General features: G+C 42.8%; 3 long non-coding RNA genes across 7 annotated transcripts; 2 read left to right on the top strand and 1 right to left on the bottom strand.

Annotated features, from left to right (window-relative positions):
• Positions 1-55,925: 55,925 nt before the first annotated feature.
• On the bottom strand, positions 55,926-62,271 carry LOC136021563 (uncharacterized). Its single transcript, XR_010615825.1, has 3 exons — positions 62,101-62,271; positions 56,820-56,960; positions 55,926-56,170 (listed from the first exon to the last, which is right to left on the bottom strand). It is a non-coding gene; the product is annotated as an uncharacterized LOC136021563 (long non-coding RNA).
• Positions 62,272-67,770: 5,499 nt separating this feature from the next.
• On the top strand, positions 67,771-137,578 carry LOC136021509 (uncharacterized). Of its 4 annotated transcripts, none has more exons than XR_010615796.1 (4): positions 67,771-67,848; positions 80,983-81,067; positions 81,857-81,924; positions 136,745-137,578. It is a non-coding gene; the product is annotated as an uncharacterized LOC136021509 (long non-coding RNA). The 4 variants fall into 4 exon arrangements; XR_010615799.1 differs by lacking the exon at positions 136,745-137,578 and adding an exon at positions 123,489-125,318; XR_010615798.1 differs by lacking the exon at positions 136,745-137,578 and adding an exon at positions 118,572-119,849.
• LOC136021511 (uncharacterized) lies at positions 70,471-73,562 on the top strand. Of its 2 annotated transcripts, XR_010615804.1 has the most exons (4): positions 70,477-70,524; positions 70,611-70,658; positions 71,276-71,314; positions 72,884-73,562. It is a non-coding gene; the product is annotated as an uncharacterized LOC136021511 (long non-coding RNA). The 2 variants fall into 2 exon arrangements; XR_010615803.1 differs by having other exon boundaries at positions 70,471-70,658.
• Positions 137,579-144,179: the final 6,601 nt, after the last annotated feature.

The following is a 144,179-nucleotide window of genomic DNA, read 5'->3' as shown; positions in this document are numbered from 1 at the left end:
TCCTTCGTTCTTTTCCACATCACAAACCTGGATCTAATCAACTTCCTCTTGTGGTTATTTCATTTGCATTTACCATTTGCATTACACTCGAGATGCAGAGTGGAGCTGGAAAGACATGATGACTTCTTCCTTCATCCAGGAAAGACAGAGGTTGAGTGGAGGTACCAGTGCAAATCAGATTCATTGAATTTAATCATCTGTAATATGAACATCTATTCTGGTTTAGTCGTTGTCCTTTTTATGGGCACCCATCTGTTTCACTTGCAGTGGACTCTTCCCTCTTTCCCCCACATATGAATAATCTTTCTCTTTTCCTTAATGTATTTGTTTAATAAGGAATTCTTCATTTTATTTAGTCCCAAAGGATGCCTCTATGGGATGGCCTTCTGCAAGCCAGGAAGCCAAGAACACAAACTGGATTCATTCTACGGAATGGTAAAAAACACTTCAAATCCACAACATGAGTTTTGTTTAGAAAGCTGCTAAATGTGTTTTATTGTCAGGCATCACGCCCCATTATGCTGGAAATGCCCAGGAGTAGTGTTCTTTCCCCTCCATGCCCTAAACTGACATTGACTGAAATCCTTCCATTAGGGGAGTTTATAACAAGCAGAATTAGGTTGTTGCTTTTAGTTCAAACACATACCCCTTCATTTCCTCTAATTTTATACAATGTAAATAAATACTCAGTGGGGCTTGGAGGCTACTGGAAAGCACTGAATGCTGATCATGTGTTCTAAATAAGGCACTCCCAAAGAAAGCAATGCCTTTAGGCTGAGGAAGGTAATTGTCAGTTGTGGAGGAGAAAGGTCGAGGGGTGCAAGTGGGCTTTTTCCTGTATTTGTCCGAGAGGATAAACAGCAGGGAAGAAATGCTCTGCTAAAATAAAACAAAGCAAAAGTAGGAGGGAAATAGATGACTCCCCTGTTAGATGGCAGCTTTGCCTAAACCAAACTGCTCCATAAAACTGACGAGCTTTGCTTAACAAGAGAGGGAGGTTTTCTCTGATAAAACTCGCTCTTTCCTGAAACCACCACCCTCCAAGAGCAGAAATCCATGGCCTAAAATGACTTTTTCCCTACACTAACTTCAAAATTGTTGGAAACGGAGCTGGAAACTGCCTACATTTCTGCCTTATGGCATTAAATCTATTCCTTTCACTACTAAATAATTGTGGAACATCCATACAAACGAGAAAAAGCAAAGTGTCTTACTTGCAACTGCCTTAATAATGAACTGAAACCAGGATAACAAAGATATTGTCACCATTCAATCTGAAGTGTTCAGGTCCAAGCTTCATGCCTGTGAGTCTCCCTTTCTCTGTATGAGTAGTTCAGACACCAGGGTTTCAGAGCACAAAACACGTCAGTTTAACTCAATTATAAACTGGTCTTGCTCCTCCAGCTGAAGGGCAAACTGAGAGCGCTACCATCCTAGAAACTGTAGAGAAGTTATTAATAGGAATATTTTGCCCATCACAAATGAAACTTCCCCCTCGTACACTCAAGCTGGAGAAACCAAGCTCAGAAGCATTAAAGAAATTCATAGGTGTCAAGCTAAAGAAAAGGTGCAGCCCAACGGAATAGTGTCTCTATTCTATTCCCATTTGTTTTCTTAATTGTTTGATGTAAGGCACAGCCTTCCTTTAATTTTAGGGGTTTTGGCCAGCTTTAAGAATTTTGGAGAGATCGTAATGCTCCCTAAATCACAGATAACTGAACCTATAAAACACCAACTCTGGTCTCCTCATAATGTCATCTCTTGCCAGCTCTCTGTTGGGAGTGATTTTCAGTCAATTTGATCTTCAATAAATAATAGCCTAGGTAAACAGGTGAACTCACAGTAGGCAGACTAATCTCCTTACCCCTTCCCTAACACAGATGTCTCCCAGGGCCAGCAGGAGGGACAGTTATGAGATTGGCAGGCCGTACAGCTGTGGCCATTGCACTTTTTCAAGGGCTTAAATAGCCCTCAAGTGTGATTTTATACTCTAAAACATCCTAAAATATGACCACATCCTAAATGCATTAAAGATTGTTCCAGGGCCCCTGTGGTTAAATGGAAGAACCAATATCCTTGAGTAGCTCTGCAAATAGGAAAAGAAAACTACATCAAATGTATAGAAGACCATCATGGTGAATAAAGGGATATGCGTATTTTGCTTGGGTTTAAGGAAAGAAAAAGGAATCGAATATCTTGCCAATATTCAGGTTCATTTCTTGCTGTGGTTTGGGGCAGAAAAAGGATAATGAAGACTGATCAAAATGAGCCAGAAACTATCATACAACGCCTTCATTCCTAAGACTGTCTTGAGAAACAAGATGACAGACAGACAAATAGACAGACTCATGCTTGCCTAAAGGCATGCTGTTTGTCAAATTTACACCAAGGTTTTTATCCAGCAAGAAGTTAAATTGTCCTTGGATTTTTCTCTTACTGCAGATTCAACCCTGAGGAACACTCCCTGTGATTTCCTTGGAGTATCACACTAAAATAACTCATTTTTCCCTAATAGCTTTGCTAACTCAGGATTCATCCTGTAGCACATTCTCGTTCCAAAGTATTTCTCATGGATAGAAAAGATTAATACAAGCAGTTGATTCTTTAAGACAGTTTCAGTTGATTAAAAATCAAATATAGAATGCTGGTGTTACAGCCTAATTCTTTACATACATATATTCTTTTCATATAAATACATTTCAGCTAGTTTTCACCTTAATGTCATTGTATTTGACATGATTGGCTGTTCCTAACTGGAATTTTACAAAGCTAATCAGCAAAGCCAGGTAAAATCTATTCCAAAGAAACAAACCAGCCCTGTCGATCCGAGAGACTCGATAGACTATATGGACTGTCAAGCCCTATAGGACGTCAAACCCTATAGAACAGCTGACTGAAAACAGATGTGTTCAGACCTTGTCCATTGCTACCTTTAACATGAGTAAAGCAGGTGCTTGGCTATTATCAGCTAAGCCAAAAAATCTGGGCTGGGTTTTCCCTTATCACGGGCTTTCAAACCACACACTTGAAGAATAAAATCAAGCTCATTCCTACTCAATACTTGAGAGGTTTAGGTCTCACTTGACTTGCTTTTCCACCCCATATTCCTTTCATGACTTCTCCTCAATTTGTCTGAGGCCCAGCAATTTGATGAGCAAGGGATCCAACCCAGTGATGGGACATAATCCAGTGCAGTGGGTGGTTGGGTAGTACTGGGGAGAAATCTGAACTAGCCTAGTTAAAGGCAAATTGCTAAAGCCACTTATAAAAGCTCTCTTTAGTTATTTATTTTCATGCATTAGAATTTGTTCCCTATTTTTGTCAGAAATTCTGGAATTTGCCGTGGTTTCATCAGCTCCTAAGACTAATTTTGCTGAGCCCATGCTATGAGTTCAAAACTTGGTTATTAAGTTCTTTTTGTTCTGCCTCTACAATTGCCATTCTCTGCAGTACATCTGTACTCCCTGGAATTCATTTTGGGCTGAAATCCAGAAGATTTGACATCCACTGGAAGATTCTTAATTTCTTGAGTGTATCGTGGGCTGGAATTGCTCAACAGGAGAAAATCACAAACTAAGTTTGCAAAGGTAAAGTAATCGTAACGGCAGTAATTCGGCCCTGTACCATGAATTCAGTTTTAAACCCCAGCCCTTTGAAAGAGCTGGTAAAAACTCTGACTTCAGCTCTTTGTTAGGTTCACACTACTTTATTTGTAGTGCATTACTGTGCAGTACTGAAATACATCTAAAGGAGTGTGTATAATAGGGTGCTGGGTATCAATAAATATATTACAGAAGAGTGAGATATAATACAATGTAGATTAGACTGGCAGAAGTAGAACTCTTATACTTCCATTATATTGACTTGCTCCTTTAATCCTTAGACGCATTGATTTTCCTATCATCAGCCTCATTGGATCTTTACTTAGGAACTTACGAAATGCTAATTTACTTCAATGTAGAAAGCTCATGAAAAACTTCCTCACAACTGAGAAACTTTTCCATCAGTGTCACTAGATTGATTTCTTCTGAGATGCCACAACTTGCTTGGATCGTCAGCAAGAAGGAGGAGGAAAAGGAATACTGGCCTTGGAGTAAGTTTCTTCCCATGGTTCACAGGAGAGCATCCTCCCCATCTGCTTTCTCTTTTATTCACATATTAGTTACACTATTTCCTGGATCCTGCTTCCCCAGTTTCCTTTGCTGTTATGTGGTTGTATAATGTATTATAATGAACCATAGGTAGAAAAAGGCTGTAAACGTGAGCTGGAGGAATCCTGCCAAAACTTCTCTCCTTGCAAAGCTGATGAGATACCAGGGAGGTCTGGAGCATGGGTAGGTGGCACAGCCCATGTAGTATAATGTTAGCCACTGAAATAGCAGAAATGCACATAACCAAGTCACTCGTCATTGCTTTTATTCATACCTTCTCTGCAGTCCTAAAGGAGGGCATTGTTAGGAGGCAGTCAGCACTAAAACAGATAAGAGAATAATACTTTGTTAACAGATACTCTAGCATGTTAAAATTAATTAGGCTTTATTATCATTATTACTATTCCAGTAATACCCCTGCTCCCTGTTGTTCTATAGCCTTGTTGCTTCCAGGAAAGTGAAACACTATCGTCCAATGTTTCTTAATTCCTTGCCATAGCAATGAGCACTGAGTCAGGCCCCTACTGAGCATCTCAAGAGCACAACAGGGTTTAGCAGTGTCAGCTTTGGTTTCTGCATAATTGCAACTCAAGAGCCTGGGTTTAGGCTGTGTTGATGCAATCCACCAGCAATGTAAAAACTAGAACAAAACGTGGAATAATCTACTACATATCTCCTATATTTTCTTGCTGCTCCTCATTTCTGCCATTTCCACTCTTTGCAGCGTGCCTTTTCCTCATCAGACTGTAGCCCATTTCCTATAGCTTTCCCTCCCTTATTAAACTGTGTGAGGCAGAGGGCCAGGATTTCCCATCTTAGGAAGGAATAAAGAAGTGCTACAGATCAGCTTTGCCCACACAGCTCCTTGGTTACTCAGAGCTAAATCCCCTTTTGTTCCTCCACGTCTGGTTTTGGCAGCCAGCTGGTGCATTGCCCATCCAAAACACACTCTTGGCATCCTCGCAGAGGATGTGTGTGGCCAGGGCACAGGAAACTCTATCTCTGGCATGGGAACAGCTTATGAGGGACCCTGAAGAGGCAGGTGCATCTCAACAGAGCAGCTCCAACCACAAGCTGGGCAAAGTAATTCCTCTTGCACCTTACCCTTTGGCATATCTTTGGTGCAACTCAAGCTCTAGACCTCAGTGTGCATCTTATTTTGCATGGAGAACAAAGGCCACTCCTATGCTTATTACCCAACATGAGAGCTTTATGCTCCTCGCAAGGCTCAGGACCCCCCTGTTGTGTAAATGGCAAAAGTTTCTACCCTAGCAAACATGGATAAGAAGGGGTGAAATTCATGCTGGAATAATCAAAGACACCTGTTGCTGGTAGAAACCATTTTCTAGTCAAAGCACAGCTTTTGCTAATAGAGATATAGAGGATCATCAGAACTGCTCATAAAACTGAGGCCAGGGTTTCGGCTTTCTCCTTGTGGGCAAAGGGTTTGGATTTGCTCATTCCAAAATAGTTCAACCGCTTTGCTGGAAGTATGGAGGAAAATCTTATTTAACATTAAATAGGCTCCCTCCTCTCAAACATTTGCCAATATTTGCCCCTAAAATGAAGTTTAGGGGAATTTTGAGGAAATGAAACATTCATGAGATTTAGCCAAGGGTCTACCTTCTTCTAAGTCCTAAATGGTATTTGTAGAAGGGTCTCCCAGCCAAATTTGCCTGTTTCTTCATTTGGATTTACTGGACCACAGTCACTATTTTTCACTAATTCTTCTATAGCAGTTAGCACATGCCTGGTGCTCCAACTAAAAGCTGTGCTTTACCCTGTTTTCCTGCCTGGAAACTCCTTTCTTGATTTCTAGCAGCTCTTTGATTTGTTGCTGTACTGCTCACTTCTCCCCGAATTGCTTCATATGCTATTGATTTTCTTCCTCTCCGCTGCAGTAATCATCTCATCTGACTGATGTGAGATTCCACGAGCTCTGCACTGAGGCTTTCTCCTTCCCTTCCAAAAGAATTCAACAATCTCAGCTCCTTTCCCCCCCCCCCCCCTTTTTTTTCTCTCTTTTCCTTACATCATCCTCATGGCTCACATCCTTTCTCTGCATCTCCCTCCTGATTCATTATGTAACCATGAATCTCTCTTCAAACACAGAACATCTGGGGATGGAAGGAGAAGGCTGTAATTACTATAACATATGGTAAGAACAGCAGATTATTTTGGTATTATCATTGCGACTTCCTTACATTTCTCTTGCTTTGCTTTTGGCACTGCAGATGATAGAAACTAGCTGGGTGAAAAGTTTCCTCCTAGTTCTTGCCAGTGTGCCAGTGGGCAATACAGAGATGCCACAACCAAGCTCATCTTTTGGAATGCACATGGTATCGAATGATGCCATGGCCATTAGGTGCTGATATCATGGCACTCCCTGCAAGGAGAGCTTGCACTGGAATAAGTGGTCTTTTACTCCTGAAAGGTAAGTAAAAGAGCAGTGGTTTTGGTACCATCAGCACAACCACACCTTGGAACCACCACCATGGAATAAAATCCACTGGGAACAGGATCCATTTCCCCCCCCAGAAGATAATGTTTAATAAATGAGAGACTGCTGAGATGAGAAACACCCCTAACCCCACAGTATCTCTTCAAAACTCTTGTATTTCAGGGCTGGTTTCTGTCCTGTAAAACAGACAGTAGATCTGAGCCGTCCCTCCTTTGGAGATGGTAGCTGTATTAATTCCTCCATGGTGAGGAGGAATTAAATCACCACCACCCATGGTGAAAGATAGTATGAAAGTATGATAGTATGATAGGTGAAATCTATCTGATGAAGAAGACTTATATTTAGTGTCATAGCAAATAAGCCTTACTATGTAAAGAGTTCTCACTGCTGACAGCCAGTATTTTTCCTACCAGTAGGTTCTCTGAGATCCATCTCCTTAGCCACAGCTATCTATCAAAACGCACACTGAACCTATGTGAGGCTGGTGTCACAACATTGGACAATACTTGGCAATCAGAGATTACATCCAGCAATCTGTGAGTAGAAAGGAAAAGCAGTATATTCAGCATTTTAAGTCCTGGCCTTGCAGGGTACTGTCTGTGCTATAGTAAATGGTATTAGGCATGTTGTGGTGTTATTTACATCCACAGAGGTTGAAAAGGGATGTTGAGCAGATGGACGGGCATGAAATCTTGCTCTCCAACAGCACTGCAAAAGATATTAATACTTTTCAAGCTTAATGTTATAAGATCGGTAAGCTCTTTTGCCCTATTTTCATCTTAATGCATTGCTGGTAATCCTTAGGGGGGTTTTGCCTGCTGTTGGAATACAATTATGCAAACACATTACTAATATAAATGCACATAATCTCTTACACTTGAGTTTTCTCATTGGTGCCTTTGCTGTTTATCGTAGGCATCTGCAGTCAAACAAGTGGTTACTCTCCCTCAGGGCCCCATCTCCTCCTATCATACTTGATCCCACTGCAGGGACAAGTTTTATGTCGAATTTATGAGACTGGAATAATTTTTGGAAAAGCCCACAGTGGTGCCATAAACGCAAGTTCCAGCTGAGGGAGGAAAGAGTCTGTAAGTGAGCACTTCTTCTCATGCTGGCAAGGGAAGCAAAGGAGACGGATAGTTCTGTTGGCATCCGTGCCTGTATCCTCTTTTGTTAAACCTTGGCAAATAACAACAGGGCCTATATACCATAATACTTAGTGCTCAGTGAATAATTCATACTGAAATTCAAGTTGAAGAAGTTGCCTCTGTTTCTAGTCATGAATTACCCATGAGCAGATGTCGATTTTCCAAGTGTGCTCATTATTAAAAGTATTCTTTAGATAATTTCTGCAAATACTCTTTGCCTTTTCTGAATTCAATTTCATGTTAACATCTGACATCAAAAACTGAACTAGTTTGACTTCATGCACAGATCAGAGAGTATTCAGATTTCGGTTCAGAAGTTGCAGGTCTCCAGGAAGAACATTTAGTAAGTGTGGACCCAAATTTGCAATTAATATTCGGTAGGGTTTATTTAATAATAACTGTTTGGCTGATTTCTTTTCCTGGTTGTCTCATTTGCCACATTATTCATGTACTCATAGGAAATGGCCATGACAAAACTATCTGCAGAATCAATGCCGATCACTGCTCAAATGCAAATATCTAAATGTGAATTATAGTTATGCTTCACCCTTTCCCATAGCCAAGTCCCTGAGTAATACCTGCCCTCTCTCACCATATTCTTTTATTCATCTGTCTCAAAGTGACTAAAAGTACTGTGCGAAGTCATCATGTTTTCCTTTCTTATCAGTCTTTAAGGGGAAGATGATCCACTGTAAAGATTTTCAGTGGAAATAAATAGATTCAGTTCATTGGGCATTGGCTTGCACGTATTTGAGGGTAAAGTGCAGCCAGTCATAACTACAGTTGACACTGATTTATCCTTTCAGATCCCTATAGCAAGGGGATGATTTCTTGTCTTATGCCTGGTCCATGAGGCTCCAGCATGCTAATGATGCCCTTCGTGAGTCCCTTTGCTGATGCACTCTGTGCTCCTGTCCCACACAGGTCTTACTTGAAATTGCACTCGACCCAGAGCTATTATTGGCAGTGGCATTCCATTACATGCATTTGATCTAAATGTCAAGGCAGATTAAAACAAAAACGCCATTATAAATTTCAATCCTATTTAAAAAAAAACCCCAAACAACCAACATTGCAAAGGCCCAAAATCTATTTATCCAACTGCCACAGAATGCTCATAAACTCGACAGCTGTGTGGAAACTGTGCCCATCTTTCAGGTAAATTCCAGGGCTTGCTCAAGAGGGAAGAGATCTTGCCAGCCTCTATTCTACATGAGTTTTATTGGTCACAAACTCCCCATTAATTAGCAGAACCATCAGTGATCTCGTGGGTTGCCTCTTATTTCTGAGGTGTTGCCTGCTCTCCCTCCCTCACAGAGGCTCCTGATGTTAAAAAGCTGACCTCAGGCTTTGGGGATTCAATAAATCTGTTACCACATTCCTCTGATAAATATTTTCTCAAGCTGTTTAGGAGAACTGAACAGCAAAGGGAACTGCGGGTAGGAAGAGTGGCCAAATAAACATTCACATTAGTGAGTTGATTTTCCAGCAGCGTTGGTGCTACTGGAGCTGGCCACCATGGGACGCGAGCTGCTTCTAGCCACGTGGGTGCTCACTGAGGCTGTTAAACCTGCGTTGATGTGGAGGAGATCAAAGGTGACCTGGGAAGACTCATCAGAAAAAGGCTTCTATGAGACCTTCTGCATGAAACGAAGGAATCAAACGGTGCAGGACACCAAGCAGGGGAACAGCAAACTCAGCTTGGTGCCCTGCGGAAACCTCCTCTTAGCTAGGATGGATGGACAGCTATTTCATGTCAAAAAGAAGGAGTTTGGGTCATTTTCAAAAACTTCAGGGCTTTTAATATTCATTTTCAGCTTCAGGTATTACTCTTCTCTCCCTTAATTCCCAATATAGCTCTCAGCCTTCCTAAAATCCTGCTCTACCAAGTGCCTCATTGCCGGCCATCACAGAGGCCATCCAAGAGGATGGATGATTCTTCCCTGGGCCTGAGTGGCCAAGGTGTGTTTTATGCTGAGTGGAGGACTGGTATGGATCAAATTCCTGACATTAATTCATTATGTTCATAAATTTCATTAAGTTCATGAATTTCTTCATTAGGTTAATTAGTTCCTTTTTGCACTGTTTTTTGCAGAATCCAAGCACTGCAGCTCTCTCAAACAGGTACGTAGCAAATATCCAGCACTCTTCTTTTTAACCTGGAATCAAGGATGAATTTTCAATTTGACTTGGATTGGGCTACTTTAATCCATGGAAATAGGGAATGATGAGAAGTTTTTCCAATTTAACTCAATATTTTTAATTTTTGAAATAGAGCAACACTTGTTTCACTACATTGTCTTTCATCGTGCCTGAAACAGCTACAAATGGTTTATGGTAAGGTGCTTAATGAGAGGTAAGTAATGACTGGTGTTTTGGCTTGTTTGCTGAGATCATGGAACTTGACCTATCCAGACTCTTTGCTCCTTGGCGTCCTTCAGTAATTAATTTGCCATATGGCTTAGAAAACAACAAGCGGGGTTGTTTCTTTCCCTGCATGATGTGGTTTAAGGAGTCTCCATCAAGTTCTTTCAAGATGAGCAGTTAGATGTTGCTGAAAGTGCAGCAAATTTCAGTGCAAAACTATTCCAAAAGCTGAACCTACTCCGAAAGTCAAACCTCAAATTGTCAAAGGCATTCCCTTCAGCTACTATTGCTTTGCTTGCAGACTCCCATAAATAGAAGTCCAGCAAAGAAAGAAGCTGATGAATTAGACATAGATCTATGAAGAGAAAGGGAGCCAGAGACCAATACCTACAAGACATATGTCTTTATTTACTCAAACATAAATCAAACAGAACAGGAACTTCTGCAAGTAAATCGGATTCCGTTTGTATGTTTTTCCTGACACATAAATCTGGCTGTAGCAGAATGGCATGAATAATAGAGGAACCAAACTCCCACAGTGACTAATCCTTCATTGAATCTGGACTGATAACTTACCCTGCTGAGCTGGGCTTTGGTGCTGCTATGGTGAATCACGGGATCACCAGAGGCAGCATGGATGTGGGTTTGCTAGAGTTTCTCTTGCTGAAGGCAAAATGGTTTGGGTATGAGCTCCCATGTACTACTGTACACCCAGTCTTTATTGATCTTATTTGCCAGACAAAAAGGGCTCTCTTCTGAGGCCCTGAAGAAGGAGTCTGCAGCTGTTTAGGTAATAAATAGCAAAACACAATGCAGGGGATCTAACGAGAGCAGTGCCAACTGGCACCGGGAAAACAATAAACCACTTGCAGATGTGCTTGTGCATGCACTTCCCTAGGCAAAAACATAGCAAGGACCCAGCTATCCTCCAAGATGGGGGGAAGCATCCCTTGGAACGACATGGGCTGGCTTCAGTCTCCTAATTCCCCAATTCCCAGAAGGTGTATACCATCATTTCCCAACACTCAAGCTGACAGAATATGCCTAGAAAGTGGCAAAACGATAAGGTGTTGTAACTGACCTTTGCAAACAGCACAGGGGTCTTCACGGCAGCAGCTCTAGCGACATGGCTCAGAGACAACTCTCCTGGCCGACAATAGTTGTGCTGTATCTACATGAGGTATTAACTACGAGAGGCTTTCACAGCCAGCTTCATAAGGCATTTCCAGGAGAGAAAAATCCCCTCTTTCTTAGCTATGTTTTGCTGCCCAAGCTGCTGAGACTGCAAATTTAACCATCTTACAACTTGAAGAGACCTTAGGTGAATCCAGTCTCACTCTTAGGAATGTTATCTTTTCAATTTTGGCAAACAGAGGATATTTTCATAGAGATTCCTCTTGCTTGCACTTAAATGGAGAAAGATGGAACCTGAGAGTGGGCTTTACTCCTTTGGCTGACAAAGTCTGCTTTGAATAAAAAAACATGGATCATGCAAAATATTATTAATGATCGAATCCACTGTTTTCGCTAAGCCAGAACATTACTCAAGGTCATATCCCCTGAAATCCTCCTTTGACTGATGGAGTGGTTTCTTCCAGTTTAAATGCAGTCACAATATTATCCCTAATGTAAACTGGCAACATGGATGTTTTTGCAGTTGGTGTTGGTAAAGCATTCCCAAGAGTGGCCAGATTACTTTCCACCGTGGAAAAACAAATTTCACCCTCCCTGCCATCACCCCCAATTCCACTCACCTTTTCCAAACAGTACATTCGGTAGGAAATCCTGATGATGTTAAAGTTACTTCTGCTGAAAACCTGGCTACCTTAATTGGTCCTGTTCACTTGATATATGACATTTGCTAAGTCAAAGTTTTCCTATGCTGAGCATCCATTAATTGTGTCTCCAATGAGGCCTTCCTGGTACTGTATCAAATCCATGTAAAACTATCTTGGAGGACTGGAAAACGAGTAAGCAGATCCATGAAGAGTAACAAAACAAGAAGTTCCTCTGGGGTGTATTAAAGACTACCTTAATGCAGCAGGGCAGGCTGTCAGGGCTGCAGCAGCAAGCACCTTTAGAGGTTGCGAGTGGAGAACAGACGTACAAGCAGCTCCTTTGAGCAGCAGGTTGGCAGAGTTACCTGGAATGATTGCATGTGTTAAGCCTGTAGAGTGCCTCATAAATACCCTGATATACCACAGGACAAGCAGAAGTGGCTCCTGCAGAGCAGGACATTGTGGAGGTGAAGGGGGAAAAGGGCTGACCTGGTTAAGAAAGGCTGAAGGCAAGGGGAGGGAAGGAGGAAATGAAGGGAGCCTCATTTAAAAACCTCAGTGCGGTTTTAATCCTACCACAATTGAAGTTAATGGCTGAGCTCCTCTGGCTGCAGAGGTCCAGAGGACAGTTGTGAGGTTGATAGGTTTTTAACGACATAGCAAAGGAGCCATCTGGAAGGACAAAGTGCTGCATTATTTCTCTATTTGAATGAGGCTGATGTGTTGTTCTAAGGTAACATCCAGCAGGCTATGGCAGGTAGAATGGAGAGCGGCCAGGTTGGTTTTTCCACCAACACCTGGCTGGCAAGTTCAGTAGAGAGCGATTTTCAAGCTCCACCACATTGCTCTCAAAGTTGAGGCTTCCACAGCTTTATAACTTAGCATCTAAAGAGGTTTTTAGGGGGAAAAAACCCTCAACTGCTAAAACAAAACCCCGAAGCCCCAAACCCAGGTGACACACAGAATGAGCCGCTCAGGGTATGTTCTATTTTGTGTCACTGTGCAGTACCAATGGCCAGCTCTTGGCCCTCTCCTATCACCCTTGCACAAGCCAAAGCAGGGACCGAGGGCTCACATTTGCCTCTCTCCTACTGCAGTTCTGAGCATGGGTTTGGGCAACGGCTTGAGAACAAGCCCCATGGAAAATCTTGCCATCAGAAAGGCCTCTGGTGAAAATAGCACGGTGAAAACTTGAATTCTGGGTCTCTGGGCCAAATATGGATTTCTAGTTTTCAGGGTGTGAATCTAGGAAAATAAGAACTAGATCGATTAAACCTGTGTCAGGAGTTTTAAGGATGTATCTGTAGAATTTATTTGTAAATCTGCTTTTAGGTACATGTAAGTAGGCTGGCAAAACACCACATAGCCATGGTTAGGCTGCTTGAACAAGCCCGTCTGGGAGAAAAACTGTGTCAGATAAAGTTTACACGTTCAAACAGCCTATGGATTGGAGTTGAATCAGATTCCTGCATACACTGATTAGACATCCTCTGCCTTCTGAAAACTGTGCAGCTTCTTAAATATCCATCCATTCATGCTAATAGCCGTGCTGTTTGCTTGGCGTAGCATCCATCTTCGTGGGCTTCAGACATTTTAAATTTAGACATCAGTCATCCTAGGCTCCCTTTATCGTGAGAGGAGAGAAATGGCTCTCTCCGGGGGGAAATTCATCACATATTAAAATAGGTGTCTGAGAAAGGAGAGATGGATAGCTCTTTGGAAGGGCTTATTTCTCTACATGTCTAAGCAAAGTTATTGCACATGAATCTCCGCTTATCCCTGACCCAGTGTCCAGCTTGTATGTGCAGGTATGTGGCTGCACACCCATCCGACCTAATGTTTCTGTTCTTTATAAGGTGTGGGCATCCATCTAGAGATATGTATGAAAGAGAATTAAAATCCACCAATGACTACAGAGGACTTTTCATATTTCACTGTCTACTTATCTCTGTTAACTCAGATAAATTAGGTCAACCAGGGAATGTGGCCCATGTGCTAAAATCATCAGCGGATGATGTCATGGTCCAAATGAGTCCTCTTTCAGGAGTTTAAAAGGTAATTGAAAGGTTATTTTTATTAGAAGTTCACTTCATTTTTTCTAATGGGAAGTAAATGAGCTTCAGGTCAGATTCAGGCAAGCACAGGGTGAAGTCATAGGGTGAAGAGAGGGAAGATGGAGTTGAAGATTAATTTGATTAGGATTTCTTAAGATAATATTTGATTTTATGAGGGGTTTAAAAGCAGCAAGGTCCATTCACTCACTCTGAGCTGTTCACTCTTTTTTTTTTCCAGGCTGTGGAAAGGTACAGAGCTTTGGTTCAGTGGTAGCAGAGTAGGAGCATTTGATTAAAGGCAGAGTTGGATGCTCTGATTTCTCAGGGAGTTTCCTAACTTTCGTAATACGCAAGCTGTGAACTTTTAACTTGGGTGCCCACCACAAGCTTTTCATTTGACTACAAGTTAAAGCACCATGGGAAGACAAGTTCTTGTCATACTTTCCAAAACAAAGTTATTAAAGGTAAAGATCTGTCTCCTGTTGCTCCCAAGGAAACTTAAAGCTTTGTAACTGAGATAGGAAATAGCATGGATTCAAAGCATAAAATCCCAGCCTTAGTAGACATGGGATAAATTCTTTCAACTGGGTATGACATCCAGTGTTTGTGAAGCAGGATCCAGTGCACAACACACTGACTGAGGGGGTGGGACAATGGAGATCTGCTGGTACAAAAGAGAAGTTCACTGATACAAAGCACGAACTCGACTGCGTGCTTTATTCGATTCTCGATTCTCAGCCAGAGAACTGTTTTGATTTGAGGACACTCACAATGGTTTTCAGACCATCCTAGCGCTGTGTAATCCGTCAGCGGCACCAAAATTAGGAGACATGAAGAAAAAGAAGGGAAACCCCCCTGTCTTTCTATTAGCGATTTATGAATACATCCCAAGGGTGGCAGGGCTATTAAATATCCATCAGGCTCCGGTGTGCCAGCGCATCAGCTCAGTTTGTTTTCGCAGGAAGTTTGGAGGGTCACAATAGCTTTCCTGGTGTCTGGCACAGGGTCCTGCCTGCCTGCAGTAAGGCTTTGCGATGTGATACATTTTACTTGAAAGCTGTGACAACCGATGAACAGCTTGGTTGCACGAACCTGCACGAACAGGAACAGATCTTTACTGCAAGTATGCAACGTGCCTCTTGTAAGCTTGAAGTGGTTTCTTGAATCAACAAAACAGGGATTTTTCAAGGAGACAGATACAAAGGGCAGCTTTGGAAGGAGAGAAAAGTCAATAACTGAATTAGCAATCCTTTGCTTTCCCTACAGAGAAGCCTGAACCAAGGTGAGCCGCATGCCAGAAAGATTCAGGGGGATTTAAACCTGGAGCTCCTGGTTTGCTTCTCTCACTATAACAGGTATTAGTGAATACACTGCTGGGCATGCTGACATGGTTGTGATCCCCAGTCTAGGGCTTGCCCCGCCCTGTTTTCTTACAACAGAAATATACCTGGTGAAAATGCATGTAAGTCTGTAGATCAATGAGCCAGCTTATGCACACTCTTGCTTTCCTCTTGGACTTTGGACAACAGCCCAGTCCAGACGTCATTCTGCGACTCATACAGACGTTATTTTCCTTCATCTCTTCCAGGAGCTTTCCTTACCCTGCCATCTTATCAAAGACTTAGTATTTAAACAGCTTAAGCTTGATTCAGCTTGCTTTTGGTGAACTGGCCACAGACCATTTCTACAGGCAGCTCACCAGAGCTGGGGAACAGAAAACACGAGCTGAGAGGCTGGGGTAAGCAATACAGGCAGGCTGGAGGCTGTGACCTCCTTCAGCGACACTGCATCCAGAGGAACTGATGTGTCCATAGCTTATAGACATTTTGGTGTGACCAGGAACACCAGAAAGCATCTCCAAACTGCTTGGTGTCTTTATCGCCCCATCTATCTACATAGCTGCTCCTGAGGTTCACTTCTCCATCTGAGGTCTTTTAAGTACTTAGTGGATGTTTAAAGTCCTGGCTTTTAGCATCAGCAAACTAAGTCCTCCAGCTTTAGGGAGACCAGATCCTTGCCCTGTTTTCTTCCCAGTGTGTGCTTGAGACACATTATCTGGATTTCGTGGGCTGCTTTCCTGTTTGCTCTTCCTACAGTCCTATCAGGTTAGAGTGATGTGTGCTGTAAGGGGTCTAATAATGTTTATAGCCTTACTCTAACATTACCTCACCATTGTCAATATTTATGCCATTGTTACAGGATGATGTACTTAGATGAACACACAGAAGCTTGAATACTGTAAATACTAATGCAATTAGTAAGGAAGTGTTTCTTATTGGGATGGGTAACGGATATAATCTGTGTAAAAGCAGAAACTTGAACCTCCATCTGCAAAACCAGGAGCTACTTTCCTAATGAAGAACCAACCTTTGATAATTCTCTCTTACACAGAGCACTGAGGAGCATCTGAATAGGGAGAGAACCTTAATTCTGTCTCAGTAGTGGGTAAGGTAGACCTAGAAATCAATTTGAAGCATATTTTGTTAAATCCACGATGGTCCAAGTAGGCTTGGTCCTAATTTCATTTAGGGTTGGGAAGGGAGTTCAGGCAAACAAATGGATCTCTCCAGATTAAACATGGGTGGAAGTCTGTGTAATGACTTGACTTGGCCCTGGGATCATTTTGCTCATCCTTGCTTTTGTGAAAATATTTGCAGTGTGTCTTTTGGGCCAGCTGAGAACTGCCTCTGTTTGTGAAGGACCGCAAGGAATGTTTAGAGTAGAACTTTGGAAAACGTCTTTGGATAACGTGGGTTAGCGGCTGCCTGTGTCATTTGAACTTTGCCATCATTAAATACTGACAGCAATTAGCAATAACAATGAAAACCTGGATCTATATAAAAAATATCTTTAGCGAATGCGCAGCTAACACAATACTGGAAAAGCTGCAAATGATCCTGAGGGTTGTCATCTCCTCTTCCCCTCTGCCTCCAGAGTACTGGAAAGCTCTATGGGCTCCCTGGAAGGAAGGATCTTGGATTCCTCCTGCAGCAGCCTGTGGTGGAAAATGGGTCTGATGAGTTCGAACCGTGTGCCTGAGCATCCTGATTCATCTCTTTGGGTCCTCAGGATGCTCAGAGGCTATTTTCTAAGTATTTTGTGGCTGTTCACAAAGAGGAGCCCTGGAGCATCTGCTGCCCAAGGAACAGGGATGCTGAGGGCCTTTTTTCCACCTGTGTGGGATTGGCACCCAGGAGCGATACAAAGAGCACTGAAGGTTTTATTGTTGTGGCTAGGGAGTGCTAATCTGCCTGCATAAAGGCAGGCTGTATTTCTGTAGGCAGCAACTCTTTGAGAACACATACAGAGACACATGGACACAGGGAAAAAAACAAGGGGAAAATGGAGGAAGGTGGCATGGGAAAGAAAAGAATAACAGGGATCCGTGATTTACAAAACAGCACAATGAGAGACAGAAATAAAGCCTGGAGTTTTATAAGATTATCTGAATTCATTTGGGAAGCAATACAAGAAGTGAAGCTTTGTAGCTCTCGAGACGATATTCCCTCAACATTCCATGTCTATTCAAACGCCTAGTGTGTGGATTTGTCAAGCTTAAAAGACTTCAGACTTGGCAATCTAATTCTTTTATCTGCAAGCCAGGTAGGGCACAGGCAACTACCCAACTTTCCCAATGTTTTTCTGCCAACGTTTTCACTTTACACTTGAAGAGACTTGGTGCAGAGCGTACACGGAGATGCAGTCTTTGTGTTTGTTCTGCTCTGTGGCAGAGACATACAAAGATGCCAATGATGTGTGAGGATTACGGGAAAGTCTGACCCTTTGTTTACTTCAAAATGAGCTGAGAAGATCCAAGAAATAGCATTAAGCAGCCCAAGCTGAACCTGGCCTGGGAAACAAGAGTCAAGGCAATCGCTGGTAGCTGGGTTACACAGTGGGTGCAGAAGGGTTATATGCTGACTTTTCACCCGAGACAGCCATCCGGCACATAAGCATATCTGAAGCTAAAAGTAAATCGCCTCCCTGGCCTCATTACTAGGATCATAGAATCATAGAATGGGGCTTGGTTGGAAGGACCTTAAAGCTCATCCAGTTCCATAGACAGGGAAACCTTCCACTAGACCAGGTTGCTTCAAGCCCCATCCAACAGTTTCTCTGGGATACCTGAGCAACTGTCCGTCTTCCAGACACCTTCCAAAGAGGCACTCACCAAGCCTTTTACATCAGGAGGAGGTAAGGATGATCCTCCTGCTGAGATGTCTCTCTCCAGAGGAAAGGCATGACTAGTGCAGAGACCATGTCCTGCTTTCAGCTGGCTAACATCAGGTAAGGCAAATTCTGCTTCTAGTGAGTACAGTATGTCCATAGTAAGGGTACAGGCAACAGGATCTAGTTTTGAGTGTGTTCCCAGTCCAATGGATGAAAGACATCTGTTAGAAGCTGTGCAACGTGCTAATATAGCACTGTGCCTGAACTATTAATCCCAGCACTGTGGGTGATAAAGACATACCCCAGTGTGCCTGTGATGGAATAAGGGGTTGAAACTGCCTTTCTTTCCTTTTAGGTGAGCATTCCAAGTTATCTAATTCCCATTCAAACTCACATATGCATTCTTGTTGTCTGCAAGCTAAAATTCAATATCTGAAGGTATTTTGTACTTACAACCATTGAAACCTAAAACTAGGGGTTTTTTCCTTATTGGTTTCTGATGAGACTGATTAAGATGTAGTGAAGTCAGACCTGGGATGCAGGGTAACACATTCCAGCTCTGCTCACAGTAAGTGTCTGGGATTTACTCCTGGATCCCAAGTGTTCCTCTCTGATACAGGATACTTCATTCCCACAGAGTTCTTAAATCCCTGCTATGCAGCAGAAGTGTGTGGTCAAGGGTATTTTGCATTGTTGGATAACAGATTTCAGTCATGTTTCTTACATCTTCAGTGCAGCAGAGGGTGTAGTTACTGAGAGGAGCCAGTATATAATATATATATATAATATATATAATATAATAGCATAATATAATAGCATATATAAAATATAATATTTTATAATAAAATAGCAAAAATCAGATACTAATCAAAGCCATAAAGTCTCCATCTAAAACTTCCCTTATCCTCCACCATTTCAATGTATTGCTACTTGCACATAGACACTAGATCCAGATAAAATGACTGATCTTCTCCAAGAAAAAGGAATGCCTTCAAACATGAAATATTCACTTCATTTATGGCCTACGAGGTTTTTGGAACTCCATGCTGTGCCACAAACCTTTGGCTGCAGCCCTTTCCATCATCCCATCCAACTCGCCCCTCGCCTCGGGACATGCTGACTCCATACCAAAAGCTCATGCAATTCATTTTCATACCTGTCCCATCATTTCATTTTCATGGACCACCCAGACCTCACTAAGCTAAATGCACTCTGGGAGCTAAAAGATAACCATATTTCCACAGTATTTGTTCTGGGGTTCACATGGGATTCTTTTCCCATACAAATAAACTGTGACAGGCTCACATTGGAAGTGATTGAATCCAATTAAATCTCTTTTCGTATTACAGTAGAGTCTGGATGGACTCCTTTACACTAACTGGAAACTAATGTGCTTCTGCTAAACTGGTAGGGTTTGATTGTAGGAGGTTCAGGGACTAAAGCACTTCATGCTTTTCACTTCCAGAGTGCATTAAAGCTACTTCATACAGAAGGCACATGGAGCAAAATGCCCAGATGAATCAACTGATCAAATCTCAAACCTTGCACATGGTGAAAATCAGCTCGGCTTCATTCAAGTCACCATAAAGAGGAACTAGTCCACTATGCCCTTGCTTGAAGGAGTTTGCAAACTCATTTTGAGTGCAACACAGTAAGATAACAAGCCATCAGGAAGAGCTGGGGAAGGACAGGGACACCCTGACTGATGCTTTGTGACTGCTGAGCAGGGACATGGTGTGCTGCACTGGGGGACAGCAGCAGGCTAGGGTTTATTATTGGGCTTGTAGAAATCATTAATAGGAGACTTTTGTTCTGTTTTGGTTTATTACCGTGTTGGACCCTCTACAAATATAAAGAGAGGGATGTGTGTGAGCAGCATTATGTGACCAAGGATCACACTGTCACTGGTGTCCAGCTGCTCCAGAGCCCAACCAGATTTTCCACTTGAAGTTTTCTTATGCTGTTGCTGAATCAGCAACACCAGAGCTTTTGGGACACTGCAAAAATCAAGCAGTTACCCAAGAACTGCTCATCTAAGTCACTAAAGGGACGGGAAGTATCTTTAAGGAGTCCTTAAGATGAACATACCTGGGACACTGTCTGGAAAAGCAACTCCTGCTTTAGCCTCAGACACCAGAATAAGCATTAAACTCATGGTCTAAATTCTACCTGCAGCAGTTTTATATCGTTGTCATTCCCATGTGTTTAGCCAAAGGACAATAAGGGCAATCAATATTCAATCTATTTAAAAAGCAGAGATGCTATGGCTTTGCTGCCATGCAGCCCCTGAAACGAAGCTTTAGATATGTGATTTCAAAGGGGTCGGAGAATTTAATACACCTAGGATTTTTAGATCCATAAATTTCCACTAGTCTTAACATCTACAGGGACATAAGATTGTAGTATATTAAGACTTAAAAGGTTACAGGGTACAAGGTGGCTTTTACTTGCAAAAAAATCTGATTTTATGCTTTTTCAGCTGACTGAGAATATAGGAACCCTGCAATGAATGAAAACCAGTTTATGGAAGCTGCCTGAGCCAGCTCTAAGCTACCTGTTTAGGTGTTCCTAACACTTCTTCCTATCCTGTGGATATACATGAAGCTGAGACACTTCCCGGGACTTGTGTTCACCTCAGAAGAAGCAAAAGCAAGCAGTGAATCCTGTGTATCGTATATAAGCTCCAGGGGCACGGCTGTTCTGTGCCAGTGTCTTATTTGCAGGGCTGTTTCAACAGCAAAAGTAAACAGGCGACTCCACAGCTGCCCATTAGTATTCCATGGCTGTCCCGAACCTGGCATCGCCCTCTGCACAGGCAGCACTGGGAGCTGCAGAGGCCGTTGGTGGCAAAGGGCTGAATCCTCCGCACTCAGGCTGTGGGCGCATCAAGGAAGGTGGCATCGCGTTTAGCTTAAGCTCATTTGCTTGACTGCTGAGCATGAGGAAAGCTGAACATTTCCTCCCCTCATCAAAGTGGGTAATGAAGTGTCTGTGAGCTATGGGCATGCCCAGCTCCGAACACACCGCGCTGTCCTAGCAAAGCATAGCCCGGGAGTCGGGCTCCATTTTTGCCAGGGTTTCTATGGCTTTATGTCAGAACATGATTTAAATGGAATAACGATTGTTTGGCTTGCAGGCTGGGAGGAACATGTGGTACCTTTTTACTGTTTTACTATTTTTACAAGTTAAGCTACATCATTTTTTGCTAACTTGGAGCATCTGCGGTTCCCAGGGAGAACTTGCATTCCAGCTTCCAGGGTTTTGTTCTGGTTCTACGTTTGAAATAGATTTTTATTTTCCCCTTCTAAATGCTTTTTAAAAAGGGTTGTCTTTTAGTGTAAATCCAGATAAAACCATCATGGTCTTGTCACCAGCACCCTATTGTAGTTGGAAGTGGATATTGTATCACCTTGTCCAACTGGCTGATTGCCATTAACTCTGACTTACCTGACTTATCCCTGAATTCACTGTATCTGAGACAAGAACTGTCCCATGTAATTCTGCTTCTTTTCAAGTGCAAAAGACTGCTTCTGGAATAGAAATTTCACACTAACCTCTCTTTCCATGTAGTACCGTTCATGTACCCTTAACCTATGATGACACGACTGTTTGTGGAAGTGAATTTGAAGGTCGCATGCACGTGTGTTTGGGGAAACCAAATGCTCTGTTTGAACGTGCAGTTACTCGTGACAAAGAGCATGGGCATTCAGCCAGGGAAGGAAAAGAAGCAATACAGCGAGACCTGTCTGGCCAGACAGAGCAAGCAAACCCCTCTTGACTGCTTAATATTGAAACCCTATACTTGTCTGATGTAGTTCTTAGAGTGTTATCAGTACCTGTATGTTATATATGAGCTGGGGACTGGGCATGGAGGAACAGGCCGATGTGTACTTAGATGATTGATCAATGCTCCTGTAACCAGTAACCCCCTGGCAAGCTGCTCGTGGATGTGAATATTTTGTCACACCCACTTGGTTGGCTCCATTTAGAGATGGAACCTGAAAATCGAATTCCAGCAGATCTCAGGATAGAGGAGAGTTGAGCTCATGTCTCAATTGCTGGTTGCTCCCAGCCTCTTCCTGTTCTCCATGTGATAATAGCCATGAAGTTAATCCTTTCCAACAGCTTCTAGCTCTCTTGTTGTACTAAAAGCTGAAAACGCCTTTTATAACCTCCCTATTATGCATTACCATAAAGTCTGAATCCTAAACCTGACTTAAACCTGTCCCCAAACCAGAGGTGACACTAATTTTGATTTATATCCATTCACAAGGAGGAGAGCCAAGAGCAGCCAGTTCCTTTTTCAAGAGAATTATACAGCTCACAGAGCACCCAGAAATAATTGATAAAATCAATTTAGGATGGTCAGTAACCCACAGGACTTCCAGTAGTCCAGTTAAAACTATTCACGTGATATCTTAGTGTCTTCGGCTTCTCCATCTGCCATTCATTTCTGGAATGGAAGGTGCAGCCCTTGAAAGGCAGAATGCCCTCAGCAGCGCAGAGCATGAGAAGGGATCAGCTGAGTGAAATCAAATGATTCTCACTTATGAAGCTGCATGTTCCCAAAGCGTGTGCTCTGCTGAGCCTGTGTAAGGGTCTGTCAGAATTCCTTTGCGCCATGTGGTATGTTTTGGGTATACACTGAAGACTTGAGTACACGGGGCAGGTTACCAGTGACATGGTAGCAGTGTAATTATCATGTTATTATTAGGCACACTTACTTATCCAAGAGTAGAAATTACAGAGAAAGCTACACCACTATAGCCAAGGCAATATAATGAGGCACTAGACAGGCTCCTTAGTCATGCTGTATTGTCTAATATGGGTCTGTTGCAAAGCTGACAGAGAACCCCAGAGAAACAAGCTGACTGTGCAGATTTCTGGACAGGAGCCTGCGCTCAGGCTGTAGGATCAGCTGCAGAGCTGCACGTAACGAACACTGAGTGTCCTTAGAAGACTGCAGTAAACGATATCCCATCGATGCTGACTGAAGATACAGGGTTTGCCTTTAGTTTTGAACTCAAGTCAGTGGCCTGCAATCTGAAAGCAGTTCTCAGACTGTAACAAGGCATTTTGTATCCTGATTTCTTGGAGAATTAGACCTGTCTCCTATTAATCTGCTGTTTCCCTCGTAAGCTGTGTATCAGGCTGGGAATCTCCTCAGAACAGAACTGCCTGTGAGATCTCCAATTCCTGATGGCAGAAAATACCACAAGAAAAGACTCGCTTTATTCTAGCCAAACCCAGAGATTTCATGTGCAAAACTAAACCCGTGAAACACCCCAAGTTTTAGATGCCCTGAAGTTCTTTTAGGATCCATGCTAATGTGACCAGGTCCCTTTGTGGTCCCTCTCTGTTTCAGCCAGGACACCCTGCCTGATAAATTGCCGTTTCCCAGCAGTTCAGGCAGGTTTCTCATCTGAAGGAATGGGACTGCTTTGTGCTGCACATATTCTGTCTCGCTGAAATCAGTGCTACGAGAGGGCTCCGCACAGCGAACCAGTTCTTAGCAATGGAAGAAAGAAACCCCAAATCAAAACAGACATTAGCTCAACCTGTTATTAGTGGTTAAAAGGGGAGAAGCTGTAATACTGGAGGCTGATGTGGTCCCACTTGCTCCTAAAGAGGGTTAATCCTGCAACTTGCAGCTTTCCGTCTTTCCGAGAAATCATAAAGATCTTTAGTGCCCTCTACAGACACACTGAATTCATTCATAGCCAGAACACCAGGTTTTGTATTCTTGTTCTTCTTTCTGTTCCTCAAGTGAGCTGCAGTATACAGTCCTTTAAAGGAGCTTTCAGCACTGCATTAATCACATGCCTTAATGGGCAAATTCAGCTTTCTCCTTGCTAATGTATTTGCATGCTCTTTACGTAACAGAATGCTAAAAAGCACACTCTGTGCAGCTGGAGAACTACGGGCTTATTTCATTCCCAACCCAGCTATGCAGCATGTGGTTTATATAGCGAAAAGAGAAACAGAAGGCACAATTTTCCTCCCTGTGCACCGACACTTCATCTCTTCTGCCTGTAGCCAACTGCCTCTGATTGTGGATAACTCACGGAAAAGTCTTGAAAACCCCATATTACTTTGCAGCCTCCTACATTTACTGTGAGTGATTTACACAGAGCGGCATGGACATAGGTGCTGGCTTCAGGAATGAAAATGAAGGCATCTTGATGAAGCCTGTGTAGCAATTTCCATGGCCAAAGATCTGAAGGCTGTTTGCAGGACTGACAAAGCTCTCAGATCAGTGAAAATCAGGATATAACCGTGTTGTGAGCTGGGATTACACACTGAGGCTACTGCATCATTTCACCCAGCATTTCATCCGCACTCCCTGCAGCAAACACGACATCTCTTCTTAGGTGGCTTGCCTTTAACCGCAAACCCAGGTTTTGTGTATTTAGCTTTGCCCTATGGACAGCTGCGCCGCTTCCCACCCAGGAGCGGCTTCCACATGTGGCCTGTAAATACAGCCCACATCTGCTGACCTTCCACCGAGGGTTTGCGTGATGGGGCCATGAACTATCACAGCCTTTTAAATGTTGCTGCTCTGTCATTCAATGTGTCTCAGCACTGCAATTCGGTGGCGTGAGCCCCAGGTTTCAGCTGGCAAAGCAGCCACCCAGAGCAGCCTGGACTTGGTGATGGTCTTCAGCCATCTCATACTTGCCCATTAGTGCTGGGCACGCTCCATCTTGACCCAAATCACTTTTAAGAGTAGCTCAGATGCAGAGATTTATACAAGCTGTAGATGGATCATAGATCCATCTGGATCATGGCGTAGGCAAAGTGACGAGAACAAGGATAGCATCTCTGGAAAGCTTTGCTTCCAGCCAAAGTGCTCAGTCGGGTGCTCAGTGGTGCGCTGATCACCACTGACCACATCGGCTTACCACAGCCCATGTGGAACCTGGCGACCACCCGATCCCAGTAATGAGAAGGGGGTTTTCCAATTACATGCACCATTTGTTAATGGTGGAAACACTGTCCTTTTATTGCTCCCTTACTGTAACCAACGTCTCCAAAATACCTGATGTAGGAGAAGTTAACTGATACGAGCTGAGCTATTACTGCGTCACAAGCTCCATGACCTGGGGAACTGTTAAAAACCTAAATAATAACAAACGTTTTGTTTACAACTAGTAAATTATGCCCATATGTTTCTGAGCAGATCCGTTGTTAGCAGATGAATGAACATGCCAGAAATAATCCATGTTCATGCACACGTTTTCTCAGCAAACCCTGATGCTTAACATGGCAAACAACCCTTTTGTCTCCTTCTGTTCCCTGTTTGAGAGTTTCCTGGCAAACCAAATCATTTATTTATTGGGAGAAAGAGGCTAAAAAATCAAACTTTTCAACTGAAAATATCATTCTCCCCGTGGCGTTTTCATTTCAAAATGCATTCTGGTTCTGTGTGTGTGGATAGGAAATAATACCTTGAAATGAAAACCTGTGTTTCATTTTGAAATGTCAGACTGAAAAGCATTTGCAGCTTAAGATGTCATTTTATTCCTGTGTTTAAAAGCATAGAAATAGGAGTCCGTGCTTCATTTTAAGCACTGTGATTTTTTATCGCACAACTTCTTTCCCTCGTTGCTGACTCTTCCCTTCTCCCTCCTCCTCTACCCATTATTTCTATGCTGGGAAATGGCACAAAGGTGGCAAAAAATGGTAGAAAGGTTTTCCACTCCTTTTCACATATTTTCCAGCTAGCATAATATTGATTAATTTTTCAGTTTATGAAAAGTGACAAGTGGAAAAAAGAGAACACTGGTACTTTCTCATGTTTTCTCACTTTTTCATTTTCTATTGTCTTGAATGATGAACTTTCTGTTAAAAATCATAAGCGACAAGGGAGGGTTTCCTAAGCTCAAAAATCAAGAAGCAAGAAATGGAGAATCCCATCCTTTTTCAGAAGGGTCCAAAAGTCAAGATTAAATGAAAAATTGACCTAAAAATTGGAAGGAACTAATGTGCTTTATCCAGACGTGGTTTCAAACCATGACATTTTCATTTTTAACTTCCCTGGTTGACTCAAAAATTAATTAAATCAGCGGAAAACTTTTGAAATCAACAGAAAAATACCCTGAAACCATTCCGTGAAAGGTTTGCATCCTTCCAGATGGGTATTCAGGCTCCACTGGGGTCACACAGACTAAATACAGAGACGGTCCTTCCTGAGGCTAAAGGTGTGCGAGGGGAAGGAAGAGATGAGCATCCCCAGCAAATGCTCTGCTGCTCCCTTGCGACATCCACACACCCCCTTAACCCCGGGTGCAAGAAACCTGAACTCCAAATGAGGAGGAAGCTCAAGACATGGTGAGTAGGAGGCACCATGTGCTGCCTCAGCCCCCATGAGTCTGAGTCCCCCAGTCCTCATGTTCACAGGGAGTCAATGAGTTGTGAGGTCCAAGGAGTGAAGGAGATGCTGGTGGGCACTCATTTTGCCAGTGAAGCCACCAACACCTCCAACCAGCCCTGCCTGGATAACAGCACTGTTAGTCCAAGGCTGGGCAAACTCCTGCAAAAGGAATATTCACCCCATTAAATGCTGTGGGCTCTGAATATCAGCCACAGGAAAGCACCAACCTTCAGCATACTCTCAGTTGCAAGCTGGCTCAGTGCGTGCTTTTTGTGTTGTGAAGGAACATTATCTGTTACCGGTTACAGGTTTACACCACACACATACACATTATGATCGAGGATACAAGTGTGGAGGAGCTGATGACAGCAAAATAGGATTAAACTGGAGCCTTGCCTTCACTTACAGATAGAAAAGGAAAAGCTCACACAAGACAACTTTAATCCAGCTGTGAAATGTTTCAGGGGGTTTTAGATGCGTATCATGTACCAAGTAAAGAACAACAGAAACAATGAACCTACAACAGACACATGGAGTGTTCTGGGTGGGTGTATAATCACTTGCCGTGTTTAAATTGTATGCAGAGTTTATGCTTCTGGTATTTCACATGCACCAGGAAAGCAGACAGTGAATCCAGAGTGATTCACGAGGAGATACCACTGGGAGGGAAGAAATGTTAGGCTTCCGATTAGTTTTCTACCCCATTTTCTACCCTGCTCTTCTGCTCTTTGTTCAGCTCCACACGCCCCCCCTGCATTGAGTACACTCTTACAGAAATAAGGAGGTGCATTGCTCCTACTTCTTATTGTCCATCCAGTTCCTATAATACCGAGCTTTGATTTTGCATAATTGATCTGCTGGGTAAGAAGCTGCTTTCATACCATGAGAGCAGCTGACTTGCCGTTAACCTTGCAGTTTGATGCATGACTTGAGCCCGGCCACATGCTGTAAAATTACAGGCAAGTTTAGGGCAGAAAGTGATGACTGTGAAGCTTAAGGACTATTTTTAATGATCGGCTTTGTGTGGAAGCTTAACTCGTGCTCAGGGTTTTTTCAGCTTCTCTTTTGGGATAAATAATGCTGGATGGATCATTACTCTTATCTATATAGCTCTTACTATGCTTCTGCAGAAACCATATATAAACCGAAAGTTGTATGTATGGGGAAACTGGGAGGAGAGATTGCAGTTGTGTAAGTAGTTCATTATCAGAGTTCCAGCTTTTACCTTTGTGAGCGCAGTAAAAAGCTCATTTACACCCGCTCCCATCTCTAGACAGATTACTGCTTCTAGGAAGCATGTACAGAAACCCCATTCGAGCTGCCCTGCTGTGCTGAAGAGAGCAATCAAGTTTCCAAATCACAGCAAAACATTTGCAGCACAGATGAGAAGTGGGGAGTTACAGGGCAGACCCAAGGACATTGTTTCCTATGGAAAATGTAGGCAGAGGAAAGAAAATGAATGGAGAAACTCAGAGCTCTGAATTTGGACTGGGTGAATCAGGGAGGATTTCTGGTTTAATCATCATTAGTCTATCATTTTGCAGATAGTGAAATGACTCCATGACTCATTTATTTTGTGCATTTGCACAGGCTCCTGTCTGTGCTTCTGGCTCTTGCTTTTTGCTGCTGCTGACTCGGTTTAACCAACCTTGACACTTAAAGGCCAGAATTAATCTTCCAAGTAAAAGATGGCCAAGATTACTAAGTTATGTGCCTCTTCATTATCTTTAGGTACCTTCGTAGGACAGATGAATTGCCTCAAAGTCAGGGAAGGAAATCCCACAGGGAGAAAGCAAAGAATAATGTGCAAATACTGCATGAAAAAAGATGAATCTGCACCAAAGGAAAAAGGGAAAAACACACATCCCATTTTTTCCCCCCCACTCATTCTGTTTCCTTTACGTTCACTGGTTCAGGGCCGCTGGTGGAAGATGGAGACATATATTAATTCTCCATGCAGAAAAGTAAATAGTGATCTCCGTCCTCTGGGATTCAGCTGTCTGGTCTCAGCTGTCCCTGAGGAATCTTCCTCCATTGCCTAATGGTCTCTGACCATAGCAGATCCATTTAAGGGATACCATATCATTTTCTAAAGCCTCATTTAGACTCATACGGAACAAAAACATCACCCTGTCACACCGAAGCGATTTTGAGCCCGTAAACCTCCTTTTTCTTTATTTCTCGTAACTAATTTAAAATGCAGGGATGGATTTCAGCAAGAAAAGGCGAGGTAAAGGAAGGAAGGAAAGGAAATAGCACAGGAGCTCACTTTCCAGAGTTGCATTAAATGATGGATTTTAAAAGGCCATTTTAAAGAAAGTTGTGTAACGTTTTTAGAACAAGTGTCTGCCATAAAAGAGAGAGAAGGGAAAAAGACATTATCTGGTCTGGTAGTTCTCAGGAAGTTGTGGTCCCAATTCCCTAAAAGCAAAGTTTCTTTATGATCCTAATTTTGCTTATTACTTCTATTATAGTAGCGTCCCGAAAACCTCAGCAGAGCTTGGGATCCTATTGTAAAAACAGGTTACCGGTGACCACATCTAGTGCCTGAATACATCTAAACCAGGGCATTGCTAAATACACAAATCATCTCCAGAAGAGGCTCAGGGGCACAGAACTTGTTTTTAATGTTGGGTTTAGCTGAAAAATGCAAACAGGATCATTATTTGTGAACTCAGGAACGGCAGAATATGCTTATTTTGACTTTATGGACATGTTTGCACCAAGAACAAATGACAATGTTTTGCCTCTCTCATTTCAAGCTTTACATCAAAATAGCAATAAAACGATCAGCCATGAATGATGTGACAGAAGCACTAAGTGCCTGTGAACCATTCTGGTTAACATGAAAGGGCATTTCCTGGTGGGAAGCTTTGCGGGATGAAACTTCAACCAAATCAAGTCAGATCGGAAGATGCCATAAGCCAGATGTAACGGGAGCTTATAAAATAGGAAGAGGATGCTAAAATACATCTCGACAGCAGGGCCAGGAGCAGGATGGAATCTCTTTCCTTTCACAGTATAATCTTTACCTGTACATGTATTCATTCCCATGGAAGAGTCCTGCTATGCTCCCTGTCCAGCACGCCTCACAACTGCCAGCCTGGGGAGAAAAATCAGCCCATCTTTCTAGTAAATGACTGATTTCATGGCCCACTCTGGTAATGCTATTAAAGAGGATCGTTTTGAACAATAAGTCATCTGTTCTCTGGGATATAGGGACAGCGGAATTCCTTTTCCCTGCCCTGATTTTTTTGTTTTTAAGGAAAGAAAACTCAATTGCTATAAGCAACCTAAAACTGACCTGACTAACGTATGGTAGAAAATACGAGTGATGTGAAGCCCATCTCAGAGAGTTTTGACTTTGCTGGGTCAGAACTTGAACTGGTAACATTTAGTACAGCTCTGAAATCAACAGAGCAAAGACCTGGCCAAACAGATTTAAGGACAATGAAATATTCTGTAATATTTCAACCCATTTTGAAGCCTCCAACCGAAATGAATGGAGGTGATTCTGGGGCCTCTCTGAAGATAGTTTATAAGATGCTCCCAACATGGGCTGGTTAGACATCAGTATCAGCAACCATTTCCTCACCCAGAGGATCTTCATGCTGTAGGGTCTGCCTGGGTTGAGATATCAGGCTTGGCCCACATCAGGACTGAGTGTCATAGGCTGAACTGATCCAACTCCTCTTTCTCACCCCAGCACCAGGGTGAGCAGGATCGTGGGTTAAGGCAATGCCTTCTGCTGGGGAAATCACAGCTCTTCACCCAAATTTCAGGAGCCTTTAGACCACACCAGTGAGGAGTTTCCAAGTGGAGCAATCCATGTTTTGCCTATTCTTGTTGCTATAACCATGGGGAGTCAACTCTAGAGACTCGGAGACTTGGATGGCTGCTGTTATGTTTCATTACCATGCATGAATTTGCTATTCATTTCCAAAGTTTCCTATAAAAAAACTTTAAACCATTTCTTCAGATTAAAGTCTGAGCTCTCTGGTGGAGATGGAGCATTTCAGTCTTTTCAAAGGACATACAATAAATAAACAACACTGCAGCTTGGAGGAAACACTGTGGAAAAACCCCACCTCCATCATGTGCATGTTTCTATAGCGTAGCTGTATGTTTCCAATTTGTTCCCTTTCCAATACTATTGAAGCCAGATACCCGTAACAGCCAACTCAATCTGCCATGAACTTTGGTGATACACTGGTCTGTGAACATTTGACATTTTAAGGTCTCCAGCCAGGTATGTATTAAGTAGTCCAGGACAGCGCATCCGTGGCTTCAAGAAGCAACTGCCTGGGAGCAGAATGAGGAGTTACTTGAGGGTTTTTAATCTTTTTTAACCTAAAAAGGATTTAAGTAATCACATTTCCTTAATGCTCTCTCTGATTGTGTTTGTTAGAAAACTAACAGAGCAACTTAGAATCATAGAATAGTTAGAGGTGGAAAGGACCTCAAGATCATCCAGTTCCAACCCCCCTGCCATGGGCAGGGACACCTCGCACTAAACCATCCTACTCAAGGCTTCATCCAACCTGGCCTTGAACACTGCCAGGGACGGAGCACTCACAACCTCCCTGGGCAACCCATTCCAGTGCCTCACCACCCTAACAGGAAAGAATTTCCTCCTTAGATCCAATCCAAACTTCCCCTGTTTAAGTTTTAACCCGTTATCCCTTGTCCTGTCACTACAGTCCTTGACGAAGAGTCCCTCCCCAGCATCCCTATAGGCCCCCTCCAGGTACTGGAAGGCCGCTATGAGGTCTCCTAAGGCAGCATCTTCCTGCATGACCTAAGAGTGCAGGTTACCTAAAATGAAGATAAAACCCTCCCTTAAGAGTATCTAATGCTACCTCAGAGTCAGGAAGAAAGGGCACACTTGGAAACTTTTCCGACTACCTGCAGAAGAGGTAGAGATCAGCTGCATTATCCTATGGATAATGCCAAAGGTTTCTGTCTTGCATTCCTGGCACAAAGCTGGTCTCTGGCTTCAGCACTTCCTGCAATGTGGTGGGCACCCACCCATCCAAGTGGGTGTTGCACTTATAGGCAGAGACATTCAACCTCTGGCAGTAAAAGGATCAATCTGTCAGACCTCAGGGGATGAGGCAGTTCGGGGCAAAAGGCTTTTGGGTGCTCAGCCAAACCCAAAACGGCGCATTCAACCTTTTTAGGCTTCCCTTGTTCCTGTGTCAACACGTTTGTTTGCGGGGACATGACTGGAGCAGGATTTGGTCTCATTTTAACTGAGATGCACGAGATAATTTATAGAGGAAATAAACCTCTTGTGGTGGAACAGTCATAGTAAAACAGGCATGTGCAGCACACATCCTTTGGTGCTATTTAAAACATGGATTATGACTCTGGGCTTTATTTCTGGATTTGGGATAGTGCAGTTTACACCCTTGCATGTATTCAGACTAAGAAACCAGTCCTACATATTGTGCCTTTAGCATAAAACCCTCTTCAAGCCATGATTTCCACCCAGATAGCCATTAGATGTGACCTGATACAATCTGCATCTAAACCTTCAAATGAGAACAGCACTGATATGCAGAACCCCTTTAGGCTTATGACCCGTTATGCCCACAGTCTCTATGGAGAACCCAAACTTCCAGGCAACTACACCTACCTAGTTGAACATAATTTAGCTGAGGCTCCAAATCCAAATAGCTATTAATTTCGGAAAACTCAAACTTAGCAGAAGGAATCGTTTCCTCTTGGATGGCCTGTGTTTGTTTTAACTGTACTTTGGTCCATATGATTAGTGCTGCTTTCTTGCTCAGGAGATGGGGAATTGCAAACGTTAATTTTTCTGACACACTATAATTACTGCAGACATCAACTGTTTTTATGCACTTCTCCAAAAATACGGCCCATAGTGTTTGCACAGGAAATTCTGGCTTGCAGGGAACGCCCTGGATTTCATCCGTCCTTGCTTGTAACTCAATCTCTGAAAAATCACCAAATACCTGGTTTTGCTTGTCCAGTTTCTAAGTCGTGTGAAGCACGGGGTTTTGGTCTAGACATTGCTCCTGTATCCATGCTGGCTGTGGAAGTTTTCCAGGAAAACCATCTTTTTGTCCCAGCATTCTTCTCAAAGTAAGAATATATTTGCAGTCATCTCTGCTGCTGCCTTTTTCAGTATAAACAGAGAACAGCAGAAAGTCCCAGGCTGGAATTGTGCAGCGGGAGAATCAGGACACTTGGACTCGAAGTCCTCTTGCAATTGTTCCCCATCACTGTCCCACCATGTGTAATTGGTGGTGCATTTGATGGCCGTGGGGGCTCCTCATGGCTCACACTGTTATGCGGCACTATAGAACATTTACAAACCCACATTTCAGCACTGATCCAGTGGCAGAGGCCACTGCTGCACTGTTTTTGTTCTTGGAGCAGTACTTTTGGCAAACAAAAAGCAGGACAGATCAGGCAGACACTGTGCCCACTGTCACTTTGTGCTCTACAGCTATTATGCGCTCATCCTGCCCTACTATAACTGTACAGGCAGCTTAGCAATGAAATAACTAGATACCCAGCCCCAAGAATTTCTTTGTTTTCAGGTAAAGAAGGAATGGGAAATAGAAGGAAAAAAGAAATATAACAGCAGTAACATCCAATGAGTTTCCATCACTTTGCAGTGCCTACATCCCACTCAGCACATCCTTCTGTCACAGTGCCTTTCCCTTTAGCAGAAGACAGGCAGCTTTCACAATGGCTACGCATCTGTCTTCTCCTTTGCCTCATCCAATGAAAGCTGCTTTAGCTAGGACGGCGCACACCCAAACCCATGGCCTGTGCATTCATGTCATTGTTGGACACCAGCCCAAATCTTGTTATTTAAGACCAGAGGCATCACTGCTACCAGCTGAGCATTTATGTCTGTAGGGTAATAAGAACTGAAGTGAAGATAAAAACGAAAACAGCCCCTTTTCTCAGGCAAGCTTTACCTACATATCAAATACAGCGCACCAGGAGCAGTTCCAAGACATTATTTGTGATCCTGATCTGGCCTAGGGACAAGAATATTACTTACACAGACTCTAGCAGCACTGCACATAACTTTTATGAGAAGCTATCCTGCCAATTACTGCAACTGGAAACATACGTTTGCATGCTGAATATGTGGATTATGGAGAGATCTTTATTTGTTTGTTTTGGGGGTTTTTTGAGTGTGTGGAATGTTGGAGACTTGGTTTCCATTTGCATGTGTGTATCTGTAGGATACACTCCTAATGGAGCCCTTTGAATTGCTTTGAGTCGCTAGACCAAGTGTGGATTGCATTCGTCTGGAAAATAACACTTGTGTATCTAGTGCACGTCAGGTTTAAAAATGAATGGTCTAATGGATCTATCTACCTTAAGCACTTCTCTAGGTCTCAGCCTAATATCAGGTTACCTTGCAAACGGGATTCTTCGGCACAACGTATGTTCATTAAAAGTAAAGATGACCACACATGTTTGTGGAAATAGAACAACTCTGACAAAACCTTTCTGCTTTTGAACCATTTCGTGTGTGTCGCTACCAAGAGATAGTCAGAGCGTGGGCAAGGTACTGATTTCTTGTAACTTATGGGACTATCGACTTCAAGTTCCTATCAGAAGGATGTAAGTTCAGAAGACAAAGGTGTGATGGAATGATGTCTGTCAAACCCAATGTTCAGTCATACAAAAGAGAACCTTAAAATTCAGCCGTAAATCCTTAGGATTATATATATCAGACAAAATGTGAAGCCAGAGGAACTTCAATCTGGCTGTTCTGATGACAAAACGGGCCAGATCTTCCCGATTTAAGTCAGCATTTGGGCAGTAAGCAAAGGTAAAAATGAGCTGAATCACTTCCATCAGTGTCAGAAGGTACACGGTGCACACCTTTGAGAAAAGAACACTGCACGATAAATAGTTCTGGACTGAGAATATACATCTATATATAAAACAAGGTGCTTAACTCAATCTAATTTTGTGTAAAAGCAACAGTTGATGACAGCCAGCCAGCCAGGGCACATTGCAGATGGTGTTTTTCATGGCTGTGATCTAATGTCATAGCGTTTTGCAGAAGTGGAATTAAAAATCCTCGATTCTTTGTGGTGAAGACAGACAGATGCTTTCCTGCTTTAATTCCTGAGTGGCCATAACATGTTCGTTGACATTTCAACTTGATGTTTTAATTGGCTGATTTGAATAAAACTCAGACAGGTTATGTTGCTCAGTTTGATTTTGTGTCTCCCAGCCCCGCAGCCAACAAAAAGAAGACAGCAGGACAAGGAGGGGCGGTGACTTTTCACCTCTCCGATTCTCTCCCTGTTTTGTTTAGCTCTTAATGTATTTAAATTCATGCCTTGTTAAATTAGGACTGTGTCCTGCAGGGGCTGAAGGCAGCCGCTGCAGTCCAAAAAGAGGGTGCCCAATTGTCCGGGAGAATGTTTTCTTTAAAGATTCATTATTTGTTTTAATGAATCCGTTTCTTTCTCATGTGAAGCTCTCAAAACGTACACGTAACGTACCACAAAGCACGGGGGCGAGCTGCGATGCTGCAACCAAAGGAGGTGGTTCCAAAACCTTTCCGAGCCATGGAGGCCACTTGCTGAGTTTGACCATTCCTCTCCCCATTCTCACCAGCCCAAGGAGAAGAGCAAAAGCTTCCATAGGAACTGTGCACGTGTCTGCGTCTGCAGCAGAGGCACTTTCTGAAGGCTCATGGGCTGTTTGAAAATCACTTTAACCCATCAAGGAAGTGAAGCTCTCAAGTAGAGCGCTGTGACCTTGCTAACCTGGGTGTCTGTAGAAATCGGTCTAGCTTTGGGTGATCATCATTCCTTACCAGTACAGTGAAGGGTCAAGAGGGCTGGAGAGAGTGAGAGGGGAAGAAGAAGACAAGGAAAGCATGCGGCTAACACATAGGCTGATCTAGCTGGTATTTCTCATGTAAGACTTGTTCAGGACTTGCCTACAAATGCTCTTCTCTAAATACTAAAAGATTAAAGATGCTAAAACCCACTCGTTACTCTGGTGAATGAAAAAACTTCATCAGCATCAGTGTCAATTATTCCCCCCCCCCTTATATTTTTCATTACATGTGTATACTAATTTAGTTTGCACTTTTCTCTCTGTACACAAATGTAGACCAAAAAGTGACATGCAATCTCTGCCTTTGCTCACTTAGCTTAGCAAAGCTGAAGATCAGCATCTGCAAAACCACTGCAGCACCAAATACTCTTGCTGGTTGTAGCTGTGCATGCATGTGCACACATGTATGTGTTACAGCTCAGCGATTAAGTACTTAGAGAGAATGACTTGGAGAACATGAGGTGTGCTGGGTGAGTTAAGCAGCAGGTATCTCAGATACCACGGATGAAGCACATTCTGAGTGGGAAGCGAGTTTGCTTGTCCCAGGTTAGTGCTTGAGGTGCAACCCTGCAGCACAAAGCCGCCACAGACCATTAGCAGAGCTGGGCATCCATCTCTGTCAAGGGGAAGGTCAGGGCTCAGTTAGCATGGAATCCGAATTGCCTTCACCCTGGAGAAACAGGCGCTCTCGGGTGGGATGGAGGTCACTGCCAGGGCAGCATCAGAGAGCCCCAGCATAGCCTGCTGCTTTCCAGAAAGATTTCACCTCAAACGCTGTCTTTGCAGCTATAGAACCTCCATGATTTCATTCCTTTCCTATGAACTCCAGGAGCAGAGCTGTCCTGTTGCCCCTCTCCTGGCCCTTTGTGTTCCTGCCATCCATTTGCACCCACATAGCTGTTTAGTCTGCCTCAAAATCCACATCGGATTCCACAAGTAATCCTGTAATAACAAATCGGTGCCCTGTCTCACTGCAGTAAGGAATGCCTTGACTACAGCGAGTGTAACTTTCCTGACACATAGGTAGTTTTGCTGAAAATAAAACGAATTAAAGTAAAGCTGGCAAACTTTGAGGAGAATCAAAATGTGCGGAGCAAATCCTAAGGAGCTGTCATGTTTCAGCTTGCCATCGCTACCCGTTCTCTGATGATTAGGCAACCTAAACTCAGAAGCTGGGCTGTAACAGTGCAAGTATGAGAAAGATTGATGTGATCCTCAGATTTTTCCTATGGAACAGAGGCAAGTCCATATGCAATGAGTCTTTCCTTCCCATCAATCAACTGTCAAACTAAATCATTTCACAGTCCTAATGCTGAGCCTCTGGAGTATAGCACAGAATGATAAGAAACTTCTTTTCTGAATTCTAAAGTAAGCAGCAGCAGACAGCTGAAAAGAAAGCATCTCCTTCCAAAGCAGCAGTCAGGATAAGCTACATGCTTGTCAGTCCTGGACATTACTTCATGTTTTCACCTGGGAGATTTCAAAAGCAAACTGCATCCTGAGCTGCCAACAGTGTCACCACTGACAGTCCCTGCCAGCACCAGCGGTGCTGCAATGCAGCGAGCTGCTTCTAAGATGCCATTGGGATGACTCCAACCTTGGTTAAAGACATCAGCTTCCAGAAATCCGATTGGCCCTTCTGACCTTTAGCTATCTGTTATACCGAGTCCTTCCAGCTTGAAGAAAGCTGTTCCCATGCCACATCCCTGGGTGTGGAAGGAGTGGCAGTCCCTGCCAGTGTTGGTGTTAAGAGGGATGAGCCAGTTCTCGCTGCTCTCTGCAGGAGCTTACACCAGGCTGGGCTCCTCTCCAGACAAATCTCCACCTGCTTTTATTAAGAACTGCCCAGAGCTCAACTAAAACAACACTTTTCATTTTATCTTCAGTTAAAATGATTCTAAGAAAGCAAGGAACACGAAGGAAAGCAGTGAAATTAAAAGGCTCCACAAGCTAAACTTCTTGATAAATTTTACTTTGCGGTTAATCTTATTTAGAAAGCCCTCCTTCACTCCCATTCCATTCCTAATTCACCCAGACACATACCAAACCCACCGACTTGGGGTGAGAAATGTGTGCAATGGGCAGAATGTGAGCACGTGTGCTGATGCTTAGCAAGAGACACACATTCTGTTCATGCAGCAGAAAGGAAATTACTGTATTGTTTACTCTTCCCAGTACTTTAATTTTCCCTTTGTTTAATATTTCAGCAAAAGCCATTTATCTTCCCTGATGATCAAACAAACTGGGTGGTAAAATAATGCCATTCATCGGCAGAGGGAAAATGGTACGATAAGGTGGACCAAAGTGATATAGTTTGGGAATACAGTAATGTGTGAGCCGCTACATCACGCTTGCCACAGTGCCCAAGGGAAAATATTGGGGTTTTTTTATACCAAAGATATGGGTAATTCTTTAACAGCATTGCAGCACAGGGGGTTACAGCTCTGACAATAAATACTTCACTGCTTAAAAGAGCCATATCCAGTTCAAAGCCAGACCTTTCTCAGTGAAAATAGCAGGTAATGAAGGCAGCTATCAGTTTTGAAGCAGGGTAGCTGGGTGGGTGAGATTGAAATAGTGGGAGGCTCAAGCATCAAGAGCAAAATGATGCTGCTTGGAAAACAGAGATTTTTCTTGAGTCCTCCATGGCTTTGATCTAAGGCAGCAAAGTTTTTCCATGGGTTTCAGGGGCATTTTCAATGCATAAGATCAGACTGAACCTGACCCCCAGTGTGGCCCAATAATGAACTTCTCTGCCAGTTCAATTGTGTGAGTAGCTACAACACAACTTGAAGATGAGAATATTATTCCCATTGTTGGGGTTTTTTGGCAGGCAGAAGGCCAGGATTCACTTCACTCATCTCCCCATCCATAGCTCACGGGTTGCCGGTGCTGATCAGCCCTTTCCTCCTATGACGGTTACTTAAATAAAAGGCCCTAATGGTTCCTATGAACTTAGAGCATGGGTTTGTGTCAGGATGGTCATCAGTTGCTTCCTTTCCTCATTTTTTCCTGGAGGAAAAATGGGAATCTGATATCCATGTAAATGGCACCATTTGATTACATACATGAAAAACATCACTTGCTCTTTTTAATCTGTTTCTTATTCCAATTTTTATGCAGTTCTGTAACTGGCAGACATACAGACTTTATAGAGCGCAGTCAACAAGAAAACAGATAAATTCTAGAGGTTAGAGCTGCTATTTCATACTTAATTTTTACAGCAAATCGCTAAATTAATTAAGAAATCTGCTGTGAGTATCAAAGCTCTTTTAAAAATCCCTTCTCTTTTCCTCTGATCTTTATTCTTCGGTTTGAAGATGGATTAAGCCAATTCAGAGCAGGAAAGTGTAACAACACGACGTGCCTTTGAGGACCAACCTTAATTTTTCCAGCATATCTCATCTAACCACATGAATATTTTTTCCTGTGAAGCAGTATTTCAATATTTATTTTAAGATGGTGAAGTGCCTCTGTATAAAGGCACAAATAATTGTTTTAGTTGGCAGGCCAACGATCAAATAAAACACCTAAATGTGGTTCAGATATTGACATTTATCACCTCTTATGAGAAGAAATGTACCCTAAAAGGCGACCTCAAAATACTTGATTATTTTGGGGCACAAACTGTGGGTAAAACCCCACCATTACTATCTGAAGGGGAGTTTAGGTTGGATATAAGGAGCAAGTTCTTTACTGTGGAGGTGGTGAGGCGCTGGCACAGGTTGCCCAAAGAAGTGATAAATGCTCCATCCCTGGCAGTGTTCAAGGCCAGATTGGATGGAGTCTTGGGTGCCATGGTTTAGTGTGCGGCATCCCTGCCCATGACAGGGGGGTTGGAACTGGGTGATATTAAGGTCCTTTCCAATCCTAACTATTCTATGATTCTATGACAAAGTGACCAGTATTCATAGGCATAGGTATGTTTGAATATAGGCTTTTTGTATTTCTTTACCTTTTATAGACTCAAAGATTGGTGATGCTTGTTAGGGGTAGGGTAACATTCTGCTTATATCAGTGTTACAATTACAATGACAGAAGCTTCAGTTTTTCATTAAATCACTGTTATACTTTCAGTTCACAAAATCTGGTTTTCTGTGTGTAGTCCCTGCAGCCTAATAGCGAGGCTGAGCTCCCACTGCCCTTAGCCTTAGTGGTGCCATGCATTTGAGCACCCCGGCTATTTGTTCATTTCTATAAAGCTTCAATTTGTTCATTTCTATAAAGCTTTAATATCTGAGACTTCTACATCTAAACAAAACATCGAGAAAGCTGAAAAAACTTTTGTAGGTAAATGGATTCACCTGCATGCAGACACGCACCCTCAGAGCATGATCATTTCCTAAGTAAACTGGGCTTAAAAAGGCGAGGAAGACTCAAAGACAAAAATAACAGCTTTGATTCCTACAGAAGGGATCTGGCAAGGTTGTATCCTCAATGCAAACCTTCAAGTTCCTTTCCAGGAACTGAAATGTGACCTTTTTTCCTGGCAATTATAAAAAAACCTTGACTTTTTTCATCCCTCTATTTGTTGCTTTGTAGCACAAAGGGTGAAATTCCTGTTGCAACATCAAACCTTTCTGTTTGCTGAGATTTCTTTAAATTCTTGCTGCCTTTTTATAATTATTATTATTATTTAAAGGATAAACAATTTTTTTTCGAGAAAAGCTGTGGAATATATCAAAGGTAGCTGCACAAACATTATCAAGGCATTGGATGGATATTTATAGTTAGGAAAAGGCTTTGGTTCTCTCAATTTCACATCTTTAATTTAATAAGCATGACAAGCTCAGGCTCTGCTACAGATGTTTTCTCTAAGTGCGACTGCCAAGCTCAGCTAGAAAGAGGATATAATTGTTGCCCACATCTCTGCTAAGTCTGTCTCAGATTTTCATGGCACAAGATCAGCTGGGCAAGAAGAGTTTCCCTCTGTGAAAACACAAAGGCCTGATTCCAACACTGAATTTACTACTTGATGTTATGATGGAAACTTTTTTAGTTGCCTATCCTATATGAAGTCCCTAGGAGAAACCTGCTGCATAGACATGAATGAAGAAGGGATAAAGAGCACAGAGATGAGAGGAGGTGATGAGGTGGCACTTTGTGCCAAAGAGCCCAGAGGCAGGCAGTGAAGGTGAAGCTTTCTCACCTGGCCTCACTTAGACTATGTTATAAACCATCCTACACACGGGTGTTGGAGGAGACACTATTTTAGTTCCCTGCCTTTCACAGGTCCCATAGAGAGTCAGGCAAAGAGCATGTCCAAGTACATGGGTGACCCTTCTGCTTCGCAATGTCCACTCCTAGACATAAATTAGATAGCATGGGATGGAGCTGGTAGATATCCCTGAAGAAGATGGCAGTCAAAGCTGACCTAAACACTGAAGCTTTGTTAATGGCCAAGAAGCCTAACCAAGCTGCCTCTGCATACTAAACCAGTCTGCATTTCGTAGTGCAGGAAGGAAAGCAATCTATAATGTTAATCCCACATAACTAGAGCTATTCCCAATGATGCCACCCTGCCCAGGCATGTTAGAGAAATGTTTCTCTTATCACTGCCAAATCTATTGTCTATTCATGTCTCTTCTGAAGAGGGAACACTCAGTGACAACAGGCTTATCTGATGGACTGTAAACTTCATCACAGAGTAACCATTTATGTCATTTAGAAACATGAGGGGGTTTATAACCGAAGATCTCATTGTGGCGAAATCAGTTACACAGGTGTCACATCAGAGCATTCATTCGTACTTAAAAATATAAGCACAGAGAAAAGGATGGAGATAGCATTGATGCAGGCTCGAAAGGCAGCATGGATAAACTGTATGAGCTCCATTAATACACATTTCAAAGACCGTATAAGTTACATGGTCAAGATCTACTCTGTAATAAGTGATGCTTACCTGGTAGTGTTCATTTTGCCGTGACCATTTACCAAGATTCCTTTCATTCAATGATGAAGGCCCATTCTGAAAAGAAAAAGCAAAATCCCAAGTTACAAGCACATGACAGGCCACCATTTGATAATGCTAACAGTCTCTGCCATGGAAAGCCAAGTCTCCAAAGCATTTGTTGCAATGAATGGGGCAGCAAGCGGAGAGCAAGGGTCCAGGAACTGGCAACAACATGTTCTGGCTATGATTGATGGAGAAGCTGTTAACTTGGACCGATTCTGCTCCGAGGGAGGTGGCAAATTGAGGAATTTATCATCAAAAGCTGTAAAGCAGGACATTACAACAGACATTGGGTTAAAATATACAACAACAGAAAGAGGTTAATTTGTTTTCATCTGCTGGTTACATTCCAAAAGGTGAAGTTTGTTTTTTCCTCTTGAACCAGCTTTAGAGAGGAGATACGCACCATATGCCACCAGTTGCTCTTGCACAGAGAGCTGTAGCAAGATGTTTGCCAGAGGCTTGAACTCTGGTGATCGTGGCCTTTCCCTCCCAACTTCCATTTCCAGCTGTTTATTTGAATGTGACTTTCAGGCTGGTGAAAACGTGCTGGATTAACAGACCTTAAAAATTAAAGACTATTGATCCAGGCAGCAGGTAAAGCAGAGGCAGCTGTCTCTCTGGCATCCTAAGATGGTAAATATTTGGAGGCCAGTGGGTAACTGTGGTTCCTAATGCAGCTGAGGGTTTGCCTGGCTTTTGTTGGAGGAATTTGCACTTGACAGTATGCGTGCCCACATAAGACAGACAGCAAAATGTTTCCACATTCGGAGATTTGTGCACGTCAAGGCCGCGGGGAGAATGGTGTTAATGTGACACTTACACAGGCCAAATAATTTAACCCCTTGGCTTCTGCAGTGATTTGTTCAGTCTCTGGCAGTAGGAGAACACCAAACCCATTCCTGAAGGAGACTGTGCACCTCCTAACACCAAGGCATTGGTTTTAAACTCTCAGGATCTTCAGCTTTGCGAGTGCAGGAGCTCCAGGGACGTGGTTGCTTCGATGCTGGTGGGGATGTGGTCTAAGTCCTCAGAGACTGGAGGCTCGAAAAGGGAGCCAAATCTAATCAGGACAATAATGCAAAGCATAGCATGGACTTGTGCAGCAAGCCTGGCTCTGTCACTCTCTATTAGCTGACATGTACAATTGCTTAACTGCCCCTTTACTGCTTTGTGTTTTCTGCTATGTCCCGGTCTTAATTCCACCAATAGACATAAAACTTCCTATCATGCCAGTCACAGAGACAATTATATAAGAAACTTTTTCTGTTGTTGTTCTCCCCCTCTCTTTATTTCAGTTTAGAGAAACAAAGAGGCCCATTCATTCAATTTGCAGCTGAGCCTCTCAGGTTATGTAAATTGTTAAATCATCCATGCGCTTTCTTTTTAGCCATATTGCAAGCAGTGAATTTCCATACCCAGTTTAAACTTCACAACTGATCTATCCCAACAAATGCGTAGAGCGAGAGGGATCAAGAGTTTCATCTTTTTTGCTTCCTTTCTCCTGGTTAACCAATACATTATACTTCCATGGAGAATAATAAAAAGAAATCAGAAGTCTTTCAGAAAACATTAAGTGGAATAAAACCTTGTGATATAATTAGGAGATGCCTGTGGACTTCATTTGAGCTTTATTCATTTCCATCAAGGCATAATTTAGTGCAGAAGTACAGCCAAGCTTCCATCTATACTTTCTAATTCTTACTATTTTTACCTTGCAGTTTAAATTAGCCAGAAGCTCCTTGGGAAAGCTGCTGCTTCTCCTCAATTATTGATGCTTGCATTGATTTGTTTAGATTGTTAAAGGATTTCACTGGAGCAGGAAGTGGTAGAGATATTAAAGCTACTTTTGATCACTTAACGGTTCATGTTAATAGGAGCATTTTGTTTTACTTGGTGAGCATCTCAGCTTCCCTGCACCTTTCTGTGGTTCAGTTTCAAAAAGGAAAAGAACATTATAAAACCTGTCCAAGGCTTGGCCACTTGGGGACACTTAGACTTAGCTTTTGGCCAGCAAGTGTAACTATTCTGCAGAGGATCAGCAAGCTCTCCTGCCCTTGCAGCAAATCAAGGCCATGGTCCTCATGGCTTTCCCTCCCCAAGACCCTACCTCTTGCTTTCCAAAGGCCTCGCCAAGGAGCCAGCCAAATGGCTTTGCTCTGAGACCCCTCTTCAGGAAAGCCTGCTCATCCAGGTTGGTTAATAAAGGAACATTTCATACAGCACAATACTTATATGCTGGCTTTACGCAGAGATTTCTTCTGCTTAGGAAAAAAGTGTCTACCTGCATACAGCAATGAAGGGCAGTAAGAGAATAATAGAAAGCAAGATGCAGAGCTGGGCAGAAACTCGTGGCAAGTTTACAAACGCCTAAGCAAAAATCAGAGTAGAAGAGTCCCCATCAATGCCCATATGACTTTTACCCTCAGCAGGACAGGAACATGAAGCCTGAGCATTTTAAAACAAGCACTGCATGCTCTGGGTGGGCTTGAAATGTCTGGTATCCATTAGAGCCCAACGTTCTGCCGAACCAGGAGATTAATTCTCTTGCAGGAACCTAGGCAAACCAATAGCAGCAGAAAGTTAATCAAGCACTGATCCTCCCAATCCACTTAATCACAGCCAGCTGCTACTTAAAACCTAAGAAGAGCAACATCCCCAGGGCAGCCCTTTTGGAGGAGGGGAGAAGCAATTCAGGGGAGAGCACCCTGGATGGGAGAAGGGCATTAAAAAGTTAATAAAATAAAAGTTAATTCCCTCAATCAAGGAGGTAGAGAATAGTTCTGGGAAGTTCTAAAGCTTCCAATATTAATTTCTTCCCGCCTTCCCAGCTGCTTATCCCTGGAAGGCATTTGATTTGTACTAAAATATTTGCTCATAACCCAAGTTTCCTCCTGGAGCGTACACAGACTGTGCAATGCCGGAGACTTGGCTGTGGCTTTTTTCCCTCTTTCATTCCAAGTGTCTCTAAAATCTTAAAAACACTGACCACGCCAATGCAGTTTACATTGGCTGGATCATCTTGTCTTCATTTTCTTTTGAGGTACATATGGTCTCTTGGCCATGTCATCCTCGTCATATAAAATTCTGCCTGTTTTAACAAATGTGTTATTCCCCATTTGAACTTTATTGGACTGGAACATTTTGAGGGGTTCTGACAGGATTTTAGGTGTTTAAGCTTCCATATAGGAAATCCCTAAGTACATCATAGAGGCCTCTTTGCAAAGCACTTGAACACTTCATGTGATGTAGGAAAATGCTTTTCTTCCTGAATTCTCATTGCAGAACCTGAGATACTGATGAATTAAGAGACTTGATAAAATTAGCTGGGGTGGCTGTGGCAGAGTTAAGATTTAAATCCAGCCTGTTACTAAGTTAACTAGTTCACCATCTCTAAGAACTGGTTTGAAGCCAATGCAAGGATGAGGCCCAATCTCCCAGCCAATGATCATCACATTAGTGTTAGAGGTAAGAGAGGATTTTGCAGCCTAAGCTTGTGGAAGGTCATTTAAGCAACAAGAAAACTGCATTAAGACTTCAGCTTGGTTGCACATGAATTTAGGAAGCCAATGAACTGAAACCAGTGTTTAGAAACAGTCTACCTGGCTATTAACATCTGATCTTGTGTGATGTGACTGCAATAAGGTAAAATAGGTGCAGGCTCTTGGCAGTGGTGATGCTGGCTTCTCCAGAAGCTGATGCTTTGCAGGACAAGGGCACAGTCCTGCATTAACACAAGTTTTCGCACCAGAAATGGTTGGTGTCCCTGCACTCTGGAGGACACACATGGGCAGCTGATGGGACCATTGCCGGGGTCCCCAGTGGGAATGGTCACAACAGGGCTGCGCTATCTTCAGGCTTCCCATGTGGATAGACACCCTGGTTCAGCACGGCAAAGCCTGGGGCAAATTTCCTGTGTAGTTACAATATTATGAAACAAACCCCCCCTCAATTCACCATTTTAACTCACATCTGCTGCGAGAAGTTGTTTTTCGAAGGAAGGAAAATTGCCATCAAAAGTAGCACCATTCGGTTTCACTGGACTCCTCCACGCATCTGCACAACCTTTTTAAAATGCAAATTATTGGTCAGCAGTTTCATACTGCTGGTTATTATCTGTGCCATGGCAAATACATTCCATAATATATGCCCTAATATTTAGCTTTCTGAAAAGTTTTCCACTGAAGAAATATGCCTGCATATTAAAAAAGCAGCAGCTTGGACATGCCCCAGACTCTCACTTTTTTGCTTAGAACAGAAAGCACCAAAGCTTTAAGCAAATATTTATGTTTATACATAATCATCTGCATCCTCAGGGTACCATGATATGAAAAACCCCCTGGAGATCCCATCAGCATTCTGTTAATCCTGGTTCTTGTGAAGGGATGCAATTCGCCTTCTAAAAAAATCAGTCGGGCTCTGTTTTGTGTTCTATTTTAAAGATGTTTACATCATTTCAGGATTCTTTGGGTAAGCCATCAGCAAGCATTCCCACTCTTCTGCTGGCAAAACACCTTCGTAGAACACTGTTTTGGGGGGGGTTCCACTAATTTCTGCCATTTTCTATAATACAGCTTGAGTGACCTTTTTAAATTAATGTGGATGGAATTTTCCACGTGGCTGAAAGAAAATCTGAAGTGGGGACTTTCTATTTATTGCTCTGTGTTGACCAATTGCTGCCTAATAAGCATACTTTCAAATTAATTACTACAGTAGCCACTGGCTACGTTCCTCCCTTCCCCAGCCGCGTGCACTGCAGCAGCTCTGCAGTACAGATGTGTTGTGCTGAACATCTCCTGCAAGCTCCCTCCTCATGCTCGTTTCCAGTGGCTGGACATCAGGGAATGACGGCATGGTGAAAAGCCAGTCTGGATTTCGGGGGAGAAGTTCTGTCATCAGTCACCAATCACCAGGATCCCCCAGCCATTAAAAGCCAAATGGAAGGGAACCATTTCAAGGAGCTGAATATACTTTTCATACATCATTAATGAGATGATTTAGGTTGAGGAACATTAACGAGATCGAGTGATGCTCAGGAGAGACCTCGAACATTAATGGGTGCAGCTTAATTCAGAACTCCCCTTCTAAGGCCATTTAAAAAGTGATTTATTATCATCACACACCTGAAAATGTCTGCAAGGCATTGCATTCCTGCAGCCAGATTCAGCAAAGCCATTAAGCACATGCTCAAATAAACTCATTAACCCAGCTCTGCCTAACTCTATGAGCAGGGGAATCATTAAGGAATCACCCACGTCATTTTAAACCCAGTTGTATTTTCTATGGCAATACTCACTCCACCCCTCATGTTACCCATCTCTACCTTCCATCTCCTTGCCTATACCCTTGCAATTAGAAAAGAAGTCCAACCAGAGTGATCACTGTTAGATCAAGGTTTGCAGACCGCTTTAAATATAATCTTTGCTAGCATTAATGAACTCAGTAATGATTGTTAGATGGAGGTTATCAGAGAGCACAAGCCTGTTGGAGAATTTAGGAGGTCAGAGTCCATTGCACATGGTGTACAGCCTGGTGTAGATGAGGTCTGGTGAGGAATCACACACTGAGAACTCCTCTCACAGACAGGAAAGGTCCTGCCAATAGGTGCTCACCCCACCTCGACATGGGGGAGAAGCAGCAGAAGAAACCTGTGCTCAGAGAAAGAGGAACAAGCCTTGGCTTGGACCGCTGGAAATCCCACCACCAGCCCTTAGTGCTCAGCCTAGGAGGAGAGAGGGCAGCCCCATTCCTCATGGGGATGACATAGCTCTGCAGTGTGAAAGCTCCCTGAGATCAGATGGAAAAGTTTAACACTACCCCTGCAAGGTTTTGGTGCATGAAGGATGGAAAAAAACCTGAAGAACATCCTTAAAATGTAAAACATCTTGGTCTTTTAATAATCCCATGCGGTATGTTTTCACTTCAGCAATAATTGTATTTTCTTTTTCTGTATTTTATTTAACAACATTTCAGGGCCCAGCTAATCTGTTCCATCTGTTGAGGGAGCGAACAATGTGCTGAGCACAGAAACAACTGCCTTTATCAGGCTGCGGCAGTTTGCAGAAGCAATCTAACACCCCGCGTAACTCCCTGGAGGAGCTGCAGTCTCACCTACTGTGGACACCGCTGTCAGTAACCACGCTGCAGCTGCAGGTGTTCCAAGGTTTGCAAGAAAATGATTGTTTAAAGATATCAGTCTAACAGAAATGCAGGGAGATGGAGGAAAGTCCTATAAGAAAACCCAACCACAGACTGGTTTGTATTGGAAGGGACCTTAAAGCTCATCCAGTTCCAATCCCTGCCACAGGCAGGGACACCTTCCACTAGAGCAGCTTGCTCCAAGCCCTGTCCAGATTGGCCTTGAACGCTGCCAGGGATGGGGCAGCCACAGCTTCTCTGGGCTATAATTTTTTCCTGATATCTAATTGAAATCTACCCTTCTAAATTAGGCTTTTCTAATAATATTTTTCTAAATAAATTCAGCTTTTTCAGTGTTGATGTGGCGCATTTCTATTTTATATTACAATTTTCAAATCAAAGCATCCTGACCAGACTAAGTGTGACATTTAACATTTAACAGCTACACTGTAGCATCTCCATCAACCCACCCAGGGTGTGATGCTGAACAGGGAAAGAAATACAACAGAAGGACCCAGCCTCTGCAATATTACGCTTTGTGATTCATCTCAAAGTAGAACTTTATGGTGAGATCCCTCTTGGCTACCTCTGCTTTGTAAAAAGAAAGGTGTCCAAGTGTGCAGCCCATAGGAAGAGATAGGCAAGCACAGCACAAGTCGGATGTAACTGGTACGGGCCGGATGCTCCTAGGTGGACGTTTCTTGCTGCAGTGAGCCCACCCTGCCCTCTGCAAGCCCGAGGGTGCTCTGCCTGTTTTGCAGTGTCATTGATGCAAAGCAGCTGCTGAGCAACCCATTCAATTATGGCTTAAAAGCCGCTTTCGATTTCCTGAGCAGTACAGCCCAGTGCAGGTGTAGTGCTGTGAACCTGGCTGCAATAACCCTGCCTCCAAACTTCCCACAGCAGAAAAGGTCAGAGTTATTGGTGAAACACAGCACTTTCTGGAAAGGATCATGCGTGGCTGCTTACTGTGCAGTGACACATGGGCTTAGCACGGCTACGTGGAGATAAAACCTGGGCGGTTGAGAGTCAGGCAAACAGGAAAGATGTAACCGTGGAAAGGCTGAGGCTGACAGTGATGCAGAAATGAACCTGGACCATGGTATAAGTTAGGGGAATCTGAGGATAGAAAGGAGCAGAAAATTCACACATTTACAGGAGAAAAGAGCTAACTCCTATAGCAGCAAATTGATTTTAAGACATCCGACAACTCAACTATAAGAAGGATACAGGATTATTGCAGCAAGTCCAGGGAGGTGGGGTACTGTGGGAGATTCTAGTGAGGAAATTGTGTTTGGTATTACCTAATTTATGATGTTGTTTGGCAGTTTATTCCTGGAGTACCTCATCTACAGACACAATACAGAAGTGCTGCTCTTCCTTTTCTCTACCATTCCAAGGTATCGCGTTTGATTTCCTGCTCCTTATCAGTTTTGCATAACTGCAGAAATCCCACACTTCACATCAGAAGCAGCTTGAATAAAAATATCCATTCAATGAAAACAACCACACTCGGAGGCCACATCTTCAGCCCCTGACAAGTTCTTGCTCTCTTCTGACACCCACAGTGCTGTGCCCATTTGTTTGAAGTGAGGACACGCTGCACAGGGCATTGTGTTTGCTTCTCCACCAAAATCCTTTTTGATAGTCCAGGCTGGACCATTTTGAGATTGATGGAGTAGTGAGGTGGTAACATGGCAAGTGCCAAAGGCAGAAAGGTGTGCAAGAAACTGAGATAGTCAACAGAGTAGGAAAGAGGAGGCCACTCCTTACCCTCAGATATACACATCTGGTCATGGGGACCATGCTGCAAAAGAATGGCTATTATCTCATATATACCAAGGCAGATCAAGAGGAACGCCAATTCCACATACTTAGAGATATCTTCAGCACATTAAAGTAGGAACTTGGGCAAGTCCATGAGAGAAGCCTGGATTTCCTTAACCAGCTCTACAAGCCGATGAAAAATGTATTGCTGGATATGCCTGAGACCATGACAAAAAACACCTACTCCCTTCAAACCCACCCCCCCAAGAGAAGAAATTGATTTCATATCACATTTCACACTTCATTTACTCTGCTTCCCCCAGAGAAAGGCCCCCACACAATGACACAAAAGACATCAGCTTTATTTACTGCCCATCTACTTGTGTCTTTGTGTCCCGTTGAGTTGCAGGAAAGCAAACCAGTGTGGGAACCCGGAGGATTGAGATTGCTCAATGAAGCTTGCCCAGTGGATGCAGGCACAGTAAATCACGCCTGACAGACTATTGTTGTAAGGGGGCTTTTGTTTTGTTTTGTTGCTCTGGAGTGGTGTTGGTTTTTCCCCTGGGATGGCTTTGTAGTCCTGAAGCAAGGGTGGGTGTTGTGGGGCTGGGAGAGGGGCGCAGGAGGTATGTGCACTGCAGCGTGGGGGGGGGAAGCATTGGCACTAGGCCCGCTGCATGACAAAGTGCTTTGAATGTTCGCATTCCCTTTTTTGTTTCCCTTTCTGATTATCCTCCGGCTCGAAGTATGTTAATGGGCTTGGCACCTCCTTCAGTGTATGGCAGTGGGCAAGAGCTGAGATAGCTCATGGGCTTCCAGCCTACCTAGAAACCTTTTCACTGGAGGATGTCAAAGCTCCTCCATCCCTCTTCCTCCACAGGAGCCCTTGTGCCTGAACCCTGTGCTAGGCTCTCCCCCACCTCATGCACACATCATTTAGTCCTAAGTTTGGACCTTGTACTCTAACCTTAGAAAGAGCTGGGCTTGCTGCTGACTGATATTTCATCTCAGGAAGGAAAAGGATCACCCTAAAGAATAACACTTTAAAACACCATTTGATATCTAGGAAGAGACAGACTGTAACTATGTTTGTTGCATGCCAGATCTTCCTGAAAGTATACCATGACAACAGAGGATAATCAGCCTTCCCAAAGTAAATACAGATCTGCCACTAGTGCAGAAAGAGCATCTTGTAATACTGTAAGAGAGCTGGTACATTTGTACCCTACGGATCTCATTCGGCTTTGAGAAGTGGTTCACATACCACTTCTGTTCATATACACATCCTGTTCACTGCCATGTGGCATTTCAAATATCAGACAATTATTCAAAAGCAAAAATATCAGTTACATCTGCTCATAATGAAATCTTAATACTTCAAAGCAAAAAATCATGATGAATAAATACTACAAGGTCTTCTGCAGCCAAGTTCTAGGGGAGGATTCACCTTTAGAGGCTTAAAATGGCTCTTAAGTAGCATTAAGCAGCAGATTATGGAATGAATAACAGCTATTAAAAGCAGAGAATGAGCACCATTAACTGGATAAGAATAAGTTAAATGGATGTTCCCTGCTTTTATAGGATCATCATCAGATGGACTCCAGAGGTGCCTCCCAACCTAGATTGTCCAAGAGCTCTGCGATACCTCCAGGTCTGATTGATGATGTTTTCTATGTAGGTACCTGGCGTTCTCTCCCCTGTACATCACCATTGGACCATTACAGTGAAGTTCACTCAGATCCATGATAGAGCTGAATTCAAGCCAAAATCCCAGGTGAAAATGCCCCCATTTTCCTCTGGTTCTGCAGCTCTGAACACCATGGCCCTCTATGAAGGATGGACCACAGCCCTGCTTCCAGTCCACCTGGGCTGGTCTAAACAGGTTCATCTCTTGGCTTCTCATTCCACTGAGTTTTCTAAATTCCCAGTCTCCATCCAGACTAGCCACATGTATTTTCATCCCACAGGGAAAACTTTTCTATTTCACTCACTAAGGTCAGGCTCATGAAACCAACCCATTCCTATGAATGGGTTGTGCTCTGATGAATCAGCATTTCCCATCATCAAGCTTTGCGTCTGAAATTCCCCGGCCATCCCGAACCAAGCATCCGATGGCAGTATTTGGAGTCCAGAGGGAGGGATGCCTGCCGAGTCAACCACTTGCCTATTTTCCCTCCAGCCAGAACAATTCGGCAGCAACACTGAACAAAGAGTGTCCGGCGAACACAGCCCATTGCAGCTGTCATCTACTGTCACTTCTTTTTATTCCCTCAAATAAAAGCAAACCCTTTTGAGCAGTGAAAACACTGGAGATTTAGAAACAATTGCTATGAGGTAATGCCTGGAAACACACTTAAAGGGCAGGATTCTTCCCTGGAGTATTTGCCCAAGCAACAAAGCCTCACTGACAATACCATGCTTAGCTGTTGGGCCAACACACATGGAAAACCAGTGATCCTGCAAAACTGCAAGGTCCAAACATGCCACTTAGGAAAGCCGTTGTCTTTTTGGCCTGAAAGAAAAGGGGCTGTCACTTGGAACACGGGGAGAAGCAATGCACCACCAGTCAGTTGAGTGTGCCTTTTGCAATGGCTTTTGCTTTTGAAGTGTTCCAGGTCTTGGCTTTTTCTCTGTGCAGTCTTCATCTGTATCCCATCTGATAGGAATTTTTCTTGCCTGCCTCCTTGGCTTGGATCTCTTTGTTTCAGCTGTGTGTCCTTCCTCTAGGCCTGATGCCAAAGTCACAGATGTGCGAGATGGGAGAGGAAGACCAGGACATGGAGAAGCTTGTGCTTGGATTTCTCAACAAGCACTTGACATCCCCAGGGTGCTGTTTATTTCACTAAATTCCCACCTGTGCACTAGAGGTTTCTGAGCCAAGCCCAGTTGGGAGTAAGGCCAAAGGCTGAGTAGGGATGTGTAGGCTTTTACACCTTTCAAGAGCTGCCCTGTAATTGCAGCTTGAGATAAACCAATGCATTTGTTTCCTTGTCTTCATCTTCTACACGACACAGGCATAAGAGATTTGAGGTTGATGTGTGGTAGGAGGTGTGTCTATTCAATAAACTGATGAAGCTAAAGAGAAAACAGGAGATTAATATCTTTGCAAAGACCCAAATGGTAAAGTTTTGTTAGCACAGATGTGCTTTTTCACATGGCGTTTTGCATCCTCTCGGGGCTTCCATCATGGCCCTGTTCCAGTGTCACATCACCTCTGAGCATGCAGACCTTATCTCTCAGGGGTGAAACTGAGCAAATATTTAGATACATGAAATGCACATGAAGAGCTAAAGAAACCGCTGGTTTTCAGCTCTCGGTAGCTGGGGTTTCTGCATACGTCAAAGCAATCCACCTGTGTCCTTTGCAAAGCAGGTCATTCTCAGGATTCCCTATTCTCAGGATGGGAAAGGAAGCAGCAGATTGCATAGCGAGTTGGGATCGGCAAAGAGAAACTTAAGTTTTCTTTGTCTTCAATAGGAAGACTTCTTCTGGGCAACCCCTGGTACACTGCCTCATGCAGTGGAGTAATAGCAGTGAGGAACAGAGAAATGTATTGGAATAAATCAAAGTCAAAAAGAAAGGAAGACACTGAAGCAGCTCACTGCCTGTGGCAAGATTGTGACAAGAGCTGTCCAGAATGCTTCCAACCTTTTCCTTCCTTTGGGTTTCTATCAGCTGAAATTGTTTACGGGTATCTGTGACCAGTATTTGCTTTCTTCCCTCCCGTTCTTCCTCCTTTCATTTACGAAACTAAAAACCAACCAGCTAAAGAAAAAACTATTCACAATCTGCATCTTGCTTCTATTTTCAGTAGCAACAAGAATTATAGCTCTGTGACAACATATCAATAACTTCTTAGGGCAAAAGCAAAAAGGGAAAACATTCTGACCATCTTTGGCATGAACCAGTGTATAGACCACGCTCAGATTCTTGCTGTGGGAACAACAGCCTTGGACAAGCGTATCTGTCTGCAGCCATCAGTATCCTCCCTGTCAAAACAAATATATTTATCCCTTTTGCAAATGCTTTGAAACATGTTGTAGAAGGAATTTTATACACAAGAGTAAAATCCCCCAAATCACATTTTGACTGCAAGAACAAGATGGGAAAATACACATTAAAAAAATCTACCCTTTTGTTGAGCTGGGCTTTTTGAGGAGGAGAAAACCAAAGCATTTGGTAGCAATTAATATGCCCCCTACATTTGCAGTTTTAATTCCTGTGCAGATGCGTAGTGTTGTTATTCTAATAACTTCCTGTGGTGCTCCCTTTCTCTGTAAACCTCAACGCCAATTAAAACGTGATCCATCACCGAATGCTTCCGAAACAAAAGGGAATGTCCAACTTTCTGATACAGCCATGAAAAATCCCAGTCAGTCAAAAGAAGACCCAGGAAAAAGAAATGCATTCAAGTCTTCCCATTTCTGTAAGAGTAGAAGAAAACGTTCTTTTGTCCAAGTCTTGTAATGGGAACAGACTGAGGGATTTAGACTATACTAGGAGAGACCAGCCAGACTTCCACTCGGCAAAAAGGTTGATTAATAAATGCATCGAGCTTCTTGTGCTGAAATGACAATGTCTGGATATTCACCCTCTGAGGGAAACGTCAGGGATTGGATGGTACAAGCAGATGTAGCTATGGTTTCAGGAATAGCTGCAGCCAGCTCTCCAAGAGCAGCCAGTGAATGCCTTCCCTTCTTTGTCTGCGGTGAGGAGCAGCAATGTTGTCATTGTGCAGAGATACACAATCGTGCTGCCAACAGAGGCTCCGAGCCTTACAGTAAATAAAAGGTGGGCAGCTCGTTGGTGGTTCACCAGCTTATTAAAAAGGGCTGATTTGCTTTTTCTTTCCACCCTGAATGATACAGCTTCCTCTGTAATGCAAATCAGCACCAAACAGAGGGCCTGAGCACTCCTGTTTGTATGCAGGACACAGCTTTGAGGATGGTTTTTTCATGGCTTGTGTTTCCAGGCAGCATCCCAACAGACCCTACAGCCAACAGTGGGCAGGACATACTCAATGGGCCTAACCCTCCTTGGGAATGGTTTCTTCTGGGAAGTGCTGAGACTCCTCTTGCCATCTTTGCTGCTCTTAGACCAACGAGTCACCATTCGGTGATGATTACTCAGGATCTTGAGAGACACTTGATGTTCTCCACATACGCACTGGCTGCTGGACGAGTGCGGCACGTGTACAGTATGGAGCTTCCTAAGGTTCAGCTTTAAGGTTGCTGAATTCCCAGGGGGATTCTCAGCAATTGGAGAGATCACAGTGGAGAGCTTTCTCTTAACATGTTAGTGGAAAAAACTGCTCATACACCATCATATTTAGTTGCATAAATAGGAAGTAGGGAGATACAAGGGATAGATTTGGGGTGCATGGTATTTCAGCACAACAAAAATCACTGCTTTTGTCTAAAATAAAAGCTATGCTGTTCAGTACCAAAGAGACCACATTCTCATTCACAGCCAAGCTTTGTAGCTTATTCCCGAGACTTTAAATCAAATGTCATAGAATGACCATCTTCTCCTCTTTGTTTAGCTACTGACTACATACTTTACCCCCTTATTCAAAGAAGGGGCAGTAATAAAGAGACGCAAATGGTTTGCCTCCCTCAGCATCCATATAAAAAGATGCCATGGCCATATTGCACTGGACCAAACACATCTGCCCTCCCAGAGTTCAATCAGAGGAGAGGGACTGCAGGAGGAGGACAGGAAGGTTGTTTATTTATTTATATCCTCTCCAAGCCTGTTTTCTCCAGGCAAGAATCCTTGCCAAGTCTATTTACAAAGTTCAGCCTGGGGATCGTGAGAATTACAGCTCGTGGGCTGGTGCTCAGCATCCACCCTACCGCAGATGTGTCCTGCTTCCTTCTGCTCTGTGCTGGACCTTTAGTCCTGCTTCGGGGGAGGCAAAATTGAGGACACAGGAAGAAATACATACTAGAGAAAATATGTGCTAGTAAATATATAGTAAAAACTTTGTGTCTTCTTTGCCATCTGTCATTCAGACTCCATTATGACAACACATTTCTTATCCTTTAAGTATTTCTTCATGTGTAAAGAATACAACTTAGATTTGAATAGCAAATTCTTTCTGAGGGCCACAAGCATGAACCCAGATTAACATCTTGCCTGGAAAATCCCCATTTTCTGGGCAGGATACCTGTTTCCATGTTTCACTGTCATCTTGCTGGCATCAAAATGTAGTTCATGAACCAGATCTGGAAGCAGCATAAAATTATGCAGTGCTGAGGACCTCACAAGAAATACACCCCTTAATCCTATCTTTAAATCTGTCATATTCATGCTCATTAGCTGGTTAGCCAGGAGTGTAAGAAGCCTAAACTACAGTTCAGGAAAGCCTTTGAAATTAATGGCTTTATTTTAATGTAATCCAGGCATGAATTACTGGAGACCAAGCTCACAATCCTTCTGCAGGAAAAATAGCATCTTCTTGCTGCTTTGTGATGTAAATGTGCTTTTATCGGTAAAATTAATTTAGCAGCAAGAATGGCATCACATAATCATCCCAATGCATTTGGATGCAAGATATTCTTTCAGACCTGATTTTAGCTTGAGCTGGTGCATTGAGGTAGGTCCTGGGCTACTCATCAAGGCTACTATGATGAGGGAAATCTTAAACGCATCAAGTCTCTTAGCAACCTCCAGGATGACTTAAATGCCTGAAAATGCAGGTAACCAAGATGACAGTGATGAAAGCAGGATTTAATGTTAATGATGACATTTATCTTCAATATTATACTATTATTGAAGAGTATTTGTGTTTACATCCTGTAAAATATCGACAGGTTCGGTCACATTTAAATGTTACACAGCATGTGCGTGCATAGACAGAAAAAGAAATTTCAATGTATGTTTGTCCACCTGCAATACATTCTTTACAGAAGCATCATGTCCAGTTCTCCCACGTCTGGGTTAGGAGATTTATCCTGCAATTACAAATCCTGAATAGTGTGTGGCTCCATGACATGGAATTGTAATCAGCAGAAGATAAGAAAAACTCCAACAGCTTGTGGAATATTTTTTCCCCTCTTGCTATCCTTCAGTGTGATGCTTTTTATCCCTTTCTACAGCTGCTTGCCTGGTTCCCTATGGGAGTACTTCATTAAATCCTCTTTTTCAGATGAGGACTGTGCGCTTGCCTCAGTTTCTATAATCTGTACAAGATCAGGCTGTAGTCACAACAAATTGAATTCCCCCTTGCATGATACAAGTTGAGAACAACAATTCCTTCCATATGGAAGAAGATACTAGGGTGACTTTTAAAACATGTCACTTGAGGAATCCACCTTATGCCTTGCTGAAATCAAATCAGCTTGTAAATAAGTTTCTCAAAAGAAGCCACTCTCAAGAATATCAAAGATACAAAACTCAAATGACGTTCATGCAAAATCTTGCCTCTTATTTCACAAACGAGCAGAACTTCCTGCCCAAGAGATAAAGCAGAGCTTCAGGGACTGGCAACAAGTCCCTTCTGAAATCCCTGCTCCCCAGTAAAAAGCAAACCCAAGGGCATTCTGGGGAGCTGTTGAATTGGCTAATTTAGCCTTGTGTATACACCATGAAGCTATAACTAACCTGGGGAAAGGCCTTTCACAGAATCCATTTACAGGCACAACGTGAGGTCACGTTGTAAATTGTTCGGGTTTGTTTAGCAGAGCCTTGATGGATCAGGAATTGCTGATGTTTTCTGCGAGGTCCGTATTTGCTCAGATGGTTCTGGAAAGGTAAGCAGTGGTTTCTATTGCAAAGGTTTTAAAGGCTATGGCTGCTTGGGCTTACCCGTGCGAGCGGGGAAGCACAGGCATGCATGTGCTGCCTACCCCGGGAACGCTAAGTGAACCTGAAAGCCTCCCAACATCTGGCTGCAGCTTGCCTTTGTTTGCTTTAGGCTTTCCATACAGACGACCACCCTGGCTGAGAGCACAGGGATGAACAGGGCGTCTTCACGCACGGCTGGGGAGATGTGGGGAGTGTGTGTGTGTGTGTACCAGCCATGGCGAGAGGGGCTTGCAGCATCCTTCCGAAATGAGCTCCTGGCACAGTGGGGCAGCCATTCTCATCGCATTTGGCCTCACTATTGTTTTTGTAGAAGCTCATCTGCCCTATCCCACCCAGGGGTGCATTAAGGTTACTCATCCTTTCAGGATGCCCCATGATCTTCAGATTTCTCTGGACATTTGGTCTGGAAATGAACTTAAACTTGGCCAGAATTTGGAGGAGGCTCCCAGGAAGGGAAGCTCCTTGCATTATTTCAGGAATTCTGCTTCTAATGTTGGTCAAGGAGGACAGGGTGAGTGAAGAAAACCCCAGACACATCAAAATTAAACTAATACATAGCAGGCAGTTTCTGGAAAGTGGCTTCTATTTCCCCAAGATATGATGCCGCTGGTTTCTTCCTCCTCTAAGGATTCAGTTTAATATGAAATTCCACTGCTTGGTGCCTTTTTTTAATTAAGAGAATGAAAGGGATGTTGGTAGGGTTTTTGGTAGCTTCCTGCTCCGACTGAATAAACCCCAAGAAGCTGCACAAATAACCTTGAAGACAAAGCCTGACTTCTACTGAGAACAACAAGGACCTGCCAAAGGGCCTCTCCAGCTTCTCATTATGCCATGAGGCAATATTTGTGAGAATAACACCTTTTATTATAGCCTTGATAGAGTTGGGGGGAAAAAAGCCTTTCACAGTCCACAGAACAAGTCTTCTTCAGGTATGAAGTAAAAGCAACTTTAAAGACCCGTTCATGGACTTATCTACCCCAAAAAGCTTCCTTCTCCCCCTTTAAATCTGTATTAGCTGCTGATAGGAAACCACATTGTCTGCTCCTGCAAACTTGGCTTAACGTGCCTTACATCATCATTGCTGTAACCATGTCATGACCTGTCTTCCACAGACCCAATTTCTTGATCACTTTGGCATCAAGGTTGCCTAGGGAATTTAAGCACGCATGATACCAAACCATGAGCTTATGATGCTTCCCATTGTGTTTTTTAATTCGTTTCAAACCGAGATGCAACTTTCACGATAATAAATAACATTTTAAGCTATTTCTATTCACGTTATCGGAGCTCCCTCTTGTGGGATGGAGCCCTTGCTGCACTCTTCCAGCTCACAGGCAGCTTTCCTTGCCCTTTAGCGGGTCTCGCACGTGTTTTCCTAACTGAAGGCTCAATGATAAGAAGGAAAGGTTGTTTAGCAGAACTTTATATTCACCTACTGACTATTTTGTCATAGCATATCACAGCACGCAGCTTCCATCCCAATATCCTTCAGTTCACTTTTAGAACTGAAATTTAACTGTTGGGAATTCAGCTTATTCCCTTTGTATGGAAAAGATCACGTATTTACTGATGACTAAGGAACTATTCTTGGGGTTTGATTCCATGCTCTACTGTCTATTCATTGACACAGCTGAGTCAAGCTGAGACACCGTAGAGTAACACCACATCATTTTTAGTCAGAATCCTGTTTTGCTCACAACTGAACATAGAATCATAGAATCAACTAGGCTGGACAAGTCCTGCAAGATCAAGTCAAAGCATTATCTACACCATGTCAGCAACATAACCCATCTCTGTGTGATATTTCCCTATGCTTGGGTCTCCATCTGACACGACCTGTACCAAACCTAGTGGGCATTTTCAGTGGTGCTACACATTGTGCAAGCTGCACTGGAGATAAACCAAGTTCCCAGGACATATTGGGATAGAATTCAGTTTTCCATCAGAAATTCTTTGTTTCAAAGAGGAAAGGCACATAACATTTTAAATTAAAGATGAATGTGAATCCCTTGGGGGGTGGCAGAACACGTTATCAAGAATAACGACAGCTTGAATCGAGGCTCAGAGAGGAAGTCGAGCACTCAGAAGTCACTGCACCCATACATGACTCTTCTAGCAGCTCTGAGGACAATAAGGTTTCTTGTAAAGTGCTGGCAAAAGGTTACTTCAGAGGAGCCAGGTATGCCAAGTCCTAGTTCAACACATGGTGGCAGCAAGGGACTGGCTCTGGAAGGGTTGGGAATGAGCACAGGCCAGCGCTGTCCTCAGCACAAGGACATGTATTTGAGTCCCCCAGAAGGAAAAAAAAAAGCTTTCCTACTCTTTACATAAGAGATCACGAAGCAAAGATGTTCTGTTCCGAGATCTGACTCTGAGGAATGGCATCCCAGCAATGCCCCTTCTCCCATGCCGAGCACTGCGCGACCAGCTGCTTTCTTCCCTGTTTACAGTTTATCCGTCCTTGGCTGAGGTGTGTGCAAGCTTGCAGGTTGTTTTGTCTTCAGGCTCACCTGGGTAGCCTCAGTGCTGTAAATCAGCCCTTAGACACCCTTGCAGACTTCTATGTATTAAGGGTCTAAGCCACAAAAGGACAGAAAACTATTTAGCACATGAATGTTTAAGATGTGTCCTTGGAAGTGTTCCTCTCTTGCACAAGCATCCAAATCACAAGGCTGGATCACCAGTTTGACCTGCTCTGTCTCCCTAGCCAAGGACTGCTGGTTTCGTGTACCACAGCTTCCTCAATAGCACACAGGTCAATGGTATGGTGTTACCACCCATGATGATGGTAGGTGAATCTCTGCAAGGCAGGAAGAAGGATGCACAAGCAGACATGATAATCAAACCTTTATGGAGGGGCAGGGCATGGCCAACTGCTGGGTTTGAAAAGAATAGTTACCCTAACTTTTAAGCAAAAACCAGTAGATGATACCAAGGGGAAGGATGCAAGACCTGCTCTGAGGCTGGTGTTAAAATCCCCCAGATATGGCCATCATAACAGCATTTCCTCCTGATCCCTAGATAGCACTACATGGTGGCTTCGGGATTTTCCCCTCGAAGAACAACAAGTCCACACCAGGAGGAGCCACTTCAATGTGTGGAAACATTGAGATTCACCATACCCACCCATCTGTGAGGTTTCAGCCAAAGGCTGTTTTACTTTGATACTCAGAAGTGGTATTTATCCATAAATACTTAATTTCTTTAACCTATTATTGCAGAAGGGATCAGTGGAGTTAATATCTCCATATCACACTCTGAAGCTTATGCAGCAGGTGCACTTTACATCCCAATTTCAGCCTCAGCATGACAGCTTTAACCAGTATTTTTATGTGAATAATTGCCCTTCTTTTATAATTGCTAACTGCCAACTAATGCAAAACACACACACAGCCATAGCAGACACCTTTGGCTTAATGTGGGATTGAAGGCCCCAGGTCTTCTTCTCTACCTGCATCACCCAACGGCCCTATCAGCCACCAAACCCACATCCTGCCCGTCCTCCACAAGGACAGGACATCCTGAAGCCCAAGCGCTGTGCTGCTGTCAGCTGTCACATAAGACAGCTCGAGGCAGCCTTGGCAAAAGGTCACTTGATAAATATGTTTTTCTAAGCTGTTTCCAGGACACAGCCCAGGCACCTTTTGATGTCAACGCTTTGGCATGTGCTCCACCAGTCCTTAAGGCGCTGGGTTACCCAAAACCTCCTCCGAGAGCTCTGCCAAGCTGAAATGGAGCACCACGACCTCAGCTCCTTATGGTCCCATGATGAGCGAGACAGGTGGTAGATGACGGGAGATAGGAGTGCAAACCAGGCAGCCCTGAGCATGTCAAGCACATTTCACACCCCCCTTGATTAAGGTTAATGAGTACCTGCCCGCTGCAGATCAGCCACAAGAAGTGCCAAAGCCCTCCTTTTACTGTTCATAAGAAGGGTTGGCTCACTGCCACCCAAGGGAGGTGGCCGTAGTTGAGAAAATGAGGAAGACATATCTCTGCACCACCCAGTTACCTAATGGAAACGAGTGAACAAGAACCTAATCTGATTAACACACTCATTAGCTCACAGAAAGGACAACCAAGAGCCAGGCAGATACAAATTTCGCCTGAACACCATCTGTGCCTTTGTCTGACTTCCTCCAACTACAGTAATCATTTGGGAGGTACCAGTTAGATATGAACCATCTCCCAGTGCAAGCAGTGATGGTTGGCTATGGGCCCCTGGTTTCACTGGGCATAAAAATGGGGCAGCCTTGGGTGAGATTTTACTTGCTCTAATGAACCAAGGAAACTTGAGCTCATGTTAGCATCTTGTATAAATATCTATGGCATGAGCTTCTGTTCTACAATGGCTTCGAGCAATGTGGGAAGTCACGTGATAATTTCAGATTTATCACACTAAGGCAAGAATAATTATCCCAATAATGACCTATGTGAACTCATTTTTTGGCTTTTAAATACAGTAGGAGCCTCAAAACCCCTTGGATTTAAAGGCCTTGTTTACAGGAGTATTTCAGGCACAACATCTGTTCGTCATGGGTAAGCATGTCCCTTTGCATGTATTACCATTTAGGGCAATAGAAAGACCTACGTGAAATTAAAAAACCAAATTTAGCTTGAACTGAATAAAAGAGCCAGCTAATATTTTGGGTATTTATGGAACAAAATAGTGAAGTTGGGGTAAAGATTACTTCAGATGAAAACAAACAAGGAAACAACAGCAGTAAATATAAACTAGATAATTCCTTTCCTACACCATCACCTTCTTTATATGTCACTGTGGTTTAATGAGGCCTATATCTTATTATACTGCTTTCATAGCTTCTGTCTATGTTTTGTTTTGTATAGGGGCCTTTTCTCAGTCTTTCCTCTGCACTACAGTGCATATACACAGTAAGACTTAATCTCAGCATATGATAAATGACAGAGCAAAAAGGAGTTGCAGATGCTCTTCTTTTCCAGACCACCACCAAAACAGGTTTGCAAGAAGTAAGTGAATAGAAAGCACAGACATATAATCCCCACAAGCTATACATACAAAGTAACTCTCAACATGTTCTGAACACATAGCACTTACCCAAGGTACAATCAGTCATAGCACAGTGACTTCCCAAACCCTCCAGATAGTTTCTTCATTATCGAAGATGAACTAAATCAATGCTTTTCTATAAACAGGCTTGTTCACCTACATTATCAAAGCACTAGAACACAGCCCACATCTTCACAGGGCACCAGGGCAGTGTGCCAGCTCTCGGGGACTGGAATAAATAGAAGCTGACCTCATCCAGGTGATAACGAATGGGTTAGCGAAAGGAATGGATTCAGGTGTTGCTGGTGGTCCAAAACAAATGCCTCCACCCCAAATAACTCATTATTCATCTGAAGTTCAGGTGCAAGTTATCAGCTCTGGAGTGGGTTCAACACTGCTTGCAATGAGCTGAGCTGCAGACTGGCTGGACACGGTTTGGGGTTCACATAAGCACACTGGGTTCCTGCGGCTTTGCTCAGTTATAAAAGAGCCAAGTGCTCTCAGGCTTTTGTGCAACTGGGTCATCACGCTTTGGTCCCTAATAAAAGGTGTTTTTTCTCTGCTTTGCAAACACCCTATTCTCAGCCTTTTATTGTTCTGCAGAAAGAGAAATGTGCCATAAAATGTGTGTAGGCAGGGTATCAATTTCCTTGTATTGATTTTTGAATAAAAGAATTGTTCATTTAATATTTTTGTTTGATTGCTTTATTAAATGTATTGATTCGCAGCACAAGCTTACAGAAGAAATAGGATGCCCATGACTCATACCTATTCTCCAGCAAAAAAACCCCATTAGCTAATACATTATGCTAGGAATTACAGCTGCTGAGGGTTAATTATGATTAATTTGTTCCCTCCCTTAGAGTGGATTAAATTTAATATTTGCAAGTGTTTTAATCCTTTCTAGATAAAGCAACTCTGAACTGTGCAGCACGGATATGTTATAAATTATGGTAGGGATAAGTCTGTTTTACTAAGGTTATGTTGCAAATGGCATGAAAAGATTAGTGTCAAGTAGTAGATTAACATTTCAGAACTGTATCTACTGTGGTGGGATATGGAAATGAAAGTATCCACACAATCAGATCAACACAAGCACTTTTAGAAAGGAAAACTGGTATCATTACACCTAGTCTGCAGACAAAGGAACTTAGGTAGAGAAATGAACACCTTGGAGGCTGTCGGGGCCTGAATTTGAGCCCTCAATCAGTTTGCTCTGTCATTCTCTCCCCCTTATACATACCCTGTGCAGGGGCACAAGCAGGAGCACCCAGATGTTCAACCAGAGATGGCCCCTCTGCAAACAGGCACGTGTACAAATAATCACAGATGGTACAGTGATCTTCCTGATCCAAACCCTGATATCAGAAAACTAAGTGGCCTTAGCATCAGCAAGGTGTTGGTGGCCTTAATGTGTGTAATGATAAAGATGACTTCATACGGGATAATAAACCAGTGAAATGTAAGTTTTTAGGACACGTTGGTCAGTTTGCAAAGCAGAATACAAGCTGGTGTTTGAAATAGCTGGAAATTTGGCTTAGATTGCTAGGGGAGCTCTGTGTTCTGACGCTCTCCATTAAAATGAAGTGCTGGACTTTAATGCCTACTTTTCTAGTGTTCTCAATTAAAACCCCTTAGGCGCCAAGAAATGGGGGAATTCACAGCTATTACTGCAATGTGCAGAGGTGGGTGGAGAGTGGGTAGAGTTAAAAATCACAAACAGAATGTGTGCTTTTGAAAGCCACATCGTGTATTTGCCGACCAAGTTATATACTGAAAATAAAAATAGCTCTGTGCATGGATATCTTAAAACAGACGAGTTTTCCCCCTTCTGCTTCTGCTATTTGAAATATTTGCAATTGCTAAAAATTGCTAGAATTTTGGATAGGAGAATTCTGCTGGTGTAAAAGGTAATTGAAGCAGATGTTTAAGAAATCAGCATAAAAATGCTGGAGATGGAGCCTGCATCTTGTCATGTTTATTGAAGAATGCGGCATGCACAAACCGCAGTATTCATTTACAATTCTATTAAGTTAATAAATCTAATAAATGGACTGAGGAGAAGCAAAGAAGAGAGCAATGAGGGGTCAATAATGAAATCAAACGCGTCAGATGAGGAGTTTGTCAACAAGACTATTTAGTGTCATCCACACAATTATGTGCATTTCTAAGCGCCAGGGAACCCCAGCTCTGTTAGGAAACACCAAGAGCCCTGGCAAAGATGCATGGCTTTCATTGAGACAGGTTGCTCAGCTTTATTGAGATATTTGGCTGTTTGCAGAATTCCTTATGCAAACAGAAATCAGGCAAAGGATGCTGAGCTTGAACACTGCATTCCCAACTCATCACCCTCACTGGGTACCACTCTGCAGACAGCAGTGCTGGGGGAGCCCCTTGCTTCTCTCCTGTGCTCCCAGGGCTCAGTTTAATGCCTATTTCTAAGAACACAAGAGCCATTTTTACAACCACAGGTCACTCGGGGATATCTCAGTGCTTCCCGAGGCTTGTCCCAAACTCTTCTCCCAAGATCAGGTTACATACGTGGGCGCTGAACCAGGGGTGAATATTACCCCAGAGCACAGGGGCTGCACATCCCCAAGGCGGAGAAGCACAGGGCAAGCCATATACCCACAGCAGGGCACATCACAGCAGCTTCTTCATCTCCTCTGGACACCAGGACATGAGCAGAAGGTGGCAGCTTTGCAGGAGCTGCTGCCAAAACCTCCATGGAGATAAATGGTGTGGCTGTGTTCAAACACCTCCTTGCCTATGGGATACCTGCCTCAGTGGCCTTGCTATTTCTAAATCAATATATAGCTTTTGGTTAAAAGAAATTGAAACTGGAGTTTTACAGTGGCTGATGTTATTCTGAGCCTGGTGTGCAGAGAGACCGGTGACACAGACTGCAGAGCCTGATGATGCTGGCATCACCGGGAAGATGTCCCATTTTCTTTCCACAAAAACCATGATTCCTAAGGAATGATTTATTCACTTGACTCTCATAAAAAATAAGGAGAATTCATTTTTTTCCCTAATTTTGCTCTATTTGTTTTCTTTCCATCTGTCCCTAAGGATTTGATCTAAAAATAGAAGAAGATCTAGTGTCCCCTAAGAGGGGAGAGGGACCCTGGCAAATATTTCCATAGCTGTAGTAAAACAATACGCACCATCACCCATGGAGCTTATTCACAACAAACTGACTGATTTATTCTTTATTTGCCCTGAATAAATGCAGCACATATATTGGCAAACATTTGCTTTAGAGCTACTGATTGATTTAGGGATAGAAAGCTCTTGATGAAAAGGGTTTGTCCGGGGAGCGCTGCTGAGGTGTCATTTTCCTACAGGTTTCCATTTTCTGGGTGTTTTAAGGAGCTGTAGCCAAAAGAAATGATTTTACTTGTAATGAGGGTGATTCTTTGGTTTGAGAGTATAGAAGATACAGTGATAGGAGAGTTGCTGTGTGGTTTTGTGAATCAAACTTTAATCATACCTATAAATTAAGTCTTGGGGTGTACATTACACCAGTAGGCAGGCAGGAAACCATGGGTGAGCACTCCTAAAGCCCTCAGCCAGAGAGTCACAGAATGGTTTGGGTTGAAGGGACATTGAAGGTCTTCCAGTTCCAACCCCCTGCCATGGGCAGGGACACCTTCCACTGGAGCAGCTTGCTCCAAGCCCTATCCAAACTGGACTTGAGCACTGCCAGGGATGGGGCAGCCACAGCTTCTCTGGGCACCCTGTGCCGGTATCAGTCTCACAGCAGATGCTCCTTGCAGAGCAAGAGCACACTGGGGATGTGGTGAAAAGCTGAACAGCTGCTGCCCATGTTCAGTCTATTCTGTGGATAAACAAAGATTTAATGCTGCAGTACTGTTTAAACCAGCATCTTTGGAGTCGAACATATGTTTATACTCATTATGCATATGTTTATTAGAGCTGGTCATAATGTTTTGACAGGGAAGTCCAATGGAAAAAAGCCGTTTTGTCAGGACTGAAATGTTTCGCTGGTTTATTTCAACTTCTTCTCCTCAGTAATAGTAAAATATTTAACTTCAAGGCAGTAAACATTTTGCTTTCATTTTCCTATTGCAGTAGAATATTAATATTTAGTATAATGCTTCCTCATCACCGGAGCAAAACGTTGCAGTGTTTCTCATTGAGCGTTTTAGGGAGTTTTCTTTTCCAGAATTGACTTTTTTAAACCATCTTTTCTTCAGAATCAGGCCTATTTCCAGCATTTCACCTGCCCTCTCCTGCAGGGAGTAATAGCAGCCTGGTAGCACCTCTACCTGTTCAAGCACACAAGACAGAAGGGAACAACCCACTCCATAAGCCAAAGCCTTCCTGAAGTTATTTTCCCAGCTTGAAATAAAGAGTTTTAGCAGCTCTCGTGATTCTATCAGAAACCTCCTGCTCTGGGTTTTGTTTCTGAGACCAGCACTACTGAATTATAGGGAAGTCAAAATGAAAAGGAAACACAGGCATCGAGACACATCCATGGCTGGCCGCTGTGGGTTTTGAATGAAAATAGTCTAAAATGTGAACCAAAGAGGCTCAGAAACCAGAAGGCAAACAAAAAGAGCCCAAATGTGTCACTTTGAGAAGCCTTATGTTTTTTCTAAGTCAGTCTCATGATTTTTCTTGGCTTCGACAGAGCATTTCCAAGGATCACAGGCTGACAGCATTATCATCTTCCTTCTGTTTCCCTCAGCGCATGTTGCACTACGGATTCTTCTCTGTACATGCTCCATTTTCTGCTGTCTGGAGTCCTGTGACAGCCAAATTCACCTCTTCTGCTACTAGAAAAAGCCCATTTTACACAAAATCCAGGCTGCTCATTTTGCTCATATTAAAGGGAAAACCCCCCACTATTTCTGTGCACTAAATTGTACCACTTCACTAAGCCCTGACTCTAACAAAGGCTGGGAAAAGCAGCCTCTGAGCCAGGGCTGGATCCCAGGGAGCAAAGGAAGGGCAGAGCAAGGTGGTGGGAGCAGCACAAATGAAGAAAGCTCTGCAAGCGCTGTGTGGAGGTGCTCCAATTGCCTCGCTTCGTTTCCAGCAGCAATTGCTATGGAGTGCATGGTTCTCACTTGAGTTTTGCCTATGCATTAGACAGACACCTCCAGTAAATACCGGATCAGGCTTTCTGAAGCAAGAGCTGTCTCTGTCCTCTTGTCCATAGCACCTCGCAGGGCAGAGCAAGCCACACAAGAGTGGGGAAAACAAAACTAAGCAGTAAATTAAGGTAGAAGCCCCAGAGGGTGATGCAGGCAGACAGCACAGGACCCCCAGCACTAAGACCCTCATAGTACTAGCATACACAGACAGCAGATCCCCACTTAGATTATAGGAAGAGGAAGGATGCTTCCGAGAAATGAGCCATTTGAAGACAATAGAGAGAATAGCATGAGAAGCTTAGTGACTACAATACTTGTCGCCTTAAAGGCTCTAAAAGCTGACTACCACTGTTAAGAAGAAGCAAATAGGAGACCCAGTAGAGCTTTCTGTCTGCTGCTGCGTGCCTTTCATTGGCCCTAACAACCTTCCATTGAAACTACCAAAACCAACCTCGTTTTAGGCACATCAGGGGAAGAAGAAAACCTTAAATACCATTTATCCCCACCTGCTGGGACATTCCCAGGTGCCTGCACTGGCAATTGAGGTAGCTCTGCTGTGGCTCGCCTGCAGGACTATTAAAGCTGATGGGCCAGAAGCTGCTCCTTTTGTCTCCCAGAAAGGCTGTTGGCGCTGAGAGGGTCTTTCTCCAGCTATGAGGAACATCTACGAAAAGTAAGTCCTTAAAATTGTTGTATCTTTGTACGGTTTCCAGGTTTTTGAAGCAGTTTATGAGTGTTCAGCTCGGCTTTCTTTGTTCTTGTGCATCAATTCGTGTGCTTGGCGTTTTCTGTAGTATAGGAAGAGGAAAAAAAGTGGGTTTCTTTCTCTTTCCTTACTCTGTAATTAAAGACCATGTCTGAGCTTTACAGAATGTAATATTCTTGGTTTGTCTGTGGTATTACTGTTTTCTGTGTGTTTTGTGCTTTCATGAGGTTAAAGTCAGTCACAGGCTGCGATTGCTTCAGTTGCTGATGCTGTTTCTGTGTTGGAGTGCATTTGGGAAGAAAAAATAGCTTTGCAACTCATATCTGCTTCTTAATTTTGCTAGGAGTGGAATGGAGCGTGTCCTAAGCTCTGCTTTATGGGCTGCGTTTATGGCTGTGTTCAAGGAGGCTTTAGGGAAAGCCTCCCTGAGTGCAGAGCATGTGAGGAAGTGTGCAGCAGCATGGGGCAGCCCTGCTTTACAGCCGTGGGTTGTTGCAGCACTGTAGTGGGTCTTCTCACTCCACTTTCCCAAGAAGAGGGAGGGCAGTTGTTCATATGAGAGTTAATGGTGAACATCTTATAGGATGTAAAGCTCTGAGAGTTGGCTCCCTGAAGGTATCTGTGTGAGTCTTGAGAGCTGTATCAGGACTGGGAGAGCAACCTTTATCAATGACAGAAACTAGAACTTTCCATAGGGTATCTGTGCTCTTGCTAGGACAGTGGAGTTTTAGTTCTGAAGCCAGTTACCAGCTGTGCAATGGGGTTTGGATGAGAATGATTTCAGTAACCTGATAGCCTTGAATATAAAGGATTTTATTTTCCTTGCTTGAGGATATGTAAGTTGAAAGGTACCGTGTATAACTAAGCAGCTAAATGTAGGGATGTATACATACACACTACTTGTGGAACAGTGATTGTAATGGTGGTAGAACATGTGCCCTTGTATCCGTTTAGGGCTTACTTCCAACTATCATACAAGTGCGTTTTTTTAACCTGACCTCTTTGTCTTTCTCCTCTTTCCACCTTTGCCATATAAAACTTGGCTTGAGGAGGGTAGATGTCAATGGGGTTATTTCTACTGATTGCAGTGGGGTCTGGATCAGACCCAAGAGGAGGTTGAACAGAATAGAATGGGTCCCCAGTGGGTATAGGGTATGAGTGACTTCCTCTCTTTCCTAGCAGTGAACAAAGCAGCCTTCTCACCTGCTTGTTTTTGCTCTTGCACTCCTGCAATTCAATGGCTATTGTCAAGCCACAAGCCAGCAGCACGCGAGCCATGTATGAAACCCTGCAGATGGGGAAAAGCAGTGGATGTGTCTGCCTGGCAGCAGCTCTCCAGGTGGGCCTTTGAGGCAGGAGCAAGCCCTGAGAACCAAATTTCCTATGTTGCTGCACTAGTGTCCTAGCAGAAAACTCAGCTTTCCTTCTGCCATCCTTCCTGGTACAGGGTCCCTGTGTAGTGCAGTTGAGATGCAAGAACTTTGTGCAACAATTGGAAGGAATGTTAAATTCTAGACTTTTTCATAGTAGTGAAATAAGGGGGAAAAAAATCACTGCAAATGTAAGTGAATTGGATAGGCTTTCTGCAGGCTTCAGCTAGCTTCTTGTTTTTGATCTCTACTTGAAAAGGAGCTATTCCCTTTGGTTTGGGAGAGAAATTGCACTGTCAGGAGGGTACATGGCTTCCTGTAGCTATGCCAACACGCTGAATGACAGAGCAGTTTGATCAAGTTGACTTAATTGAAATTGTGCATTGACAGCAGAGGGGATATATCTGCAGTGCTGTATAATTCAATCTGGAAATGATCCTGGCAGTGGGAATGTGTTCGGTATCCAGACAGTTTGGTCAGGGTTCTGATAACCACCGTAATAAATAGTTCATAGGCACAGCTTGCTAGAAGTAAATACTGACAGAAGTGTTCTCAGAACCTACTTCTGTGTTCTGTGATCAGACTGGTATTAAAACAGCTCTTCCTTTTAGTTCATGCTGGGGGATTGCAGATGTTGCCTGAAATAGCTGTTTCCTGCTAACCTGGGGGAGCCTGATAGGATGCAGAAACATCACCATGTCTGATTAAATCTGAGTGCTGTCTCCAAAGGTTTACCCTCCTCTTCATCCACTTACTCCACATTTGGGACTGTCCTGATGCACATATGTCAGGGTATGTGGTTCTATGCGATGTTCCCTAACAGCTTTGCTGGCAAGGCGTTGCATCTGTTAGAAAACCAAGCATGTTGTTAGCAATTTGCATGTTCAAAATACTTCTAGTTAGAATTTAAATTACTTGAATTTCAGAGATTTCATAGGACAGATTTTGAATTACAGTAGTTAAGATCAGTACTTCTCTAAACAACCTCTGATTATCTTCTTAATGCCATGTGAACATCATCTCATGGCCTTGTTGCAGGTTCCAGGAGTCTCAATATTTCTAGTAAGCCCTATACTTATGATAACGCAAATAGAGGTTTCTATATGTGTGTACCTTTCCTTGCTTTACCCTACCAGGGGCTCAAGTACTTGTGGCCTGTTACTTGCAAGGTAGGAAATCAATGAGTTCTTTGCTTTTTTACTTCTCTGTGTAGCAAAACAAGCGTCAAGCTGAGGAGTCTGAAGATAGCCAACTGCTCACCTTTCATTTAAAGGTCAGGATCCAATTAGCTATGCTGATGTGTTGCCAGTATCCACCTCTGACAAGGCTGCAAGTTGTTCACATCATGCAATTATTTAGTGGTTGGGGCCTCTGAGGTTTCTTGCTATTGCTGCAGACTAGTAAAAGGTAAGACAAGGTGTTTCCAATGCTTTTTCCTATCCATTCCCCCTCCTGCTGTTTGTGTGCATCACACAGGAGGTGATTTCCCAGGGTAAGGTATGCCAGGTGAATTGGGTTAGGCATTTAAGAGGGCACTGATTGAGCTTTTCCCACTCCAGCAGTGCCCGGTGACCCCAACAAGACTTGCCTGTGGATGTGAGTGGCTGTTAATAACTGCAGAATAGCCTGAAGTGAGCTGACCTCCCTTTTGCCTCTCAATGAACTCCTTTGCTGTGCTCTTGAGAGCTTCTTAAGGGCTCACTTCAGTCCCTTGCTCCAAGGGCAGAGCTGCACTGAAGGGGAGCAGCAGAAGACTGTTGTGTGGCATCCTATGATGTAAGTTAGGATGAGTAGGACCACACTGTGTTTGCAGGGGCTATTGTTTAGCCTGGGTGTAAAAAACACCCTTTAATGCTTTCAAAAAGTTTTGTGATTGACAAGAGCAAACTCGGGGCCAGTGCATTTCAGTATGCCTGTAAATGGGGTGTATAGCTGTCAGGTTTATGCTATACATAGTTCACCATAAAAGAATATGTATTTGGTGTAGGATAAAGGTGCTAATATAATTGGCATGTTCTTGGAAGGAAATCGGTGGTGATACTGGATCAAGAAGGCTCCTTCAGGTACAAAATGACATAGCTCTTCTCCCTTGTGCATGACGCTTCTGATTGCTGCACTGACTTAGTCTCTGTCAAACCCATCAAATCACAAGATAACTCTGACTGCAGGTGTATGCATCTGTCATGTCTGAAAGTAAATTGAGGCCTTTAGAAAACTAAACGATTATATACCAAGGTGCAGGCTAGCTTTATAGCCTTTCTTCTCTGACATCTGCTGCCAAGGAACCTGGAGCACTCTTCCTTATTTCCCCTTCTAGAGATGTGAGGCTCCTCTGTTATTAGAGGTGCTCTCTGCTGTTACTTCCAAACCCAATGAATCTCTCCAAATAACCTCGCATTCACCCCACTTTTCACCAGCTGCTTTAGAAAGTTTTGGCATCTTATGACTGTGCCAGGGCAATAAGAACCTAATGTTCCTGGAACACTGCTGGTTCTCACTGTGATTTTCTGCCTTGGCCAGTCGTGGAACTGGATACCTTCTGAAAAATGGTATAAGATCAAAATGCTGAGGAATGAGTAACACTTGGTCTAATTTGCAGAAAGGCTGAATTAATGTGACCATCAATTTGGCTTTCTCCCAATGGCATAGAAATTACTGCAGCATTTTTCACCCTCTACCATGTGGAGACCTCAGCTCAGCATGGAAAAGGATTCAAGAGCTGCTTCTCCATGTCAGAGGCTTGCCTTTTTCCTCTGTGACGGAATCTAAAGAATGAGGATTTGCTCTTGACTATCCAAGAGCTATGTCCAGTCCTCCAGTTTAACCCTGGTGTAACTCACTGATTTCTGTTTCAGAGCAAATTGATAAATGTAAATGTTTTCACAGTGGTTTGGGTATGAACCTCTTAAGAATCACAAATCTGAGCCTTTGCCTGCTGCTGTTTTCTTCAGTTGCTTTCACAGTACTGTGGAACTCACCACATCAATTTTTCACACCTAACTTTAAACCTCAGCATCTTAAAGTACAGCAAATGCGATGCTTTGCTGTATGAGAGTATCACAGATCAATGCAATAAGCAAATACATCTTTTCCAAAAGAAATAAGGCCTGCAGAGTGGTCTCAAGATCTTTATCATCTAAATGACAGCTATGATGAATGGTTATGTGAAGGGAAAATGTTTCGCAGTAGTTGTGCAGTCGTGTTTCTAGCACCACAGGCACACTTGAGGTAGGAAAATAAGTGAATATAAGCTAGTGGTTTAGAACAAAGCAGTGCTCTGCTATAGATAGCTGGTTAGTTTTATTTTTCTGGTTAAAAAAAGGCTTGTTAAAAAGCAGATTTTGGAGTTCTTTGTAGTGGAAACCCAGCTCTTTGTGCAGTAGTTGGGTTGATGGGTAGTCTTTTTTCAGCTCAATGTGTCAAACTCTTGGTTTCCCATAAACGCACAAGAAGGTAAAACACTTATGTATGGAGAGGTACTCTGTGGACTTTCGTCACTGGAAATCTGCAGTCTTCATAATGGTTTGTGACTTGTGCAGCTGGCACAGTGATGGTGGAAGGATTGTGTTAAAAGCTATTTTCAGTGGGTTTCCTATGGCCAGGTTTTGCTGATGGACATATTGCCTCTTCAGGGATGGAATCTGGAGCATCACTACCTTGATCATCTGGAGAATGATCAGTGACGCACGAAACTGGAGGATCCTGTTAGCTTCTCTATAATAAACTCCTGATATTTTGGCCATGATACACCATCCTGATCGTAAGAGCATCTAATGAATAGGAGAATTAGAGCCTGGGCAAGCATAGGTGAAGGCTAGAGAACACTCTGGGAAACAAGAGCATCTTTTCATTAAATCAAAAACAAGTATCCTCTTCTAAAAATAATACAGGATTTATAGAATGGTTTGGTTTGATTCCAGCTTTTCCATGGCCTTTTTTTAGCCATTTGACATAAAACAGATTCACTTTGAGTGTATGGATTCATGGATGATTCATCTCAGTTCCGTTTTGAGAACACAAAGCTTGATGTAATTGTGTGGAGAATCTGGGTAAACCTCAGGTCTGGTTGAATCAGAGCAGTGTGTCTAGGTAAATGTAACTCAGTTAGGAAAAATCAAAGTATCATCTATGCGTTCCCCTCAATGCCTAGAATGGCATGTTGGATTTTCCCTCTAGCTTTTATAAATCTGTATTGGTTGTGGATATATATGGTTTATTTTCAGATACCTGGATGACATAGCCTAAACATGCATGTTGAGAGGATGATGTACACTGTGGTAACTCCCTGCGTAATAGTAAAGCAGAGGTATTGGCAACAAAAGTGCAAATAGCCAAAATTTGTATCAGCAAGTTAAATAAAGATATTAGCCTTAAATATGGGCCTTTCTGCTGCTTATCTGATTTGGTTAAGTGAAGTTTAGCCAGTTTCCAGGCAGCACTTTGCCACTTTTTCAGCAGAAGGCTTTGACCAGTAGGAATTGCCATGATGAAGTACATCTGAGCTCTCTTTTTCATTTAAGTTTTTCATAGACTAGAATGAAAACTTATTCCCAATACCTTCAAGAATAGATCTATTTATCAAAGGCTTGTGTGGCTTTGTTCTTCCATGACCTTCAATCCAGCAGCTGGGCAGAGGCTGGACTCAATCTTAAGTCTTTTCCAGCCTGAATTACTTTCTTTTCCTTCCAGAAGCATAAAGAGATCTTTTTGGATGTGGACGGTAGTCTAAGAACAAAAGCAAAGTGCTTCTGTTTTACAGTGGTTGTCTGCATCACTAACTGAGAAGGAAAGCAAGACATGAGCAGTTGCAGATGGAAACATGAATAGGGCTGTAACTGAGACCGTATGACCTATGCTCTCTGCAGATTTGTTTGGTTTACCTCAAATCATTACCTATCTATATATTGCACTGTGGGGAGAAACGGATTCAAGGTCAGGCGCTGATGGAGGTGACATCTATTTTTAACCAGCACAGATGGCATGGCCCCCCTGTCCAGTGCTCTTCTCCCTGCGTGTAAGCTCAGGACTCATTTGGACTGTAACCCTGGCAGTGCGCGGACCAAGTGTTGCATGCTCACTCTCAGATCAGCCTGTGGCAGGGTGGGAAGTGGGGGCAGTGGGGGAAGTTGGACGCTTGCTAGCCACAAACATTGGTGTAGGCCTTTCAGAAATGGATGAAGCTGCATTATTAAGTGATTAGTTTTCCTCCCTCTTTAATGTGTATCAGTTGGTAGCTCTGGGACTTGATTCATCTCTTGTCGAAAACCACTTTCTAGAATGTACCCTAAATAGTTCAAAGTGAAATGAATACGTGCAAGAGCATTTTGTAGTTCGATTTCAAGTTTTGTGCTTTCTGAAAAGGAGTAAAAGGCTTTTAATTTCTTCTTTTCCCTCTGTTTTCCCTCCCTTTCAGCCAGCATTAATTGCATGGCATGTTTAGTTAGAGCTGTCCCTCAAAGCTACTGCACAAGGTATTTTATGGATGGCACTATTGATTTTGCAGTACTGGCTATGACTGATGTCCTGATAATGAATGTAATGCTGCTGATCAAAAGATGTTTGTTTTTCTTTAACCCTTTACAGGCTCATGCTAGCCCTGCTCAAGAAAAGGTGTTAAATGTGAGATTTGCTTTCTGGGCCAGTGTAAGAGAACACCCTGTACAGCTCGCTGGTGTATTTAAAGAGCGCTTCATGCTCGGTGGAGAGTACATGGTGCTTGTCAGTGATTAGCAGTGTATAGTGTTACAGGTGGGATTTCACTGAAGGAAATTCTACAGCAGGATAAAAGAAAGCTTTTTATCCATTTAATGTGGGGAACATAGCAAGCTCTCATTAAAACATTGCTATTCAAATGACGATGTTTTGCTCCCTACAGTTACTTGGTGGCTCTGTTCAAGGTTGCAAAACATTGGAAGTTTGAGTATTTTTCAGGTCCTGTTCTGACTTTTTGTAATAAACTATTTCAATTCCCAGCACTCTTAGGGCCTCTTCAGAGGCCAATTAGAACTAGATATCAGTCTAGTATCAGTTTGCACTACTGGAAGCTACTGTTGTAAGTACAGCAAAGGGATGCTGCAGAGAAAATTGGTTTAAGAAAGCAAAGGTGGGACTAATACAGGGACAGGAAGAACAAAAGTAATTGGTAAGGGGTGGATGCATAGAACTAAAAGATATTGAAGAGAACAGTTGGAAACTTGTAATTTCATTATCTATTGGGATTAGTTGTATGGATGATCTGTCCTGTTCACTTGATGCTTGTCTCAGGACCAGCAATTATCCAGAAACTAGCTGCTGTATCATGGTAGGTATAAAATGTTTGTGCTGGATTCCCTGAAGACATGGGATTGGAACTGATCCTGCCCTATTTTGGCTTGTAACAACTGGTCTGAAAAGTGAAATCCGCAGGATTTCTTCTCTTGGAATGGAAAATATGTTTGAGATGCTTGGAAACAAGCTGTTCAATTTAAGCTGTCCATCCCTGTACACCACTTACTCAGCTGGTCATTTGTCTTCATCTCAACATGAGTGCTAATTTATCATAAGGAGGCCCAGTAAGATTTCTCTCTGGATGTGAAGGATGACAGGGAGGAATAGAGAGCACCGAGAGCTGTTTGCTGCAGCAGTGCGCTTCGTTAGCATCGATGGCTGATGCTGATGGCTCTTGTTCTGGGAACGCAATTCCAAAGTTGGGAGTTGGGAAAATTTAAACACATGGCTGGGAAAAAAACCCAGGTTTTGTTAATGTCTGCATTCAGTATCTATATAAAATATCCCTGTATAAAAGGAATAGCTCAACTGAATTACCCAAATTTTACTGGGTTCAGTGCTGTTAAATTCTGCCCAAAATTGACTGCTCAGTTCTTGTATTGAGCAGGCAGCTTCAGAAAGTATTTTGTTCTCTGAAACTAAAGCAGGGTTTCTGCCTTTTAACATTGGCATCTTGTGTCTGCAAAGTGACACTGAAAAAGTCAACTTCAGTTTTAAAGTAGATGAAGTTAATAACATCATTCATTTACCAGGTAGAGAAACTCAGCGTGAGCCGAGTACTGCTTAAAATGAGTTTCTTCAGTAGGTCAGAAGAGGTCAGGCTGGGACTAAGGGAGCTTGCAGAGTCAGCCTTGGGCTGTAGTTGTCAGGCTGTATAGCTGGGACATGGCTGTGCGTAGCAAGTGGAATTAACTCCCACCATCAAGTATGCATGGCGAATATCTTGGGGGCAGGAATGTTTAGCTTTGGAAACGGGTGATCACATTAGTATTTATGAAACATAATTGTAAAATATGAATGTTTTGGAGACTCAAAGCCTGAGGTTTTCTCTTCTAACCGTGTTCTGGATGCTTTTGTCAATATGCCAGTGTGATGAATGGGATATCTGGTTTGCAATTCACTTGAAACCATTAGTTTCCTGCTTGCCATTTCACTGAGCCAAAAGTGCATGGGCTTCCATCGTACTGGCTTTCCAACCAGAAATGCTGTTAGGTAACTTGTTTGTACACTTAAAACTACAAGGTAAAGCACTGCAAGGAGATTGATGCTTTATATGCTTTATCTTCATTTTTCCAATTCAGGCTGTGCTTTTCCCTGCCTTAAAATCCATTGACATAGTGAGGATGGAGTCATTGGAATACCATAAGCCAAGATGTTTTCAGTGAATGCACTGCACTAAGACTAGCACATGTGAGCAAGTGTGCCAATGCTAGCAGATTCTAGGAATTTTCTCTCTATCCGATTTTATAAGTCCTTGGGCCTTTACCATGTAAGCTGAAAGTCTGAAATTCAAGGAAGAATGAAGTTAGAGCATTTATAGCACAGGACTCATGCGGCTGTTACTTGAAGATTACTCAACAGATAGCACTGCAGCAGGAACAGAATTAAGGATGTCTCATGCACAAGGCTCAAACCGAATTCTCCTTGCCAGAGCTTAAACAAAATCAAGTTGATGTGACGTTAACCAGGATTTGTGCTTTCAACGTGTGTAAAGGACCAGCTCGTTTCACACTGACTTAGGGAGGGAGATCTGCTGAAATGTTCTCCTCTGTAGAGACCTTGCTGCTGATGTGAAGTGCTGGCAGGAGCTGGTGGTTGTTTCCTATCAAATTTAACTGTCTTCTCAGAATAGGCTTAGAAAGAGTTCTCTGAAAGTGTGGCAGGTTTTGGTTTCCATTCATGTGGCAAGCAGAGCTGGATAAGCAGCAGGAGTATTTGCCTCGAACTCTCATCTGTAAAGAGAACTTGAAAGCCTGTGGCTATGGGTACCTAGTAAAATGTTGCTTATGATGCCACAATGGATTAGTTGCAGAACAGTTGATTCTTCCTCCAAATATCCCTTCCTTGTGCAACCTTTCTAGGAATTACGGGAGAGTTGACTTCCAAGAGCAGTATCACTTTGTGTTGTAGTCAAGTCCTTGAAATATCTGTGGGGAAAATAATTTTAATTTTACTTCTTCAGGATCTCAATTTTGGTAGACTAAAGAAATAAAGGAGTCTCCCACTGAGCACTTTCCAGCATTAACAGCACTATAGAGCTGGTTGCTTTCTTTACACATCTGGATCTGAACCTAAGACCTCCTTAGTAATAACTCTGTCTAAACTGCATTACAACTTATTCAGAGCAAGGAGGATTTATCTTGCTTTAATGCAACTAAAAGAATAGGCTATTGCTACTTGACAGATAATGAACCAGTAAAACCTCTCAAAACCAATATATTACCTGATTCTTCTCTGCTGTGGAGCTAGCTTTGCCCAGTGACACTCTCCAGCTGTGGAGGAGGTTGAGCTATAGCCTTTTGATTCTCTTTTTGCTTTTTCCCCACTTTATCTCAATGTAGAAGGTAAACAGGAGGGGAGAATTTAAGGTCCATTACTTATGGTAAAATAATATGTGTCCAGCTGTTAATAGCCTGCAGCATGGTGGCTCATGGAGGTATAAATGAGACTGTGGGGACTCTTGTGTCTGGCACTGGTGTGGGTAAAATGCAGCCCTGTTCTGGAAAGGGCAGAGAATTCTTATGGCAAATGGAGCTTGATCATGATTAAAGATGCCTCCCAGCAACATCTGGTGATTGCAGATTGGCCTGTTTGACCCCAGCCTCTCCATCTGTGTCTTGTTTCTGCAAGAAGTTAATACTGCTGAAGGAGGGCTATTGGAAGCGTAAGTGGGTTGTTTCTCTGCAGCCATCAGCCCTGTTAGCTTACAGTGGTTGAATATGCCAAGCATTTAGGTATGTGGAGGTCAGTATGGTGTACCTTCTTCACTGTTTCTTACTCATGTAAGAGACAATAACCCTCCCAAGCCAAATGTATGAACCAAGCATCTCTTTGCATATCCCTTGCAGCAAAACATTAAAGCATTGGTAATTAGTCATACTTCAGTAATTACCAGTGCACAGCACTGGCAGAAGCCCTAAGAAAGAATGGTGACATGACAACTCTTTTTGCTTGCTACAGCCACTTGTATTTGCTGCGTGCTTGTAATAGGGTTGGATCTGCATGGTAGTGCTCAGATTTAAGTCCTTTCCACTCCTGGATTTGACTGGGGGGAGAAAGAGGTTAGCACAAACAATTTATGAAGTTCCTGGCCTTCTCCAAGCCCAAACTTGCCCATTTCAGCAGGTAAGAGTCTGAGTACCTTGATAAGTTAGTTTGCTTTTTGATGTATGTAAGTTATATCCTTCAGAGCTATGAACTGATCGCTATAAAATCCCACAGCCATTAACTTAGAGAAAAAATTGATATAGTGCATCTGTTTAACCTGTCAGTTGGTCACAGTATTCTGGATCCTCTGAAATGTGTATGATGGGAGAGTCACTTCTTAATCTTCCTTAGATGCAGTTTGGGCTTCTGAAGCATTTATGTCATGCTTTGCCATCAGTCCGTAGTGTCCGTCAGAAAGTGCAGGGCGACCTTTCTGTCACTGCTTAAGGAGGCTTTGAGCTTTATAGCATCTTCCATCTGAGCTCCCCAGTCACATTGTGAAGATGACGTAAAGCCTCGTGGCAGTTTTAGCACACAGCCGCTCCTTAAGGTCATGGAAATAACCTGGCTATAAGTCCCATGCTTAGTGTGCAAAGGGACAATACTGCAGACTCATAGAAGCAGCATGTTAAGATAAAGGCTTGACTACGTCACTTTCTACTCCTCCTAATATTGTAATCCCTACTGGGAATATCTCCTTAGGACATGTAGGAGCTGCTATATAAATGGCAGAAGGTGCCACTGGCTGCTGATTGTACAACTTCACTTGAGGGTTAGACTGGAATAGGATGAATAGGATTCTTGTCCAAGCAGAGATAGATGTAATAACAGCAATGACAGCAAAGACTGAGTTTGGCAGAGGAGCTGGTGTGTAACATAAATGTTCTTTTCTTTCAATAGCTGTTTGCCAAAGACTGAACAAAGTGTTCATTAATTTAATATTTTTTGCATATATTTTTGCTTCAAGTTAATTTTTTCTTTTGTATTTTGATAAAAGCCAGAGATTCCATGTTATGTTGTGAATATGGATTTGTAGCCAGCAGCTATGTGGAAAAATCAATACATTCCCAGTTCACTCCCAGGTGTTTCTGCTAACTGAGAGGGCAGAATAACTCTGCTGCCAGGAATGTATTCTGCTGCCTGCTGATTAAAATGAATGGGGGCAAAAATGGCTGAAATCTACTGTAAATGGAAGAAAAATTGTGTTTGTTTGGGTTATTTATTGCATGAATTAATGAGTTAAGTAAAAATGAAGCCAAATGAGAAAGTATCAGGAATGCGAGAGGAGCTAATTCCTCAGAGTGAAAATTGCCCATCAAGAGTCCTGCTTGTTGCACACCTTTAACAACCCCTGTAAATATAGACATTGACAGATCAGTGATAAATAACCCACCCTGAAACGATACTCATGGCTCAGCTACTTGTCTGCAGCTGAGTCTTCTAATGGCAAACATGTGAAATGTGTTTACTGAAGGGGCAATGTAAAGTGATGGCGAAGTGTGTAACAAAGCTGAGAAGAGTACAGAAATAACAATGGGAGTCTTCTGAAAGCTGCAGACTGACGCTCTGCTCAAGAAATCCCTGCAAAACTAAGGGATAAGTGAATCCCTGCGAAACTAAGTGATAACGTTTGTGTTGCGCTTGCGGATTTCATCTTGGGCATGATGAGTTGGGATATTTGCCTCTAACTCTCGGAGCCAAAGGCAGTGCGTAGCTGGATTTAAACCAGGCAGCACTGTGAAAGGGTCTAGAACTCTCCTTTGCATGCTGTCACATCTTGGAAAATATGCCAGTTAGTTAATTAGTAGATGACAAATTAAGTATTTGCTGAGTGAAATGGAAGGCAGTTGTGTTCGCAAGCTGCCCAGAATTCTCTCATTCTTTGAGATAATTTGGGTTATGATGCATCAGCAGGGCTAGGTAGAGAAAGCTCATGTTCCATAGGGGTGGAAAAAACATAAATGCAGTGTTCTCCCTTCCCCAAAGATTTCATCCAGCTGCCAATGTCACCAATAGGATCCTATCAGCCCTGGCTATGATTACCAAAGTGCTAGCTGAAATCACTGGGAGACTGAAGTTCAATTCTGTGCCCTCAGCATCTTGTAGTTGGAAACTCCCCACCTAAGGCTGAGCAACACCTGAACCTAAGAATTATTCAGAGCCTGTTGAATTGCATGTTTTCTCCTAGAAATAATAGTTTAAAACAAATTTCTTCTAATTATATATCTGAATATGCACCCTCCTTTGCCCACAACAGAGCAGTAACATGCTGAGCAAAGCTGCTGCATGCTGGGCTCGTATCCACCAGCACTTCATAGAAGCAATATATACTCTCATGGAAGGTAAGTCAGGACCGTGTTTAACTACTGTTAGGCTGTAGATGAAGCTGAAAACATCAAACAGTTCAAAACTATTTAATGTGTAGGCAAATTGATGCTGTTTATTTTGATCTCAGTAGCCCTGAATGCATAAAAACAAGGCTGTATTGGTGGTGGTCAGGATGGGCTGTTCAGATCTGTGCTGCACAAGCACCAGAGCTATAAGCTTTGTTCTATCCTGCAGGCAGTATTACACTTGAAAAGCTGTCCCTTTACACTGCTGCAAATGGGATCAGAACACTGCCCAGCTCCTGAAACTGATAGAGCTCTGAAGATTTGTTACCTGTCTGCCTGTCCCTTCATAGAGTTGATGTCTGTCTTTTTATCACCATGGGTTGTACAGTGTCTTTGCAAGTGAATGTAACTCACGGTGCACTCTGGATTTAAGATCAAAGCTAATGACTTGTTCTGACATTGCTGTCTCTTGCTGAGCTTAGTTTTGAATACCCTGATGTGTTTTTTTCTGTGAGTCTTGAATAAATCAAATGGTGTCGAGCAGAAATAGAGAAAGAGGTTATGAAAGGGAGAGCAAACTAAGAGAAATCTGTCCTGGAGAACTTCACTGCTGTTGACAGAGCTTAAGGGCAGCTTTAGCATGTCTGATAGCCCCTCTAATTTATGGAAGGGGCAACACCTAACAAAGCCTTCTTCATTTGAAAGCACTTTTCAGTGTCTACTCAAATGAGTAAAGAGGGTGAGACTTAGTCCAAAGTTTTATCAGCCTTTACTTACTTGGATCCTCTGATTCTATAGTAATGTCGTACGGCTGCACTGGAAGACAGGAAGTGAGGGAAGAGACTTTCTACATGGACAATTAGAAGGTATTTTTGTCTTAAACTTTGGTCTCTTTTCCCTGTTTTTGGAAGGAGCCCATGAGCTCTAAAGCACAAGAGAAATGTCTCTTAAAAGAGGTCATATTGTTGGCATCGGCGGTCATCATCGCCCATCTGATTTACTGTCACGGAAGGGTTATTCCCGAACCAAAATAACTGGATCTGTGGGAAAACTTTAAAAGACGTCCTGTGTTCATGTGGCTGCTTAGGGAAGAGCCCGTTGGTGCTGAGTAAGGGTAAAGAGGGAGAGCAGGTTAGTTTCACTTTTTCCCAAGGTGGGGAAGGAACGAGTCTGTGTTTCTCAGTGTGTCAGAAGAGCACTTGTGCGCTCACAGTGACTGACAAATGGAGCTGTGGGAGTTTGTTACAGTAGGAAAAGGGTTGATGCTTCCAAACAGATGCCCAGGAGCTTTTCCTTGACTGTGCCAGAAGCTGCTTCCCAGCTGAGATCCCAGGAACTGGGGTCACTGGTAAAGGGTAAATTCCACAGTAACATTCCAGGAGCTTGATGGGTACAGAATCATAGAATGGTTTGGGTTGGGTAGGACCTTAAGATCCTTTTTGGCCTCTTACCCCTTTATGGCTTCTACTGAATGATCCAAATCGGATTGGAAAGCTGCAGGGGCTTTTAATACCCTGTCAATCAAGTTGCCCTTTCATTTTGTAATCCACAGAGGCTGTAAAGATAGCACAAGAATAATGCAGGCGGTGAGCACTGACCAGTGTGTTCTCGGTGCTTACATGGCTGCTTGAATTTATGCTCTGGTACAGCACATACTATCTGCCATTTAGAGAGCTCCACACTAGGCAATACTCCTGCCCTTGTTCTGCTGTTACTGTGTAAAATCAATATACTTATTTTACCACAGCCACTTGGACTTCGCAAACTAATGTTTAGAGGGCTTGACCAGACAGGGTGTTATTGTACCTGCTTCAATTTCTATTAAATTTGCAAAATGTGTTTAAAATGGAGAGTGTGAGGCTATAGAAATTATCTAGAGATAGGGGAGAATGCTTTGACATTTTCTATTTAGCTTATAAAAAGGATTGAGTGGTAATTTAAATGTAGTTGCTTTCCCTACCAGTGAGGATTTTGGTACTCAAAGGCCTTTTTAGTCTGCCAGAAAATACATAGTATTTCATTGGAAGCTGAAGCCATACAAATTGAAATTAGAGGCTGGGAACATTTTAAACACGATTTATTGATCATATTCTGGAACAAATTGCAAGGGCAATGAAGATGCTCAGAGGTTCAGAATCTATTACCCCAAGAGTAGACTATATATTAGCTAATCAGTAGCTTAGGCTTAGTCAAACCCAAGTATATTATTCTGCACAATGGGTGACTCATTGCAGCTCAGTCTTCTGATACACAGCTTAAATTTGAACTTGCTTATGGAATCATAGAATAGTTTGGGTTGGAAAGGACCTCAAGATCATCCAGTTCCAACCCCCCTGCCATGGGCAGGGACACCTCACACTAAACCATCTCACCCAAGGCTTCATCCAACCTGGCCTTGAACACTGCCAGGGATGGAGCACTCACAACCTCCCTGGGCAACCCATTCCAGTGCCTCACCACCCTAACAGGAAACAATTTCCTCCTTAGATCCAATCTAAACTTCCCCTGTTTAAGTTTGAATCCATTGCCCCTTGTCCTGTCACTACAGTCCCTGATGAAGAGTCCCTCCCCAGCATCCCTATAGGCCCCCTTCAGATACTGGAAGGCTGCTATGAGGTCCCCACGCAGCCTTCTCTTCTCCAGGCTGAACAGCCCCAACTTTCTTAGCCTTTCTTCATGCAGGAGGTGCTCCAGTCCCTGATCATCCCCGTGGCCTCCTCTGGACTTGTTTCAACAGTTCCATGTCCTTTTTATGTTGAGGACACCAGAACTGCACACAATGCTCCAGGTGAGCTCTCACTAGAACAGGGTAGAGGGGCAGGATCACCTCCTTTGGACCTTCTGGTCATGCTTTTCTGAATAGAAATCCTATGGCTATTACCAAGCAAATCCTACCTGCGCCAGGCTTTGCAGGCATGTTTTGAAAAGCTCTTTCGTTTCTCTCCCTGGTCCTGCTTCCTCTAAGTTACAGCTTCGCTTTATACAAGTATTTGTACATAATGTGCATGCAAATACATAACGTGGGTGAAGGAGGCTTTCCGCAGTGGCTTTCAGTGGCTGATAAGGAGTGTAACCACATGCACTGATTATGCAGAACATGAAAGATATCTCTTGCAACATCAGGGTTTAGCTAGAGGAAGAAAATCCTTCTACAGAATTTGCATGTTCTGCTTGGTACTTAAAAGGAGGTGTGGTGTGATAAGGGGTAGTGTTTCTGTGGCTAAAGACTATTTAATTCTATTGGGTTTAACGTATCCATTTACTGTGATGCTTTGGTAAAAATTAGCACTTAATTTCTTGAGTAATGACTTCTTGAAATCCACTTAATTTTCTTCCTCCTTGCCCACATCACTGAACACAGTTATTAATTATATTTAATAACTGCTGTCCAATGTGTCTGATTCCCTAACAAATGTAACAGAGCATTTATCAGGGACATCTGTAGATTCTCTGCCATAGTTAATATTATGGGTCAAATTCCTTATGCTGTCTTTGGGTCAGTGCAACACAGTTTGAAATATTGAGTGGGATCTGAGATAGATGATTGCCTTCAACTCTTTTTGCCTGGCTGAATTGTCACATTTCCTGGAAACATTTGATGTTAACTTATAACTCAAAATCTCAACACATCAGTGCAAGTTGAGCGCTTTCCTTTTCCCCCTGAAACATCAGAGTTCGTGCAGTCATCGAGTCCTTTTTGCTCTCGCATCAAAATGAAAAGCCCAATGAATTTTCTGTTGGACTAAGAGCAAGTTTAATGTGCTCTGATGTCATGCACTGAAAATGCTCTGTTGTGGATGAGATCCTGTCTGCAAAACGCTTTAAGGGGCAGTACTGTGTGTGCCACACAGGGCATGATGCTTCACTCAAAGGGAAGAAGTCAGCCGAGCCTTGGCTGGGAATCAAGTTGCAAGCAAAGCAATAACCCCTCTGCCATCCAGCGCAGCACCCACTCAGCCTCACCAGTCGAATAACGTTAATTCCATTAAACCAAACTTGTTTGGTAGGGAAGCTAGTGCTTTGTACAGCTGCTGACAGGAATGGTGAGTACTCTTGAGCTGTCAGGGCTGTTAGGGTTGAGCATCTGGCTGTGATGCTCTGCAGTGGAAGCGTGCTTCAAGTGCTTCAGCACTGGAGTGGACACTTGGTGCAGTGCTCCTGGCTGCTGTTTCCATCACTGCTGCTTTTCCAGGTAGAATGCAGTTCACAACATTGCTCATTGGGTGCCCAGGATGGGAAGGGCTCTTGTTGCACTTTCATCACCTCCCTCACCTATCCTTGTTGCCTTAAGGTAACTCTGAAGCTTGGCACCAGACAGGATATTTCATGTTTAACTTCTAGGAATTGCCTGTGAAGCCAAGCTGCTCTCATTTTAAGGCTAGGTTTTCTCTGTAGTAAACCAGAACATGGAACTACTCCCCCGTAGCTTTTTGTTTGTGATTAAACAAACCAAATGGCAAAAATGTTTGCTCTGTAGCATAGCAACAGTTAAATGGGCTGTTTAGCAACATAACTGAAACTGATCCTTAAAAATAATACAGCTTTTCCCATTCAAAGAGATGGTATTGGAGGCACCTCTCTAGATAGGGTAATGCTCCTGTGGTTAGATATAGCATAATAAATTAAGACATGCAGAGTTCCGATTCTTCTCTAGTTTGCCTGCTGCTCTGGTCCATGGCCTTGGCTGTCTTGTTTCTCTGTATGTCCTCATGCTTCTTTTGGAGTGGTTTACCCTCTTTTTAGGATCAAATAGCCCGTCAGAAAGCAAAGGCAGTGGAAAAGCTTTCTGTAGCCATTGGTTCTTGGTGCTGTATTTCAAGGAGGTTGTAACCACAAGTGGATCTTGGCTTCCTGTTTTTCACTGTAATCGCTTTGAATTGGTCTTCTGTGGAGCAGCGGGGCTTGCGGATGAGCAGGAACATGAGGCTGGTGCGAGGGCTTTGATTTCTCAGAACTGTATAATGTGCAGGGAAATTTATAACTGGGATTTAATGGGAAAATGGGAAGTTCTAGGGTATCAAAACACCTGGAAGTCCCGGATGTCAGTAAGCAGATGTTTTGCATCGGTCAGCTACTGCCAGGACAAGGACATAATCCTTTATCAGTGACTGAGATTTCCTATGGCGCTCTTGCTGTGAGTGTTAAAGGGCTCGCTTTCAGTGTCACTTTTCACACTGTTTTGAGCTGGGGCTTGTGCTGCTTTTGAAAGCCAGCACTGGGTGATCCCTCAGATGCCTGCTGCAGCTTTGCATCCTCGGCTCATAGTGTCAGTGTGCTGTGCTGTGGGAGTGGACACTGGTTCTCCAGGGCAGTCACAACTTTCCCTGGTTTTCCTTTAGTCTTCTTCTATGTGAAAGTTACAGAAGTGAAATCGAAACAGGTTTCTTGCCATGTCAAGAGAAGTGAATTAAAATTCCAAGCAAAGCATCTTGTGTAACCCCAGGCTGGGATTTCTTTCTGCAAGTGGGTGTTTTCACTACTTGGCCACTGATCCAGCTCACTTTAGGTGCAATGAGGTGTTTGTAAGGCCTTACAGAAGTAGGAACAGGTAAGCAAGGTGGGAAGGCAGGAAAAGCCTCTGTGTTTGACCTACATTCTCAGTCTGCCCGTTCAGAGCCTGCACTCAGAACATGGTGAGTGGAACACTTTAATGTAATTCAAAGCTTTCCTCCCCTATCAAACCTGATTACTGGGTGTGCACTTCATGTCATGGCTCTATTAAGAACTGGAACAGCACAGGCTGTTCAGGACCACTTTTTTCTACAACATATAGAATGGAATTATTCCTTTTAACAAGTGAAAACCCCCATTTTATCGAAGAGAGGTTTGTATTTTATGAAAGCTTGGGTGCTCAGTTAAATGCATCCATTTAAGCAAGCCAATCACAGGCTTGTTTTAGAGAGGTTTTTAGTTATTGATAATCACTGGCCACCTTTGTTTTTCCATTATTCCTAAGGCACGTTTTTTTCCTCTTCCTTTTGGAAAACACAGGGTGCTTGATAAAACCAAACTATGCAATCAGATGTGTGCAGAGTGGAAGCTTTCTAGGCAAATCCCCTGGGAATCAAATGATAGTTGGGTATCCATTTATCTTTCTCCTGAAATACGTTTTCTGCAATGAAAATAGTGCCGGGACAATGAAAATAGTGCCCCTTTGACAGGAAAAAGCAGATACAACCTTTTTCCACAACCAGGTTTGAGCTTGGGGAAGATGGGAATGAAGTTATACTCAGCTGCACCTTTATCGAACATGCTGCCAGCACCCAGCTGCAGGAGCACAGCACCAAGCAGAGGCTTAATAACAGTTCCCAAATACATTGCTGAGAACAGCAGGGGATTAAGCTAAGATCCTTTACCTCAAAGGTATCTCCAGAGCTAAGGGTTACCAGCCAGGCTGCATGAACTGTTCTGATAACAGTTCAGTTCAAGGTTCTGAATCTGGTTGGGGATTTCTTGTATTCCACTTTGGTTTTGATATTGAATGGGTTTTGTCTTTTCACTGTTTCCCGAATGATCTCCTGAAACTTTCCATTACTACAAATAACTAAACAGCATTTTTTTTCTGAAAGCTCTTTGCTTTTGTTCTCATTTAGGCTTCCTTTCCCATGAAGGGTACAGTCAGGTCATTTTTGGAGGTCCCTTTCAACTGTGATTGTACGACTTCTGTGCTAGCCAAAGTCCTTTGTCAGTTTTTACCTGAATGTGTCAATAGCTTTGATCAAGGCCAACTCCTTCTTGTAACTTACCCAGCTCTAGGCTGCAGTAATTAATTTGGAGATAAAGTAAATCAGTAGCACAGATGTCTTCCGAGTTCCTTGCCATCAGTGGGGTTATTTGCCTTTCCTGGGCAAGCTTCAGCAGGACTGGCATTCATTTGTCATCAAGAGCGAATTTACCGTCTCTGTTTTGGGCTGGAAATCCGGTGGGGGTTTGTAATGACAAGGATTCCTGCATTTCCTGGGGTTGATTTGGCAGGAAACTCCATCATTTACTACCATGCTGTTACTCTGGCCTTCTGTGTCAACCTGAATGAACTGGAGTGTGAAAGTGCAAGCTTTGACTTCAGGATTAATGAACCAACTCTGTATTATTACTGTGTGCTGTGTTCTTGCCCACTGTTCACCTGGATTGCAAGGCAATTACTAGCTTCTGAGGCTCTTGAGTAGAATTGCTGTAGCTTTTTCTTTTAACTCTCTAGTGCAAGAAGCAGATGAAAGTCTCAGTCCCTCCAGCTTCTTTATTGCTCTAATTTATAGAACCCGATTCATCCTTTGTCCATTACCTTAATACTAACTTAAAAGCAGTAGAAATCAAGAGGTAGACAGTGTTTTGCATGGACAAAAGAGGAATCCATCCATTTAAGCTTCCGAAGTGTTTTGTCTATGTGAAAAACACTGGTGAGCCCCTGGTCCAGGGTAATGCCCTGTGGTCTGTGGAATACTGCTGTTCCTATTCCAGCTTTGTCATAGAAAATGGAGTTGGGAATGATAGATGAGGATGGAAAGATCTTTCCTACCTCTGTGTTCAGCTGTAAGAAATAACCCTTGGTACAGCTCATTCTGCTGGGGCCATGTGTCAAATCGCTAATCCTTAATGGACAAAATGATCCTGTTCCCAAATTTCTGTAGATATTTTGGAAACTTCAGTTGTCAACATCTTTGTCTCCTGACTGGGTTCTGAATGGGAAGCTGGAAGGGCTGCTGCACCCAAGGCTGACTACTGGATGCTAAGTTCACATCGCGCTCCTTCCTGCTTCGTCTTAAAATCATGTTTTATAGTTACCCATTGCTGTGGCAGTTCCTGGAACACTGCATGGCAGGGACTGTCCCAGAGTTCTCCATAACTCTGTAGAGTTAAAGAGAATATAATAAATAACATCTGAATGCGTACTTGGGGAACAATAATGATACTACAGATGTCAGTGGCGGGGGGGGGGGGGAATCTGCTGTGATGTAAGAAGCAGCAGTTGGCAGCAAAACCCTTCTGAGCAGGGGAAATCTAAATAGGAGCCACTTATTAACCTTGTGCTGCTCTGTTGAGTGTTTCCCAGAATGTTCCTTGGTGCCTCTGACTTTCTGCCAGGGCACCAGCTGTGTTCACTGTCTGGCCTTCTCCCACCCTGTGTAGTGTTACCATGATGCTACCAAACCCTTGTGCTGCCTGTTTCCTGGGGTAGGGCTGCCTGTGCAATGACAGCCTTAATCAATGAGTGTTTAATTGTGATACAGGCAAACTCACAAACAGGAGTGTGTCTATAGGAATAGTTCCTTTTCCTCTGCACTTTATGTACCTAGAATGTACTTTATCCTTTGGTGTATTATAAGAGCCTGTCACCCATCAGCCTGCAGTAACTGGACTCAAAAGACGCAGATCTTCAGCTGGTGGGAGCTCTGTAGCTTTATGGAAATGAGCAGGGTAAAAAGGCAGTTTCTGAGTAGAATGAGCTTGGCTATAAATCTGAAGAGAACCCCCTCAAATAAAAATGAGCTTATTTTCCCTGTGGGATGCCAATAGAAGCAATGTTTTTCTGAAGCTGTCATGGGAGCTTAAAACCTGTGTGTAAAAGTCTGCAAGTAGCAATATGGAATTTCTTCTGCCTTTTACATCTATCAAATATAATACTGTCTCTGGAGGCAACCTGCTGAGCAAGTGCTGTCTCGAACTGTCCAGCATATGTGATGCTATACTTGCAGAGACGATTCCACACTAAACATAACCCATGAATTTCACCTTCCATTTCTGTTAATGTCTTTGTATTTGAAAATAGGGCTGTTTAACTTCATGTGGGTGACACCTGTGATATGTTTGCCTGTTCAGTTCCAGACTGATTGTATATTATGATTATTTAGAGAATTGAGTAACACCTTGTTTTAGCATCACTTACATTAACACTAATTGCACATTGAATTTCTATGGCAACTCTGAAGGCATCCACCTTCACCCTGTAGTGATTCATTATCTGTGTAATACAGTTCCTTCAAACAACGCAGTGGAGAAAACTGCTGTTTTCTTTTAATAGCAGCTTTTAATTTACTGGAAGGAGCTGTGATCAGCCACCATGGGATAATCGCCACCTTCCCCGTCAGTGGCAGTGATGTTTCTCTTCATGCACAGATAGTTTAGTCATCTCATGCTCTAAGGCATTAGATGCACCAGGAAATTCCTCACTAGTTCTTCTTAACCTTTTCTTATTGTAGCGAAGAGCCTGGTTTATAAATGCAGGTTGTAGAACTGATGAGTGCTGTGAACGCCAGCCCAGCCTGTCTGTAGCCTGCTGATGTGCAAGGTGTCCTCCTCTCATTGCAGAGCTGATGTGTTACCTGAATGGGGAGATGACAATACAACCCATTTGAGCTGGACAGTTAGTTATCAAAACCTGTTTAAATCCTGTCGATACTTTCAAGCCTAGAAAGGCACCTCCCAAGGTCTTTGTATTTGAAGTGGTTATAAATCCATAAGATAAGTTATGAATGTATCTTTAGATGCTTACCTTTGATAAAGGAATTGGGAAGGCAGACAAAGGTGTTCGCTGGGGAATGGTTTGTCACTCATTTTCAGCCTGAAAATTATTTCGTCAGCCTATGCAATGAAACATGGGGGATGCTGCATGCCAAGGAGCTCCGGCCTCTTGTTGGAGGTGTGGAGTGAGGCACAAATTTCACTTGCAATGAATATCTCAGGTAGTGAGAATTGTCACCCCCTTTGTTTCCTTAAACCAGAGGCCAGGCACAGTTAGGAAGTGCTGCTGCTGTCCTAGCAACTTTATTCCTCTAAAAATCCCCATTCACATAATGAGAGTTCCTTTGTCTACGAGAAGTGGTGAAATGAGCATAAATGCGGATGCTGAAGCATGGGATATATAGGAAAACTCATTAAAGACTGCAAATAACAAATGCATCATTCTGCTCTCGCCTACTGTTGCAGGGTTTAAGTTCCCTAACCTGCTTTGCCAACCCAAACCAACCTGGCAGGCGATATTCCTTTGTTGCAGTAAGTGTGCTTACTCACATCCCTTCCCAGTGCTGGATTAACAAATGTGCAAGTAAAAATAGTAATGTCTAAAGTTCTGTGCAGCAGCCACTGATCTGGATGAAGTCAACAGATTCAGAGTAATTATTTGGCTTGCTCAGCCCCTTCTCTACTTCCAACTCTTATTCAGCCCTTGATGGTATCAAATAATTTCCTGAATGAAACAGCAATTCTGGCTCAATAAAATATTTATGATTGTGTTGAGTGTTTACTGAGCTCTGCTTTGAGCTTGCCTTTTCTCTATTTGCTTATTGGGATTCATGTTTCTCCATAGCTCAGGGACAGAGAAACCAAAACCCCACATGTTAAGAGTGCTATAAACTACCTAGTGTGGGATGTTTGAAATGGTCATTTAGTTGCCTTCATCTCTTTTTCCTGAGGCTAATACCAATTTAAAGATGCTCATTCTTAAGCTTTCATTTTCCTGGTGAATGAAGCCATGATTAAGAACTGGCTTCCAAGAAGCAGATTATATTGGGTTTTAGCATTATAACCTTGTTCTCATTTTCTACCACTGTCCTTGATTCTTATAAACAGCTTACAGGTGATCTCTCATCTCTCCCTTCTACATGAAATCATGGCTGTGAATCTTCTCTAAGATGTTTCTTCATCAACCAACCCATAAGTGCAGTACTGAATTGTTGTAACTCGGTATAAATGTAAGCACTACACCTGACATGCTGCCAGAGCCCCTTATTCTGGGTTTTATTATTAATAGCAGACTTGTGGACAGCTAGCTGGCATTGATGGTGTTTGTTGTCATTTATGAAGGTTAATATAAAATTGACCCTCTGTAGATGTTTTCTTAATGCTTCTTTTATAACTGCTGCCAGACAAGGTGACTAAATCTGAGGCACCATAAATGTTGAAATGGAAAATAAGCATCTGCTGGCTTAGTTTGTTATTGACCGGTCAGAATGACTCCAGATAGGAAGCACCTCGCACTGCTCTCCTTGTAGAGGCTGTGTGCTCCTTTTCGAATGGTTCCTGGGCTGGTTTGGAATGTGATATTTTTTCCCTCTGTGACCAAATAGGTGTTATTGCAACTGCTAAAATCACTGCTTCGGTAATTCTGTTCTAAGAAATTCCACCTTCCTGCTTCATGAGATGAGGGGTGGGTGATCATGACACATTGCCAGATGTTTTACAGCAGTCATTGTTTTACAGTACTGCAAACTAGTGACTTGCTAAGCCTAACCTTCAAAACCTTGAAGGGGTGGGAGGTACATTTGCTGCTCCAGTAAAAGCCTGATGCATTCCCCAAGAGTGGAGTGACTGACTTCAGTGCCAGTCAGTCTTCAAGTTTTGCATTAGATTTCCTAGATCTCCAGGTTTCCCTTCCTTATCTGACATGAGCATTTAATTTATACGTATATATATATACACACACCTGTAAGCTGAACCCAACTTTGAAAGTGTTTAGGAACAGGCATGGGCAGAGGCAAGTGTGTTTTAGTCTGTGGCTTCTTATAGAATCACTGCAGGTCTGACTCACTTATATTTTTAAAGGGTTAATATTTATGGCCAGAAATGACTGTGCTTTTATCATAAGGATGTAACTCACAAGGGCTTTATATGGAAGGAAAGTTGCATGTCTTCTCAGGTTCCTACAGATCAATTCTGTGCTTCTGAGTACTTTTGCCAGCATGGTAGAAAGGTTTGAATGCATATTCATGGTCAGTTATGTCTTTGCTTACTGAGTTAAGCAGGTTGCTTACAAAGCTGTGATTGCTGGTTAGGTGTGGTAGCAGCCTTGAGTTTGTGCTGTTTATCTTCTGTCAGTTAATTCCTATCACAGCCTCATTCCTGCCTTGAATTTCAGTGTGAAAAACCTGTTGCATCTTGAGTTTAGATGCTGGGAGCCTGGCTTTCTTTTAAACAGCACACTGGGGCCACTTCCCTCATCCAAAATGTATGAGCAGAGCATAGCTAAAGGACGCAGAAGGCAGAGCTTGTCAGGGAGTGCAGCAGGGTCAGTTCAGCTACCTGGCTTTCATCTTTCCTAGAAATAAAACCAAAATACCCTCTTTTCCCCCTGAATCTACAGAAGCAAGGCAATTTGAGAAGTAATATTTTTGGTGATTTACTCTTTATGTAACTTGGTTTAATGATGCTGATCGCCACCAATCCTGCACTGGAGAGTTCCCAAGGATGACTCCATCAGAGGAGGCTCAACTGCTAAGCTGCCAAAGTGCAGGGGATGGCTCCAGTAATTAAAGTCGCAAGCCTATAATGAGTTACACTGCAATTTCATTTGGGTTTAGGGTTTAGACACAGCTAGGAAGGCTCAAAAAAGTCAAATGGCACAGGATAAGGATAAACTCAGCCCCACAGTCACACCCACCAGTTTTAGGCATGTGGTTCCCTTCACTGTAATGTGTTGCAAACATCTGGCCTATTTACTAAGCTGGCAACCAAATGCATAGGTAATGGTGACAATGTCAGGCTTTGTCTTATGACAAGGGCTGGTAGTTGGCAAGAGGCTCTTGCTCTGCTCAGTGTGAGCCTGACCAGCAGTTCACTGCTGGAACTTGATTCTTGAACACTCTTAAAGGTATTCACGTGGATAATAAACAGAGGAGGTGTTTTCTTTTTAATGTGTTCTTTATCAGTGTTCACTTCCCTCATTCTTCCCTTCCCAAAATTTACCCTGATTCCAGCACATGGAGCTTTATCACACCCTGTAAGTTTGCCCTGGACTGTAATTCTTTCACTTTTAGTTGCTTATCTCTTGTCACCTTTTTCCTCCATCCTCTAAATCTCTTTTTTGTCTCCTTTTCTGTTGTCTTTCCTGTCTCTTCTGAGCAATCTTGCTACCCTTGGTTTGTTTTCACTGCAGCCTGCACAAAACCTGCTTGCTCACTTGTGCTTGGGTAAATTAGTTTTTGCTGACACATGTGATTCTCTTCCAAAGAACTCATTGGTTTGGGCAAGAGCACTTGTGTTCAGCTTCTGCTGTGCTTAAAGTCTTAGAGCTGCCTTTTATTTTATTAGTTGGATCTTTAATAAAAAAGAGAGATAAGTAGGAATCCAGCCATGTGTCTTCCAAAGTATTTTTCTTGCTGATACTTCAGTTAAGTACTGAACAATATTCTGACTTTTGGCATATTCCTCTACATTAATCCTAAAATGGCAAACAGTTCTGGCCCTGTACAGGATCTTAGCAGGCAGCTGGAGGCCAGTGTTAAGTTTGCAATGCCTGAGTCATGGTACCACACTTTGTGATGGGGGGAAGTCATGATTATTTTAGGAGTGGTGATTTACCTCCACTCTGGCATCCTAAATACAGCACATCTGCCTTGCTCTTGCTGACCAAGCAAAAAGGCAGTTACTGTCCCAAAGAGCCAAGGAGCTAAGAATAATGCCAAGGTGACAGATGGTGAGGGGCAGATGTGGGGAGTGTATGGATGAAAGGCACAAATTCTGTTGCTTTTCTTACAGTAATCCCCTACAATACACTTTTTCTCTTTAAAGGCAGAAGACCAAATGTGTTACCAAGCCAGAAACTGCAGTAAATTCAGATGTATTTAGCATAAGGGAGTTTTTTGCTCTTCAGTTATGGATTTCCTACCAGAACAGCCAAATCAAAATATCTGCTGCAACCATCTGAATATAATCTTGGGCAAACAGACACTTGATGCACTGTGTTGAAATAGCCTACGAAAGCAAATATTAGTATGAGGTACGAAATGCAAACTGGAACTGGAAATCTAGATAGTGAAAAAGCCACAAAGCACCAGCTTGTGTGGGATATTGAGAAGCTCAGGCCTGATTCTGTGAACCTGCTTCACTGCATAGATACCCTTGAATTAAATGGGATGGAGCAGGAACACATTTGAGCAAGGAGTTGTGGGATGAACCCTTTGGCGTTAAATTCTGAAGAGGCCCAAGTGCTTCTGACACTATCAGCTCAAAGAGCAAATGCTGTTGGAGCTGCTCAGAGCTTTATCAGAGAGGACACAAGTCTTTCAGTACCGGGGGATCATAAATTAAGGGAGTGTTACAGCAACCAAACACCTGTCAGTACAGGATATAATACAGATGTGAGGTAACTTTCCTGCTTGCACATATCTTTGGGAGTTAACTCTTTCCTTTTGGCACAAGATGCCACTGCCTAATGACTCCAGAGAGCAATGCCTGTGTTACTCAATGGTTTAACCAGTGTCCATTGTCATGCAAAAACACGTATTACTGATCTCAGTGAGCTGGGATGCTGCCCTGTATAATAGTGGATGTCTGCTCTTCACTGTTGGTCACACCATTGGTGACCAAACACGGCTCTGGTTCCCAGAGGTCTGCAGTGATTTGATCTCTTCTGCCACCATGGGAATGACATGGGCCATAGGAAGCAGTGTCTGCTTTTGGTCTTAGGCAGAGATGGATGGATGAGAGCAGAGAATAGTGAATTTTTGAGCTAATAATGGCTGTTTGCGATCAGAACATTTTCCATTAAACGGTTCATGTCTTTACACTATTAAAAGTTGTTGAATAATGCAAGGATAGATTCAGAGAATCTGAATTTTATAATTCTCTAAAGAAAAAAGATTGCAACACAATGTATTTAGCCACAGTTCTAATAATATTACTTTTGAACAATGGACGGTGTGTTCTATTTGAAATACCTGGGAACATCAAATTGGGTCCGATGAGTCTCATAAAAACACAACTGATAAAAGGACAGTAATCCAAGAGAACACCATTAGCAAAAGGCATGGCTTAGATAAAGCAAAAGGGACATTGGGTTTTAATGGAAATTGCTAAACCAGCCTCCTATTAACATCATTTCCAATTAAATAATCAATTTACTTTGTAGCATGCTGAATGGGATTATTAAAAATGGCTCTGTAGTACTGGCTCTCTTTTGTTATGGGAAAGTATATGGATTTGGTGCCAGGCTCTCATTAACAGAAACAAGCAGTGGGCCATGGCACTTGCGTTGCATTAGGATTCTTGTACTAATTATTTTCTAATTAGGACCAATGAGAAATTGTCATCATTGCTCAATAAACATCCCAGTCCTTAATATAAGGACTGCAACTGCTGGACACTTGGGTTAAAGTTCAAAGCTTGGAAACTTTAACAAAGCTCCCATTGATGACAGTGTTCATATGGTAAATGCATGAAGGTAGAATTTACCCAGTCTGCTTTGAAACACTTGTTCTGTCTTGCGATTCATACTATAGGAAATAACAGGCACTCTGATGTGTTCAAGTTTGCTTGGCTTATAACAGCTTTATGTGAGGAAAATGCTGGGATAAAATCTCTTTGGTAATACTTCTCTCCAGAATTCTATATAGGAAATCCATAACTGAAGAGCAAAAAAAATCCCTTATGCTAAATACATCCCCCATAGGGATGCTGGGGAGGGACTCTACATCAGGAACTGTAGTGACAGGACAAGGGGTAATGAGTTAAAACTTAAACAGGGGAAGTTTAGATTGGATATAAGGAGGAAATTCTTTCTTGTTAGGGTGCTGAGGCACTGGTATGGGTTGCCCAGGGAGGCTGTGAATGCTCCATCCCTGGCGGTGTTCAAGGCCAGGTTGGACGAAGCCTTGTGTGGGATGGTTTAGTGTGAGGTGTCCCTGCCCATGGCAGGGGGTTTGGAACTGGATGATCTTGAGGTCCTTTCCAACCCTAACTGTTCTATGATTCTGTAATTGCTCCCTCCTTGTCAGTTTTAGACCAGTGTGATGGGGAAGGCTTTCTTGTGGAGCCTTGAAATAAATGCTAGGACTCGCCTGTAAAGAACAGCTGGTGTAAAAGGCAATGACTTCACCTCCGAGGAGGTCTTACCCCCTGCTTGGCATGATCCTCACTAATACTGTCAGGTTTTGCTGCTGTTATTGTTTCATTATGTTATGAAGAGGTTAAAGCCTCTGCCTTCAAATAGAGACCTTTATACTGAAGAGTTTCATGTTTGCCCAAGCTAGTGTTTGCTTGGTGGAGATGAGGGGAGAAGAGATTCGCTTGGATGCTTACAACCAGCATGTGCAGGTTGGGGTTCCAGCCCTCCTCATGACTTCCATGAGGGATTCCTCTTGCCCTAAAAGAGGCTAAACCTGCCTTGTGTTCTCCTAATACAATCTCAAGGCTTTAAATCACTGATGGGATGAATGCAGCTGACTAGCCTGGGGTGATGCTCTCCTATCAGCCCCAAATCCTTCAAGGACATGAAGGTGGCTTTGTTTATGCGGGCACCTTCCTCTGGAGATGAAAAGCTGTTTTCACCATCCCATTTAATGGCAGCTTTTAGAAGCCCATCCAAAGATAAACTGAGCCAACAGGAAGGCTTGGCTGTGTTTAGAGCAGACCTGAAGGCAGCAGCTAATGAGCTTTTATGGTAAATAGACATCTTTTGCTCTTTGAGTACTAGATCCCAGAAGTAGTTATGTGGTGTTCCTGGGATAGAGGGTGGCTCTGGCAATCCTGCTTTGTCAGAGGAATTGGCTTTTACGCTGTGTTGTAAGTATTAATCCAACTTCTCAGCAAGATGCTGCTGCGGTTTGAACTAGTCCTCAGTAACCTCAGGAATGAAATAGCCTTTGGCACAGAAATCCCTTCTGCCACCTCCTTGTGACAGATCACAATACAGTAAGTGAATTCCCCCTGGAATTCCCTACGCTGCCGTGTGATTCGTGTGTTTGCTGCAAGATTTTTGTCAGGTTTCCTCAAGAAATCAGACTTCATGGCCATGGAGCCAAAAGGTTTCTCTGTAGCGCTTTCTTCATCCCTGCTTGTTATGTGTGGGGACTTGCTATTTACAGACCAGGTGGCAAAAAGAGGTGTGATGTGGGGAGGTTTTGAATGAGATGGAGGGGCAGAAGGGGATGAATAAAGCAGGAGTTTCCTCTGTTATTGAACATAATAATCTGAATGACACAGCAGTGCCCAGAAACTTGCATTGTGTGGGGGTGACTGAGGATTTGGTGAGATTACCCTTAATCTTCCTCCATCAATAAAAAAGGAAACAAGAATAGATCCCTTCTTGGAAAGACAATGACATTTATTGTGTTTGCTAGAGCCATAAAATAGGCACAGTATGTTTCATGTCATAAGAACATCTAAATCTTCATAGGTCAGATACTAAACTTTATCTGCTTTGCCCTAATGCAGCCATGGCTAAATGCATTTTTCTGTAAAGCTCTGAAATTCCTTATCTGACAGAAGGCTTGTAAATTGGCCCAGTGATAAATAAATGTCATTAGTACAGAGATGCTGCTAGGTTCTAGTTGTCATTGGAAAAGACAGCTTTAAACAGATAGAGGCTTTATCTGTCTTGATAATTAATGAGCTGCTGCCTCATGCTTTTTTGTTGCCTCATTTTCTGGGGTTTTTACCTGTGCTTTTTGAGTAAAAATGAAGCCTGCTCCATGTGTGAGCATCAGAAGAGGTCCCACATGCATTGTGCTTCTAAAGCTAGAGCTGGAAATACAGATGGTCTAATGCTGAGGATGCTAAACTGGGCTGGAGAGCCCTGGACTAAATTTCTTGTTCTGTCAGCACTTTGAGGTCTCCAGTATTAAAATGCTATGTGAGAACTAGGCAGTAATGATAATTTATCTCCATCACAAATTGCCACTTCAAAACTGAATAACATTGCTTCCACATCTTAAAACACTTCTTGATACACACTATGTGGACGTATAGGCCCTCTAGAACGAAGCATTATTTCTGCAGTGACATTTCTACTTGGAAAGTAACATAACAAAATCTTGGCTGGCTTTACAGTAAGACATAATCCAAAGAAACACACATACAAGTGAATGTTGCTGAACATCCGCCACCCGAATGAAGATCGGCTCTGACATTTAACATGGTGTTAAAGCATTGATGTCTCTAGAGCTTACTGATATGCCATGAGAAGTTTTCTTCAATAGAACAGATGAAGATTAGTTAGTTGTTTACTTGGATTTAGAGTGTGGGCCTCAGAATGGGTGGAATTTTTGTGTTGTGGAAAACAAGCTGTGCCAAGCAAAGCTCAGGTTGATTCATGAAGGCGAACACACAGTTGTGCAGATTAAGCCTATACGTCACTTTGCTTGAGAAACTATTGCAGTCATTGGCTGCCTTCACACCAAAAGCGTGTTGTAAATCCTTTGCTGGTTGTATTTGAGAATGAAATCCCATTCCTTTGAAATGAACCCGTGCACAATCCCACTTGGATCGTGGTGCCAGTTTTGGGGACAGTTTCTTGAAGATTCAAGTCTGAATCTCAACCTAAATACAATTTGAATGTCAGTTTATGTATTACCTTAGAATTTTGTATTCCTCTACCACCTCTGTGAACCTGTCACAGGTAAAGCCCAATAATAGATGATGTGTAAATAACCCATCACAATACTGGCCGCTGGCTTCATAAAGATGAGTCCTTGAAAAGCTTGCAGTCTAAGACAAGAGATAATAGATAACTGTACGTGCAGGGAAGGGAGCAAACATGATGGTCAAGAAATGTGAAACTCGAGCACCAGGAGCTGGAACTGCAGACAATAAACAAGCTCTTTCATAATAGGTTTTTGAACCTATTTAATTAATAATTTAATCTAATTAATAATATTAAGTTCATTTGCTTTTTCAACTTTGACTCGTGAATCCTGCGTGATGCTTGGAGTGGCACTCTCTTCCTTAGGTGACCTGTTTTAGGCTGCACGTGTTGGAGTAGCTGCTCTGATTTCTCCTACAGCTGCACTTCCCTATTTTTTCTGGTACTTCACTTCAAGGATTGCTCTGGAAAACATCAAGTATTTTTCATAGCTACAAAAGTTTGCTAATGGATGCTTCATGATAAATCTTTCTCTAAACAGCAAAATACCCACCCTGCATGGGGCTGGCTGTCACGAGCAGCTTGAGCAGCCTCTGGCATCAGTTTTGTCACTTTTCACCTTTCTGAGTGTTCACCAAAGTTTGCCGAGTTAATATTGGTTTTCCACCACTGAGGGAGGCTGTTTGGTGGTGAAAAATACTTATATTTAGCTTGAGCAGAATCTTCTGGTATTAGTGATTTGTCACACATGGAAATACATTAGTTAAATGGCAATGTTCTTAACTTCACCTCACTAGAAAATCCATCTGTCTCCAGTCCCATAAAAATATCCCAGATGAAAATGGAAAATGCTATAGATAGCAGCACTTCTTCCAAGAAAACGTCAGCAAATCTGTTACCCTTCTTACCACTATCATGTAAATACGAATCAATTTGGGATTCAGATTGTATAGAAAATGTGGAAAGAAATCAGTTGCAAGCATTCTCATGAATTTTCTGTTTTGCTCAGACCTGATGGACTTTCCTGCTCCGTGTTGCTAGATGAAAAGGCTCTTTTAATCTCATTCTGCTTGTAGACATTTCCATGGCTCCACTAACTTCAGCTGAAACACTTAAGCTCACATCAGCTCAGGGTTTGGTGCTCATGTTGTGCAGACATACACACTCACAACCACCTACTTGAATAAATGCCCCTGAACAAACACCCATTCATTGACCAGCTCTGTTTTATTTATTGGCCTTGCCTGCACTGCTGCGAGATGTGTATTGTGAAAGTAGTTTTGATCCTGAACTTGCTTGTGCAGTTAAAACATCCCATATATCGGACGAAATGCTGGAAAGGTACCCAAGGAGAGAGCTCTCTTCTGGTGGATACGTAACCCTTGCCATCTGTCTGACCTGTGAGGTCCAGTGCAGTGAAGGAGTAGTATAAAATATGCTGACTCCTGAGCTTTAGGAATGATTTCTGATGGCGATGCTGGGTTTGTTCTCCCTTGCAATCACAGCCACATACCCCTCGGTTGTCACAGATGCTTTTTGGCAATTAAACAAGCTGTTACTGCTCACAGCAAGCCCTGGCTCCCCAGTTTCGTTTGGAAACCTTTACCTTTGAAATGGCTCGTTACTCAGCTTCTCTCAATCCCTATGAGCTGCTTTTTTCAAGGTTTCTAATTTACATTGCCATGACTGGGCAGCAGTAAATCAAAGCCCAGCTGCAGCTACTGATCTCCTATAACCCTTTTTTTCCTCTTAGTTGTAATTTCAACTATAAGCCCAACAATAAGCCCATCTCTTAATCTCAGCATGCACAAATGGAAAATGGTCAAATGACGCACAATTTTAAGCTTCTTGCTGTATAAATTAGACAGAGTGCGTCAGTTCACTGGAATACTCTGACCTTTTCTCCTTAAAAATATTGGAGAGGGGAAGATCAGGGCTGAGCCCGAGGTTAAAAGTCTTCTATATTTACAGCGTGCAACTGGCTAAGCATAAGGTACCAATATGTACAGAAGCTGGTACTTAAAATATATGGGGAAATGGAAGTTGGGGCATACAGAGAGAAGTGCCAGTAAAAGCCAGACTGTTGCTAGCTTTCAGCAGCTAAATTTACTATCTTATTTATATAGGATACTATTTCCCATCCTTAAGTAGAGGGAAGAGGGATATGCCAGCTACCTGAGGGAGTTAAAACTGAATTAGTAATCACTTTAATTAGCATTGCCTGTTAATGCAGGGAGCCAGATTTGCCCCTGCTTCCAGCAGTGTGAGGCTATTAGAGTCAAGGGAGGGCAGAGCGTGGCTGGCTCTGTGCTGCTGCAAGGGAAGCCAGGAGCAGTGTAATGCTGACATGGGGTGATGGGAGCCTGTCAGCACCATGCTGGCTGCAGTGAGCACTTGAGCAAGTCCACTGCAACATCATGGGATAACTTGAGTATTAATCTTAATGCAGCCCGTGGCTGAGTGTTGAGCAATGTGATGTGATGAACTGATCTTGCTATTATAAAGATCCCCTTCTGACAGCGTTGTGGGAATGGGCTTTTCCCCCCTTGGTGCTTGGGGGTGTTGCTGTGGTGCTGTTCTGTGAGTTGAGTTTGGTTTCTAATCACCTGCTGCTGCAGTGGTCATCAGGTCATACTTAACAGAATGCTTTAGAAACTCAGCAGGTTGGTAATGTTTTGTATATGGGCACAGTTCTATATAGAGAGATATTAAGAGAAATATTTTTCATTTTATGTCACTGAATACTTAAAAATTACTTCTACAAAACAGATTTATTTTAGGTTTTTTTAACAAAAAATCACATTAATTGTTTTAATGAAACCCTATCTTTCAAACAAAGTGCAAATGATGCTTATTAGGTTTTCCCTTCTCTGTGGCTTCTGTGCTAGCCCCTGCATGGCTGAGCTCCAAGCTGGCCCAGGGATCATCTCTTAATGTTCTTCACTTCAGCACTGCTTATGTGAAATCAGTTACTTCATTATTAGTATTTCCTGTTCTTGGCCTAAAGGAAAATGATTCCTTTAGTGTGGAGAGAGAAATGAAATGGGAGAAAAATTAACAGGATCTGATGGTAGAGGCAAGGTTGAATTTTAGTTTCATGGGCTACCTATAACCTAAGGCTTTATCTGAGCTGAAATGTCAATAAAGGTTATTTCTCAAAGCATTTTCTATCTGTTAAGTTGTTGGTGTTTCTTTGAAACAGGAAGGAATCACTTGGTATGTCTGAAATGAATCTCAGAATCATTTAGACGTAGAAAAACCTTTCAGATCAAGTCTAACCATTAACCCAGCACTGCCAAGTGCACAACTAAAGAGATGTGTAGATTGTGGTACTTGGGGACATCTTTTAAATGCCGCCAGGGATGGTGGCTGAACTGGACACAAGCGATGGCTTTAACTCCTGACCCTGGTTGATCCACCGGTGGTGGCTGTGATGTTAACACCTCTCCCACTAAAGTCGTTCTCATCTTACTTCAGGGAACACTGTTCTGCAGCAGTATCTGGATGCCTGTGGTCAGGGTGTTAGTCTGATGAAGTGGTTAAGGAGGCTGAGGAGGGCAGAGGGGAACAAGGGCTCTGTCACAGCCCTCAGTGCTCCTTATTTCAGTGCAGTAGGTGGGAGGTTTCCAGAAAGGTTTGTGCAGTGACCACTGGTCACTGAGCACCAAGGGTTTGCGGTGGAATGTACTAATGTAAACCCAGCCCAGGCTGACTGAAGACGTCAACTGGATTTTAAATAGTGAAAGGCACAGGGCATGAATGTGCTGGAAAAATGAGCACTGGGAAGGAGGAAGAAAAGATGGAAAATCTCTTCAAGTGAAACTCCAGATTTTTAAAGATGCAGAGCTTGGACTGGGGAGACCTTAAAAGATCCAAACCCAGTGTGTGCATGTGTTCCAGTCACAAGCGAAACGCCTGTGTGTACTTTTGTTCCTTCGGCCTAATGCTTCTTCAACTGAGTGGGAATTAAGCTCCAGGCCACTTTAAGACTCCCTGCCATCCCTTAAATCTACCCACACGCATGCAGTGTACCTGTGTTTATTAGCAAATGCACCTCAGTCTTTATTTGTTCCTTATGTGCTGTTCTTAATTCACCTACTCATTTGAATAGTAAAGCTGCAGGACTTCACCTTTCTGATTTACACTGGCTCATTTTAAGACAGCTGAAACCTGCTGTTTAATGCATTATTGAAAGCTGTTCTTTATTTTTAAACTTTCCAGGAAGTTAAAAATAGACCTGATCCTTTTCTCTCTCTTAGAAATAAAGAGCAGATCAGAATTACGCATTGAACACTGTGTATAATCCATTGGTTAGGGATTACATCTGCTGAATGCATCAGTTAACTGAATCAAGTCTATTTATGTTTTCTTAATAATTCCAACTTGATTCTTGGCCGTTTCCTTGCCACCAGGATTAAGGAGGCAGTCAGTGCTCAGCCTAGCTTGAGTGTACTTGGTCATCACTGGATGTTGAGCTATGCATTCACTCAGTACCTGTAGACTGACCAGAGGTTTGAGTGGATGCTCAACAGAAATGCTTTGATTTTTGTATTAGTTGTGGGTCTCTTGATTTCTCAGAATATTCTGAGAAATTAACACAATATAGGATGAACATTTGCTTGCTTAAATCCTGCCCTCTTCTGCTTTGAACTGGATGTTGTTCAGGATCACAACCCCAGTTCCATCTCTATGCAGAGCAGTCTTCTTAACACCTTGCATTTCACCACGATGTACACAATAACTAAGAGGAGCAGGGGCAAAACTATCCCTGCGACCCTGAGCATCTTTGTTAGAGATTCATGAGAAAGACCTGCCTCACATATGAGAATGTATTCATGTATGAGAATGTACTCAATACTAAATCCATTTTTTCAGTTCCTATGAAAATGCACTATGCTGTTAGGTATTCACGTCTTAAATAATGCTAAGCTGTGTAAATGCAAGGGGGGGAAAAATCCAATCAGAGCCTAATTTATTACAATGAATTGTCAAAGAGCCATAGGGGTTTGTACGCAATGCTGTGAATAATTAATCATCACAGGTGGGATATTCAGAAGTGCCTGGGGGCTAGCTCAGCCCCACTCATACCAGGGAGATGGATGAGTGCTTTAGGAAATCTCATTGAAATACCAAAGATCAGAGCTAACCAAGGACTATTTTTCTACGGACGCCCTTGTCTGTGACCTCCTTTACTGGAATTTTGGGACCTGAAAAAATATCTTGCAGAAAACTTCATTGGAAAGATAATTCTTCATATCTGGGTCTGCGTTTCCTTTTTTTTTCTCTAAAGGAATCTGCTGAGAAATCAGTCAAAAAAGGGAAAAAAAATGAACTTCACCAAAGCTGTTTGTAGCTGATAATTTGGGATAAAAGTTATAACAATCACTCTTCACTCGCTCACAGAAAATGCCCCTTGTGTCCGGTGTCCATAGCATTTTCCTGTGCCATTACAGTGTTTTATTCCTGTGCTATGAATTCCAATGGGAGAATGAACCCAGCTCACATCTGTTTTGAAAGCCATCTCATGCACTTCAGCACCTTAAATACACCCAACTCCTAATAAAAACAACCTCTTCTTGACAGAGGGCTTGTTTGGATGGAGACATGCAAACATATTGTTCTAGGACAAGCTGCAGAGTGAATGTGTAATGAATGCTCCTTCTCCAGAGAAATTGTCCCCGTGTACACCTATCACTGAAAGTACAGGCTGAGCAAATGGTCCACCAAGAGATTCATGTTGAACACAGCAGGGGCAGAGGAACTCTTGTACTCACTGAATACCTCCTGCAGGATCATTGCTCACTAATTGGAAGGGCTGTTAGTGCTGGCTTTAGCATGCATCTCGGGTTCATATCCCATGCTCTAAAATGTAATCTCCATATGTGGAGTATAAAATGTTTTGTGTGTGGTAAGAATTGGTCTCTGGGCTTCAGCTTTTTCCACCTATAAAAGAGAACACTTACAAGAGAATGGAAAGGTTTGGGGAGGCGGGGGGGAAGGAACTTTGTTGTTGCTAGAATCTTTCCTACAAGGTGTTCCATATCCTATTGCTTATGAACCCTCTGATCTATATTTACAAATGGCCTTAAAATGGCAGGTAAGCAAAAATAGGGGTGGGTGAAAGGAATATTGCCAGCCACCTGGCTCACCAGCTTAGTATCAGGTTCAAGTCTTTTGACCTTGCATGGGGGGTGTTACAGCTCAGGGGGATTAGAGGGAATGAAAAGCACTAACTCAGCTTTCTCCACAGAGCAGGTTATATCCACTGTTACTATCAGCTGCAGTGCGATTGTCTGTTTCCTAATGGGGAGGAGTTGGCTGGGGGAATGGATGTGCTACCTGCTCACATAGTGATGGCTGCCTGCACCTCAGAGCTCCCTCTGGATTTCTGGAAGCAAATTCTGGAACAGTTGATGGAAAATCAGTAAGTTAAGAGCAGTGGCCACCATGTAAAAGCAATCTGGAGATGTGTTTGCTCCCAAATCTCTTCTCCCACCCTTACAGCTGACAAAGGGCAAAAGAGGTGTTGTGAGACTGAGGTTTTGTTCATCATTTCAAGAACTGTGTGAAGATCTCACTGATGGTCAGGTATAGAGCTTAATGCAGTGAACCCTTCACCAGTGCTTTGGTGGTCCGGGTTGATGGTACAGGGTCAGGGTTTCTCCTCCTGCTCAGCTGGAGAAGACCAGATCTGGAGTCCATCCCTACTCTCCACACATCCCTCTCATCTCTCCAAGCAGCAAGCCCTGCAGTTGCCTTTTGTTCTTGGAGTGACAAAATTCACTCTTGCTGCTGTGTGGAAGCCTTGAGCCAGCCCCGCTTCAGTTCTGCTCTGAAAGGGCAGGGGCAAGCAAAACCAGATTTGTAAATAGGCTGGATTGTCAGGGATTGTTACTGCAGCGTAAGGAAGACTGAGCGGGAGGTTAGTAAGGGGAATGCTGCGGCCAGTGCTCTGTTTATGCTAAGGGTTAAAGCACTTCAGTCCCCGCTGGCATGAGCCCATGGGATTTCTGGTCTTTTCCTGTTCCTGTGTAGCACAGCCACTGGATGCCACCACTTGTATTTGTAGAGATACCACCCAATAGAGTGAGCCCCAGCTTGTCACGCTTCTAAACGCTTGGTTTTGATTGCTTTTAAGACACATGTTTTGACCTATGTAAATTTTCCACTTTAAGCCAACTGATTCATGCTCATGCTACAGCAATTTTAAGTTCCCAGAAGCAGTGTAACCTATCACCTTCCAATAAACCTTAAGCAGTCCCAGCTGGAGAAGCTTAGGAAAGGTCTATACTGAGATGTAGTAGGCTTCAACTGTTGTGCATTGCTCTGGATCACAGAGCAGAATTCAGCTATTCTGCAGGAGGGAAATGGAAGGTTCCACTGTGGGGCTCTATGCAGAGGCTGAAGGACAACCAGGTTTGTCTAGATGTGGAAAGTGAACTGTGTGCTGAGTGTCTGGAGATGTTGAGACAGACTAGAGCAAGGACAATGAGCAGCATCAGTTGGAACATGCCTTTTTCAGTAACATCCTTTCCTGATAAGCTGCAAGTACCTATTTGCAGCAGCAGGTCTCTGCTGATTGAAAAATACTCAGAGAGCATCTCTTTGCTGCTGAAATTTCTCTTCTTGCCTGAGTTAAATAGGAAACTTTGAGATTGTTACATCTGAATTAATACAAATTGGAGTTGCTGTAAGTTTACACACAGGTGTTTTATGATCTGTCTCGGAGCAACTACTAGCTGGACACATAAATTGCATTGCAACTGATGTCTCTGACCCAGAACCGTGCTTGGGAAGGTACATCCAGCTGGAAAGCAGCTACAGTTTGAACATGATTTCCCCTATTGTAGCATGCTGGTTGCTTTTTTATATTCACATATTTTAAGTGTGCATGCTGAGAAGCAGCAGTGAAGTGTGACAGTATTTATTGCCATAAAGTCAAGGCAGAGAAGCAAAGAAAAGTGCATTTGAGTGCGCAGAGGTTTTGTGTGAACAAGTCAAACAGTTGCTCGGCCAGGAAGATAACCCTCGCAAACAGGCTGTGTATGGAAATATGGGTGTATGCAAGTGGGCTTCAACCCTTCTACTAAGCTGCAAATGATTAGGCCTGTAATGTTAAGTGGAAACATGTAACACAAAAATAACTGCTTAAAAATAAGCTTTCCAGTCTAGAGGCCCAGGATTTTGTATTTACAGATTACTTTTATAGATGCCATTTTCTCTTTCCAGTATTGTCTGTGTCGCTGGTAGGGGAATTACTCATCTACTCCTCAAAGATTTATTTGCTAATCTCTCCTAACAGGTGCTTTCCAGGCATATGCATCCCCATCCCCTTTGTTAAGATGCTCTGGATCTGCTTTTGGGACTCTTCCCCCATCTCTGCTCTTTAAAACCTGAGGCCAAAAATTTCATATCTGTCTGCCTACTTATTAGGTACCTAAATCTGTTTCATGTATCACGTGTAGAATAAGAACATGAAAGCATGCTTTGAAAGGGTGGTTGTAAAACTGAACTCGTGTTCTAGCAAGAGAACTATTTACAGAATGTAACAGCTTAAAGTCTGGCCAAAGTTACAAGATGGGTTTGTGGGTGCCACCTCCATAGGCTTCCTTTGACTTAAGTTTCTTTTTCCAAGCTTAGGAAAGTGGTTAGCGTTCTTTTTGAAAGTTCAAATTTGCTGATTCAGGACCTTTGGGGTAAGCAGCCATCAGTTCCCTATGAGAGAGGCTGCCATTGAGCTGTGTGCATGACCAAGAAAGCCCCTTGGCCATAAGACATTGTGACCCATGTTTGCTCCTTGGCTCTGTATTTCCTCTGCTGGTTCTCTGGGCTGCTCCAGAAGTCCACTCTGCAGCTGATCAGAAACCTTTGTACTTGAGAGGTGATTTTCTTTGTCACCGAGATTTTTCTTGTCTTTAATTCTGTTCTCCTTACAGATCAAAACTTCATTTCCATGATAGATGAGCTCCTCAGAACACTTCTAATGTTCCTTGTGTTTATTCACTTAGTGCTGCAGCACAGGGAGATGTTGTCCCAGATTTATAAGAGGGAAGTTTAAGCAATGAAAACAAATGGTCAATATCCTAGGCGGTTCTGTTGTGGAAAGCAAAATCTGAGTCTTTTCACTCCTTCAGAACTGCTCTTAATTGGTTGAATTACAGCTTAGGAGTTATACAGTCGGGGTGTGAATTAATCAAAATTAATGATCCAGTGATGGGCTGAAAATAAGATTCTTTGCATTAAAACCAAGTGAAGCTGACTGGGAAAGCATTTCCAGATCGCAGGGGAAAATAAAGCGGTAACATCACATGAAACACTGATGTTTTGTGCACTGTTACTTTTGTCTGGAAGGTCAACGATGAAGTCTCACACCGGCAGAGATCATGACATCTTTTAGAGTAAGAAACCCTTCAGAGGGGCTAAATGGATTGTCCAGACCCCACAGGTCAAACCACAGAAGTCAGTGCACCCCTGGTAAAGCTGCTGCAAGGACCAGGCTCAGGGGTGAAAAGAGGACCCTCTCTTTGCCGGGGGTCAGGGTAAGGGAATTGGAAACTAGACACTGATGGAACAAAATAACTGCTAGGTTGGAGATAAGTGAATAAAAATACTCTGCCAGCAAGCGAGGACAGCTGTGGTGCTACACCCAATGGCAGCTGTGGAAAAACAAGGCTGTAAAATAAATATACACATGGGGAAAGGTTAGGCAGGTCTTACTTTCCACCCTACTGTTACTGTAACCCATACAACACAACTTGTTTTTGGCTGTGAACAGAAGTACAGTGAGGGCTTAGCTGCTGGAAAGGATGGGTGACAGTTCAGGTCATTCAAGATTCACTGCTCTGGTCCATCTTTCTCTAGATTTCTCAGTGATTCCCCGCTGCAGGGACAGGGGGACTTTAACATCAAAGGAGGAGCAGTGCTGCGGTACTTCAGTATAACCATTGCCTTGATGGAGATGCTGAAGGGAAAGTGTAGCTGTTCTGGCTCCAGGTACTGGATGAGGTTAGGGAGAAGTCCCCAGCTAACTACCAAAAGTTAACAATAAAATAAGGATGTGCCTGTACTCATAATAGCATTTTAAGTGGCTGTAATATCTCAGAAGATGGTAATTTTAACTGCTTGCTGAAATCTTAATGGAATGTAAAATTCTGGCTAAAATATGGCAATTGGAGCGGTTTAGGTTTCTAAAAGGATAGGTTTTTCAGTCTGAATTTAAGCAGCTTTCTGTGGCTGTGAAAGTGGAGAATGCTGATCTCAAGTTGATCCTGCTCTTTGGCTTGGATATTATAGTGCAATGCAAAAGCTAAATGTAAAAATGATCAAAGTGATTCCCGTTATTTCACACATGGTTTTAACTCAAAGAAAATAATCCTTTGTAGGGATAATTTATAGGTTTGTCTTAATTGCATGTATTCTGTTCTCTGCAGAAAGTTCAGGATCCTCTAGAAGTTACCAGAATCTCATATTTTTCTATTATTAAATTTCTACAAGGTTTAAAAAAAACCCATCAAGTTTTTAGTACCCGCATCAATGCGAATCCTCTATTTTTGCTGCTACGGTCATACTGTTCTGTCCAAGGAAAATGTAAAAACTAATCAGTTTTGTCCAGAGCCTTAATTAACATAAGGAACTTGATGTTCATTCTTTTCCTACTTGAAGTGTGTGGTATGAGACAAAAGTAACTTGTCCCTGGTATAAAAATAGGACAATTGCATCTATCATGATGCTGTTCAAAGTGGGAGCATTGCGAGATGCTCTATGAACGAGCACTGCAGCCATGTCAGGTTAGCAAGCCCCCGTTAAGTGAGTTGCACAGATTTAAAGGTAGCAGCAGTGATGTTGCTAGTTTGTGAAGTTATTTGAACTCCTTGGGAAGTATTCCTCCTTATGAAGCATAATCAAGGCAAGAAACATCCAGCTGCAGAAGGCTTCCATATCCAGGAAGGACACACAGAACAACTTTGGCCATGCTTGCCTCTGGTGACAACTGATAAAGCATTTGACTCTTATGAGGTTTGTGTGGTCTAAATGTTAGGCGCTGTCTCTAAAATTAGTCGCAAATATTTGGGGTAATAGAAAATTACCAGAAATTGTAAGGATGAGCAAAGAAATCAGAAAATCCCAATGAAACAGCCTCACTCCTGTCCAATAGGATTGCTTCCCAGCAACAGGCTGGACAAGGGTCATTGCTCAAGCCTCCTACAGTCACTCTGCGGTTATTATTAGTGCACTGTTGTTGGTGCTATTTAAGAATTTCCACTATACCAAATGGTAACTTTAGTCAGCATTGTCAGAAAAAATACCACCTATAAACTATTTTAGACTTAAGCACATCAACAGTTACTAATACAGCGCTTTACAAGGCTCAGTCAGTTATGGAGCTAAGCTGTCTGTTGGTAAAATAAAACCACGCACAATATTTAGCCTGCAACTGTGCACTTACAGCATATAAAAAGTTACCTAATTTTCCATAGGGAGAGGGAGATTTTTGTGCTGTAATTATCAGGTGGCTTTTGTGCTTGCAGAAATGTACTTGCTGCTTTGACAAATGCGTTTTAATAAGATCGAGTGTTGAATATCTGACAAATGTTTGTCCCATTATAATTCTGATTAGTTTCATGTGTGTGAAAACAAGCATTATATTAATGAAAAGTCGTGCTAAGTACAAGTGATGTTTGTGTAAAAATTAATACCTACCATTATGATAATCAAAGGCAAATAACTGGGCAAATATATAAACTCAGTGTCAGAAAGAGAAATCAAACATAAGAAAATTAAAAATGACGTTTTTACAGATGCAGTAAAGTCACTCTAGTTTGATTATTTAACTGTTAGAAAAATGGATATTGGCAATTCCAATCAACCTTTAAAATTTCAGATCTGCCTAATGACAGAACTATGACAAATGTGTCTGATGAGGCTGGTACTCAATAATACTGCTTACAGTGAAGTTTGCAGATGTTATGGCCAAGACCTAATTAAGAGGTTGTGATGAAGAGGTTGTATGTGAGCCCTGACCCTACATTCACTGAAGTCTATGATAATCCTTCCATCAAACCCTGACTGGTACTCGCTCATCCTCTGGAGATGAACTGCTACATTCCATATGCAGTCCACTCCTTAACTGCACTCTTATGGGGAAGACCCTGTTCTGGTGGCTTTTTAGAGTTCCCAACGTTAACGAAGAGCCATCAGATGATTAATTAAAATTGTCTAGGATCGCTCTGTACTGTACATGACATCTTGTAAGCATAAAATCAAATTGCTGGCATTTCTCTTCCAGCAATCATTGGAGAGTGATTTGGACTAGGCTTTCCCCCTGCCAAATCCAAAGTTGCGGAGCCTTACTGTTTTGGCCAAGAGTACAAACAATTTCCATTGTGCAGCTCAAGCAAAAAACACATACAAAGCTGTTGAATCTTTCACTTTTATGTGTTTTCATTTGGCACAGGGAAATGTAATCATTAAACAAATCTGTTTAACAGGTCAACTTTGATGTATCTTAGCAAGTAAAAGCCATGGTTACTGCATGTATATCTTGAGGAGTGTGAACCAGCTCTTAGAACAAAGAACAGAAAGCTTATGCTAGGCATGGAGGCTGCCAGTGAGGTATTTTATAGCCTTTCAGTGTCTTCCAATACCTTTGAAAGGAATTTCTATTCTTTATAATGTACCTCTTCCTAATTTACCTTTGGAATTGCCTTTTGCTTTATTAAAGTAAAAGGCTTTTCATTCCATTGCGATTAGTCTCGGGGCAGGTCAACATGATTTATTGAAGGCAGATACAAGATCATCCTACTTCTTGCTCCAGCCAAAAGCCACGTAGGCCTATAGTCATCTGGGTTTGGGCTCAGCATTGTGCTGCCAGCAGCTGCATGGTGTACATTTTGATCTTGCCTTAAAAGACAAGGGGACCTCTCTCACACCTTCAAACCATAAAGCAAATCCCATTACCTCAGGTGTTCACAGTTAGCATCTTCTAGGTTCAGTGCTATCATCTGTCAGGTTCTCTTGTCTGCAGAATGTGTTATAATGTGTTATGAGGCTGTTTTTAATGGGGCATAGGGAGTTAATGGTGTTAGTTTTGTACGGGTGTGATAACTTTGAGAGAAGACACAAAAGAAGGTGGCCTAATGTGCTGCCAGTGTTGTGGGTCCATGTTTCTCACAAATCTCTTTTGCAGCTCTTCCCTCTTAATGAGTTACAAAACCTACTAATACACTTTCTCTCATTTTTATTACAAGCTCTAAGTGTCCAAATATTTCCCCATCTGAATTGTGACTGTACAATACGATGCCGTTCCAGTCCAGTAAAACTTAGCATTTATGACATTCCAAAAGCTGTTGCCTATTAGCAGTTTCTCAAGCTTTGGGGTGTTTTGCAACACAACAGTCTAACTAATGATTGAGGGGAAAACATTATCATGTGCTGACATTCCAAGCTATTTTATAAGCCACTTTTATCTCGGACACCCTTTTCCTCCTTGCCATGTTAGTCTAAATCTGCTCCATCCACTACTGCTTCATTGAACCGTTTCTGTGGTTGAGCCTAGAGGTCCTCCTTCAGCTGCTTTGGGAGGCAGTGGATCTTCCCTCTTGCAGGGCATGCACTGCTCATACACCAAAGGTAAAAGGAATTCAGCTTATAGTAACTCCTTACTAGTTGTCCTTACTGCATCAGAATTATCCCCAGGGGCACCTTTACTGGCACACTTAATGTATATTGAAGGAGTAAAAACTGGCTGGATTTCTGGTGTGCAGAAGTGATGACACCACTGCAGAGCTGAACTGGAGTTGGGATGTCTAGGTCTAAATATATCACAGCCTCCTGCCTGTACTGCATGGCTAGGGATGCCTCTGCAGTAGCAGTTGCATGTTCAGAGGTGTCTTATCTCCTAGGCTGATGTAAAATCTCTGCTGTGTTAGCACGCCTTGGCTGCTGCTTCTGAATGGAGAAGCTTAATCACAGTGATTGAATTTCCTTTGTGTAAGTGCCCCAGAGAAGTGTCTCATGGCCATGTAAGTAGTTGGTGATGAGCAGGGAAACCTCTGGGGTCCTACGTATGAAGCAGGAGAACCCAGATAACCATTTCCCCCTAATGAAGGAGTAGGAAATCTGGGGGAGTCCCAGGCTATAAAGAGCACAGGAATGACATCGTCATAACTGTCTTTAGAGATTCTGCTGCTGCTTGTGGATACTGCGGAATAGTTTTGGTTTTACCACGGGTATGTGGAAGGTGTGCCACAAATTCAGTTTTCGTGCAGGGTATTTATACAAGCTGGATCCCTTTGAGGATGCAGCTGAGCTTATCTTTGATATCTGAGCCTGGTGACCTCAAAAATGAGCAAAACTCAACTGACACCTCTCCACACCAAGCTGTGGAGCTGCAGGTACATGCTACAGCAGCGCAAAGTTAAAAGCTGGCCTCAGTTCCTCTGATGTTTTCCTAGTAAACAGCTTGTCAGCTTGCAACAAAGACCAAACTAGTTAAAAGCTCACATCATTTGGTCTAGCTTTTAACAGAAACAGCCAGAATTACCTTTAGCTGAGCTGGGATTTATCTGTACCCTTACAAATGAAGCCCAACTCTATTATTGAATTGAAACTGAGTTCCCAGAGGTGAAGAGAAACATGGGAACCCAACTGAGCTCTAGTAATGTGCCCCCACTTCCACTATGCAAACAAAGCTGTGAAGTAATTTAGCAATGTTTTTGTTTCCTAGTTGATTTCCTTAATTGCATCCAAGGAAAGTTAGGGAATCCAAAGTGATACTTGCTTTTGACAGTGTATTAATGGAAAGTTTGAGGCAGTGGAAAGTAATTTGTTGGGGTTTTTTAATGTCAGTGATATTTACAATTTGCCAATTCACTGACATTCTCGACAATTCCTATACATGCCAATAAATACCAAACACTTGGATACAAGACATGAGAATAGCATAGTAAAAGAGATAGGGATCATTTAATCTCTGAGCCAAGCCTGTTACCTTTAAGAGAGATTGATCATTCTCAGGACACATCAACTATTTCTGTGGGTAAAAGTTTTATAAAGACTATTGTCTTGTTAAACTATGGAAGAGCAGAGCTTGAACTCTCTCTTAGAGCTGTACAGCTTTGGACGGATACTTTTGTTTATGGTTATACACATGAGGCCAAACCACTGTGACTTCAAAAAGGATTTTCAGAAGAAAATAGAACTCTCATTCATTCATTCCAGAAATTAAATTTAAAAATAATTAAGTAAATTGAAAAATAAGAAATTATTTCTGCATTGTTGTATGTTCATAGTTTCCAGTGTTTAGATGTTAAAATTGTGGTCGTTTTTCTTGGTGGCTGACTAAAGAAAGAATGGAGAAAGGGGGGCAAAAGGTCCAAAGGGGATTTAATTAAAGTATTAAAAGTTATGAGGGGCACAGCTGTCTGATCACTTCATTGTCCCTCGGGGGAACAGTCAAAGGGTCAAGATTAATGACAGATACATTTAAAGCATGTCAAAGGAAAAATATCCTGCATGTTTAAGCAGCCTTTGGAATTAACGGTTGCAGGAAGCCACGTGAGTGCATGGTATAACTTGACTTTTTAGAGCTGGATCACTTTATAAACAGTAATAGCTAGGAGGCAATATTTATATCTTGATGCTTGACAGCCTTAAGCTGAGTGATGGTGCTGGATTTTAATGGTGCTAAAGTCTTCGACTCTTCTTGGCACAAACAAGTGGGTATTGCTGTCTGAAACAGCTGAGCCCTATCCACAGATAAGTCACACATCTAAATGAAACATGAGCATGTATGTAAATTAATTGAGGATTCAGGTAAGCAGATCATTCATCTTTTGAAAGAGTAACTGATGAGTTATAGGAGCCCGAATCTCTTCTACTCAGATTGAAGCATGGGTGCTCTTCTGGGTCACCATAAACACTTTGTACCTGAATGTATGTGTTGTGTATGTTTTATAGGTTGTGCATGGCTGCCACAACTATACAAGGAAAAAGAAATATGTGAAGGAAAAAACCCAAAAGCCCAAACCCAAAGTAAAGCTCTGAAATAGTCTGTATCTCTAAGGCTAATTCCTGTTGCAGCTATATTGTACATCCTTCATGAAAGACTTGAATTCTGGCAAAAGAAATCCCATCTATTCAATCTTTATTGCTTCTGTATCAACATTATAGCAATTAATGAAGGGGGAACCTGCTGGAGTGAAGGTATTTGCCAGTGGTGAACAGTCTCACCTAGCACAGCTTATTGATGCAAAATAGAATGTGCTCCTCAGGCTCATTTTGTAATCTTGTTTGGCCCCTGAAGAAATGCTGCCTGTTTCCCATCTCTCTTCTGCTAGCCAGGGATTGTGAGTCAGTCCCATGTTCATCTATTCTTAGTCTATTAAGTCAAGAGTGTGAGACTTGCAAGTCACAGCGAAAAATGACAAAATGCAGGAAAAATTCCTTCCAGCTCTTCCAAGGGTTTGTTCTTTGCTCAGCCCTCTTCTATTCTCTCATACTCTTGGCATTAACGTCACTTTCAGAAATCATATCCTATGTTAGCCCTTCATATGTTTTTCTTCTCTCTCCTTATGCCTGGCTATTTTTGTCATCCAGCCATTCAGCAGAACTACGGTCTCTGCTCCTCCAAGTGTCATTGCTATTGTGGATCCCTAATTTCTATCCCAGTAGTCTCCACTGTGGCATCCACTTGCTGAAGACCTGAAGCAAAATGAGTGATGTTTTCTTTGCTCCCCAGATACCTCCTCAACTTCTGGATGCACCAAGGATGCAACTATGTCTTCCCCCCCCCCCCTTCTAAGGTACACAGTGTACTGCTGTCCTTGTATTCAGGATCTGGTACCCAGACACCAGCCCCTTCTTCAAGAGCCTCAGCAGTCATGACACTACCTTCAGGCAAATAACTGAACAACTTGCATAACAAAGCTCTTACCACTTACACACACTGAGCAACTCTGCTTATGGGATCAGACCTACTTGTGTCTTCCCCACTCTTCAATAACTTGGAAGGCAAAGGAGTTATGCAAGTTCATATGAAGTCCCAACTGCCTTTTATTAAAGTTATGCTCTTTTGTTTTTCTGTTTAAGATTAGGAATGGGCAGGAGAAATTAAACATTTAAATCAAGTATCCTTTCAAAACGCTAGCCAAACCCGCAGTGGGCTTGTTTCAAGTGTATTGAAGGTTTCTTCTTGAAGTATCCTGGCAAACAAGAGCATCAAAGTATTAGCGGTTATATTTGAATTGGAGTTGGCTGAGAGTTTGCAAATGTGAGCAAAATCAGTGCAAGCCACTGTTAGTGTGTGTACTACTGCCAGGTTGCAATGAAAGCTCACGGCCAGTGCCTTTGAAGCTTACCTTAAACATTCCCAAAACTGTTGTCTGCGACCTAGAAGTTTGATGCAAGTTGCAGGCTGAGATACAATGCCATATGCCTGACATGTGCATTTACTCCCTGAATCCTCAGATAAATGGAGAGTGGACAATAGGAGAGCAAAGACAATTTTCTCTTGCCTCTATCAGACTGTAACCTTCAAGGAGAGGTACAGGAGGAGATTAATTACAATATACCATGAACAATTCTGGAAGGTTGTAACAATGGAAAACAAAGGGCTTAATATGTCAGCTGCTGCAAATTAATAGGGTTTCACTAAGCCAATAGACTCCTGCCACCATAGCACCAGCTGGGGAAGGACCTGGCCCTCTATCTTCCACTTACATGAGTTAAGAAACAGAGAGATCCAGTAACATGCCTCTCTGCTGAGTCAATAGAGTAAGAACCTTTCTTTCCATGTGCATTAGTTTTGCAGCTATGGCAACAGTGTATGCGTGAGGAAAGGGAGCACTTAAAATAGGCTCCTGCTCCTAGTTGGAAAGAGCTGACAGCAAACACGTGTGGTCACCCGAGAACAGAGAGGGAGGCAGGGTGCTATTCTCAGCCTCCCTTCGGGTCATCTCCCCCTGGCTGGTGGAGGCTGTAAGCAGGGAGGTTGGATGCACCCGGTCACAGCAGCAGCTTTGGTGTGCTTCAAAACCTTCACCAAAGCTTTGAGGTTTCCTCTTCCATGCCCCTTCCCACCATGCTGTGGCTCATCTGTGAGCAGGCCAGGACTTGTTTATCATCAAGGGACTTGTATGATGCTGGTCCATCGTGAAGGGAGTCACTCATGACTGGCAAGCAGGCTGGTCTCTTCCACAGGAGTATTGCAAGGTCAAGACAAACCTAATTGCACAGTAACTCAAAGGCGTAGCAGAAGGCCTCCTGTACTGAGTAGGACACTAGCATGTCCTCCTTCCAACTCGAGCTCTACTACGCTGTTTCAGAGAGAGGGGAAGGCAAGGAAAGTGGAAAATAGTAGCTTTGGCTCATAAGCTGTAACCTGTTTTGGTCTCTGTTAATTTGGCATTGGCTGTATTGTATGCTATTATTAGGCTCTCTATTCCCCTCTGCAACAAATTAGGGCTTTCACATCTGCCTAAAAATAAAACTTTCCTGTCTGCTGGCTAACTAGCAAAACCAGAATGCAGCATATGTGTAATAAAGATGCACAGCTGTTCTGTCTATGAACTCAGGAACGTGTCGGGGGGGGTTTGTTAAGGAGATGGTGGGTGCCCGACAGGGAGAAACAGTATTGCCAAGAAACTGCCAGACTTAAGGCGTTGTAGAGAGATGGTTACAAAAGGTGAAATCAGAAGGAAACATCCAGAAAGATTAAAGAATTGAACTAGGAGAATGTCATCTTGTTTTAGTTGGTTCTTTAAGCTCGTCCAGAAAGGTGACGTTCATGATTAAAGAGGAATCGTCATAAGGGAAAGTGTAATTCTCTTAGAATTGTGTTAACTCCCTGAGACCCCTAAGCTTCTGAGCGTTTGCAGCTCTTGCTTTCTGCTCCTCTAGTCCAACAGCTTGTATTATACTTCACACCATAGCTGTGACTCTGCTCACCTTTTGTAGACAGTCCCTATGTGTGAAGCAGCATCTGCTGCGATGACCAAGAGAGGAGATGGCTCCTGCAGGCACCTATAGCTGGGGCTGCACTCCAACCAGGCACAGCTCCCCTCTGCCCCTACCTGTGAGCTAGAGAAAAATGTGCATCACTGGCGGCTTGCCATTAAAGTAAGGCCACATTAAATATATATATGTATATAATGTTAAAGCATTTCATTGCATTTCTTCTTCTAAGCAGCCACTATGTTTCATTGCATTTCTTCTTCTAAGCAGCCACTATGTGACTTTTCACCTTGCTGAAGACATGGAGCAAAAGGAGTAGGATCTCCAGCACATTGTATTGTTGCAGCAACCATGTGCTTGGTCAGACTTTTATGATCTCCAGACTGCTGCTTCTGCTGTTCAACGTGCTCCTAGCAATGACTGGGTGACATGTAATACAGTATGTGTGTTTCCATTCTTTCCGTGGCTCAAATAGGCAGGCATCCTCAAGAGAGCCGGTTTGAGCTGGTTGAGCTTTTTATCACCTGACACATTTAGATACGCTCTTTAGATAAGATTAGCTAATGAATTTCCTCTGACACTGGTATTTACTCTGTCTCTGCATTAGTTACGTTTTTGTGTTGTGGGAGCCTTGCTTTGCTCTTTTCCATGCTGGTTGCCTGCATGATGTATGAATACTGAAGGCTGTTATGCAGGCAGTAAGCAATTTTTTTTTCCCCTTCCAGAAATCAGTTAAATAGAAATGATCTGTTTTACATTTGCATCTGGCCCCAAAGTAACAGCATAGAATTGTTAACTAGCAGAACAATGGGTTGCAAAGCATTTTCTTGTTTTTGAGATAAAAGAGGAAAAAATGTGTTAATCAGATTAGTGTAAAATGTTCTTACCATGTTCATTCAGATGTGTTGGGGCCATAGTAATTAGTCCTCTTAATTCCTTATTTTACGTACGGGAAATAGTCATCTCCGAAGGTAGGAAAACCTGACTCCAAGGTCACTCAGGGTATCCTCTCAAAACTCTTTCCCCATCAACAATGTTTTCCTGGTACCTGGAGGATTTTCCTGGGAGGAATCAGTGGAGTCCAGACTCCTGATTACCAGATACAGAGTCAAGCTACCAGACCATGCAAGAACAAACCCCAGACATAACGCTCTCATTTGTCTCCTTTTCCTCTGAATTACATGACATTTCACAGCAATGACTGCCAAACTTTTTCCACTCAGACTTTAGCACTGGTTTGGTGACAAACTTGGTAAGATTAGCAATTTTCCATGTCTTATAAAGGAAAAACTGGTTTTGAAGCTGACTAAACCTTTCCATTCAAAGATGCATTTTCAGGGCTTTTTTACAGCTTTGTGAACCATAAACCTTGGTTCAGGGATGATGTTTTCTAGGCCGAGAATCCTCATCCTTACTAGACACAATAGCGTTAGTAGGACCCTCATTCATGGCTCCTCCTGGCTGTTGTCGGTCCCCTCATTTAGTAATTCCTTATGCTGGCTTTTATCTCGCATCACGCTTCCATGCCTTTTGAAAGTGCATGACCAAGACAGCACTCATCAAAGAGGGGAAAATCCTGCATATTAAAGTATTTGGGTTTTGCAAGTTGAAAACAAAACACTGAATAATTCATGCTTCTAATCAAACATGTATCCTTGTGCTTGCAAGCTTTACATTTGAAAAAGAGGGGTTTCTTGCTGAAAACAATGGCTTTAAGTTCATTAAAACTTAACATGCAAAAACATGAAGTTCCAGAGCCCTGTTTTCATGTGCTGAATTGTATTTGCAGAACCAGTCCATTTTTCAACTAAGAAAAACATTTTTGTCTGAAAAATATTGATCTGTGCTAATGCCAGACATTGCCAACTATGCCTTGTCTTATCTCTCCTGACTTCCCTACCTTTCTGATGATAGAGAAAGCAGCAGCTTTCCCTCTTCCTGATGAAGATCTAGCTTTCTGAGCCAATGTCAATAGCGCTACTAACATGCTATTTTCCACACACAAAAAAGAAGTTTCAGAGCTTTATTTGATGTTGGTGAATGTGCATAAGGGCAAAAGTCAGATTACACAGGTATAAAGTGGACAATAACTGATTTTTGTTCATAAACTTAATATTATAGTAACTACCAAAGCTTAGCAGCCGGGTAAAGAAACAATATCATGAACTGAATCTGTATTTGCAATAGATTTTGAAAGGCTGCTATTAACATCTATTAATGCAGGGTATAAAGAAAATCACAGCAGTGACTCATTCATGTTCCCTGAGTCCTGAGTGTTTTCGGTAGGAACGTCCTGCCTTGGACACAGCTCCTGCTGTGAGAGAGTGAGGAACAGGTTGTGACTCAGCACAGAGGAAGATCTGTACGAACTTCCCTGTGCTGAATCAGAGAACCTGATGAGAAGAAAACTGCTTTGCACTGACCGGCACTAGGGCTGGGAGCCTGTGGGGATTTAAGGAGTCCGGCTTTGTAGTGCAAAGCAGCACTGGCTGAAGATGATGGACTTTTGATAAGTGCATGTAGTGACAGGATGGGGGAAAGACTTCAATCTGCTAAAAAGGAAGGTTTAGAGTAGACATGGAGGAAAAACTTCTTCCCTGTGAGGTTGCTGAGGCGCTGGCACAGGGTGCCCAAAAAAGCTATGGCTGCCCCATCCCTGGCAGTGTTCAAGAACAGGTTGCTGGATGGGGCTTGGAGCAAGCTGCTCTAGTGGAAAATGTCCCTGCACATGGCAGGGATTGGAACTGGATGAGCTTTAAGGTCCCTTCCAAGCCTTAGTATCTTCCCATCCTGCAACAACTTCCCTTATGGGCCGCCTCCTGGTGTAGGTTTTCCTTGGCTTTCCACCGGCACACACTGTGTTCCTGTGCCTCTGGGAAATGTATGTGGAAAAGACTGAAGCGGTTCAATAAAGATGGAAACAGAACTGAATCCAACCCCCCTGAAAAACTCCCTTTGTAATACACAGTTGAATCGAGCTCTTTGGCATGTTTGACATAAATATTGCCCCACATTCCTTTTCATGATTTTATCTCCATCAATAAAAAAGTCTGTAGGGATCTATAGGAGGGATGGAAGTTTCTGAAATAATAGCATTCAAATAGCTTCAAAGCAAAAAAAAAACCAAAAAAGGTCAATAGAAAATCCCTGTTTTTCATTGGGGGCGGGGGATGAAAATAGATAAGAGGCCTGGATTTCAGAGGTGAGATCTGTCTGTCAGCTAAAAGCTGCTCCATTCCAGTGAAACAACATAAGTAGTGGGAAGAGTTATATTGCCCATTTGCTCTTTCTGACAATATCCTTGGAGATGGATTGGCTGGAGCACGCAGTGGAGCGCACAGACCTTGCTCTGCTCCATTTGATGCTTCTTCTATCAAAACAAACCTCTTGGTTCTCCAGCAAGACCTCCTCACACTGTCTCCATCATCACCTTACTGTTATTCAAATACTTGGGCTGATTTACATTTCCAAGTGTCTTTAGACAGTTATTTCAGGCTGTGTTCCTAATTATTCTTTTAATGGCAGTATTATCATGTTATAGCTGTATTTGTTTAAATCCTGGCTGACTTTACAGGGGTAGTTTTTTAAAGGAAGAAGAAAACAAAAATCATAATCAGGATACTTGCTAGCTTTTTTTGGCATAGATGCCAATCCAGTTTAGCTGGCACAGAAGTGAGAGAGAGCTCTAGGATTATGTGCTCCTTTATTCACCCAAATCATCACTGGTTTTTATTGTGTGATGTTTCACCTATCTGCTTTGTAGTTCATAACCCAGCAGAAGAGAGCAGGGCCTCGCTTTTTCTTCAAGCTCTGAACGCATCCTTTCTGCTCCTCAATTAAGACAAGGGGAATCAAGTGGAACGGACGAATCAAAACCTATAGAAACCTTCACCTATGCTTTACCCTGATGGAAAGCTGTCTCAACATTGTCATGCTTATATTTTACTCTCCTACTGTGGAATGAGGACTGTACTTAGGATAGCAAGTATTTTCCTGAATAATTTAAATTACTACTTGTGGGATTTTAGCTCTTGAGCAGGCTTAATGGGTGATATGAACAGGTTATAACTAATGATGATGCAGATGGTGCATCTCCATGCTTGTTTTCCATGCCTTTTTGTTATTGGGCATCCTGAGGCTTTGTCTGAGTAATGTCGAATTAGGCATTTTCACAGCCAACAGACTGTGGATCTGATCCAAAATGGTGCTTCCTGAAGATGACAAGGATAGTCACTGAGCACAAGAGAAACCGGGCATGGAAGGAGATGGATAGGGAAAAAATCATGTGTTAGAATGCCAATTTGGGAAAGCTTTCATTGAAATAAGTAGGAAAGACGTTGGGTTTATCTCGACCAAATGCAGATCGTCAGCCTGTTTTGCTCATGTCCCCTAAACCTTTCATTTTCAATAGTCTCGGCCTAAGTGGTTCCTGTAAACTAGACTTTGGAATTGAAACCAGCTGTGGCATCAGACTGGTGCTTGTCCTTGCTTTTGGGGAATTAAGTTTTGTTCAGGTATCTCCTTTGATTAAATGGAAGCAGCTGGGAAAATGGTCCATATCCTAGCTCAAAAGCTGAAGGGATGTACAGGGATGGCAACAGTTAGCACAGTCCAGCACCTGCCTCATCACAGTGACTTTAAAAGCACTACTGTGATCTCCAGCCCAGCCAGAGAACATGGGAATAAAAGAAATCCCACTCTCAGACCTTGACCAAAATCCTCCCAAGTTCAAGTTTACATTCTTTAACTTGTAATGCTGGCACTGCGAGGGCTGCATGCACAAAAGGAGAAAATCAAGAAGAAATGAGAGATGGAAAAAGCGTGTTTAAGCCACAGCTGTTTCCTCCTTCCTTCAAAAAATGATTTAAGCACCTTATAACCAAAGGGAGAAAAAATGTTGGGTTTCGAAGTGAAATATGTCCTGTCAAAAAAGCTGCTATAAAATTGCCCATTATTATTCGGTAAGATAATCTCTCAGAATTATTGCTTAATGATTTAGGATTTGGGTTTTTCTCAACCAATCATTCTCAAAATTTCCATTACAGAGAGAAAGAAACTAGGCATTGGTGACAGCCCTTGTGAGAAAAATAGGAACAGTGAGGAAAAAAGCTGGGGCTTTTGCTTACATATAGTGCTTTGTCTCATAGATGGGAAAAATACAGTATAATCAACTGCTTTTGTCAACAGTTAAAGATGGGATGAGAGCACCTTTCCACCTGAAGAATGTGAAGTGCTTGGCTAAGGTTCATCCTCCCCAGTACTACATACTTAAGTCAGTCAACTAAAATAGAAGAAGGAAGAAGTGAGGAATTCATGGTTTAAGCAGACTGAATCACCCTCTAGGGAAGCTCCTCTTTCTCCGTCTACCTGAAACCCTAAAATGAGCATGTTCTTAATGCAGGAATCACACCTTGGTCACAAAATCAGGTGGGACAAAAGCAAGATCAAATCTTTTATAGACAAGAGTACGGATCTGGAGGCAAAGCTGGTTTTAAGCAGTACCTGAATTCTGTGCATCCCGCTGCTGCAGCCTTGCACTCACTCATACGCTGCTCCCTGTACAGCTCCAAATGGGGCTGGGGAAGCAGGTTATTGTGGTGGTAGGCACTATTTCTTATTTATGTTTTGGCTCTTTCTTCTTGCTTCACTTTCAAGCCTTCTCTAAGTTACTGCTACTTAAAAGATGGCTTCTGGGAAGTGTTTAAAGCTGCTTTATCCTCCGGGGGGGGACAAGAAGTAAATATAGTTAAAAGAATAAGCACTACTTTTAAGACCTGGTGAGGCTGGTATTTGGAGCTCTGCCTGAAGCGTTTTATCCTACAGCAGCTGCATCAAGCTAAAGGAGTGGAAAGGACCTACTGTGATCCTAACAATGATATAGCAGCATTGCTCCTTAGGCAAATAAAAGTATTTTGGTCTGAAAAATGAGTAGGCTTAGTATGGAAACAAGTAGAGAAGAATAGATGTTTCCAAAGGCCCCAGTTCCAAAAATACATATTGGAGTACACAAATGTGTGTATTTCATTTTGCAAGGTATCTCAATGCATAAAGCCAAGTATATGTGGAAATAGTCACCAAATGAAGGTCTAAAACAGAATTTAAAGTACTTGAAAAAATCTACAACAGAAAAAGAACTTGGAATTGTAAGGCATTGCTGCTTAGAATAGGGGACCTATGTCAAAACACCTGCTTATCAATCTTCAATTGAGCTTATGCATGAGACATAGGACATCAGGTATTAACAAAAATAGACAGGTTGGAAATAAGAAGCAGATGGTCACCCAAAAGCTCTTGTCTTGGAAAATAAATGAGAGGAAAGAAAAGCCAATTGACTAGCAGTGACTGTTTTATATACAGTAATCTGGTCAGAGAGCTGGAAATAGTTGACAATTAATTGAAATAACACATTGCAAATTGTCACTGTTATGATGAAAAACCTTCGGGGGGGAAAAATGCTGTTTGGTCTGGAAATTTGGATTGTACTAAAGTCATTGTAAGGAAAAAATGTAACCCAACTGAACCCAAATTTCCACAGAAATTTCCCACCCAAAACACTTGCAGGGACTTGAAGTACAAGTTGATATTTCATGGTAGGCTTTTTAACCATCAGGACGTGAAGGTGTCCTTTATCTGACTACTTTCTTTTTGGGGAAAAGGTAGTAAATCTTATTTGAAGTTAAATAAAACTGCCTGAGAACCTTAACTCCATCAGCACTGATCACTGGTGTTCTCCTATCAAAATCCAATGTGCAAAAATAGTTCACTCCAGTTCAAGACTTAACCTCGTTTCTCCTTCACGTAGGACACTTATCAAAACATGGCAGTCAGGCTAAACAAGCTCACTTATAGGATATGTTCTCCTTTATCTCCCTCGTAAATAACTCCTTTCTGCACTGGAGAAAAAGGAAAGAGGGGGAGGGAAATGCCACCCACAATGAGGCACGTAAGCAACAAATCAAAGCAATGTGAAATTTCCACTTGCCTCTATTTTAGCACGTGTTCAAGAAGGACAAGCGAGGTTGGCTGGGGGGGGGGGGGGGGAACAAGCCTGCGTGTATGGAATTCTGTTGTCGCTGCCACTCGTGCAGTATCAGAAATTCCAAATCAGCAGGAGAATTAGTCACAGAGTCGCAGACTTCCTCTCGTCTTTGCGCATTGTGCAGCCTTGAACGCACGTTAAGCTGGGTTTGCCTCCAAGCCGGCAATGGCCAAAGCAGAGGGCACTTGTGCTTCCAGCTCCCCAAGGAACGTAGCAAAGAGGGCAAGGGGGAATTGAAAATAAACTTAGAGAGAGAATAAACAACCTGGCTGCAAAACCTGTTTCTTGCATCCCAATGGGAATTGCAGATACCTTCCTGTTACATGCTTTCCACATCTGCAAGGGCCATACTTTGAAGTCATTAGAAAATATTTCCTCTTATCTTGAACAGGTTCTGATATAAGCCATCTATTTGTTAATCCTAACTGTCTTTTTTAGCTGGGCAGACTCTTCCTGCAAGATCTTGTGATTCCTGCACTTTGTGAAGGAGGAATTATAGTGAATTATTGTGAATAAATGTGAATTAGTGTGAATAAATGTGAATTAGTGTGAATAAATGTGAATTAGTGTGAATAAATGTGAATTAGTGTGGATAAATGTGAATTAGTGTGAATAAATGTGAATTAGTGTGAATAAATGTGAATAAATGTGAATTATTGTGAATAAATGTGAATTATTGTGAATAAATGTGAATTATTGTGAATAAATGTGAATTATTGTGAATAAATGTGAATTATTTCATGATATGCGTGTCAGGGTTGTGGTAGGAAGGTATATTCCAAAGATAAAGTGTACATCATCTTTCTTAGGGAAAATGTGTGCTTATTAGCAGCAAAAAACAACTATAGATGTGTGAATAGTGAGTGGGTAATAGAGGTCTGCACAGCAAATCAGGACCTTGGACAATCTGGGCAGGGGCTGAACCATTGCTCTTCAAGAATTCCCAGCTGCATTTTCTGGACTAATCAGTCCCACTCTTCTTTCTGCATCTAACTTTGACCTGCATCTTCTGAAAAACCTTTCTGGTTTATTCCATCTTGGATAAGAGAGCTCTGTTAAACTTGGTTGCCTCCAAAATTTATTGCATCAGATTTTTGTCCATGTTATAAAGCCCAGAATCCTAAGCTGCTCCTTGCTATGACATGAAGTCAGTGGGAGTTTTACTACATTACATTACTTCAAGGAGAAACAGGTTTTTCATCTGCCTGTGCTGTATGATTTGCTATGAATAGATGTGGTGTTGATGAAAGAGAGGCAGTAATAATGACAGTGAAAGGTAAAGAGAACAGCTTCCTCTTCATAGCCTGGTAAAAGCGCTTCATTCCTATCTGTGTTCTTCCTTATCCAATAAATATGTACACATATTTGCTCATCTTTGAATCTCTAACTGGGTCTTAAATGTAGAAGATAAAGCTATGTTATCACTTGGCTGCAGTTAATGAGAAAATGGAAGTGCTGCAAAGCCTAAAGTAGTAATATGCTGCAATATGATGCACAGCATGTTCTCATAAGTCTGCGTGACACAACGGGTGTGATGAATTGTTGCATTATTACGCAGTGATTGTTTTGTTACTGGCAGGGGTGAAAGCAAAGAAAGAGCCATTGACCTTTCCTCCAAGTCCTCAGATTATGGTATGATCCTCAAATGCGTTGGATGGGAAATTTCCACAGAGGAAGGGCTGTGGGAGGACCCTCATCATCGTGTCTAAAAAGAGGAGCTCGTTGTAGGGAAAAAGTAGGAAGAATCCAGGGAATGGGGCCTCTTCCTCAGAGGTTATTAAGTGGGATTGACTTGTTTTGCCTAAGGAGAGAAGGCTGAGAAGAGATCTGACAGCTGCCTATGAGTGCATCAAGGAGGCAAGCAGCAGGCAGAGGAAAGTTATTGAAGTGAGGAGACAATGTTGGCACGAGAAGAAATGGGTATAAATAGACAGGCGCTGGAAATCCCTTCCAGTAGGAATAGTGAGGACACATGAAAAAGTCAGGCCAGCTCTTAAAATTAAGATCATAAAAAGAGATTACACGCTTTCTGTGGCAGCTGGGACCTCTCGAACAGGAGGTCCATCCTCTCTTGCTACAGAAGTAATTTCCCTTCTTCTGCATTTAATATTAAGGCTGGCATACGAATACACCAGTGCTTCTGCATCAGCTGAATTCACAAAGAGATGGATATGGGGTGTTGCTACCAAATATCTGTGACTCAAGATGCTCCCTCTTTTTGATGGAGTTGGATTCGGCATGTAGTGCTAGAGCCCATCCAAGTGCAGCCCAGTCCAATTTCTGCTGGGTTGCATTTCGCCAGCAGAAATGAGATACTTTCCTGAGTCTGAAATGTCTTTTGGTGTTGTGTGAGCTCATTAAAAAGTCAAGATTATTTTTGTCTTTCTAAGTAAAAGGGAAGATTTACTGTGTTGATTTGGTGACCTGATGTGTTTTCTGGACCCTGCAGTACTCCAATCTTGGAACAAAGGAAGATGAGCACATCCACAATTCTCACAATAGCATCTTTTCATTGTGGCACTGGTACAAGTGCTGTTGCAGAAGAGGTTTGGAGTATTGAGCAGTTGCTCCAGACAGACAGAGGTTTGATCAGGAAAAACAGGATAGGAACAAGCACACATCCTTACTGTTGTCAATAACACTGGAAATGTCTTAGAGTCCCACTTTGATACTCCTTCAACTAGACATCTATCCTTAGTGTCTAGGGAACATTTTTCTTTCAAGTTGGGGTGATCTTTAGCCCAACGAACAGCACTTTGAACTGTGTTCATTTGCTTTCCCTCTAAGTATTCAGTGATTAGCAGTAAGCAGGCATCCTTCTTGAGGGACAGCCCCACCTGGTCTAACAGAAGCTTTTTCACATTGATTTTAACTTCCAGTTTTTGCTTTGGGAAGTGGACATCTTGTAATGAAGTTGTGTGTTTGTTGTGTTTTGCTCTCAGGAGTTAATGTTGTACATGTAGTTAGAGAAAGAATCATGAATTATTGCAAATGGAAGGAGGTGTTTTATGAAAGGGCATTTAATTTCTTTTCCTTTTTCACACACAAAGTGTGCCCTTTTTGCCTTTCCTCCCTGGTATGGTATTCTCTCAAGAGCTCATATTTACCTTAAGTTTTAAACTTCAGCTTCAAAAACTGTTGAGCAAAACCTTTTATTATGATGTTGCTAAAACAAATCTCGGTGCGCAAGTTTGTCACTTGGCAACCATTTCTGCACAGAGGTCGTACCCAGTTCAAGAGCATGGATGTTTGGCAGTCACGAATGCAGTGGGTCTTGTCTTTTCTCGTCCTGAGCAGTTGTGGCAGGAGGAGGAACGGTGACGTTTGTAGCTCAGCAGGAAATATCTGGCTTAACCAGATGTACTGAGAGCGCTGCAGCAAAGAGGACTTTTTCCAAAGCTGCGAGGCCTCCTGTGCCATTTCTCCTTTTGCACCCCTTTCCGTGACTTCACGCTGCAAACATGAGCTCTTTGGTTTTGTCTTTGAGGCTCCTCTTGGCCTGCAGGACCAGACCTCGGTTCCTGCCTTAGGCTGACAAATTGGCTCGGTGCTTGCCTGCGCTCCCCGTCATTTTCTCTTTGCAGACAATTGCTGTCTCCTCTCTTCCATGGAAATAGTGCAGGGCAGCAGCCACTTTTCTTTTCCCTTCAGAAATGCCTTCATCATGTCCTGATCTCTGACTCTGTATCCTCGACGCTGCAGCAGACAGTCATTTGTACCAACCAGCCTGTATTCTCCTGCATGTCACAAAAGAACCAGCGTTCTCTGAACTTCAGTTGTAATGGTAGATGTTTAAATATTCTTGAACATGAGCATAAATTTCTGTTTTCACCTGATTCTCCCTGATTTACCTTTATCCAATGCCCCACTATCCTTTGAAAGTCCCTGGTCTCCACGTCTTCTGCTACTCCAGGAGGACATAGATCTATTTCTTTATGCTGTATTTCCACATAGTTTATTCAACTTATCTTATTGCTGTTGTTTCATTTACACATTTTTTGGTCAAGTTTAGGGGAAGTCAGCTAGCCAAAAAGAGACATGTAGAATGTTGTTTGCTGAGCATTTGTTAGATAAATCAGAAGCTCTATAGAGAGGCTTAATTCTATTGAATGTTTTTAAGTCTCATCTGCATGCAAAGTGTTACAGATTGGTGTTTGCTTAGGAAAGGATGCTGCTAAGAAAACACTGGATGAGTGGGTGGTGAAAGCAATAGGCTGAGCCTATTGCAGAGCTTAGCAACAACAGCATGACTCCAGACTGGAAGATTATTGGAGGTTTGGAGGACCCATGGCCTCCATGATGGGGTTAAAAAGCATCTGTCTTGGAGTGGGATAGGACTGGGCTTTATGGAGCACTTCTTTGCTCATAGATAAATGAGTCTCTTAACCAAACAACTGGGAAAAGGGATGGGATTTCTCTACTTACAGTTCTTCAGAATGAGACAGGAAGGAATGTTATTCATAGGTATAAGATTGAGGTAAAATGGAAGATCATGACTGAAAGTTTAGCTTTGGCTTAAACTCTAAGAACCTATTTAAAATACTATATTTTCTTGTGTTTGGGTTTGCAAAGGCCATTGAATCTCAGTCCGTGGTGATGAAGTTCACAAATGTGTCAGGTAAATCCAGGAAAAGTGAATTTTAAACCAGGTGTGTTTCCAAGTGATGGTAAAAGATTCAGCTTTATGAGAATGCCTTTCCCTCGCTCTCATGGGAGGGAAGAGCAGAAGAATTTAGGCAAAGAAAGCTCATCCCAAGTCAGATGCTGCAGCTGCACATCCAGTTGCTATGGTGAAGCAGTTTCAGTATGTTTTAAGTGAGGCTCTGGGTTGTACCTGACTGAAATCACAGTGAAGCTGGCAGCTTTTACAGTGGCACTCTCTAACACTGCTGCGTGTAGGTTACCCTTTCGGTTTTAGTGATGTCTGGGTTTCAAAAGCAAGGACTTTTGCATAGCTTGTGGACATACAGCAGGGAACTGCAAAGGGCTGCTCATCAGAGCCTGGGAAGTCTCAGGAACACTGTGTGTATCCAGACATTGGCAGCACAGCTACCAGAAGTGCAATTTAAAGCAGAGTAAATAACGTGTCTATCCCCTTTCGATTACTCTACGTTTACACTAAGCACATCTACCTCCCTTTTGCATTTTGCTAAAGGTTGACAGATCCTGTCATTTCAACCGAATCCCTCCAGCCACCACCTTGGGTCATTCCTGCCAAATGGCAGGCGGAGAAAGATGCCTGCTGAGGAATATTGACATCAATGGAAGAAACCAAACAACCCAAAACACGCGGAACATCTCTCCAAAGTGCAGCTGCAAGAAGTATTTTTGCTAGGAGCAGTTGTAGCTCTTAATGACTGCTGAGCCCGGTGCACTTTTAACTCACGTAATCCTTTTTCCTACACCATCTTGGAAGAATCAGCCAGGGGCTGTGAACATATTTTCCTAGTACTTGCATTCTTGCCATATATTAATGATACCAATGGAAATGCATGGGGAGTGGGAATACAAATACCGCTACCTTACAGTTCGGATACTCCATAGGGAAAGTTTCCATAGGGATCCAAACATTTGGATGCTTATCAGGAGCTGAAATTAGCTTAGGATTTTCAGAAGAGCCCCTCCGGGTTAGGTGATTTGGGGGAGTTAATTATTTTAGGTCCTGTGTAAATCCCAGCCTTAAAAAGGAAAAGTGAGGCTCCATGTGCTCACTTAACAGTGAGGCCTGGGTTCATCCCACTCTTTTAGACTGCCACTGGAGATGCTAAGTTAGGAGTTTTTCCAGATGGCGAATAAAGGGACAAAAATGCTGTATTTTTTTCCTAAGAGGCAAAATGTGGTCTAAATATATAACTTTTAGGACTCAAGTAGCAGCTTCCCAAAGGCCGTAGCAGTACATCAGCTTCCTGATGTCTGCTTGTAGCTGGCTGCAGATAAAGCTTTTATTTATTATTAATATTTTATTATTGTTATTTATTATAAGAGTAGGCTGGACAAAAGAACATAAATAGCTGTTATAAGTAATGCAAATATGTAAAAGGGTATTACAAGTAATAACCACACAGATAAAGGGGGAATCATCTAGTTGAGGTAAGTGGGATAAGTGGTCCCTTAATTTACCTTTCAGCTCTGGGACTGGCATTTGGGAGCAGACTGCAGCCACCCAGAGAAGCCCACCAGGCACTTAATGCATAATTCAGAAGCTTGTAAAGGTTTTTCTTTTCTCCCTTTTTCTCCTTCCTTGTGCTTAGGTTTCAAAGTTGGCTTTGCCCAAACAAAGCTAATTATAGAAGGATGTCCAGGCTGTGAAAGGAGCGTGCTTGCAGGGCTGGCAGGAATTCCAGGTTGAGTTTTACGTCAAGCGTGGCGCAAAATAATTGTGAAACCAGTCTGATTTCATGTCTCTGTCCACAGCCAAGGCACAGTCTCTACGAATATCCCATCTGTAAAGTGCAAAGGCACCACAAACACTTGAGAGCTCCATTGCTTTGTCTGCCAGAGATCCTAGTATCTCTCCTAAGTTGATTCATTCAACACTTGCTTAATGAAAAGTTGTTCAGTTTTCCCTTTTTATCGCCCTGCGGCATGATGCCAGGTTGCTCTCCAGCCAATTCCACTGGAGATGACTTGTAGAAAGGGATGAAATCTCCTCAAGGCATTACATGCAGCCTCAGGTTCTGTTGTGATAAATTGCCCCGGAAGAAAGTGATCAAAAAAGCCCAGGATTAGAACAAAAGATTCTTGCAGTGTTTCACAGAGATACATTGCTTATATTTGGCCAGCACTCGGTGATAGCTTTGTTATTTATATATTTAACATGTATATGGCTATAATTAATTTCTATACATGTATCTTTAACAAGCACTTGTGCATCCCAGACTCTGTTGAACTGGTCTATCCCCACCTGGGTAAATAGTGCTCAGCTATTCACAACTCCACCCAGGCAACCAAAGTCCTTCAGCCCCTGCCCATCCCTCCAGCCGTCACTCATCTGCCGTCTCTTGAGGGTAATTCTGTGGCCCTTGTCTGTATTTAAGGCAGCTGAAAACGTGCTTTAGGGTTGATGTTCCTGTGTTTTGGATGTGACCTTCCCTTTTAACATCCTTCAGGGAGGAGGGGAAGGTGCAATGCATTGCAATTTGTGGGAAGAGGTCTGGGAAATGCATCTAGAAGGATGGACTTTGCTCCTGAATTTTACAGGCACAATGATGTTTAAATGGGCACGAGCTTCTCAGCATGGTGCTCCTCTGCTCATCACTGAACATTTCCAGCAGCTCCCAGGCATGTGCTCAAGGCTTGAAACATGCTGCATAGGTGGTTCAAGGAAAGAAGCCCATTGCCGTGCTCATCATTTCTCTTGTGTGGAGCTGACACTTGATGGTCAGTCTTGCTGTTCTTCATTTCCCAGGCTCTCTGATGGGACGTGGTGTAGTTTCGCTTGACTCTTCCACTTCAGGGCTCTGCTGTGTTGTGTAACTCTGCTCCGACGTGTACGGGCACAACTCCAGGGTGATGTTGGTCAGGTCATTGTGCTGGTTTGTACTAAAGCTAAGTCCCGTAGTGATGCTGTTATGATTGATCATTGCTAAACATAAAATTAGGCAAGCAGCCCAAAGGCTATAAGCTCTGATCCAGCATCAAATCCTAACATCTCATGTAGCTTTCCCCTCTTGGCTTCCTATGCATTTATACCTGCCCATTAGCCACAGAGGTGTAAAGCACCTTGCATGTCCCTAAATCTTACTCATGAGCATATTGGCCTCCTTGAATTAGCACAAATGAGTTGTGCAAAAGCCAAATACACTATTTAACCGGCCACTGTATGTCTTCAGCTGCAGTAAGTGATCAGGGTAAAAGTATTAATAAAGCAATTAAACAAAGCAGCATTGAGTTATAAATGTCCACAGTTCCATGGTACAGAAATGTGTATATGTACGTATATACGTGCACATGTGTGCACATAAACACACAGTAGCTAGCTAGAGGAATGGATGGAAAATTACTGAAGTTCAAGGGTTAAAGGGAAGCTGCTGCTCTATGGAAAACTTCTCAAATGGCCTATTTATAACAGTTCTGTCAGAGGTCAGATTTTTCTATGTTTTACTTCCCTGGGTGTATTTTTATGCATGAGGGTATTTTGTCATTTTACACCTGCTAAGAAACTGGCCTCAAAAGAGATGGGGTTTGGAGAATTAGGGCCATTTAGGATTCTGATGAACCTTCCTTCATTTGGGGATTTAGGGGCTGCCTACCCTGCCCAGTGTGCTCACCTGCTAGGGGTGGTTTGGGGTATTTGTACAATGAAGAATAGCTAGGGATTGTGCAGCCTTGTCAGAGCTATCGTTATAGCTCTTCTACACAAGGTGTGTTTGTGAGTGATGTTAGGTTCCAATATGCTGTCATAAGGTCTCATCTACCTTACCTGGGCTTTCTTCACAACTGCCGGTGTTTTGTCATGTAATGGGAACGGCAGAGGGGAGATTTATCCACCTGATGCTTCCTGCTTTTGGGTTTTGCTTTGTTTTCACACTTCACTTTGTAGCTTTGTAGTGTTAAGAGCTTTTTGTTCTGATCTGATTTTTTTTTTTCCAGGATATTTTTGAGGTGTGTTTTCCCTTTTTTTGCTTTTTCCTTCTTTTTCAAGAAATAGGAAAAAGTACACCATGTTACTATGTGTTTTACTCCAACATTAGAATTCCTTTGGAATATGTCAAGCAAAACAAAGACTGTTCTGTTCCGCTTCTAATTGAAAGAGCAGTTAAGACATCCAGTTGCACTCAGTTTTAAAGTATCCTGCCTCAGGCTTAGCTTGAGACCATGATTAATTTAGGAGACTTTAGGGAGGCTTGAATATGCCCAATATGAGTTCCCAACTCACACTGCAAACCTCTGCAGCCCCACGTGCTGGGGCACGCATACATTTTGTGCAGGGTTTGCATTTTTCTCATGTCCAGGCTTCCCTTTGAACACTTCTCCCTTGTGATCTGTGCTCTGACACATTCTGTCCTTTGGCCTAGCTCATGGCACTAACCAATCAAACCCAGTTGTCAGAGAGGTGGTGGGATGCTTTGCTGATGTTTTCATGCATTACTGTTTTAGTGCGGTATCCAGGAACTTTGATTTTGCAGAGGCACGAGTTCATGTGGCTGAAACTCTGGAGAAGAATCACTAAAAACGTTGTTCAGGGTCACAGACCCAAACCATCTTTTAAAAGCAGGGCTAAATACTGCTACTGATGTTCAGCTGATCATCATCCTCTATGGAGATCTAAAGTCTGACATGGCTTTGCTTGATTGTGAAGCTTTAAGTGGGAAGAATGGCAAAGCTCATCATGGGGAGTGAGGGAGGAAGAGATGAGATTAGATGAGAGAGCATTCCCCAGGCTGAGTATCAATACCTATCCTGGAACATGGTGAACACTGCTCTTGTGAGACCTCACCTGGAGCATTGTGTGCAGTTCTGGTGTCCTCAACATAAAAAGGACATGGAACTGTTGGAACAAGTCCAGAGGAGGCCACGAGGATGATCAGTGGCTGGAGCACCTCCCGTATGAAGACAGGCTGAGGAAGTTGGGGCTGTTCAGCCTGGAGGAGAGAAGGCTGCGTGGGGACCTCAGAGCAGCCTTCCAGTACCTGAAGGGGGCCTATAGGGATGCTGGGGAGGGACTCTTCATCAGGGACTGTAGTGATAAGACAAGGGGTAACAGGTTCAAACTGAAACAGGGGAAGTTTAGATTGGATATAAGGAGGAAGTTCTTTCTTGGTAGGGTGCTTAGGCACTGGAATGGGTTGCCCAGGGAGGTTGTGAGTGCTCCATCCCTGGCAGTGTTCAAGGCCAGGTTGGACGAAGCCTTGGGTGGGATGGTTTAGTGTGAGGTGTCCCTGCCCATGGCAGGGGGGTTGGAACTGGATGATCTTGAGGTCCTTTCCAACCCGAACTATTCTATGATTCTATGAAAAGCCTTGAGGTTTGAGAGAGTGGCAGGGATTCTCTGCTAAACCTGCCAAACACCTTGAGCTGCCCTTGAAAGGGAGAGTGAGGGCTCTGAGCATCCAGCAGACAGGAAAAGCTACTTAAGAATTTTAATAACACTGTATACACATACATGTATATTTATAGTCATTGGGGCTTTTTATAGTTTTGGGTTTTTCTTTATTTGGTTGGGGTTTTGGTTTGGTTGGGGTTTTTTTAATTGCTTAAAAAGTTTAGAATATGAATGTATATAGAATAAAAGCAATGCCTCAGAAAAAGAAGAGCTGTCAAGAGGAACAGTGCCAAGAAATTAATGAAAGAATATATTGGTCAACATGAGACAGTGAGATGCAGGGTGACAGTCAGCTAACTTCTTATTTATGGTCAGAGTTTCTGTCTTCTTTTCTGAGTTTCATATCTTTAGATTAAAAAAGTTCTCTAGTATGGTCTTGTATTAATGCAAGAGACCATAAGTCTATGACAATAAAGCAGGAACAGTTAATGTAATTCCAGTCCCTGACAGTTTCTTAATACTGCTTATCCTGCCTTCCCTTTCAAGATTTAGTCATCCTAGGTTTCCTTCCAAATGTGAATGAGGTGGCTTAAATCAAACCATAAATTATGCTTCCACTTATTATGTGCTTGCTAATCAGGATGGAAATGAAAAGAAGTTGGTTGTCAACCAGGACTCTTTCCCACAATATCCAGGAAAGTATCAGTATTAGGGAGTTTAACAACAAAAGGAAACCGGATTGCACCTTGAGGAAGAAAGAAATAACCTGCTAGCCAGGAAGAATGGAGGAGCATAGGGGTTTACCAAATAAGCTTAAAAAGAAAAAGACACTAGTAATTAAGAGAGGCTGTGAGTGAAGCTGGTGAGGACAAAACTGCGATGCTTCCTGTTAGTAAATACAAAGAATAGACGTTAATAGGGCTCCAGGGGAAAGCGATAGCTTGGGAATAGCCTTGGGAAGAAAGACAAACATACACAGAGGATGCAAAAACAGTGTGAAAAGTGATTCATGGGGGCTCGATGCTATTCCTAATTGTTAAAGCTTTATTGTATTAACGCATTCCTGCAAACCGAACAAAGACTGTTGATTTCAAAGCGGTTTGAATTGCATGCCCGGAGCTGGCTAAGGTTGCAGGGAGAGCACCAGCTGGGGTATCCACCAGGAGCAAACCATGAACATGCTGGATGAAGGTTAAGGCACATGGGGAGAGCCGGGTGACTAACTCTGCATGTCTGATACAAGATCTCTTTTAAATATTACATTAGCATGTGTGAAAGTATGACCATGCTTAGCATGGCTTGAGATGAAATGGCTGTTAACTTCCAGCTACAGGATTAAAGGGACTACAGCACTCGAAACTGTCACCAAGGAGCTGGCCGGCTTTATGGCTTGGCTGGTATTTGTTTCTGTCTCTGCAGATTCAAGCTTCTTTAGCCATGTTTTATGGGTCTCCTAAATCTCCCGGGCAGGACCACCATGGGCTAGAAGAAAAATCACTGCTGCCTTACAAAGAGGAAGAGATCTCCATTTGGAGGAGCAGCTCCTAATCCAGTGCAAAGCCAAAGTGGAGACTTGCTCAATCTCAGTGTGCCAGGGTGATCAGTGCTTGGATTTGGTGGGATCCCTGCCTTTGGATCTGATCTAGATTCCGTGCCTTCTGAGTTCTTGGACTCCTGTTCCTCAGCCATGTTTGTCCCTATGCTACCCTGAGTTTCCATTGTCAATATGGTTCATATAAATAACAAAGACTGCAGAATTCACTTCTGCAATGACATGGAAGTTCTCAATGAGAGATCAGGAAAATCTGCCTTTGTGGAGTTCACGCCAGCCGCACTAAAGTATATGAGCTAGAAATCAGAACCCTGCTTACTGCTTGCCGTATCTTTCAGGCATGAGCTCCTTGGGAAAACTGAAGCTTTTTGTGGTCATTAGTTGAGATTTTGAGTATTAAACCCCCTAACAACTTTAAACAATTTCTCTTTCTTTTCTACTTGTGTTGCCAATTGGTTTCTATGAGCTGACCAGCAAGAGAAACCAATATGCACATACTGCTAATATATTTCCAAGATTAAAAGCATGCAATTGATATTTAGTCCACTTTAACACAAATGAATACTGGGATAGAAGCACACGCAGTATTTTGGAAGCTCTTGGTGGTTTGAAAGTTTGTATTTGTTCATTCGTAATGGTATGTTTAGGAAAGCAAAGGACCTGTCTTGGCAAGTAAATCTGTAAGTAAAGACACATGCCAACAGCTGGGGAAAAGTTCTTGGGGTGGGAGGGAAGGGATTCAGGATTGCACCCTAGAGTACGATCTTCTCTGCTTTGTCTGGTCTGATTACAAATGATTCGAGTAATGAAGTTTCTATTGTTACTCCTGGGAAAAATCTGTGGTTTTATGTTACTTGTGTCTTGGGCCATGCTTGAAACCAGGGAGTGAGGAATGTTCATCGCTCGTGTTTTATTAGTGTTCCCTGAACTTTCAACATTTACATTTAAAAGCGTGAAAAGCAAAACACTGGGAATTTGTTTTCAGGAATAACACTGCTGGAACACACGTGTGTGTTTGGAACATGAACGAAGTCACCCCTTACATACGCTGATGCACTTGTCTGTCCAGACTCTGTAGGTAGTTACGCCTGCCCTAGAGACTTTATAATCAAATGGGGCAACCAAACAAAACCTGTTTGGTTCAGTCTGTCTGTGCCTCTCTGAACCTGCCTCTGATGGACATAGAAGCACCATATGGAAGCTAAGGCTGAAAGGAAGCATGAGCAGGAATGCCACATCCCAGAAGGACTCCCCAGCCTCAGCTGTGGGTGTCACAATTAACACTCTGAACACCTTTATTTCAAGGATTATGTCTTCCCAGCATTAGTTGCCTTCCACTCCAGCTCTTGGCACTGGAACCAGGAAGACTGGAGAACTTTGGAACCACTTGCTTCCATAAAGCTGGCCTCTTTTACCTCCCTTCTCTGTCCTCATTTAGGTGAGCTGGTTGGACTTTGGACAAGAATATCCGCATGCTCCAGCAGACTGGGAATTCACTTGTCAGAGTCTGGCTTTAGGCTTGCTTTTCCTTTACATCTTTTCTTCAGAACGAGGGTGATGGACTTGAGACCCATCCTTTATGTCCGTCCAAATGTATAGTGGTAAATGCCAACAGTCCCAATACGTGTGGCTCCTTCCCAGTGGGTTTAACTGGTTTGGCTGGTTTCCTTCATTGTAGCTTCTCTCTTGTTGAGGCAGCTGAATTTAAAGCAAATATATTTAATTCTGCTGCTTACCACATAACAGACTGTGAGGCTTACATTCGTGTTTTGGGGGAAAAGCAAAAGATACACACAAGTGAGTGAGAAATGCTCCGTTAGCAGGTTTGATTAGCTGCTGTCTTCCTGTTTGGCACTAGAATAGTGAAGTCCTAGAGGCACTCAGCCTGCTGGAATGAACTGCTGTGTTAGCTTTTTGTTAGAGCTGATCAGCTTGTTTCCAGCTTGGACATTGAGAAACAACTTTGTTGCTTGTTTTTAAAACAGCCAATCTTGCCAGAGCTTTTATTTCTCTTCTACAGCCTCTTTTGACCGCTTTGATTTCTTTGTGCTCTCACTATTATAAGCAGCATGCTATTATCTTTCCTTGCCTTACATTGAATTACCTATCAGCTAGCAGCCCTTCACATAGCTCAGGGGTGGCAGGACTGACCTCTGCACAATTAACTCAACAGGTCTAAGCTCCGTAAGGCATCTTTGCTTTAGAGGACACAGGAAAGATAAATACTTTGCTAAATAAAATCTATTGTAGGAGTTGGATGGGAGGCACTGAGCAGGAGAGCTCAGTGACTGATAGAGGACGGATGGTGTCAACCTGAATTGATAATCACAATTTCAAGTTGGCATTTTAGTGTTTAAACAGTTAAACAAAGCAAAACAAAAATCAGATTTCAGTTTCTTGCTTGCCCAAAAACTTCTTGAGAGAAAAAGCAGTCTGCTTTGGCACCAGTATAGCTGGCTACACGTCTCTACAGCATCCCCCAAAAGAGCAAAGTGTTTATGAGCTTCAAGTGGACATAAATCAAACTTTACAGCCTGTGAAAAGCTTGAGCCACAGCGATAAATTGGGTCCCCCCAAAAAACATAACCAGAGCAGAAAAATGTCCTTGGCTTCATGGATTTGCTTGAGTAAGGTTAAAAATACATTGGAATGTCCTGCTGGGTCAGGGTTTGAGTGAGAAGATGCGGTTACTTCTGTGGTCTGATGACACACCACCAAACCCAGACCATCTCACGCAGTGGTCAGTGGATACGGAGCCAGCCAGTGATGTCACATTTAAATGAGTGCTATTGCGCAAAATGTAGTGAATGGGAGAGCGGATGAGTCAAATAGGATCCGACAGCTGAAAGTGAGAAATGCTCCCTTGTGCTTTAGCAACTGCCAATCTCTTCTTTATGCAGGGTGTAAACTGCTTGGAGCAGGAACTGCGCATTTGGTTCCTTAATGATACGGGGCTTAGCACAGTGGTGGCCATGGCTGGGACAGCAATGGCTTGCTGTAATACAGGTATCTAGCATAATGGTCTTCCAGGTGTACGGGACCCCAGGTTTTGTCAGATAAAGCAGAATATTCCAAGCAAACTTTTCCATAGCGACATACGTTTTTTGGAAAATAACATTTGATAAAACTTTCCAGCACGGAATTTCTCCTTAAAACTAGAAAGAGAGCAAGCCCACAGTCCATAGTGGTTATGACCTTTATGTGGGATGTGAAAGCACAGCAGAGGAAGGACCTCTATGGATCATCCCATATTTCAAGTGATTACCTCAATTCCCAGGCTGTCCCTCAGTCCCTGCTTTCTCCCTTCGTAGGCACCCACATCTTTTGAAATCTTAACTTCATTTTATCGCAGAGAAGCTGCTTTGTCAGAGTTTGATAAAGCTTCATGACAGAGGAAAAGCAGTTCTAGGGCAAACCTCATAACATAAGAAGGGCAAAACCCTGTTGCTCTGTGGTGCAGATACCATCTGTACTCATGTACCCATTGATGCAAGACTAGGGGCAGTCAAGGTGAAAGGAAGTGTTTATCTGCATCACTGGCTCATTTTTGTTGGTTCCTTCTGCAGTAGTTGAAAGGGCTGAAAGCGGAGTTTCCTTCCTCGTGTCAGAGCTGAAATCAGTGGTGAAAACACTCGAGCTCAGGGACAGATGGGTCAAGCCCAGCGTTTCACAACCGGTTCTGGCTGAAACAAATCCAAGGCATCCTCACCTTGGCTGTGTCCATCTCCGCACCTGGAGCTGGATGTTTGCTTCTGTTTTTAGCCACAGCGTGAGCAATCCTGGGGCGGGATGATGGAGTATTTTGAATGGTAGCTGTTGCTGTGCTGCCTATAATGAGCGCTACAAGAATAGCGCGCTCCCCAAAATATAAGTGGTCTTTGAGTTCCAAGTCTTATAAAAGCTCTGTTGCCTGTGGAGCACATGCCAGATGGAAAGTGCCCTTCTGATTTCCTCCAAACACGCATGCAGCTGTTACTGCTTCCCCCTTTTTTTTTCCCCTAATGAAATTTTTAGACCTCACCTGTTGACACATGCATTATAGGGCTGGGGGGTTATTTGTGTGTATGTGCGGGTTTTCGTCTCCCTTGTTCTCCTAAAGGAGAATGGCTTGAGATGTTTTGGAGAAATGACACGGGGCAGTAGCTGTGAAAATACCTTTGGCATGCTTCTAAGGGTGGGAAAATTCAGATGCCGGCAAGCCTTTGTGCCCGCAATACAGTGCCTGGCTGGAAAGAGTCTTTGTTTATAGCTTGTTTGATTTTGTGAGACAGAAGCTGGAAACTGCCCAGGTCTTAGGGGGAATACCAAGCATTTAGCTTGGACAGAAATAGAGCCGCAGCTTAGGACACACTGAAACAAATGGAAGACAAAGTGATGACCCAGATCCAAGTTATTAAGGGTAAATACATATTGACAAGATTGAGGATTAGGTAGAAGGTACTTACACAGTGAAGGAAACGTCTACTCACTGTGCACTGAATAAAGTTTATGCAGCAACCTGGGGCTTTCTCAGAGTGGTTGCTTCTTCATTAAAAAGAATATAACCAGCTCAAAGAGAAAAACCCCTGCTTCGCTCTCCCAGCACCTACTGTATCGTGAATTCAGCATGACCAGTGCATCATGATAAATCTGGCAGGAAGATGCCTGTGCTGCTCCAATGCGACAGCAGGGCTTGTACCACGCAAGGATCTGGCTCGTGGTGATGTCATAGCTTACATATGTCTCCTTCTTTGCAGGGGTCTTCATTACTCAGTTCACCTTGAAGTGCCCCTTTCCCTGTGACTCTCAGCCCTGTCTGTGCGTAGGCTTAACAGCTCCTCCTGTGTCTGCTGAGGCTATTAAGAATGACCCAGGAAAGAGGAAAAATAGAAGTCCCTAAAATAGGGGTTGAAAGAGGACAAAAGATTTTCATTAACCAGTTTTAAGAACATGAGCCCTGTGTGAATGTGGTGACAGAAACAACCAGGAGAGTAGGAAGCAGGTGGAAAAATATTCCCATAGGAGCAGATCATTGTGGCGGAGCTAATCTTTCACATCTCTTAGCTAGATATCCAGTTGAATGCAAAGACTGAGCGTTAAGCAAATACTGTTACTCAGTTTAGCTGTTGGTTTATGCTCATCACTTTCTTTTCATGGGTTGTAGAGGCCCATTATAAAAACCAAATGTGTGATGCAGGGCGTACCCAGCACGTGCTCTGCTTCCCTGTTGCACCTAGGTGATTAGATGTACTTCTATTAGGTTATCAGCACAGCTTGCTATGATGGCACATGACAGTCACAACTCCTAAAACAGATGTCAAACAAAACCTGTCAAATTTATCATTTCAGTGCAGAAAAGCCGTATTTTTGAGGAGGGGGACATACATTATTTGCTTAAACTAAACCCCAGTCGGTTGGAAGTGGTGTCAGATAAGCGCTAGGAAACCTCAATTCTTTCTCAGCTGGATTACCTGACAATATCCTAGGTCAAGAAGCACATTGGCTTAGAGAAAGCCCTGTGGCATTGTTATGGCTATATTTAAAACTGTTTAAACGCTTAAGGATGCAGACAGATCCTTAGGTGCTCCTGAAAATCCCACCAGGCATCCTTAGAAGAGGTGTACATATATCTCATTAATGTTTTCATGATACCGAATCATTGCGTTAGTCTGAAAACCCACAAACCTCTAGGAAAAGGGGACTGGTTTTGTAGCAGAACAAACCCACCCAACTGCCTGCTGATATTCATAAGTAACATTCCTCCTTCAGCCTGTTTTTCCTTGGTTAATATTTTCTTGCATTCCCTCTTTATTCAAGTATCTTTCAGAATTTGGCCTTTGACTTTTAAGCTCTTCATGCTTTAAATTACCAGATAGATATAGCTTGGGGCATCTGGCATTTGCAGTTTGATTTATTAGCTGTCCCCCAAAGGTTCTCTTCTGTTTGCAAGTAGCTCCGTGCCCAGGGATGAAGTGTTCTGGAGGTCGCAGCACTGTGGGACACGGAGCTATTTTCATACCCACAAACAGGGTATTTTCACAGGAGCGTGAGCAGGAAGTTATTGTTGCAGCTTACCTTGAATAGACAAAGGGGAAATCACCAGCAATCCCAGCGCAAGCTCCTGCTCCTCCAACATCCAACCATGGCAGGAGCTTCTGGGGCTTAAAACAAACACGTCGGTGGTGCTCTATTGTTCCTTCGTTTTCTATAGCCCTTGCTTGTTTAAACCCGATTTAGGAAAGGCTGCTAGCACAGAGCCGGGCTTTGTGGTGTTCTTTGTGTTATTTCAAGCTTGACTCTGTTCAAGTTGTGAGGATTTAAAGAGAATAATGAGCCCCATCGTTATTTTCTGACCTGGGGGAGGGTTGTTGTTGTTTCAGTTCTTAGTCGGCTTCCTGTATTTACTTCTCAGCCTGTGCTGGTGCTGTGCTGACTTCTGGTGTTTGCTGGGATTTACAGCTGCCAACCTTCAGGAAGCTCTTACCAGCTTTTCCTGCGTGTATCTGAAGGGTACCCTCATATCCCTTCCACCCCATGGCTGCAACGGGGAGAACATGTGAAGCAGGTTAGAGACTGCCAGGTCCCCCTTTCCCTGTGGAGCTTGATTAAGTCTATAAAAGCATATTGCAAATAGAGGGTTCACCAGTCTGGAAAAAGACTCAAAGTCCTTTCAGCCTGACTCGGGTACCTGAAACTAGAGATACTCCTGCTGATGGAGGTAGCCTGGCTTTTTTGTATCCAACATCTGCTTGAGATGCCTTTTGACACATATATTGTGCTAAAGTGAATTATAAAGAGCTATTCTAAGCACTGACACATCCCGAATATCCCGTTGGTGTAGCCTGCAGACAGCAGGGTCTGCTTGAAGTAAACTCATTCACTCGAAGCATCTTCTAGATGTGCTTTTCAGCTGTTGTCATAGTGGCTTTGATGGGCGAAGTGGCACAGGCGCATGCATGACCTTGCTCTGATGTGCACAAAAGGAAAGGTAAATGTTCCCTGCAAGGCAGCATCTCTGCAAGCTGTCAGCAGCCCTGAGCAGAGGGTAGGTACCATGTAAGCACAGCCCAACACCTTCTCTCCTGCAATTTATTCCTTGATCAGGATTGTGAGGCGGTGTTGAGGTGAAGGTGGTTTTAAAGCTGGACCCAAAAGGCATCGATTTCCTGTGCTGCTGTGGCTGAGCTGAAGTTTTTGCCAGTCTGGGTTATTTAAAGGATGTAAAGCAGCACGTAAAAGAAAGAGAGCAGTTTGCATTGTCTCTGCTTGGATGCCTTTTGCTGGGGAAGCAGCACCACCTACCACCTACTCCCACCCTCCAGT

Source organism: Lathamus discolor, chromosome 13, assembly GCF_037157495.1.
Source record: "Lathamus discolor isolate bLatDis1 chromosome 13, bLatDis1.hap1, whole genome shotgun sequence".
Classification (NCBI taxonomy): Eukaryota; Metazoa; Chordata; class Aves; order Psittaciformes; family Psittacidae; genus Lathamus; species Lathamus discolor.
Note: the sequence above shows the minus strand (reverse complement) of the source record. Positions and strands in the feature narration are given on the sequence as shown.